The following is a 119,181-nucleotide window of genomic DNA, read 5'->3' on the forward strand; positions in this document are numbered from 1 at the left end:
ATTATGCTGTCTGATGTTTTACCGTTCTCCGATGAATCATTTTGTGGCTCAAACATTTTGATTCGTGGTATAGGAATGCAAGTAGTGTCTGTTCCTTTGCATAGTGTGCATTTGCAGTGTAACCTGGTTTCAGGTGTCGTGCGCGTTGGAGTTCGTAGTTCACTCCCTGTAAAAGGAATTACACTCATCTTAGGAAATGATTTGGCTAGAGGCAAGGTTTTGCCAGCTCCAGAGGTGACTGATGTTCCGCATGTTTGTCCACTTGTTGATGATGTCATTAATTTGCACCCTGAAGTGTTTTCTGCTTGTGCAGTTACTCGCGCTCAGTCAGTTAAAACAGTGGACAAAGTTGATTTGGCTGACTCACTGTTGGGATCTGCATTAGCGGATGACGGACCCTCTGAAACTAAGGTACGTGTGGAAAATGTTTCTAAGCTGAAAAATTCAGAGAATTTGCTAGAAAGTGTTAATTCGTTAGATCTGCAAGTTACTCGTTCTCAGATCGTTATTGCACAAAACGATGATCCCTCTTTGAATAAATGTAAGTCAGCTGTGATTAGCTCCGATGCTGCTAAGAAAAGAAACACCGGATACTTCATAGACCATGGTTTACTTATGCGGAAGTGGTGTTCTAAAGTAGAAGAGGATTTGGATTGGAACGTTGTATATCAAGTCGTAGTTCCAAGCAAATATCGTTTTCATGTATTGTGTTTGGCGCATGAACACTTGCTATCTGGACATTTGGGGGTAACGAAAACTTACCATCGTATTCTTCAGCATTTTTTTTGGCCTGGGTTGAAGCGAGACGTTGCCAAATTTTGTCGTACATGTCATACTTGTCAAATTGCAGGGAAGCCGAACCAAGTTATCTCTCCCGCTCCACTGTCTCCTCTCCCGCTCCACTGTCTCCTATCCCAGTGATAGGAGAGGCGTTTGAAGAAGTACTGGTTGACTGTGTCGGACCATTACCGAAAACGAGAGCAGGTAATCAATATCTATGTACAATAATGTGTAGAGCGACTAGATATCCCGAAGCTGTTCCATTGCGGAAGATAACGGCTCCTGTTATTCTGAAAGCTTTGACTAAGTTCTTTTCTACCTTTGGACTTCCCAAAGTTGTCCAAACAGACCAAGGTACTAATTTTTTGTCGCGAGTTTTTACCCAAACGCTAAAGTCTTTGTCTATTGAACACCGAGTTTCTAGTGCCTATCACCCTGAGAGCCAAGGTGTAATCGAAAGGTTTCATCAGACCTTAAAAACTATGCTTCGAAAATTTTGTATGGACACAAGTAAAGATTGGGATGAAGGAATTCCTTTAGTGTTGTTTGCAGTACGCGAGAGTGTGCAAGAATCGCTCGGTTTTAGTCCGGCCGAGATGGTTTTTGGACATACTCTTCGGGGACCGTTAAAGGTTTTGAAAGATCAGATGACGGAGAGTAAAACAGAGAAGCAAACGAATGTCCTTGATTACGTTAGTAGATTTCGAGAGAAACTGCATAGTGCTTGTGATCTTGCGCGTACCTTCTTGAAAAATGCACAGTCAGAGATGAAGGATCGATTTGACAGACACGCGGTTGCACGGTCTTTTCAGCCTGGTGACAAAGTGGTGGTATTATTACCGATACCAGGGTCTGCATTGTCTGCTAGATTTACTGGTCCGTATAACATAGTTAGAAAACTTAGCGATACGGATTATGTTATATGCACTCCTGAAAGAAGGCGTAAGACACGTGTTTGCCACATTAACATGCTTAAAGCATATCATGATCGTGACGAATGTGGACCTGTTAAACCAGTCACTGACAGTGCAGCTGTGTTGATAACGTCTAAAGTTTCTTCTGTTGTAGAAGGTGACCTGAATGAGGATGAGGATGGACTGGTATTGAGAAATACTCCACAACAATGTAGTAAGCTGGATAATTCTGCTATTCTGTCCAATTTGTCTTCTCATTTATCTTCTCTACCTGATGAGCAAATGAATGATGTGGTAGCTCTCATCACATCATTTCCCGTTCTATTTTCTGATGTCCCGTCCCAGACTGGGGTGTTACAGCACGATATTGACGTTCGAGATGCTAAACCGATAAAACAACACCCTTATCGAGTTAACGAGATTAAGAGATCCGCTATGAAGACAGAAACTGTCTATTTATTGGAGAATGATTTAGCTCGTCATAGTTATAGTCCGTGGAGCTCCCCATGTCTTCTTGTTAAGAAACCTGATGGTTCTGTCCGTTTTTGTACGGATTACCGAAAAGTCAATGCTGTCACCGTGCCTGATTGTTATCCGCTCCCCAGAATGGAGGATTGTGTCGACAGTATCGGTTCGGCTAGATTCGTTAGCAAACTTGACTTGCTTAAAGGCTATTGGCAGGTACCATTAACCCCACGTGCATCCGACATATCTGCATTTGTAACTCCGGATTGCTTTCTACAATATCAGATTATGGCCTTCGGGTTACGAAACGCACCTGCCACGTTCCAGCGATTGATCCAAGTCGTACTCGCTGGGGTACCAAATTGTAAGGCATATTTGGATGACTTGGTGATCTTTTCTAATGACTGGAAAGAGCATTTGTCTTTGTTGCACACTGTGTTTGAACGTTTAGAACATGCGTCTTTAACACTTAACCTCGCTAAGTGCGTGTTCGGTCAAGCCACTGTGACCTATTTAGGAAAGCATGTAGGAAATGGACAAGTAAAGCCGGTAGATGAAAAAGTTGCAGCTATTACTAAGTTTCCTGTACCTGTTACACGGCGAGAGTTAAGACGATTTTTGGGTATGATTGGTTACTACCGAGGTTTTTGTAAGAATTTTGCTACGGTAGTAACCCCTCTTACTAACCTCCTCAGCCCTAAGCAGACTTTTGTATGGACGAAAGAGTGTCAGGTGGCATTTGAGAACGCTAAGGCTTTGTTGTGTTCCAGTCCAGTCCTGGCGGCTCCACAATTTGATTGTGCATTCAAGTTGGAGGTCGACGCAAGCGCAGTAGGTGCTGGAGCAGTCTTGATTCAGGAGGGTAAGGATGGTGTGAACCATCCGGTTTGTTTTTTTTCTCGGAAATTCAATAAACATCAGGCAAACTATTCTACCATCGAAAAGGAAACCCTAGCTTTACTACTAGCTTTACAGTTCTTTGAAGTCTATTTGGGTTCTTCTAGTTTGCCTACAATTGTGTTTACTGATCACCATCCCCTTGTGTTTTTGTCTCGCATGTATAATGCAAACCAACGATTGATGCGTTGGGCTTTGTTTGTGCAGAATTTTCACTTGGAAATTCATCACAAGAAGGGTTTTGAGAACATCCTTGCTGATACTCTTTCTAGAGCTTGAATTTAGGTATGTGGGTACCTTAGTGTTTTGGCTTAGGCCATATGTTTAGTGTTTATTTATTTTTTTGTATCAAACTATGAGTTTGATTTTTAAATGTGGGGGTGTTACGTCCTTAGGGACGTTTATAGTGTTTTTGGTGTGTTTTTGTGTTTCTCCTTTTGGTCTCTTGTCTCTCTCTCCCTTTCACTTTCTTAGGCATCGCTGATTGGCTGTTTTGCCTGTCAGTCATTTGTAATGAGTTGAGTGGGTGTGCCATGTGAGGCGGGATCCTCATCATTCTGATGCTTGACACCTGGAGAAGCCCTACTTAAGGAACATGCTACTGCGAGCGAGGAGAGAGACTTTTTGTTTGGTTTTGTATTATGATGTGTTTATTTTCTGTTTGCTTGATTTAGTTTTGTTAAGTAGCTTATGTATTGTCATGTAGGCCTAACTTGTGCCTTGTTTTTGATTGCCCCAAAAACTTTTTATTTGTGACCTATGAAAGAGTTAAACAGCTTTGCAAAGCTGGGTTAAGCGGAAAGGAGGAGAGGGGATAGGTAAGACCGTCACGTGACATACATTTACACACTTAGCTAAATTTCTGTATAGATACACTAGGTTAGGGATTTGTGCCACCCGCTGTATTTTTGTTATTAGTTAGAGCAGTTTAGTTACGACGTCTCGGACGTCGAAGACTTTTTCTTTGATCTTTCTTTTTTTTCTAGTTTAGGATTAGAGGTAAATGGTTTAGCTAGTTTCTTTTTGATTATATTATTTTTGTTTGTTTGGCACAATCCTGTTTTTCCTTTTTGCTCCTTCCGTTTTTGTTGCTTTTGAATGTAAAATGTTAATTACTTTATCTTTAATTAAATCAATCTTTATTTCATTTTGTGTCTCTCTCGTTCTCATTTCATTTAGTGATCAATGATGATTGGTGTTACTGAATTGGTTTTATGTTCCCCTTCTAACGTACCTAGACGGTAAAGAGCCAGAGAAGGGTCGTAACAGGTGTTCTATGAAATCCTCGTGAAGTTGCAGCGATAGACCTCACCACAGGTCACTGTCAATGTTCAAAACCCCACCGACCATGATATAATGTTAGATGGCAAGACGGTTATCGGTACAGTGCACCCAGTACAGGTATACCTTGCCGCTGTTCTTGTGGCACCCAGATCTAAGCCTGAAAGAATAAGTCAAGTAACAAGTGAAACTACCAAGACTTCTGATTCAACATGGGATTTGCCATTGGACTTAAGCCATCTCAGTGATTCTAGAAAACAAATTGTATGACAGATGTTGAGAGAGGAAGTAGCTTTGTTCTCGAAATGATGGCACTGGCTGCATGGATGGACTGCAGTTGACCATCTCGCTAAAAGTCACTAGCCCCATCACGCGTACCTCGACTCCTGTACAAAGAGATGAAGGATGACCTACACAAACTCATTGCCCAAGGCTGGGTTCAAAAGTTGAACCCAACGCATAATAAACAAACTACAGCTGGTCCAAAACACAGCAGCTCGAGTTCTTACCAGAACCAGGAAGTATGACCATATTAGCCCGGTTCTGTCAACACTGCATTTGCTCCCTATTAAACATCATAAAATTTTTTAAATAATGCTGATTACTTACAAAGCACTACATGGTTTAGCTCCCCAGTACTTGAGCGAGCTCTTAATGCATTATAGTCCTTCACGTCTACTGTAAACTCAAAATTCCGGCCAGTTGATAATACCTAGAATATCAAAAATCGACTGCTGGCGGTAGATCCTTTTCCAATGTTAGTCTTCCTAACATTGTCCGGGAAGCAGACACACTCTGTCAGTTTGAATCTAGACTAAAAACACATCTCTTTGACCTGGCTTACACATAACACATTATCAACTTCTAAAATTTAATGTTAGGCTGCATAGATTAGGTCAGCCGGAACCGGGAACACTTCCCATAAATCCTGATGTACTCATTGCATCATAAGAAGAATGGCATCTACTCTAATATTAGTCTCTCAGTTTATCCCGAGGTTTACCGCAGTCCGCCTAACCCAGGCTGTATCCAGATCTGATGAAGGACCTGAGCCTGGACATGATGACAACGCAGTCCTGAATTGTCAACTAGTCTCTCCCCTGTGAAGGTCTCCTTCCCTTCACCTCTGTAAAGATAAAACGTTGTCAAAATGATTCCAGTTCACATGGATATGTGGAAGCAACAAAAAAAATCTGTATTATGAATTTTTAAGGCCAGACAAGTAATTTGGTGAGGTCAATTTGTAGAGAAAGACTACACACCTGCACACAACGCGCATACCTATAGACTGAACACGTAATATACATGTGCACGCCGTCAGCGTTTTCACAGATTCAAGTTTTTTAAGCTTATGCGGAAATGATAACTTTTTTAAAAAAATGTTACCGCTTGCACCTTGGAACCTGTTTCAAGGTTTGCGTTCTCGAGCCGCCAGGCACTGTTGTTGTGCAAATGAGCAGGCCGGAGCACATTAAGGGTTTTCTGTTAGAACGCTGTCGTGTAAGCGGATCCAAAGTTAATAACTAATGATCTTTGCAATGGAAGTGAATCAATCAAAACTTAACTTTAGCTGGACAATAACTTTATTCTAGAGCTGCTGTAAAGCCAAAACAATCTCAGTTACTTTAAGTTACTATTATCACTTTAAAGCCGCTTTGAAACAATCTATATTGTTAAAAGCGCTATATACAGTCGTGCTCAGAATTAATCATACCCCTGGTAAATATGATCAAAAATGGCTGTAAAAAATAAATCTGCATCGTTATCCTTTTGATCTTTCATTCAAAAATGGGCAAAATCCTAACCTTTCATTTAAGTAAAAGAATTGAAAGTGGGGGGGAAATCACATTATGAAATAAATGTTTTTCTCCAAAACACGTTGGCCACAATTATTGATACCCTTTTATTAAATACCTTTTTGCCTAACCCAATCTCCTGCAATCTTTTGCAATCTCCTTATGCCAAGATAACTGCTCTGAGTCTTCTTCTATAATGCCTGATGAGTTTGAAAACACCTGACAAGAGATCAGAGACCATTCCTCCAAACAGAATCTCTCCAGATCCTTCAGATTCCCAGATCCATGTTGGTGCTTCTTCTCTTCAGTTCACTCCACTCATCAGGTCAGGGACTGGGACGGTCATGGCAGAAGCTTCATTTTGTGCTCCCTAACGCATTTTTGTGTTGTTTTTGATGTTTGTTTTGGATCGTTGTCCTGATGGAAGATCCGGCCACGGCCCATTATAAGATTTCTAGCAGAAGGCGTCAGGTTTTGATTTTTTATCTGTTGATATTTGATAGAATCCACGATGCCATGTATCTGAATAAGAAGTCCAGGACCTCCAGCAGAAAAATAGGCCCACAACATTAAAGATCCAATGGTATATTAAATTGTACACATGGGGTACTTTTTATCTTTGTGTGCACCAAACCCATCTAGCATGTTTGCTGCCAAAAAGCTCTTTTTTTAGTTTCATCTGACCACAGAACCCTGTGCCGTTTGAAGTTCCAGTTGTGTCTGACAAATGAATATGCTGGAGTTTGTTTTTGGATGAGCGAGGAGCATTTTTCTTGAAAACCTCCTAAACAACATGTGTGGATGTGGGGGTTGTTAGATATTTTTTTTTAGGCTTTCTGACCCCAAGACTCAAGTAATCTCTGCAATTCTCCATCTGTGATCCTTGAAGAGTCTTTGGCCACTCAAATTTTCCTCCTCATCGTGCATTAAGACAATATAGACACACATCCTCTTCCTGGCAGATTCGTAACCTCTTTAGTTGATTATAACTTCTTAATTATTGCCCTGATGGTCAAAATGGGGATTTTCAATTCTTTAACTATTTTCTTACAGCCACTTTCTATTTTGTGATGCTCAACAATCTTTTGCTGCACATCAGAACTATATTCTTTGGTTTTACTCATTGTGATGGATGATTAAGGGAATTTGGCCTTTGTGTTTCCTCATATATAAACTCCTGTGAAACAAGAAGTCATAGCTGGACAATTTCATGTTCCTAGTCACCCTGGTGTGCTAAAAAAAGGTAAATATTATGGGAATATACTTCAGAGATATTTTATTCATAAAAAAATTCTAGGGGTATGAATAATTGTGGCCAACGTGTTTTAGAGAAAAACATTTATTTCATAATGTGACCGACCCCCCCCCCCCCCCACACACACACACACACACTTTAAATTCTTTTACTTCAATGATAGGTTCGATTTTTGCCAATTTTTTTTAATGAAAGATCAAAAGGATAAATGATGCAGATTTATTTTTTACAGCCATTTTTTATCATATTTACCAGGGGTATGATTAATTCTGAGCAGTTTGTGTTATGAAGTGACACTGGTGGATTAATGTGACACTTGTGGGGTGACAAATCTAGAATAATGTCAGATATGCAAAAACATTAAAATTTATGCCGGAACTGGGTTAAGCAAATTTAAAAATGTAAAGTATATGTGAACAGCAACAGTGTAGCTGGCCATTCAACATCTATGAATTCAGCATTGGTTTTCAGCCTCCAGGGAGAGCATTAACAATATTTCATACACAAATGTGATGTGCAACACCACAGTACTCAGCAATTTTTATATTTGCTCACCACCTTTAAACTTTTTGAAACCTTAGTGATTCTAATTCTTCTTCTTCTTCTTTATTCTTTATTTCACACGTCATAATTATGACCGCCGCTAGCGTAGCTAGCGAAAGCGGTCATATAGGGATTGTCAAAGGTTTTTTTTTTTTTTTTTTTCCGTCACCTTACTGAATTTTTCGTCAACGATACCAGGGACACCGAAGCACCGGGGAACATGAAATTTGGTGGGCATGTAGCCCCACTAGACTTCTAAGGAAAAATTTCGTTTGGTCCCCGGGGGCCACTCCCCCCCCCGCGCTGGGCCCCCCCAAACCCAAAAAAATGCAGTTTTTCCTAAATAACTACCTGAACCGTGGCACCGAGGATGAAGAAATTTTTATGGTATGTTGGTCTACTAGACTTTTACGGAAAAATTTCGTTTGGTCCCCGGGGGCCACTTCCCCCCCCGCGCTGGGGCCCCCGTAAATTTTTCGTCAACGATACCAGGGACACCGAAGCACCGGGGAACATGAAATTTGGTGGGCATGTAGCCCCACTAGACTTCTACGGAAAAATTTTGTTTGGTCCCCGGGGGCCACTCCCCCCCCCCGTGCTGGGCCCCCCCAAACCCCAAAAAATTCAGTTTTTCCTAAATAACTACCTGAACCGTGGCACCGAGGATGAAGAAATTTTTATGGTATGTTGGTCTACTAGACTTTTACGGAAAAATTTCGTTTGGTCCCCGGGGGCCACTCCCCCCCCGCGCTGGGGCCCCCGTAAATTTTTCGTCAACGATACCAGGGACACCGAAGCACCGGGGAACATGAAATTTGGTGGGCATGTAGCCCCACTACACTTCTACGGAAAAATTTCGTTTGGTCCCCGGGGGCCACTCCCCCCCCGCGCTGGGCCCCCCCAAACCCAAAAAAATTCAGTTTTTCCTAAATAACTACCTGAACCATGGCACCGAGGATGAAGAAATTTTTATGGTATGTTGGTCTACTAGACTTTTACGGAAAAATTTCGTTTGGTCCCCGGGGGCCACTTCCCCCCCCCCGCGCTGGGGCCCCCGTAAATTTTTCGTCAACGATACCAGGGACACCGAAACACCGGGGAACATGAAATTTGGTGGGCATGTAGCCCCACTAGACTTCTACGGAAAAATTTCGTTTGGTCCCCGGGGGCCACTCCCCCCCCCCCCCCCCGCGCTGGGCCCCCCCAAACCCCAAAAAATGCAGTTTTTCCTAAATAACTACCTGAACCGTGGCACCGAGGATGAAGAAATTTTTATGGTATGTTGCTCTTAAGGGCCCACATCAACCTAGCCCATAATCACTCATTTGTGATTTGCGCCCCTCCCATAAAAAATGAAAATGCAATATTATTCTGCTTTAATCGCCCCTATCTTCAGTGGAGATGTTCAGAACTGCACCATATTTCATGTGTATGATTAACTTGACATCCTCTGGGGGTATCCTCTGCTAAGTTTCGTAGAATTTCATCCATGGGGGGGTATAAAATAAATTCATTTATGTGCACATTTAGTGACTGTACACTCATCGGCCTGTAGATGGTGCTGTTGAGCGAAGGGTTGCTGGTTTAGGATGATACTGTCACACACACACATGCAGGAATACAAACAAACGCAAGCATGCACACACACTGACATCCACACGCACAGACACACACCCATACACACACATACAAATCCACATGCACAGACACACACACACAAACACACACGCGCACACATGTACGCACACATACATACACGCACAGACACACACACACACACACACACACACACACAGACACACACATACACAAACACACACACATACACACACACACACACACACACACACACACACACACACAGACAGACATGCACATACTACTACTTTGTTTAGGTATATACATAAACACGCAATACAGCCAAATTACTCCACGTCATTTATTTTTGTGGAAAGCCAGTGCAGGCCTGAGCGGCGGTCATATTTTGTACCGCGATGCGGTACATCTAGTTTTAAAGACAAATACAAAATACAATAATATATTTTGTGTGAAAAAGGGGAAACCCCGAAGAAGCTATTAAAGCTTTTAGGAGGGGGCCCAATAACAACATACAACATAATATACGAACAAAAAACTCAATCCATAGACAAATAAAACAGATATATAAATACAACAAGACACAAACACTACAAACAAACAGACAATCCCAGCACAAGTAAGACACTTACAAAGTGATCAAAAAGTGTATGTTAAAAGCAATTTTCCCTTAAGATTTTTCTTGAAAACGGAGACAGAATGCAACAATTTAAGATTTACCTCAAGCTCATTCCAAATCTGCGGACCTCTACAGACTACACTCAGGCTCGTACATTTCAATCGTCTTAATTTACCAGTAATTAAATGTTTTTCCCTTGTGTGATATATATGCTGGGGTCGACTGATTGGGACAAGTTCACACAATCGGCAATTTAACTTATGAACAACCTGAAATATCATACAGGCATTATGAAAAACATTATATTCGGTAAGTCTTAAAGGTCCCGTAATATGCCCCTTTTCACAAGATGTAAAATAAGTCTCTGATGTCCCCAGAGTGTGTATGTGAAGTTTCAGCTCAAAATACCCAACAGATAATTTTTTACAGCATGTTTAAATTGTCATTTTTTGGGGCTCAGAAAAACGCTCTGTTTTAGTGTGTGCCCTTTAAATGCAAATGAGCTGCTGCTGGACAACACAGGGGGCGGAGCTTCATGAGCTCGCGCTCAGTCTCTCAGGACAATTTCATCTCTCGGAATGATGATAATATCAGAAACTCTCAGTAATGGTGTTCATTTCGAGTCGGACAATAATGCCTACAGAGTCAGAGTGCTGTATGGAGATGAAACAGGTATAGTTTAGTAGTTTAATTACGGTTATTATAACGTATTTGTCATCTGCTTGTATGTATCCATTATTTATTAATGGCCTACAAGTCTGCTGTCTGAATGATGATCAAACATATACTGATGAGTTTAATAAAGTTTATTGTACATCACACAAAAGATGAAGCGTCAGTTTTACTTCAGAAAATCACCGTAAGAGCTGAGTAAACAGTAAGTTATTAGAAGTGCGCAAGTACATAAACGAATTTCGGTAGAGTTGAGGGAGCATTCCTGTGGGCGGAGGTTAGTCAAAAAACGGTTTTAATGACGTCATTAAAGAAGGAAGTAGAGGGATGTAGTCCAAACGGGCCGTTCGATGTAGGCGACTTCTAAAATATCTCGCTTGGCATTGAACTTTGAGCTTTATCATTTTACAGATATTATTATGACCGCCGCTAGCGTAGCTAGCGAAAGCGGTCATATAGGGATTGTCAAAGTTTTTTTTTTTTTTTTTTTTTGTCACCTTACTGAATTTTTCGTAAACGATACCAGGGACACCGAAGCACCGGGGAACATGAAATTTGGTGGGCATGTAGCCCCACTAGACTTCTAAGGAAAAATTTTGTTTGGTCCCCGGGGGCCACTCCCCCCCCGCTCTGGGCCCCCCCAAACCCCAAAAAATGCAGTTTTTCCTAAATAACTACCTGAACCGTGGCACCGAGGATGAAGAAATTTTTATGGTATGTTGGTCTAATAGACTTTTACGGAAAAATTTCGTTTGGTCCCCGGGGGCACTTCCCCCCCCGCGCTGGGGCCCCCGTAAATTTTTCGTCAACAATACCAGGGACACCGAAGCACCGGGGAACATGAAATTTGGTGGGCATGTAGCCCCACTAGACTTCTAAGGAAAAATTTCGTTTGGTCCCCGGGGGCCACTCCCCCCCCGCGCTGGGCCCCCCCAAACCCAAAAAAATGCAGTTTTTCCTAAATAACTACCTGAACCGTGGCACCGAGGATGAAGAAATTTTTATGGTATGTTGGTCTACTAGACTTTTACGGAAAAATTTCGTTTGGTCCCCGGGGGCCACTTCCCCCCCCCGCGCTGGGGCCGCCGTAAATTTTTCGTCAACGATACCAGGGACACCGAAGCACCGGGGAACATGAAATTTGGTGGGCATGTAGCCCCACTAGACTTCTAAGGAAAAATTTCGTTTGGTCCCCGGGGGCCACTCCCCCCCCCGCGCTGGGCCCCCCCAAACCCAAAAAAATGCAGTTTTTCCTAAATAACTACCTGAACCGTGGCACCGAGGATGAAGAAATTATTATGGTATGTTGGTCTACTAGACTTTTACGGAAAAATTTCGTTTGGTCCCCGGGGGCCACTCCCCCCCGCGCGCTGGGGCCCCCGTAAATTTTTCGTCAACGATACCAGGGACACCGAAGCACCGGGGAACATGAAATTTGGTGGGCATGTAGCCCCACTAGACTTCTACGGAAAAATTTCGTTTTGTCCCCGGGGGCCACTCCCCCCCCGCGCTGGGCCCCCCCAAAACCAAAAAAATGCAGTTTTTCCTAAATAACTACCTGAACCGTGGCACCGAAGATGAAGAAATTTTTATGGTATGTTGGTCTACTAGACTTTTACGGAAAAATTTCATTTGGTCCCCGGGGGCCACTCCCCCCCCGCGCTGGGCCCCCCCAAAACCAAAAAAATGCAGTTTTTCCTAAATAACTACCTGAACCGTGGCACCGAAGATGAAGAAATTTTTATGGTATGTTGGTCTACTAGACTTTTACGGAAAAATTTCATTTGGTCCCCGGGGGCCACTTCCCCCCCCCCCCCCCCCGCGCTGGGGCCCCCGTAAATTTTTCGTCAACGATACCAGGGACACCGAAGCACCGGGGAACATGAAATTTGGTGGGCATGTAGCCCCACTACACTTCTACGGAAAAATTTCGTTTGGTCCCCGGGGGCCACTCCCCCCCGCGCTGGGCCCCCCCAAACCCAAAAAAATGCAGTTTTTCCTAAATAACTACCTGAACCGTGGCACCGAGGATGAAGAAATTTTTATGGTATGTTGGTCTACTAGACTTTTACGGAAAAATTTTGTTTGGTCCCCGGGGGCCACTTCCCCCCCTGCGCTGGGGCCCCCGGTAAATTTTTCGTCAACGATACCAGGGACACCGAAACACCGGGGAACATGAAATTTGGTGGGCATGTAGCCCCACTAGACTTCTACGGAAAAATTTCGTTTGGTCCCCGGAGGGCCACTCCCCCCCCCCGCGCTGGGCCCCCCCAAACCCAAAAAAATTCAGTTTTTCCTAAATAACTACCTGAACCGTGGCACCGAGGATGAAGACATTTTTATGGTATGTTGCTCTTAAGGGCCCACATCAACCTAGCCCATAATCACTCATTTGTGATTTGCGCCCCTCCCATAAAAAATTAAAATGCAATATTATTCTGCTTTAATCGCCCCTATCTTCAGTGGAGATGTTCAGAACTGCACCATATTTCATGTGTATGATTAACTTGACATCCTCTGGGGGTATCCTCTGCTAAGTTTCGTAGAATTTCATCCATGGGGGGGGTATAAAATAAATTCATTTATGTGCACATTTAGTGACTGTACACTCATCGGCCTGTAGATGGTGCTGTTGAGCGAAGGGTTGCTGGTTTAGGATGATACTGTCACACACACACATGCAGGAATACAAACAAACGCAAGCATGCACACACACTGACATCCACACGCACAGACACACACCCATACACACACATACAAATCCACATGCACAGACACACACACACAAACACACACGCACACACATGTACGCACACATACATACACGCACAGACACACACACACACACACACACACACACACACACACACACACACACACACACACAGACACACACATACACAAACACACACACATACACACACACACACACACACACACACACACACACACACAGACAGACAGACATGCACATACTACTACTTTTTTTAGGTATATACATAAACACGCAATACAGCCAAATTACTCCACGTCATTTATTTTTGTGGAAAGCCAGTGCAGGCCTGAGCGGCGGTCATATTTTGTACCGCGATGCGGTACATCTAGTTTATACTCTAACAACAACATTACACACTAACTAAAGTTTGAAACATGGGATCACGAAGAACGGGACCTTTAATAAACCAAGACGATGAAACAATGGACGCGAGGGGGTATTTGGCTCAGACCAATTTTTACAGTCTATGGTTAATACCCGTATAATTTTTTTCTGTAAAGACTGTATTTTATTCAGGTAGCTAGTAAAAGTATTACACCATATGACATTACAATAATTTAAATGAGACTCAAACAAGGTTTTATATAAGATGACAAGTGCTGACTGTGGAAGAAAATTTCTTACTTTGAAAAATAATCCAACGTATTTTGATAATTTTTTTATTAACTGATCAATATGATATTTAAATTGTAGACATTCATCAATAAAGACTCCAAGAAATTTAGTGGTGTTTACTCTTTCAATAATTTGTTCATTTATTTTAAGACAGACATGCTTATTTGCCAATTGATTTATTTTGGAATGAAACACAATGTAGTTTGTCTTATTATGTTAAGAGATAATTTATTACACCGAACATTTCTTAGCTCTCTATTTATTGTTTCTTCCATTTCATCTGGATTCTTATGTGACATAAATAAGTTTGTGTCGTCAGCAAATAAAACTTTGTGTAATGCCATTGTGGAATTTTCTAAATCATTTATATCAATTAAAAAAAGCAGAGGGCCCAAAATGGATCCCTGAGGGACTCCACATGTAATGAGTTTACTTATTGAAATTTGTTCGTTAATACTTACATACTGCTGTCTACCAAATAAATAACTTGTGAACCAACTAAGGCCTAATCCTCTAACTCCATAATGGTGTAATTTATTCAATAGGATGTCAAAATCAATAGTATCAAACGCCTTAGATAAATCTAAAAAAATACCAATACCGCTGTCACCTTTATCAATGGCATCATTAATCTTTTCAATCAGATCGAGTACCGCCATGCATATGGTTCTTTCTTTTCTAAAACCATATTGAGAAGAAGCAATAATATTAAATTTTTCAAGGTAGCCATATAGCCTATTGTACACTACTCTCTCTAAAACCTTGGAGATTGTGGGCAAGATTGATATTGGACGATAATTGCACATATCATTTTTATCCCCAGATTTAAACACTGGTATAATTCTGCCAATTTTCGTCCATTTTGGTACAATTCCAGAGAGCAGAGAGAGATTAATACAATAAGTCAATGGCTCCATGATATTAAGTGCTATGGCTTTCAGAATTTTACTACAAATTTCATCCTCACCAGCAGTGTACGAGCTTCGTAAACTTGTAATTATTTTATAGACTTCATCGCAATTAGTTGGTTTCATAAAAAAAGAATTTGCATAAGAGCCCCGCAAGTAATGGTCAAAAGTGATACCCTGAGGTTGAACTATTTTGTTAGAGAGTTTTTCCCCAATAGAGTTAAAGTTATTATTAAAATTATTTGCTAAATCAATGTCATGCATATATTTATTACCCAAGTTTGAGTGTATGCCCACAGCATTTGGAAGCACAGCGTTGTTTTTGCTCTTGTTAAGGTCGGACTTCATTCAGCACTTTCCAAGACCTCTTAGAGTCACCCTGTGATGCTTTTATGAGGTATGTATAGTGGTTACTTTTACTTATCCTTATTATATTAGTAAGTTTATTCCTGTAACTAATATATATATTCTTGTTCAAAGCACTTGGGCATTTTAAGAAACGTTTATAAAGCTTATTTTTATGGGTGTTAGATTTTAAGATACCCTTTGTGAGCCAGGGGTTGAGACCAGTTGCACGATGTCCGGCGTTCTTTTCAGGGATAGTACAACAAATAGAATTTGTAATTTCATTTATCAAGTTATCATAAGCAATATCAGGATCGTTGCAGTCATAGACTGCTTTCCATGTTTTAGCCTGTAAGTTTTCATTCAGTAGTTTCAGAGTTCTCTCATTTAGTACTTTAATTTTTGTTTTTCGCCGTGGTAATTCATTCTTGTTTGCAAAATCTAAAAACAATACAATCGGAAAATGGTCAGTAATGTCAGATAACACAACTCCAGTTTAGTATTTCGAATATTTGTGATGATATTGTCAATAACTGTCCTAGTGGAGGACATTACTCTGGTAAATTGATTTATGGTACAAAAAAAAGATAATGAATGCAAGGTATTAACAAAGTCTCTTTTTACAACGTCATCTTTGGAGACATCAATATTGAAGTCCCCAAGTATGACACAATCTTTGTTTTTCTTGTTTATGGAGAATAAAATGTCCTCCAGCTTACCCTCGAAAGCGTCAAGGTCAGAGTCAGGAGGCCGATAAATCACTCCTACTATAATTTTTTTTGCATTAGTGAGAATTATCTCAACAAAAAGTGAATCAGAATGATTGTCATCTAAGACAATATCATCACAAACATTAATATGATATCTGGAGTGAACATATAAACAAACACCACCACCAGTACGCCCAAGCCTATTTTTAATAATGAGCTTATATCCATCTAGAATATCAGTAAAGGTCCTATCATTAAGCCAGGTTTCACTGCAACCAATAACATCAAAGTTACAGTCAGAGTTAGAAAGTAAAGTAGCTAATTCTTAATGGTGTTTACCCAAGCTTCTAATGTTAAGGTGCAGAAATGAGTAACTGTTTGTATTATTTAAACTTTTTAATTGTTCAGGAGTGTAATATCTGCAATTTAAATTATTATCTATATCAATACAATGTTTTACATCCTCTCCATCATAATTCAATTCATCAAAGGCCATGTGAAAAGATAGTATCGTATTTAAATTGGTTGGCCAAAGATCATATAAAAATAAAAATAAAAATAACATATACACACAAAACCCATACATACATACATACACGTACATGTTTTCACAGATAACGTTGATCTACTGCTATAGTAAACTAAGCTAGCTCCCTATTTAATTAGCTCTCTACCCACAACATTATGTTGAGAGCTTATAAGAAAAATAAATTAGGGCCAACAGTAATGTAATAATCTCAAAAATATAACTTTAAACGCTATACTTCAGAAGAAAACAAAATTGCTCTCCCCTTTTTGAAATGCTTAAATAAAATACCAGAACACATGATAGGGGAAGAGTGATCCAACCATAAATCCCTGCTGAGAGTTTAGAAGGTCACAGTTTGAAAAATATGTCATGAATGTGGTGTAATGCTCTATTTAATAACTGACTGACATATGCTTTGTGAGTTTAGATATGGAAATTTACATTTGTAATCGCTGAATATAGTGGTTTAAGCAAATTGAAATGTGTTTTAAGAAAACTAACTCAAGAATATGAGCCTGATTCTCAAACGACTAGCCACTGCACATCTGCTTCATCCAACAGGCAATTTTAAACAATGTCTCTCAGTAGCATTTACATTTTCCTTGTTGGCTTTACTAATTGTTTCTTTTTCAAAGTTTCTTGCTCAAAACAGTTCAGCTTAGAAGGAGATTACTTATTGGGTGGCCTTTTCACTTTACATGAAATTGACCATGAGACACCCCTGTTCTCCCCAGAGACCACTGAATGTTTCAGGTAAGCAAGGATTTTTTTTATCAGTCAGGTTGTCAATATGCAATATTGTAAATCACAGCAGCATTTGCTCAAAGTCAAATTTATGAAGTGAAAATTCAGTTGCATGCTATTAACTTCCTCACTGATGTTTTCAAGGCACAGTCCCTCAAAATCTGGCTATCAGATGTTGCAAGTTATGAGGTTTGCTGTTGAAGAGATTAATAACTCCACCACTCTTCTGCCCAATGTTTCTTTGGGCTATGCCATTTTTGACCATTGTTCTAATACAAAGAATATCCCTTCAGTTTTAAGTTTTATTTCAAAGAATGGGTCAATAAAACCTAAAGAAAAACTGAACTATCAGCCTAAAGTGATTGCTTTAACAGGGCCATTGGGAAGCACACAAACTATTACTATTGCTCCACTATTCACAATGGACCTTATACCTATGGTAAGTTAAGCTTCTTTTTATACAGTTTATATAGCAAAATACTTACTGCCCTTTGTTCAGGACTACACATTTATTATATTCAGTAAAATGCGAATGAATTGTTTATAATTTTTTTTTTCTTCTGTTTCAAAGGTGAATTATGGAGCTTCTAGCTATGCATTAAGCAACAAACTTAAGTATCCTGCTTTTGTAAGAACAATCCCTAGCAACAAAAACCTGATAGAAATGATTATTCACATCATTCAATGGTTTGGATGGAACTGGGTTGCCTTTCTTGGTAGCCAAGATGATTACAGTTCAGACGGACTAAAGCTGTTTAACACGTATATAAGAAATACTGGCATTTGTTTGGCCTACCAAGAGAGTCTAAGCCTAAATGCAAACTACAGTCTAACAATTCAAAAGATTAATATGCTCAATATCAATGTCATTGTTGTTTTTGCTATGCCACAATATGCAAGCAACATTATCAAAGCAGCCATAGCAAACAACATCCAAGACAAAGTATGGATTGCAAGTCAAGCATGGGCTATGAATCAACAGCTTCCCAGAGAGCCAGGAATTGGGGAAATTGGCACAATCATTGGTATTACAGAGAGATTGTTGACATTGCCTGGATTTAATGAATTTGTCTATAAAGACAAGAGATCAACTGATGTCACCCATAATGAAGAGAGTGACATCCAGAGTAAGAGTAAGACATGTAATCAAGTTTGTGATTACTGCACATTGTGGACCGCAGAGGAGATTATAAATGAAAATCCCACATTCTCTTTTGCCATCTATGCTGCCATATACACCATAGCTCATGCATTACATAAGGTTCTGCAGTGCGACATGAATGGATGCCGCAAAAACACAGTGGTAAAGCCATACATGGTAAGAGAATTCATTTGAATTTATGACAAGTTGATCAATATATTAATTACATTATTGAAGCAACAATGTTTTCATTAAATATTGTTCATATTTTTATGAAATTGCATATTATATTATTTACAATAATTTAATAACTAAATAAAACAATATTTATATTAACTTATTAAAGTTATAGTAATATTATATTTTGTCTTTTTTGTTCAATAATCACCACAACTCACAACAGCTTGTGGGAGAAATTAAGAAGTTGGATTTTCCACTCAATGGTCGTCAGGTGAAATATGATGATAATTATGATCCACCCATCAATTATGCAGTTGTGCTCTGGCACACTGATGTAAATCCTCCACAGTTTGAGATAGTGGGCACATATGATACATATCCAGAACTGACTTTTACAATCAACAACTCTCTCCTGCCCTGGCATAACAACGGTTCTGTAAGTCTTCATTTGATGAGCCTTTATCTAAACATTTAGCTTTATAGATTCCAGTTTTTCCTCAGTCAATTTAGCAAATTTCTCCAAATGAAGGTCAATGCTTTTTCATGTTTGAAATCAAGATCTGAGAAATGTGTGTGTGTTTAAAGGAATTATGTAATTAGTATTTAATTTGTTTATGGAAAAAAACGTAGTGTTCAGATGGTTAAGTTAATTGTTTGTAAAAAAAAATTAATTAAGAAAAACTGTAACTTTACTTACACATTTTCTTATTCTTTAAAGGTTCCTTTCTCAAACTGCTCTGCTGAGTGCAAGGAGGGATTTTCAAGGCAACCTGAAGGTTTTCATAGTTGCTGTTTTACATGTAAAAAATGCCAGCGTAACAGCTATGTGGATCATTCTCGTAAGTACCTTAGGATGTGGTCAATGACACCTTGTCCTTGGTACTTAGTTTCTTCTGTCCATTTTATCACCACAATATACTTTATGGTGCTTTTTTTAAGTGTGATTTGAAGGCAAACTATTTTCCCACATCCATTTAATTTCTAGTTTTGTTATAAAACTAGGTCCTAGAAAATAGCCTAGGTCCTTAATGTAATCTGCTATCACTACATGGCACAAGCTGGTTGCATCTGCAGCCACTGAGCTTGACGCTCAACATTTAAACGGACAGTAGCCTATGGAATTTTTCGCCACTAGGGGTCGCTTACCTCTTTACAATAACAAAGGCGTAGATTGATGAAGCAACATTTGCTAAGAATTATGGATCTTGTCGTCAACGTCAAGCCGACCGATCTAATAATGTTTATGGATGACTGAATACATCGATGCTTTTATCATGACTGTGATATAAAGCAGTTCGGGATTGCTAAGAGTCCGCGGGACTCGCGTCGTGTGTGGAGCTGTATGTCCCGCGGATATAAAAGGAATATGGACATTTCATTCTACCGAACTACACGCAGAATTACTCACAGGCAGAGAAAGTCTAATGAGGGGAGAAGAGCCACTCAATAAACTTCCGGTTGCAGTTCCACTCTTGTTCCATATGAGGGCGCTCACATGACGAGTGCAGAATGAATGGAGGTCTATGGAGCTATACCGCTCAAAATCCACTTTTCTTAGGATATAATTTTTTGTCTAGTAATTTGAATGTTGTTTTCGAAAGGGGATGCAAAGAAATTACACATTGCTTGGTGTTAGATTTTTTTGAGTCACTTATTTGCTTTAAAAAGTCTTTTAAAATGTCAATGACGTCAGAATGCTGACGTCATTAGCAGAATGCTAGCGTGTTATGGGCAACAACAACTCAACCTGTAAGAAATCGAAAAGAAATAAGTACTCGTTCATTCAACTTTCAATCTATAACCCATGTTGAACTTGCAAAACCTACAATCAAATCTGAGATTTCTCAACGGCAATCGGGTGAGGGAGACAAATTTAGCCGTCTAGCTCCATTGACTCCCATTCATTTTGCACTCATGGCGAGCGCCCCCAGTGGAACTCTGATTGGAACTACAATCAATAGGACTTAATAGGGCGTTGGAGTGAACAGGCTTTCCGTAGACGGGCTTTGTCACAGGGCAGTTTATTAGACAAATTAAACTTGTGAGGTAACGCAGCGCTGTTTCACTTGGTCTAACATTACACTAGCACACTAAACTGCATTTGAGTGTGTTGAAATGTATGTGTTAGTTTGTCTGTATGAGACTAGCAGTAAGCTAGATCAACATTAGAATAACATACAGATCATATTCTGACATTTTATCATTGTTGAACTATATAACATTGATTAGTTTTATGTAAATGTGCTCACCTGTTTAATAAAGTACATGTAGGAGCGGTCGAAGTCTTGGACGTGGAGCTCTCGTTTATATACTGTCTATGGTATTTAGATGCTCTTGGCATCTCGAAAACACCGCGCTGATATTGATTCTCGTTTTAGTTCTCCTTTTTTATCCAAAGTCTGCTTGCCATGGTCTATAATGTTTGAACGAAACAACAACAGCGTGCAAATAGACATTGCGAACTACACATTTGTCCACGTCTGTCGCTTTGGTTACTATCAGAGGGCTCTGGTTCATAGCTCTGGTTGCTATGGCAGCACGAGCGGAAACCAGGGACAACGCGGATATGACCCCATTGACTGTGACAAAACGGAAATAAAGAAACGGGACGTGTCTTCGAATTAATTTACAAATTTCTCCTGGTTTGAAAGTTGTTGGAAACAGTCGGGATAATGTAAGTACACAACTAAAAAAAATATATAACATACATATAGTGATTTTTGCTATTTTTAAAGCAAAAAAGTTACATATTGTGCCTTTAAATAGTTTGGCTCTATGTTTGTGAACAAATCTTATTGCAGCAAGCAATCAGAAACCCTCCACATACAGCTCAGCTGATATAATATATATATATATATATATATATATATATATATATATATATATATATATATATAGGCACAGAGCAGAGTATGTCAGTGTAGTGGAGTATTTATTGAAGGTTCAAAAAGAGGAGGGGAAATTGGTGGTACTCCATTCACTTACAGTGTACAGTGAGAACATTCACTATATTGCAACAAACTACATAGCACTAAACCTCATGACCATACCATATCTTATTACAACGCATTCTCATCCTAGGGCGTCATATACTGACGCTTTTGACATTTCGCACAGAGCTTTGTTCGGTTATGGGTAGGTTTAGGTCTGGGGTAAGGTTAGAGTTAGACCGCTAGGAGGCGCCTTCTGGCCCATATCTATCTGCGTCTCATATTGACGCTAAAGGGTGCCATGTGCGTTCGATGTAGACGAAATGTCAAAAGCGTCAGTATATGACGCCTTGGGATGAGAACGGGCTACACACTGGATATATATTACAAACATGATGGATTTTTTTCACAACAACATTTCACTTAAAGGGGGGGTACAATGGTGTTTCATGTATTCAGAGTTGTTTACAGTGTTAAAGAGATGGATTCTCATGCATAACATGGCCAAAGTTTTTAAAAAATATTTTGGACGAATAACAGAGAATTTCTGTGCCGAAAATCTTACTTCCGGGTTGGTACAAGTTTCGGCTGTTTTTTTTTCGACCGTGGATCTAATGACGTAGATCAGAGTGGAATTCCTTATATGAGCATTTCTCCCGGAAAAGCGCGGCCGCGCACACGTCGACCAGAGGAGAGCGAGACCGCGCACATCAACGCGCTTCAACAGGAAATCATCGGCAGCGCTGCATAGTGTCTCCAAAGTGTGTTTTTGGATGTGAGGGAAAGCTTCCCAAAGAACCCAGCGTTAGGAACAGTGGATGCAGATTGTTGTGTAGTTGTGTAGACTGTTTGTTCCCTGCATTTCGACGATGAATGTTTTATAAACAAAGCCCAGATCGACGGATTCTCTCTATGGCTCTGGCTTCGCCCACACGGCCCACCTCCAGACGCTCGGGTTTTTTCGGAAAGACTCGGTACAGCCTATCTTTAAACTAAAGAAACTAATAAAACTAAAGACTTTTTGGAGATATGAAGGATGCAATACTACTCTATAGGTACTCAAGATTAACAGGAGATTGAGTGAAAATGAGCATTTCACCCCCCCTTTAATGTTGTCTTGAAACCGACAACCACTAATACAAAGACAAGATCAGACCAAGACTAACTGAAAGTGAGGACTATACTTAGAGAAACACTAGGGACAAAACAAGATGAATAACTAGACACAGGTGAGACACATGATGGTAAATCAAACACCATGGCAACAGATGTCAGAGACAAAGGAAAGGAAACTGGAACTGGAAACAGTGCAAAACTAACAGGCTAACAACTCAAACAAAACTCAAACCCAGAAACAGACTAACCCTAACACTTGCATAATTTGCTACTGAATAAACTGATTGTTAAAAATACTTTTTTGAAAATTGTGAAACTGTTCTGTTCAAGTGATTATACCAAAATGTTCTCATTACATATTAGCCTACAATGATGTTGTGAAACAAATATTTGGAAAGAAAACATATATCCACCTTATTCTTACGCCCCATGACGCTTTGTTCAAATTATTGGTGTAACTTCCGTTAAGCTGTAAACAATCAGGGAAAAGCTTGGTCTATGAATGTAATAATATGTTTAAAAAGATTGTCACAATGAGATGACATTATTCTACTCACTCTTCAACCATCGAACATTAAAAAGACATTTAAAAGTGTAAAAGCATCAACAAGGTACTTGTCATGGTACAGACCATGACTAACCCCAAAACGTGATTCTTTCCACAGCAATAACGGACAGGTTAAATATCACTGTAGTAATATATTATGTAACATACGTTGCCTTAATCAAAAATTGTATTTACCTGTGAAAACAAACCTGGAAAGTTACGTGGATTTGAAGAGAATTAAATTAAATCAGGAGAACAGACCACAAATGTGCAGTATAGGTTGTCCTTTTTACATACTATTACAGCAGAATTCAAATGGAAAAAATAAAATAATCATGAGGAAAAGAATGCAGCGACTGAAAGACTTGACATAGATGTTCTTGTTATAAAATGTCACAGTAAAATACCAAGTGCTATGTTGACAGCTCATTCAGTCAAACTGACGGATCAGCTTTATTTGTACATTATGATTTGAAATGATTAGTTTCAGTCATTTTGAATGGAAGTTCCCCCAAACCGGAAGTGCCACCCATAATTTAAAACGCATTAAGATCATCAGAAATAAGGCGAATAACTGTTTTGAAAGAATGACTGTGTGAACAGTTTGGATTTTTGTACTTTTTATTTTTTTATTTTTTTCACCTTGTGAAAATAGTACTAAAGCGAATAAAAAACTGTACAAAATATTCTTTTAAAGGATAATTATTCTTTTTAAAAGTATGCTTAAGTATAGGCCCTACTGTATTTCTTTTCACATGCTTATGGGTTTTTGGCAAAATGCTATTTTAAACATTTATATTATTTTACTCTTTTTCAGGAGACCCCTATACCTGTTTTCCATGTGCAGAGAGTGAATGGTCTGATGAAGGCAGCACAACATGTAAGACACGTTCTGTTCTCTATCTTCAGTTCACAGAAATCCCATCAATCGCTGTCATGGTGTTTGCCATATGCATAATTATTTTACTTATTGCCATATTTTGCCTTTTCTCCTACAATTACAACACACCAGTGGTGAGGTCTGCTGGTGGTAGCATGTGTTTCCTGATGTTGACGTCTTTGATTTTGTCTAGCATAAGTGCATTCTTTTTTTTTGGACAACCCACAGTTGTACATTGCCACCTGAGAAATGCCATTTTTGCATTTTTCTTCACTGTCTGTCTTTCATGTTTGACTGTCCGTTCCTTTCAAATTATTTGTGTTTTTAAAATGGCTGCTCAGTTCCCTAGGGTGCACAGCCTTTGGGTAAAGCACAATGGACAGTGGCTCTTCATTGCATTTGCTTCTGCCATTCATTTAATTTCTTGTGTGATATGGATGACTGTCTCTCCTGTCGAACCCATCGCTGACTCATGGACTTATAAGGACCAAATTATGCTCATCTGTGAAAGGGGGAACATGATAACATTAACCATAGTTGTGTTTATAAGTTGGTTTCTTAGTTTCCTGTGTCTCCTGTTTTCTTACATGGGAAGAGATCTGCCGAAAAATTACAATGAGGCCAAATCAATAACCTTCAGTCTCATTTTATACTATCTGACCTGGATTGTTTATTTTACAGCATACCAATCTTTCAAGAGCAAATATATCATCCTTTTGAATGCATTGGCCCAGATATCCAGTATAAATGGAATTCTCTTTAGCTATTTCATACCAAAATCTTACATCATAATATTCCAACCACAAAAGAACACTCCAGCATACTTTCAAACATCTATTCAGAATTACACCCAAACCATTAGTAAGACTTAAACTTAGACTTTAGTCTTTGTGTACCCACTTTATTTTTAACATAAGAGCAGGTGCTGCCATTAATAGCTTTAATGTGCGAGGCATCCGTTCTCATCCGCTTCCAGTTATTTTAGCTGTACACAAGCTTGATATTGCAAACTTTTATTTATTATCATATTATTTGTAGCACAAATAGTTCTAGTTATTTACCTATAGAAGCGGATTAATCGATTATCCTGATTATCCTGCACATCCTGCACATTCACAGAAAATAGCTTACTTTTGAGTTGCAAATAAGGTGGATCGAATGTGAACTCTTAAACTCTGTGTTAGTGGCCTTTACTATTATTTTACCACAATCTTATAGAAACACGTAGGAAATGTATGAGAATGGAGATCTATTTTGAGGTCCAGTCTGAATTAAGATACTATGTTAATTTTGACAATAAAAAGAGTAATTTAAATATTTATAAAACTTAAATGCTTGCATTAACAGTTAAGTGTAATGTAATGTAAACACAAATGCTTGTTTTTAACTTGTAATAAAGAGCACCTTCAAAACTTCCCTAACTTGGTGTCCAGGTAATACATAGATTTGTGAAGTTTGGATGGTTGACATCATACTGACTGGCTGCCTACTCAAACTCACACGTGTAACAGTATGTAATGGTATAATACATTTAAGTATGCAAGTAACAAGACTTTTCATTACAATTTGTTTGATCGATCAGCATGACATTTTTTGAACCTGTGAAAAAAGTACATTTTAGAATGTCCTGGTGTGTATTTGGCATGTCCCAGTTTTGCTTTAATGACAGAAAAATTACATTAAAGCTGGGGTAGGTAAGAATGGTCTAAAAAACTTATTTTTCAAATTTGTTTAAACTTTCTGTATATATCAATACATAATTAAAATGTAAGTATTCTGAAAAAGAAAGTATAAAAATCGAGTGTATGTAGACCTCTAACGACTGTTTTGAAGACAGCTCATTATTTCCATTCAGTCCACCCTCTCCCTTCTGGGGTCCTTTCAAAGCCACGCCCCCAAAACACATGAACGCGCGACTCCGACCGAAGACGCATTATTTACCTGAGACAAGCGGAGAGGAAGGAGCGCAGTGCATGTAGCATCATGTCAGAATCACATGTAATGTAACTTTATAACGTTGCACTCTTTCTATGAGTTATAAATAGCCAGCAAGATAATATAACGGTAACTAACGTTGCAGTAGGCTATGTAAATAATTATTCTAGCAATATGTAATGCTAAATAAGGTTTGCTAGTACATTATTTTAGCAACATGACAAGCCAGTGAATTAGCAGGTTTCAATTGTTGCTTTGCACAGTGCGTGACATTTTATCTGTATGTTATGCGGCTAGAGTTTTAACACTGAGTCAATGGGCTCCGACGGGCTTGTTTATCGTCATCGGTCCCGTTTACCTGTCTTTGTTGTATGAGCAGGTTCCACTCGAGAAATTGGTAGTTTTGGTTGTTTGTCCGCCATTAGCACAGCTGCTCGGCACACCGGCAATCTTGATTTTGAATGACGGTACGCGCTGTGCAAGAGAGGGGCGATCAGCACGTACGCGAAGTTGATTGACACTGCTAAGACACTCCTCCTGGCTCTGAAGGCATCTGATTGGTTCTTTACACTCGGACCGAGTGGCAGTGATTGGTCTGAGTTTTTACTGTCCTGCAGCTGCTACAGAGGTCTGATTGTTTTCATTCCTTTTTCTGAACACATAATGTATTGACTACTCTCAGGATGGAAGGACCATTTCACCCAGTATAAAAAAAAGTGTTTCTGAACAGGATTACCTACCCTAGCTTTAAATTGTAATTTAACTGTAAATTAGTTTTAATTTACTAATTTATTAGTCACTGTCATTATGCCCAAACTCGAGGCAGGATGCCTCCACTGAAAGAGCCTGCAAATCACCAAGCCAGAGCCAGCAGAAGGGCAGTCTTTAGCGAGAGAGGCCAAGGTCGGCCATTAGGAATGGCTCAACTGGAGGGCCTCAGAGTGTCCTTAGGATTGTGGACAGGTCCCAGGATGGAACCGTGCTGGGGCGAGGTGGGTTCAGCCTCCTGGCCTCTCTGAGAAACTTGACCACCAGGTCATTTGTCCCAATCAACTGGCCAGCTATAGGAGCGTGGTATGCTGCAAAAGCTGCCACATATTTGAACGTGGACGGGGTCAGTATTACAGTGATTTTGTAAGATATAGGGTCTACATCCCAGGCTAAACACAAACTGGAAAGAAAATAGGGCATATAGGTGCCTGGTAGAAGGTGCCTTTAACTAGTGTTGAAGTAGCTGCATATGTAACCGGCCCTAGGGGACTACTGAGGTGGCTGCTGCCATGAGGCCCAGTAGCTTTTGAAACATTTTTAGGGGGAGGTTATCTCCGAATCTGAAAGATGCCGCTAGTCTCTGAATTTTCAGAGAGTGCTCCAGCGAAATCCAGGCCCGCATTGGGGCTGGAACGAGATGCGTTGAGTTAGGGACAGTAAGCTCTTGCTTAGATTAATCCTGAACCCCAGACGTTCCAAGTGGCTGAGGAGCAAGGATCTTCGATTGGGCTAAGAGCAGTCAATCGTCTAGGTAATTTAGGATGCGCACTCCCATCTGTCTCAGGTGGAAAAGGGCTGCATCCACACATTTCGTAAAAGTGCACAGAGCTAGGGACAGTCCGAATGGTAGGACTGTAGGTTGGTAAGCCACCCACTCGAACGCGAATCTCAAGAACGGTCTGTAATGAGGGGCTATCTGGATATGAAAGTATGCGTCTTTCTGATCCACTGATAACATTTTTTTAATTCTTAATGGCCATCTTATCAGAGCATAGTTCAGACATCTCAAATCAAGGATGGGCCTGATGCTGCCCTCCTTCTTTGGAACGAGAAAGTAGCGGCTGTAAAAGCCTGACTCACTATGGGCCGTGGAAACTTCCTCCACAGTGTACTTTGTCCGAGACCGACGTGTGAATCACATCACTGAAGCGGGTAAGAGGGGTGGAGGTGGGGGGTTGGGGGTATGTGCGAGCAAACTGAAGTGAGAGGCTTCGTTTGATTATTTCTAAAACCTAATCCGACAAGCCGGGAATGGCTTCCCAAGCCTGGCTCCAGGCACCGAGGGGTGGAAGAACTGACCCGCTTCGGCAGGAAGTAGCGCATCACCTGCAACGACATCTGGGCTGCTGTACAACGCTCAGCCATCCACTGCAGAACCAAATAGGCCTGAGGGAGAGACTGGGGAGTCGAGGAGGGCCGTCTTGTCATCTCCATCAAGGAGATCAACCAAAGGTGCCACTTGAGGACAATCATGGCATGATCGCATGATCGATCGCTTGGGCCATAGACTTAGTGGCATGCAGGGTCGGTTGTGCTGCGCAGCTACCTGAAGGCTGCCGGGTCAGGACCACTCTCATCCATGGCACAGAGAAGCACGGAGATCGTCAAGGTTTGGCCAGTCCTCTGCGTCAGAAGCAGCCAGAGACATACTGTCATCAAAGTCCTCCTCGGAGTCACCAAAAGAAGCCATGCCACTCGTCTTCGCGGGTGAAGAGCACTGGTGATTTGATACGTTGAGAGGAGAGCGAGGCAAGTGGGCGCTGGGCCGACATGAGCTCACAGTCTGTTGCTCTGCACTGCGGCTCCGCTGTTTCTTCCGTCTCGGCTCGAGAGGGGAAGAAAACGGGAGTGTGTCCGAGACGGAATCAGTATCTTTAAAGAAAGCGATCCGCGAGCACTTCAGTGTGAGACTCATACTCTTGCAGTGAGAGCCGCTGGTGCAGCCTTGGCGTGGGTCCATCCCAGAAGCCCTGCATGAGCCACACTCATGACATTTCACAACAAACGTTGCTTGAATTTGCTCTTTTAGATGTAAAAAATTTGCTCTTAAGTATTCCGGATGGCCACAGGGGAGAAGTGCTGAATCAGCTCCAGCTGTCAAGGCGCTGTAAATCCGCTACTTGAGGCTTGTTCTCACTGAGCAGAAGGCTTCTTTCTTCTCTTCAGAGTCAGCGAGATGATCTTCGCACTTGAAGGAGAAAATTCTGATGAAAATGTCTTTCAGCGCGACTTAAATAAGCAGACGTCCCCGTCTGTTTTGGCAGGTGCAGGTGCACAGACATGAACCAATGAGGCTTCAGTATTCTGTGAAAAACTGAGTTTTTCCCATAAGCATTAGAAATTGATGCAATGCGAGTGAGCCGTATCGAAAGGGAACATGTAATCATGTAATTGATTAATTAAGTTAATTAGTAGTAGTCTGTAGTAGTCTGATTACTAGTATTTTAAAATGTAATAATCTAATTACAAGTACTTCATTTTTGGAGTCTTATTACATTAGCCAGATTACATGTAATCAGGTACTACCTAGCACTGGAAATAACAACTGGAACTTGCATTCAGTAGGATCATAGACCTGGAGAGTTCGCACCCCATCGAGCAACAGGGTAATTTGGATGGAGACCCTAGGAAAGTGCACACCCTCTGCAGTATGCAAAGTATCTCTAAACTCTAACTTGTATTACCTTTGGTCTATTTCTCTGGACGTGAGACTGGTACCAGTGAGCACTTAGACATTTCAAATAATACCAAATATGACTGTTAATTCAATTGCCATGACACAGAACATTATATTTTTATATAATCATTCTGAGTGAACGGTGTTTTGGTACACTACACTGATTATTTACGGTACAAATAAACACTCTTTAGGTACAAAGGTGTACCTTTTGAAAGGATGCAGCCCCAGTGACAGCTTTTTTTGAGAGTGTGTTTCTATTGTCCATATCTCAGGAGATCAAAGTATATGATGTTCTTTCAGCCTTACATCAGTAATGTGTCTATTTATCCATCTGTCTGTGAAAGGGATGTTAGGTTTAAGGAGGAAATGTCTGGCTTGATTCCAGCAGGGGTGTCTGTAAGAACAGAGTCCAGTAGTACAATTCCATTTGACCACTTTATTAATCCATTGAAGCAGATAGAACAAAGCAGATGAGCAGGGAGTTCATAATGTGTGGTTTCAAGAAAAGAACAGAAATACAAACAACTGAATCAAGATAAATCTTATTAAAATGACACAATCAAAAGATAAACAATAGAAACCAGGAAAATAAACTTACATTTCTCATGAACAACTTACAACACATCACAAACATCACGCAGCTTCAAAGTCTCTCAGTGAGTCTACTGTGCATCAAATGCAGTCATCTATCGATCTATCTATCTATCTATCTCTTATCCTTTATTATGCAATTATATATTATGATGTCTCTCTGTTACACTCGACAATTTCTGACAGATTTGTCATAACACATTTACTTCAGCTAAATAACCTTTACAAAATCATTGATGCATGCATTGCATACAGCTGTACTTGTGACTTTTTTTTTTTTTTACCCCATGACAAGCTCAAATGTTTTCCTGTATCTTAGCTATCTCTTCATGTCTTTCTTGAATTGTATTTAGCCACAAAAAAACTAGTTCACCCAAAAATTAAAATTCTGTCATAAAAACTATAATTTCATCCATGGAACATAACATATATTTTGAGAAATGTCTCAGTAGGGGGTTTTCCCCCCATACAATGTCACCAAAACATTGGTTATGATTTTTTGAAGATGGTTTTCCACTCAACAAAGCCACTTCCTTTATGCAATCTGCCATGCAATTACTAGACAGATAACGTTTTTAAGCAAAAGAAGAGTTTCTTCTGTGTGAAATCCAGATTCATTTTACACAAGCCTGAATAGGGTTGTGCTGAAGGCAGCTGAGCACACTGAAGACTAACAATCTGTCCTCACATGCTTCTTTGTCTACTAAGCTGAATTCATGCAGCAACACTGATATGAACTGAATAAACAATGCAGAGCTCAATGAGTCATAAAATAATAATTTTAGATTTAAACAGTCTTTGCTATAATGCAGGGTTTTTTAATCCACAGACTCCCAAATATGATCACCTTGTGTCAGGGAACCCTCATCCTAAGATGTGTCAGTTATCTGTCTTTTATAACGCCCAATTGATACATTGAAAAAGTTATATTATAAGTCTAAAATTTGTTTATGTTAAGTTACATTATCATATATTCACTATAGTAGTGTACTGTTAAATGTATTTATTTGTTTATTTTAATCTAATTTTATTTAGATTTATCAATATTAATTAAATTGATGCCATCACTTTTCTACAGAGCTGATTTATAGCTGAATTGCACTCTTTTCATATTGATGATAGACATAGATGACACAAAGTGAGAGATATGGACTCAGGTATGCATAAAATAAAGTTTCAGACATCACTTAAAGTATTTCATCAGGTCATTCAAACAATGATCTGTAACAAAGATCGCTAACTCGAATGAGTTGAATGAAAAAAAAAAACACAGAGTCCAACCAGAAATGAGGATTAACAAGAACATAAGTCTGAGCAAAACTAAAACAGGAAAGTATATCCACAGATGCAGCAGAACAGGTAAGTAAAGTTCTCATAAAAACAAACAATCCAAAACAGGTAAGTCCACATCTAAGTATTTCTGCAGAGGATCGGTCCAGGAATCAAATACGAGGCCAGGCAATGGAGAAATGGTGAGAAAGTCCTGAACTGGGACTGTGAACTGAGCACGAGCGGGTCAGCGGTGAGGGAGGACCCATGAAAGACCTTTACACAGTTATTGAACAGAACTGAATCAACACTGAACTGACCTCAGCTGAACAATGACATTATTGTCTTTTTAGAGCTGCTTTACAGCAATTTCGAACTCTGTTTGCATCATTAAATCATTATTTTCCTGTTTATTCCTGTAAAGCTGCTTTGAGACAATCTGTATTGCTTAAAGCGCTATAGAAATATAGGTGACTTGACTTTCTGATTTATTCACTCTCGTTCCGAACATGACTGACTTTCTTCTGTGAAACACAAAAAAGATTTTGAAGAACATTGGTCACCAAACAGTTTTGGTGACCAATGACTTTCATTATAGACATTTCTCAAAATATCTTCTTTTATGAGATGTTCCATATCTTTTAACTCTTTTAAAGTACAGTATAATGCACGGTAGTCAACATTATGTCACAAGTGCTGAACTAAACTTGTATTGAACCTGGAATATTCCTCTAAATTAGTCAAATTTGAGTTGAAAATACTATTATGTGTGATGTGCATGCTTTAGTCTGCAGCCTGTAGTCATCATACTAGTTCAGTGCATAAAAAACAACACTTATTTGTCAGTCGAGTATAAATGTAGAAATGCAACTGAAAAAAGAGCAGAATAGGGTGGTTGTTTAAATGTAGACAAGGAGAAACTGAAATTGTCGTTGGCAAGCCCTGAAGTAAAGCAACACCACTGGTGTTAAATAATTTAAGCCCAGTTTTGAACGTGAAAATGCGGCGTTGATTCAAATCTCAAAGAAACTCTTTTACACCATCAGCACATGGTTTGTCTAGTCTAGCGTACAGTTTCAGACGGGTTTAGTGCCAGAGGTGCAGTCCTATTGGCAGTAACAATATCCCTATGCAAAAGAATCACATGACACTATGCATAGATCAGGAGGAGGCAGCTAGACATGCATAGATCAGTGAGTAACTGCGTAACGAAATCACTGAGCATGTTTTATGCCAACATTGTCAGCATTTCTGCAGGAGCTGTCACACTTTTATGAGCAATATGCTTATATGGCTAATTCTGTACACCACATTATATAAAATCTTGTGTACAATTTTATTTTTTAGAACATTTCCATAATTATTGCTCAGAAAGATACAGTTGGTTTAACACGATGACCTGAAGCAAGGCATGTTGTCACACTATAAATGGAAAGTTGTGCACTGATGTTTATCGGCACAGGTAATGAGATTTTTATATCTGTCATCAAAGAAAAAGAAGCTTTAAGGTCTTCTTATAAAAGCTCTATAGAGCTTTATGATTTAACACTGAATGCAACATCCATAAATATTAGTATTGTTATACTGTTCTGTAAAATGAAATTATTTTAATAATTAAATACTCATTTTTTATTGTTACTACGTTAATATATATATATATATATATATATATAATCTTTATTTAAACAGGAAAAGTCCCATTGAGACACAGTCTCTTTTACAAGGGAGTCCTGTATAGCACAATTTTCAACCATGAGCTGAAAAACAATACATTACGTAAATTAAAATACGCTTTACTGATTTGTTTAATTTTTATAATTTAACAGATTATTTAAATAATAACAATAAAATAATTATTACTATTTAAATAGTCTTGTATTAAAATATACAATTTTTATTATGATTATCTTTGTCACATTTTTCACTCCTACATTTTTTTATCCCTGCATGGTCACAATATTTTTCCTCCTCATTTTGAACAGTTTATCTATTGTTTTATCATTTGAACCTTTTTTTGTTCTTGTTGTCCCTTGTTTCAAGGTATTTTGTAAAAATCCCTTATTGTGAATTTAACTAAAATTCCACTTGGTTAAATATTTAGTTATATGCACTGACATTAGTAACTTTTTCTTAAAATGTGTGTTATGTCGTTGTGTGTCATAATGGGTAGATAAATAATAAACATGTGTTTTTTTTTTAGTTCACACGTCAGCACGCGAGTGAGTCCCGCGCGCCCCTATTCCATATAAAGCAGTGATGCACAGATGCTCATCACAGCTTCACATTCAAAACGGTCGCAATTATTCTATGCAAAGCAGTTGGAGGTTTGAGAAATGACATCAAATGAAACAAATCTGATGACAATACTTTGGACTAATCGTGTTCTGGACAACCGGACCCAGGTGATACCGCTGAACAGCTCATATTCCCCGCCGGTGGATGATTTGGATGTGAACACGGATATTTATTCCAAAGTGCTCGTGTCGTTGATTTACGCTGTGCTGTTTGCAGTCGGTTTAGTCGGCAACGCCATGACCCTCTACATATCCCTCCAGAGGAGATCCATCAAACATCTCCAAGGGACCGTCCATTATCACCTCGCCAGTCTCGCGGTGTCGGACCTGCTCATTCTGGTGCTGTGTATGCCGGTGGAGCTGTACAACTTCATCTGGGTTCACCATCCGTGGGCTTTCGGTGAGGTGGTCTGCAGGGGCTATTACTTTCTGCGGGACGGCTGCTCGTACGCGACGGCGTTCAACATCGTGAGTCTGAGCGTGGAGCGCTACATGGCGCTCTGCCACCCGTTCAAAGCCAAGAGTCAGATGTCCCGCGGGCGCACAAGGAGACTCATCTGCACGCTCTGGTGCGCGTCGCTCATTCTCGCTTCACCGATGCTTTTGACAATGGGGCAAATTTACGTAGGTGAAGAGAGCATCTGCACCACCGTAGCCTCCAGCAACACCGCCAAAACTGTTCTACAGGTGGGCATGAAGCTATTTCACCCTGAATGGGCCATATTAGTTAATTACATTTGTGTCGGTGCTACTTTAGATTGCACTAACAATACAGTAGATAGATTATTAGCAGTCTGATGTACAATTACGTTCATGGGTGTCTATTTTAAAGGAGCTTAATGTACTGCATTGTAGCTAACATCTTGGTACCTGGAGTGCCATGTAAATGCCATAAAATGAATATGGTCATTCAGTACAATGATAAAATATGGAATTTATTTTTCATTTAAACCTGGAAATAAACAGAACAGTTAACAGTTTTCAGAATGTAAAAATGTTGCAATCTACAACAAAGAATAAATATTTAGGATTTAGCATTATTTGCAATTAAACAAATGTGACACTGATCATGTGAACTCTTTTGTACAGATGGTCAAATGTTCTTGATTCTACTGAAGCACAAGAGGCTCTAGATCTCTCTCAAATCATGCAGGAGATCATGAGGTTTTGTTGAGTTATGTCAGCTTGAGTGCTGCTGTCATAACAAATAATGGTAACATAAATAATAAGAAAGTTTTTTTTTTTATTACAGTTTAGCTTTTTACTTGGAGGCAGATATGTTATTATTTATTTACAGTAAACATAATACATTTCAATTTAGCTCTTTGCCATTTGTCTATATGTCAGGTTTGCTTTAAAATCTGACCAAGTCTACAATGACAGATGATCCAGTAAAGCCCCGAGTATAAAGTAGTTAACATGTCCGAGAGAGTTAGTGATACAAAGAAGGCTGCATGGCAGTATCATGAGGCCTCAAAACTGTCACTTGTGATTTACCTTAAACAGCTTGAATTGAATCTGCTGAGCAAAAAAAAAAAAAAAAAGCAGCTCTATTAAAATGTCTCTTTAGATATAACACACGTATACTGAACATATATATTTTTCACGTTGACAAGCTCATTTCAGAATACTAGCTGGTAAAAATGCTCTGAAGTAAATCACCCTGTATTTGTATAGGGAGGGAGGAAGAATAAGAGGAAACCTTAAATAAACTTAAGAGCAAATCAATCAATCAATCAATCAATCAGAATGACACAGTAAAGAGCAAAGCAGACAAAATAGAGCAAAATGAGACTCTGCACTAATTGACCAAACCATAGAGATATTTTTTTTACTTTGGTTCAGGTGTGTAGAAACTATTAGGGCCAGGGAATGGATTTCGCTCCCTTGGCTCTTGGGAAATAATCATTATGCCTTAACCTTATTGTTTCAGTCCCCACGTTTTGAATAGTTCCTATTTCAGTATAAGTGTTTTTCCTTACAGGTCAATGCCCTTCTCTCTTTTGTTGTGCCAATGCTGGTGATCGCTGTGATGAATGCCCTGATTGGACATAAGCTCCAGAGAATGACCCATCATGACTTACACTGTTCAATGCCTTCAGATGTCACAACAGAGACAAACCGTGAGCGTTCCCTATGCCATAGCGTCAAAGTCCTACGTAAGTAAAAGAAATGCATGATTTTACCAAAATGTTTAGTAGTTATAGGTTTATTTAACTACTCTCCAACTGAAAGTGTCTGATATTTGGTAGTAGCTCAAGGTTTGGTGTCTGGTGGCCCTGGTATCTCCTGCTGCCTGCTCCCCAAGAAGGTGCTTCCTCGAGCCATAACTAATAACATAGTCCAGCGGAGGGAGGGTGGGGGCTCTGGAGGAGGGCACAGAGTCAGAAACAGACAGAAGATGGGAGGAGCTTGCATAGGGGAACAGCATGGTGGAGATGATGGAGGGAGGAGCCAAGGAGGAGATGGAGGGAGGATCCAAATAATGACTCAGAGTACAGCCAAGACAAAGGCCCAAGGTGGAACCGATGAAGGGTGAAGTCAGCGTTCCGACCACCCGTGGTGGAGCCAGGAGATTTGGAGACCCAGGTGGAGCCGAGGAGACACAGAGACCAGGCAACACCGTAGGTCCTGGTGGCCATTCTGGAGCCGCAGTGACAAGTGGCCAAGGTGGAGCCAGGGTGCTGGTGGGCTGAGGCAGAGACGGAGACCGGAAGACCCGAGGTAGATCCAAGTTGCAGGGCGGGGCCAACAGAGGAGTTGCCAAGGGACTGAAGGGAGTCAACGGAGGCAGGGCTGAAGGACTGTCTGGCTTACTGTAGGTAGAGGAGGCAGGAGAGGGAAGCTGGGTGGGACCATCATTGACACAGGAGACTTGGATGTAGCTGACTCTCAGCAGCGGGAGTGTGGGTAGGGCTTCCTTCCATCCCCTCGTACTCCACGAGCACACCCACTGGCACAGATGTTGTTGCCGGTTCACAAACCTAATCAGATTCAGACTCTGAGGTAATGATATGCTTTAGCATCAGCTGGGGCACAGGCATCGTGGCAGGCTCCGGCTCCATGTCTACGATTGTCTCTGGCATAGGCTCCATGAAGGGTGTGGGAGGCGAGTCTGGGTCCGGAGTGGAGCTGGTGATGTCTTCCTCTGCGGAGCTGATGGTGAACGCAGATACACAATGCAACAGCCCCCACTCCACTCTTAAGGCATGCCTTACACCCCTCATTTAAGCTAGTCCAAAAACACACACACACACACACACACACACACACACACACACACGCAGGGAGAGGTCGGAGAAGGTGGTGAGGCACATCAGGTCTGAAAAGTTCTGAAAAGTTACGATGCTTCTGCCCCAAGCAGAGCAGGTGGACAAGTAAGTCCATTTTATGTTTAAAGGGGTCATAGACTGAGAATTCAAATGTACCTTGATCCTTTGACAGTTAAGAGTTTGTTATACTATAAAAATACCCTGTAAGTTTCAAAACTCAAAACTTTCTTGTTATTCCAAAAACTGCTTTTATTGAAACCAAGGCCAGCAAACGACAGGATCTAAAAAGTGGAGACTTGTGACGTCACACTTCAGCTTTGGCCCCGCCCACTGGAGCGTTAGTGAACAGTGACATGAGATAGGATGCTATGGATAGTGGGGTTTTTTTTCCCAACAATGTGAATGTCTCAGCAGTGCATTATTTGTTTGTATTCAGTGTATTTCACTGTGGATTATTTGGTCAATTTCGGCGCAGGCTTTCCAAACAGACTTTTACAATATGGACCTGCCAGCAACGCCACAAACATGTAGTCATGTTAATTCTAATGCCTGATCTGTGATCAGTGATTTCTGATGTAATTATTCAAGTTCAGACAGATTATCTCTCAAAATATCGTTCAATACTGTTTATGCATCAGTAAATCAAGCCAGTGACTAAACAATCAACTTCACATCGTTTCTCTTAGTAGGATGAACTGAATCTTATTTAAATTGTGATTAAATTATATAAAGAAAGCGATCGAAGAACGCTCCCTTTCCAATAACCCAAGCTGTCAATCAAACAGCGCAAGTTTATGTGGACAGTGGACACTTGCCAAAACTCGTTGAAATTAATCATCACAAAATCATGACGCTGTTACAATGTACAGTCCAATGAAGCTTTTACTGTATTTACATCGTGTTTGCATTATTATTTGGTGAAAGCCAAAGGTGTAAAGTCCAGGTTCAGAAAGTAAAAGTAGCTATTGTTCCAATCACCTGGATTTGCTAATTAGCACCGTTTTTCAGCCAGGAGATAGAACTAATTAGTGAAATCAGCTGGCTGAGTTCATGGGTGGAATAAATATATGGCAGGACTTTTACTTTCTGACCCCTGGACTATACACCTCTGGTGAAAGCATTCGTGAGAGTGCCGAAATTGCGTTGCAATGATAAGATCTTTTCATACGCAATGAACAGACTGTCTGTCATCTGCTCCAATGCTCATTACCGCAACCTTTCATGTGATGGGAATAGATAATTATGATCAAAACTTTTCACGATTCCTTAATATCGATAGCTGTAATAGTAAAAACGTAGTAAAAGTTTTAGAGAGAGTTCCACATGTAATACTAGCTATTTCATATGCAAACATGTCAGCCAATCACAGCAGTGGGCGTTTACACTGAAGTCTCACAGCAGACACGCCCCTTAAAACAGAGCGTTCAAATCAGAGGCTAAAATCAGGCTTGGAAAAATGCCTTTTATTTATAAATTATGACAATTTTTTATGTTAAAATCATACTAACATTATAAGGGCACCCCAGGAAACATTATAAAATAATAAAATAATCCAGTCCATGACCCCTTTAAATCCGTTCTGGGTTCTGTCACATTTTTTTGCTGCTGCAATCAGCACACGACAAAGAAGATAATAACACAAAAAGTCTTGAATAAAAATCCAAAATATGGCGGTATGCAGGAGTGCAGCGGCTTCTCAAGCTCCCGTTTGTTTTTTAGATTTTTGTACAGTGAGTGTGACAGCAAGTGTACAGTATGTGCAGTTAAGTTTGTATGTTATATTTGATCTGAACTTGGTGAAATCAATTACAGGCCAGAAGTTATATTACCAGTGAATCTCAAATCGAAACTAGGCAGGATGAGGCTACTGAGGTAAGCTGAATGGTGGAGCAACACACTGAGAGGCAAAAGGAAGCAATGCACATGGAAGCAAAAGAGGGGCAATTGAGCTGGCCTTCTAGCTAAGCTAAAAGCTAACCGCAACAGACCAGCGATTCCATCACTCTTTCTATCCAACGATCATGCACTGGACATTAAAACTGACTTATTGCGGATGCGTATGAGTGTACACCAGAAGATGAGGAACTGCTGTGTACTTTTACTGAATGAAACGTGGCTAAACAGCAACATACCGGACTCAGCCTTTCAGATTAAGGGCATGGTACTTTTCAGAGCCGATCAGAATTATCTATCGGGAAAAAACTCAGGGAGGAGGACTCTGTATTTATCAACAAAGGTTGGTGTATAAATTGATCTATCATTAGCAGCCACTGCTCTGAAGCAGTTGAACATTTATCAAATGCCAACCACACTATTTAACACAGAGGTACACTGCGGTATATATTGTATCTGTCTACATTCCTCTAAACGCTAAAGCTAGAGAGGTGTTCAGCAAGCTACTTGATAACATCTGCTCTCTCTACAAAATAAACACCCTGAGGCATTTTTCGTGATTGTGGGAGACTTTTATAACGTCAATTTGATGGATACCACACCTGGGTTTTACCAGCATGTCACCGTCGTGACCCGAGGAGATAACATACCAGGTGTACACAAACAGATGCGGAGCTATACAGAGCTCAGAGCGGTAAATTGACTGCAGGCATTAAAAAAAGCCAAAGCTGCATTTGCTGTAAAGGTACAGGGTCATTTTTCTACCCCAGAGCATGTGGGTGGGCATCAAGGCCATCACAGATTACAGCAGTCGAGACACTGAATGCCCAATCCATCTCTTCTTGATGCTCTCAATACCTTTTATCCTTGTTTTGAAGTGTGCTTTCGTTCATCTTTGGAACACAAATGAAGATCTTTTTGATGAAATCTGAGAGCTTTTTATCCCATCATAGACCCCTACGCAACTGACACTTTGAGGCTACATAAAGAGATTGTTGAAATAATGTATATGAATTGAGCGGTTTAGTCCAACTTTTCTGAAGAGACTCGATCGCTTTTTATGATGAACAGATTGAATTTAGCCATTTATTAACATTTATTCACATATAAATGATCAGCGAACGTAAAAATAAGCTCAACCGAACCTGCTTGACGCGCAATAACAACTTCTTGCAGAAATCCAAATGTGCTGCGTAACACAAGAATGAACCTCATTGGTTCTTGCAGAAGCTCAAATGTGCTGCGTAACACGAGAATGAACCTCATTGGTTCTTGCAGAAGCTCAAATGTGCTGCGTAACACGAGAATGAACCTCATTGGTTCTTGCTGAAGCTCAAACCTGCGTAACACGAGAATGAACCTCATTGGTTCTTGCAGAAGCTCAAACGTACTGCGTAACACGAGAATGAACCTCATTGGTTCTTGCTGAAGTTCAAACGTGCTGCGTAACACGAGAATGAACCTCATTGGTTCTTGCAGAAGCTCAAATGTGCTGCGTAACACGAGAATGAACCTCATTGGTTCTTGCTGAAGCTCAAACGTGCTGCGTAACACGAGAATGAACCTCATTGGTTCTTGCAGAAGCTCAAACGTGCTGCGTAACACGAGAATGAACCTCATTGGTTCTTGCAGAAGCTCAAACGTGCTGCGTAACACGAGAATGAACCTCATTGGTTCTTGCAGAAACTCAAACGTGCTGCGTAACACGAGAATGAACCTCATTGGTTCTTGCAGAAGCTCAAACATGCTGCGTAACACGAGAATGAACCTCATTGGTTCTTGCAGAAGCTCAAACGTGCTGCGTAACACGAGAATGAACCTCATTGGTTCTTGCAGAAGCTCAAACGTGCTGCGTAACACGAGAATGAACCTCATTGGTTCTTGCAGAAGCTCAAACGTGCTGCGTAACATGAGAATGAACCTCATTGGTTCTTGCAGAAGCTCAAACGTGCTGCGTAACACGAGAATGAACCTCATTGGTTCTTGCAGAAGCTCAAACGTGCTGCGTAACACGAGAATGAACCTCATTGGTTCTTGCTGAAGCTCAAACGTGCTGCGTAACATGAGAATTAACCTCATTGGTTCTTGCAGAAGCTCAAACGTGCTGCGTAACACGAGAATGAACCTCATTGGTTCTTGCAGAAGCTCAAACGTGATGCGTAACACGAGAATGAACCTCATTGGTTCTTGCCATCAAGCGAACATGATTGAGCTCCTGTTTACCACAACTGATGTGTGAGTTGATGAATGTTTAATCACAAGTTCACACTTACATATAATTAAATAGAGTAAATGTTATGCATATTTGGCGTGCTGTCCGAGGGGAGGGCTCCGAGCTTGGAATCTGGCCCGAACCCAGAGTGCTCCCCCCATCCCAGATTGGGATAGGAATAGTTAGAAGTGAGGAGATGGGGTGGAGGAGGAATGCTGGAAAACTGTCTTAGAACAGAGTCTGCTGTATATACTGTATACCTCCTGATGCTAATTGAGTTGATTAACTGAATGAGCTCCTCCCATGTTAATTAGGTTAATTATTTGAACATGCTCCTCTCAAACTTTGTTAATAAAACATCATTATGTGAATAAAAGCCTAAATTAAATCTGTTCATCATTTAAACCAATCAGAGATTTTTTTCTATATACAAAATCATTAAATCAATAATTTTATATAATGATCTGTCCTTTTTAATTTGCAGTGCCTCATGGGATTGTCTTTTACCTTTGTCTTTTTGTCTGATTTTCAAATACTTTTTTCTTCACATCAGAGTTTGTAATGTTGTGATTCTAAAGTCCCAAAGGGAAAAATTTATGGGAAAAATACTTTTGTAACCAAGGCTGCTGAAAAAGTGGGCAGACACTGTTGCACTCTGTCCATTAAGAGCGGCCATTCTCTAGTCATCTACTCCCAGTTATTTTAGCTTTACAAACAGCTTGATATTGCAAACTGGTATTTCTTATATATTTGAATGATAATTGTAAACATATTGGTTTTGTAGCACAAATAGCTTTATCATTTAGTGCACTTTGTTATTCTTCTAGTCACCTATAGCGGCTAATGAATTGGAAATCTCACATAGGCCTATTCACAAAAAAGTAGCTTACCTCCACGTTGGAAAATAAAGTGGATATCAACACTCTTTAGAGCGCCTCTATCTAGATTTCAGGGCCAGAACTGTTGTATAATTCATTATAGTATATGTTTTACTAGTACCCAATTGTCATTTTCATTTCATGTGAGTACACATTTTAATCAGGGGTAAAACCTTTAATTTCTTGGTTTCAATAGTTCATTGCCATATGTTTTTTCTCTGTTATCAGGTGGGGTTGTTTTTGCTTTTGTTTTATGTTGGTTTCCATATCACAGTCGCCGACTGATGTACTGCTATGTAACGGAGTGGACAAAGTGAGTTTTGCATTTGCATGTAACTATATATTTGCAAAAAAATATATTTGCTTTTAAAATAATTTGCAGATTTTGTAACCTTGGTTTTGTTTTCCCCCCACAGTGCACTCTATGATTTCTACCATTACTTTTACATGGTGACAAATGTACTTTTCTATGTGAGTTCTGTGATCAATCCCATCCTTTACAATCTGGTCTCGTCCAAATACCGGCAAATATTTTTTTCCACTGTCACTTACTTTTGCAAGACGTACTCTAAAAGCCAGAGGACTAACAAGAGCAAAAGGAGCTTACAACTATCCCAGCACCTTCGTTCATCTCTGGTCACAACCCGTAACAGCCAACAGACCCTTTATCCCATGGTGGTCATGGAGACTATGTACTGATGTTAATTCTGTCTGGACTTTTAGACTTGTTGACTACAAATGTATGTGTTGCTGTTTTGTTCCATCAGTGTTGAGGGACAATTTTGCATAATTTCAGAACAAAGGGCGTGCAGAATTGTCAAGTTTTTGGCAAACGTTTTGTCTTTCTGAATATGGAACATTATACACTATAATGTCAGTGTGCTCTAAAAGGCGCACAAGTGCTGTTTCAAGTGCATGTGTGCATAGTTTACTGCAGAAATATGTCATGTTTTCATGGCACAAGAGGACAGCACTATTTTGTTATACTGCAGGAGTAAAAAAAAGAATACAAACAATATTCCCTTTTCAATCTTATTTAATAATTTATGTGTGTAAATCGCTAATTTATCATTTAATTGTATTTCAGTTTTTTCTGATGTGCGTGAGTTGATTACTGTTTTCCAATCAAAACCACAGAGCAGTGGTTCTCAACCTTTTGACTCCAAGCCCCCCTATGGCCACAAAGATATTTTCACTCTTCCAGTGAGTGCATTTTTTTTAAACAATTTGTACAAACAACACCACACAATGGATTATCTGCAAAAAGTCTGTAACATGCTCAAAATCCTAAGTTCATCTCTCAAAAGTAAATATTTATGTCAATGACCATATATCAGTGCCATAAGAATCTCGGTCATTGTTCACAAACAGTGTACTCTGTCAGTATTTTTCTGATGTAAACTGTGGCTTTGGTTTTGATGACAATGATTGAAAATGCACAAGGCTACACTTTTCCTGCAGTATATGGCGTATTTCAGTACAAAGTTACACATATTTCTTTATATGGGGTATTGATTGCAAGAGATTGGACTGGATTTTACTGTTGGTCTGTCAACAAATAACAGTGCAATACAAAAAAACAAAACAAAACAAAAACACAAGACTATTTTAAAGTAATTCAAAATGACCATAAAACAACATGCAGCACTGTATGGGGAATTATAATGTGTTATAGCCTACTGTGAAGAAAAATAACATTAAAAAAAATCTTCGTTCATTCTGTGTAACCTGTGAAGTAAATTAAACACCCTATGGGACTAATTATAGAAAAATATATATATTTTACATGTATTTGACTTTGTCCTATCAGGGTAAATTATTTTTGGCAAATCATCTGAAACTTCACACACATTTAAATGCATTTTTACTATCTGAAAAGTAGTGAAAATGGTCTTAAGTTGGCATTGTCCTAAATGACACACTATATGCGCTAATCAACCGTGTACTCTATGAACTTTATAATAAATTCTGCAAATGCCTGAATTCCACAACAATATATGACTTTATATTCTTCATCTCTACCATCACCTTCTCTGCTTCTATCCTCCTTGATCCTCAACTTTAGTTATCCTTTCTTACTATCATCCTTATCACTATCATCAATACTTCCTAGAAGAGGTAAAGCTAATTTTCTCTCTGTCTTCTATAAAACTTAATAACATCAACCTAAAATACAGGAAAAAAGGCTAATATGCCTGTCAGTACTGAACACTGTACCAGCTACACAGAAAATATGAATCGCCCAAATGGACTTTGTCATTTATGCATGACACACATTTTTTTTTTTTTTTTTGGTCTTTAAATTATTATTTTTACAAAATGTGCATTAAAAATGACCAAAAACTTTAGAAAACACATTTGGATGTGCAATGATTGATATATATATATTTAAACTGATTATATATTTTGTAGTCTAAAACAAACTCACTGGAGCCTGTGACCACGTGCTTGGCTGCATCCGAAATAGCACACTTCCCTACTATATAGTACGAGACAAAAGAAGTACATCCGAATTCACAGTACTCATAAAAGTGTAGGCAAAAAGTACCCGGATGACCTACTTCTTCCGGCGAGATTCTGAAGTGTGTATTTGATGGACACTTTACTATCCCATGGGTCCGTGTACCTTCGGATAATTTGTTTTCTCGCTTTTGTTTCCTAAATGGAAAAACGAAGAAACCGTTCATTTATCACATATTCAACCCTTTTCATGAACATAAATAAATGCATGTTTTCTTTTTCTTTCTTTTTTTCATCACACTTTCTTCTAATCCGCCAAATGGAAACACATTAAAACCAAAATGAACTGCTTGAATATTCAATCCCTACATGGGTGGGAATGAAACGCCCCTTTCCGCTGATTGGTCAACCAAAGTTCAACAGAATAATAATAAACAATTTGAATGAATTATTACAGAGTTTATTGCAACTACATTTAATATATTTTGTTTTGAGATTTGTTATTGTGTTTTCTGGTTTGTTTTTCGGAATTGTTGTTGTGTTGTCTAACTTGGTTATTTATTTTTAGTCTTTCCATTGCATTTATAATTTGTTGTTTTGGTTTTGGATTTGTTATTTTGTTTTCGGAATTGTGATTTGTTTTGCACTTCTCGGCAGTGAAGCGACGTAACTGATGCTGGTAGTAGGTCACGTGATAATGACAACATGGCGAATGTAGTACGTCGTCCAGATTACATTCATACTACACACTCGCATACTATGTAGAATTTACTTTTTAGTGGTCATGAAGTAATTATTGATTTTGGATGGAACCATATGATGTCTCCTTTACTTGCCAAAAATGTCAAGCACATGGCAAATAGATTTTTAATTGTATTGGCTGACGGGTATGTCATATGATATTAGTATAATTATTTTTTTTAACATTATTATTGTATTTTAAATGCAATTTTCTTCGCGTCATTTATAAATGACAATGTCCCATACAGGGTTAAATCATTTTCTCAGCAGACTAACATGTCCCTTTGATATAAAACGGACACAATTACTGCCTCAAAATTACACATCTCCTTGCACGATATTAATGTAAAGTGTCTTGCGCTTTAAGAAATAGTGGGGGCATTCTTTAGGAATGTTTTATTCAATACGTTTAATAGGCTATTCAAATCAAATAAATAGGTAAGAGTCGAAACTAAATAAAAAAATCTATAATAGCGTAACTTGACATACACACGTTAAATTAAGGCAAAAATGTTATGGCCAGCATAGCATCGACTGTGTGTAGTGTATGTACAGCACAAGTAACGTAAATAAAGCGCACGTGAAGTGGGCGGGAAAAAATAGATTCAGTGTTGATGAACATTGAGCGGCAAAAGGTAAGCCTACAGTAGAAGATGTCTAAACTTTTACAATTATTTATTTTTAAAAGAATAAACCTAATTTTACGGGATGCTGAGGTGAAACCGCTGCTAAAGACGGCAAAAATTCAGGTTTATTGAATTGGTTAGCCGTACACAAGATGGTGTCTCAAAAACTAGCGAGCTCTCTAACTCTCTAGGTAACGTTAACGTAATATTCTCGGGTGTCATTGGCGCGTTCCGGTTTGGTGCCTATCTAGTCAGCATTTTGGAAGACAATAAAAACATCTGAACGGTGCCTATTAAGGCTGTCTAGGTCGACAGCTTACTGTATGTTTTGAGACAAACTCAGAGCCTAATAAATAAACAAATCTAGCATTAGGCCTTTGTACTTTGAAAACCTGTAACTTACTCAAGTACAACATGTGGAAATTTCTTATGTTACTGTTTGATGAATGACTACATCATGTAACGTTATGCATGGCATAAACGCAAATAAGTTTCAACTCACGGTCTCCCATGACGACGTGTATTTTCTCAGACACAGCACACATCACGATGTTTTATTCCCAACTCTTCGTCTCTAAACGAGGCACACTAGCCAAGATCTGGCTTGCAGCCCACTGGGAGAAGAAAATAACCAAAGCACATGTGTTTGAATGTGACCTGGAGGCTACCATCAAGGAAATCCTATCCCCCCAGGCAAGATTCACCTCATTAATCCACATATTGACACTAAACCAGCTAACTAATAAAGCTAGAATTAAGTGTAAAGCTAAACTAGAAAAAGTAAAATAAGAATTTTGTGTGTGTGATCTAACTCTGTGATTCATTACCAGATTAAAATAGGCCTGCGAACGTCAGGTCACCTTCTTTTAGGAGTCGTCCGGATATACTCGAAGAAGACCAGATACCTTCTCACAGACTGCAGTGATGCGTTGGTCAAAATTAAAGTGGCTTTCCGGCCAGGTAAATGCAGCCTGTTGGATCTGTGAATGAGTAAACACTGCACTGGATGAGCACTGCAACTCTAATGATATTTCTTTTTTGTCCATAGGACAGACAGACCTGCCCAATGATGCGATGGAGGCCACCTTAAAAACTATCACTCTACCGGAAGACTTCACTGACTTTGAAACTCAGCTGCCTGATCTCAAGTATTGTGTTTATCTACAGCACTCGATCACAGCTCTTCAGACACATTTATTCTGATGTACTAGTGTTTTTATGACCTATTTGGCATTCTATGTCTCACCCAGGACCATTGATGTGGTAGACCACTTCTCTTTGAATCAATGCCGCACTGAAGATATTACTCTCAAAGAGAACTTTGGGAACCACTTTCTCAACATTGAGGGAATAGGTATCAACTCTGAATTAAAAATTAAAACAAAGTAGTTTTTACATAGTTTATGCAAAACCATTCATGTCTCTGTATTTATTCAGAAGGGGAGGAAATCCAGTCTTATCAAGGATTGTTTGATCAGAGTTTCAGTGTCCATGGCGACTGCTTTGGTGACGAGGAAATGGCTGTTGACCTCATCGGTGAGTTCATCACACTTAATATTCATGCTTTACATGCTAATGAAATGTCAGCAGAATAAAGAAGTTTTTTTTTTTAAAGGTAACACGAAATCAGAAATTACTCTCTTTTTTTTTTTTGTAATGCAGCATGTTTTTCAAATGAATTTTTTCATACACAATATACTGTATAAGTCCCCGTCCTAAACTGCGTTTTAGTTTAGAAACGGAGAATTAAAACAAATACGATCTCCGTCCACACCAGCGTTTTAGCTGCGTATTAGAATTGATCTCCGTCCACATTAAAACGACTGAAAACGCGGATCACGTGACCATTCACCAACACTGGGCATGCGCGTGCCGGTGTAAACACAACTTCATTGATAAAATTATCCCACCATGCGCTGGTTCTTCCCGGGTTAACCCAAAACTGACGCTCCATGTACGGTCGATACCGCCGCTGCACACGGGAATTGTCACAGATCGCTGGAATAATAGCTTGCCTCCGGCGCATGTAGGCAGTTATAGCATTGTAAAATGCAGAATTTACTTGCACAACAGCTGCTAGCAAAGCTATACGCCATGACTGATGACACCCAATCATAGAGCCGAGCCTCTACTACGTCATCGTTTCTAAAGTCCTCTGTTTTGGGTCTCCGTTTTAGTGTGGACGGGAGGTGCAAACGTAGCAAAAGGTCTCCGTTTTTAAACTAAAACGCAGTAGTGTGGACGGGGCCTAAGACAAGAGTTACCATTAATGTAATAGAGATTACTGCATAGGGTTGCCAACTGTCCCGAATTAGCCGGGACGTCCCGTATTTTGGGTCTAATTTATTTGTCCCGTACGGGACCTCCCTTGTCCCGATTAAATAGACTGCTATACGCTGATCTAACCACTGACTGATACAACAGCAACATGACACTTGAGAATGATCACGACACCGCATCATCCAATCACAACCCACACTCACGCGCATCAGAACATACGAATAACAAATTCTAAATCGAGAATTAATTATTCTTTTGTTGACAAATTATTGTTTGATTTGCGAACCAAATCTTCTGCTATCTGGTCGCTCCCGGTTTGATCCGGAGATTCCGGACTCGCGCTAACGGCAAATCCCTTTCACTGTCCGGCCGGGTTTTGATTTCGGCAAATCAGTTTTGGTGAATTCAAACAACGTGATTATTGTTCATGAGTCCAACATCCAGCCACGCAAGAAAACATGAAATCTTCCTGAGGGAAAGTATGCTATTACTTTCTTTAATTTCTTTAAAATGTAGTGTATAATGTTACAAAAGCTTTCTATTTCAGATAAATGCTATTATTTTGAACTATGGTTTGTGTGTAATGTGACTCTTTTGTGTGACCTTAAAATTCGTTTTAGAATTAAATTGTACATAAATAGGTTAAGCAAAACAAATGTGTTTATATCTGAGAAAATTTTAAACGCATACGAACCTGAAATTGACTGTGTGATACAGTACAAATATTTTGAGTGTCCCTTATTTTCTTGTAAAGAACCATGATTGTCCCGCATTTTTCTTTTCTGAAGTTGGCAACCCTATTACTGCAATGATAGCAAATAATTAAATATTTCAAAAAAATTTGGATATATTGAAATGCCTTTTTGTTTCAAGTATGGTTTAAAGGTGAATTGTATAATGAAGTGACTTTTGAGAAGTGGCTATTTTTATACGATTGACTACTGACTATTTTAATTTTTAAACATGTTTGGGAAACATGGCTATCTCATATTACCCTGGAAATCCAGAGTTCTCGCGAGAGCACAAGTTGAATTTGCTCAGCGAGTTTATTCTGGCGTTGAGTAATTATGCTCATTAAATATGCTCTTGTATCCGAGCTGCACCAATCACATCAGGGTATCTGATATAGGCGGGCCAGAGGCGAGCTAAACAGAAGACGACAGCGCTGTGACGTCGAAGTCATTAGTAAACATTGCAAGATGGCTATGGATGAACACCAGTTGTTTGAAACGGCTTTGGCCGCTACAATGAACGAGTTAGACTTGGCTTTTTATCAAAAAGAGGAACAGAAGACGCCGCTCAAATCGTTCCTTTGCAAGAAGGGCGTTTTTGCTGTTTTGCCGACCGGATACGGCAAGAGTCTAATCTACCAATTAGCTCCGCTGGCAGCTAAGCATATGGGGCTTGTTGTGATTGGTTGTAGTGTTATCCAATTGCGTGCAGTGAGATTTTCAGATTTTCTTGGTGCCGCCCCTCGAGCTGGCCGATTTTCATTAGTTGATGCCAGACCATTAATCTTTCAGATTTAGGTCTGGATTTCCAGGCTAATCTCATATGGCTCAGTTTGGGCATTATGTGTTGAGCATGGATTCGAGTCCCTTGCGTTTTTGTGCATTTGGGTGCATTTGATTTTGTACAAACACATTTGCCTAATTTTTGTCTTTATTAAAAACCTTAATATAACCTCATCACCTTCCCACTTCTCTGAGTTCAATATTTGTTTCCTTCTCTTTGTTTGTGGTCTGTCAAGATTTTATAGCGAGTAATACTGAGGATGCTCTGATGCCGGATTTGTGTGAGGACACTCTTGCATTACCAGCTACACCTCCTCCAACTGCTGTCAGTGCAGGTAATGATGTTACTTTTTGTTTTAAGTATTTGCATTACATTATATGTTACCCTTTGAAAGAGATGAGCCAGCAGCCATGTTGTTGATTTATGGCTTATCTTAATATTTCATTCTCGTTAGCTGTTAGGAATAAGTAAATGTTCTGGCATGGTGTCAGTGGATATATGCAATAAAAAGTCATATTTATTGGCTTGGTAAAAAGTCTTTACATTGCCAAAGTATTAATAAACTTAAAATACAGCAAGCCTTTCTGCAAGCTACTCTGCTCTGATTGGCAGACACCTCAGTCTGTTGTGATTGGTCTACAGCACACAGCGCGCGTGTCGAAAACAAAAATGCCCATTGCCATAAAAACGTCAGCTCTGCTTGTCCTGAGGCTTCCTTCACCGTAAACTAAACATAGTAATGAACAATGACGTCAATTTTACTAGGGCTGTACTGTCCTAGTCGATTAGTCGATTAGTTGGTCGATACGTTCTGGTTCGACCAAAATTCTGATTGGTCGATTTTCTGCCGCGTTTATTTCATCAGTTTTGCCGCGCTGAGGCGCGCTCATTTCATCAGGTGGAAAGCACTAACTGCTAATGGGGGTGTTTTCAGAATACCCTTGTTTCACTGTAACAGTCTGTCTTCAAAACACCCCCCTTGTTTTCACCTTTTTTGGATTAGTCCAACCCAAGAGAGAGCGTCGAGCGTAGAAGGTTTGATGCTGAATATTATTTATTTAATTGTGAGAGCGTTTAATAGTCAGTCCTCTTCTAACATGTCAACAACAAAGAAATCGACAGTGTGGCAGCATTTTGTTAAAATTGATAACAGGAAAAAGGTCGAATGCAAAGTTTGCAAGCAACAGTTTTCCACAGCTTGACGACAAACATGACATATCATCTACTGTAAAAGTGGTAAGCTCACTTGTCTGCGTTAGCTTGCCCTGTCTGTTTTGAGTAAGCTATGAACATATCAAAATTAGCATATTTCAATGTTTTAGTGTGATAACCTAAATTTTTTATTTTTTATTTGGAGCCTAATGCGCAATTGCGCTGTGCTGTTGGTTGTGTTAGTTTTGAGCCTAGGATGCTTTATTTTTCAGTTATGCACTTTATTTCGTTTCTGCTCTTGATCTGGTTTGTTTAATAAATATTCTTTTTTTATTAAAGTGGACGTGCCTTTTGTGTTTATTAAGAGTAAAAGCTTTAAGTTAATAGTCTATTCGTGTCTCAGCTGCGAAGCTAACGTTAAGCTCATCAGCCTCGCTCGGTGCGAGGACATGCACGGTGAAATGATAGTGTCTGACTAATAATAACTTATTATTATAACATATGACAAAAATAATTGTCTAAATTATGTTGCATATTCCTCAACAGTTCTTGTGATGATATCACTAGTTGACAACATAGTACTATTTTCGGGAATCATAAGCTATGATATTGCGCAGGTGCACGTGATGCAGAGCTGACAGACTCAAGTGTCAGACTCATTTAAGTGCAAAATAATTAGGTCAAAAACGATTTAATATACTGCAAATAGCCTACTAGTTGTTTATGTTTATTTATAATTCATTTAGGCGGACAACAAGGCTACCAAGTACTGCCCACAGTGCACATCTAATTAATTTAACGTTTTTTTTTCTAACGTCATTTTTAGTCGATTTTAGTCGATTTTTAGTCGAAAATTTCAGGACTTCAGTCGACCAAGATTTTCTTTGGTTGAGTACAGCCCTAAATTTTACCATATCAATCCGAACGCGAGTCCGATGATGAAACACTGGAAGAACTAGTTATTCAACCCGAACCTCCATCGCAAGGACAACTCGAACAGGACGTTCTCAGTGATACACTACTCAGTTTGAGGTACATTATGAGATGTTGCGACAGTAACTCCTCACCATAAGCATTAACGTGCATATCCATCAACAAACCGATTATTTTACTTGTACTTACCGAGTATTTTTCTAATTTATTGCAGTGAACACGTGGAAACAGTGCAAGCCAAGCTTTAAACGTTGGTAAAACAAATCTTGCTGCATGCTTAATCTTTACTCAAAAGTAGTGAGAACGACAGACGATCTGCATTAATAGACACAGTTTTAGGTAATAGTGGCCCACAACTGATTAGCAGAAGTATTTCAGTAAGACAGTATTTTGAACACCATCTTTCAAGAGCAAGCGGTTTGCGAATCCTGCATTGAACTCCGAGATTTGAGAAGAAGTCATCAGTAAAATAAAGGGAACACAGCAAAAGTTTAGGATTACACTGCTATTGTATCGTGGTAAAGATGAATTTTATCCACTGATTCTTCACATGCTCGTCCTTGGGCAGTGAAAAAACACTGGCTTTACCTTCACATTATAGAGCACAGCGTCTTCTCGACATGATGCTATCCAGTATCCACAGGAATCAGCTGCTGGTTTGTATGGCAAGCCATTTTATCATTTAACAGCTAGACTGGATATGTGTTGCAGATATCTGTAATTCAGTTTTGCCTAGTCAAAAAGAACATTTCAGATATCCGCAACTACATTCTTCCTATCCATAACTGTCATTTCAGATATCCACAAAGACATTCTTCCTAGGACAAATGACGTCACTTTTTCCATTCATTTGTATGGGGTTTCAGCAATTCAGTTGCAGATATCTACTATGTGAATTACGGATATCTGCAATTGAATTGTAGATATCTGTAATTCTAGTTTGAGATATCTTCAATTTGATTCTGACTAGTCATAACTCCAGTTCAAGATATCTTTAATTCACCCCAATTCAAGATATCTACATGTTCCTTTACAGATATCTTAAATTAAGTTTTGACTAGGCGAAATTATGTTGTAGATATCTGTAACTGGAGTTATGACTAGTCAAAATGGCATTGTAGATATCTCAAACTGGAGTTAGGGATAGTCATAATTTAATTGTAGATATCTATTATCAAGTTATAGATATCTTGAAATGAATTTTGATTAGAGATATCTGAAATTTGAGATATCTGTAACTTTCATTCTGCCTAGTCAAAATGTAATTACAGATATCTTGCATTAGAGTTTTGACTAGGCCAAATGACGTTGCAGATATCTGTATGCAAATTAGGCCCGCATCACACTTTAGGCGGGAGCAGAGCGTGTTGTTCAAATCATCAAATCACATAGAACCTGTTAACTGTTAACTTGTAATTAGCACTGATTAGCACCATGTCGGAGCAACCAGAGTTTTTAATCGTCTTTTTAATGCTGTTAGATACTGTTTCAAACTGAAAAAATTAAATAAAAAATAAGAACTAATCTGAACTAAGAACTTTTTTTCTCATCTAAGGAAGTTAATGTTATTGTACTTCCATGGCAAGAATAGCATGCATGCCAGCATCTTTATTAAAGTGAATTAGTGTGAATCTCTTTCACGCATAAATCTTACAGCAACAATAACCTACGTAATTTTAAGCATGATCATAAACATAGCATTGCAACATTTTTTTTTTGTATATAAAAAACATTTTCTGGTGTTTTTTTCGATTACAGTCAACGCCATGACTGCTTCTTTCTTCTTCCTTTCATAGAAATAAGGAAATGAACCCACTTCTTCTTTGATTATGGCGGGGAGGGGAAATGGATATCTAAAATAGAGCAACGTCATGCACAATAATTTGCACTAGTCATAATGACGTTTGAGATATCTTTAACTTTCATTCTGCCTAGTCAAAACTGAATTACAGATATCTGCAATTGTCATTTAAGATGTGTGACGAGTTGAATGTCGTTTTCAATTACTTCATTGCAGATATCTGTAATTCAGTTTTGCCTAGTCAAAACTGAATTACAGATATCTCTATCTGTCGTTTCGACTAGTCAGAATTACGTTACAGATATCTTGAATGACAATTCCACCTATCCAAAATGTAATTACGACTAGTCAGAAAGACATTGTTGATATCTACAATGTTAATTCCGGATAGTCAAAATTAGCTTTTAAATGTTAAAATGGCTTGCCATAGGTTTGAGGTTCAAGTTTTCCCTGGTGTCTGCGTGCGCAATAAGTGTACGGGCGAAATGCTAATGTTCCGTCTTGACGTCACAACGAAACGGCTTATGACTGGTTTGAAAAACGATTCATTTCGTTGACTCAGAGTCGACTCTTACTTTTGAAAGACAATAACTTTACATAAACGATGCACTTTCAGATTTTAAACTTTGCAGGATGTTTTCATTCACTTAGAGCTATGTTATACACTACATGAAAGGTCATTTTCAAAAATCCATAATAGGGGCACTTTCGTACCTGACCTGATTATAATATAATATCTGATTGGTTATTTGGGTGTACAGTAACAATCTTAACATTGATCAATCAAGCAATTTTCCTTCTGTTCCAACATGAACATTTACCACTGTGTCATTCTCTTAAAGAGCCGGAGTCTGTGAAACCAGGACTTTCCTGTTTAAAGGGTAGGAGCAGTCCAGCCTTGACTGAGACCACTTTCTTGGTAAATGCAGAGGAAGGTTTCGCTCTTGCACCTGTTGCTGTCACACGTGAGTGTTAACTTCTCTGGAGAATATTATGATCAGTAGTATTTACCTTTGCTTCAAATTGGTTGACCTTGTTCACTTTTGAACTGTTAAAGCGATAGTTCACCCAAAATTCTGTCATCATTTACTCAACCTCATGTCCTTCCTAAACTATATGACTTGCTTTATTTTGTGGAACATAAAGGAAGAGATTTTGTGTCCATACAATGGAAGTCAATGGTCACCAAAACTGTTTGGTTACCAACATTATTTAGAAATATCTTTTTTGTGTTCTGCAGAAGACTGAAAGTCACACAGGTTTGAAATGGCACAGGAGTGAGTAAATGATTTTCATTTTTGGGTGAAAAATCCCTTTATTGTTGGGGTTTTAACTGGTCTCATGAAGCCACTTGAGGGTGCTGTTGACAACCAAGAATAAAAATATACATCATAAGTTTTGTAGGCCAGATCATGGCAATGAATCAGCTGCTGCAGTGTGTACACAGTGCACAACATGTAGATTTTCTGTGTTCAAGGAATATCATGATGACCTGCTATGTTTGCCAAAAGCTGTAGTATGCAACCAGAGTAATATAAACCACAGTTTTGCATAATATTATAAATTTTTGATGGCAACTAAAAACCACTCACTGCATTAAAGGAGAACTCCGGTCAATTTTAACATTGAGCTCATTTTTTTGTAAATTTGGAGTGCTGTCAATACAGAGAACAACGACAAAAATCGGTGTTGCTTACACCGTGTTATCCTCTTTTTAAAATTTGCACCCTGTTGACTTCAAGGGGGCAAGTTTTAAGCCTTTTAAAACTTTTAGCCTCTTAACATCCTTGATGTGTCATTACAAGTGCACAGGTCATGTGAGTGATTCCTTCAGAGTGAACACAAGTGAATCTGACTGCAGTAGATGTGAAAGATATGAATAAAAATGATGTTTATTCAGCCAGCGCACATACCTGTATTTTCTTCCTGTTTTTGGTTGAAGGCCACAGTAGTCGATTGTCGAGTTCACGCGCGTGATAACCTATGCGCGTGAACTCGACAATCGACTACTGTGGCCCCATTGAAGTCAACAGGGTGCAAATTTTAAAAAGAGGATAACACGGTGTAGGCAACACCGATTTTTGTCGTTGTTCTCTGTACTGACAGCACTCCAAATTTACAAAAAAATGAGCTCAATGTTAAAATTGACCGGAGTTCTCCTTTAACCATGTAACTTAGTGAGTTTTAAATGTTTCCACTGGCTAATTTTAGCATTATATACTACATACTGCTCAATAATGAGTACGCTGATATTCCATTCTGAATCTAGGTCACAAATTTGCTAATAATTGCAATTCACATCAGACTAATGGAAAGTTCAAACATGTGTTCAGCATCTCCAACAAGGAAAAGAATGACGAGGAAGAGGAAGCTGGTCATTGACCGGTCAAAGGAACTAACTGACGATGCCATCAGAGTTCAACTGGCTGACTCCTCTGACCTTTTAACCCCGTTGGAGATAGCCCCGCCCACTCGGCAGCTCATGGAGTGGAGGGCGAATGGAGGGGTGAAGCAGCTCTTCTCGAGTTTTTGCCTTCCAATCTTACACCCTGACTTAAAGCAGGTATTGCACACCCTTTCAGAAATGGCAGCAAAGCTCAGCTGAAGTGCACAGATGTCATTATACTCTCAGTGTAGCATTAAGGCAGTGCATTATAGGAAAGCTTCCTCTCCCTCTATTTCCTCTAGCTGTTCCCTTGTGACACATCACCTAGGAGACAGGGCTTGAAGGGAGGAGCGAGACAGCAGGCTGACCCCGAGGAGATGAGAGAGCAAACTAGAGAGGGTAGGAAATCACATTGCTTCAGACAGAAACAGAGTTGATGAGTTTGACTTAGTTTGCCAATGAATAATAAATAGTTTGCCAATAATTTACTCACCCTCATGTCGTTCCAAAGCATGACTTTCTTTCTTCTGTGAAACATAAAAGAAGATATTTTGAAGAATGTTCACAGTTTGTGACCATCGACTTCCATTGACTAGACAAGAAAAAAAAGTCTTAGAGGTTAGGAATGACATGAAGGTGGGTGAATGATCACAAAATTTTCATTTTTGGGCAAACTATCCCTTAACAGCTAATGCCATTGCTGTATCATGGTAGCAGAAAGTCTCTCAGTGAAATTGACTTGAATATTGAAATTAATTTGATCCCAAGTCTTCAGAAGTCATATGACTGCATCCTAGCACTGCCTTCTCAAAGCCTTTCTTGTGTGTTGCGAACACACAAGGAGAGCAAGATATTCAGGGAATAATGACTTGTATTGTAAGTCTGCACATTGTGCAAAATGTTGTTGTGCTCCATGGAAGAAAGTAAGTTTAGAATGGCATGAAGGTGAAATCTCAGCTAAACTTATTACTGTGTGTATACCTGTAGCGGTCTGGGACAACACTGCTGAGCCGGTGCTGGAAGACTGGAGTTTGCAGCAAGAGTCTGTTGGACAGGATCAAGCAGATAATGCAAACACTACTGTAGAAACTTCTGTCATTCATCCAGAACCCCGTCCTTCCTGGAACACCACCAGTGTAAGAACTACACATGCACTTGATGAGCCTTGACTTAAAGAAGTCAAAATTCAAGAAGTCACAGACCCTGTTTATTTTTTTTATTCAAGTTCTTGGTCTTATTTTGAATGATTCATTGATGCAAGTTCATAATGTTTCATCAGAATAGAGCTCCACCTCTGAAAACAACGTTTGACCATTCTTTCACCCTTTTGGTCACAGGAGGAGAGTAGGTTGGAGGTGTCGTATCCAGAGCCTGTCTCTGAGATCTCCATGTTTGGTCATTCATCTGTAGAGATGAGGGAAACCCCACTGGTGACACGGACACAGGTAGTGCTAAACACTCAACCACACCCAAAACACAATTTGTCTCTTCAACACGACCACATGTACTGATTATTAACTTTTACCCGCCATTGGCGGAATTTTGTGTCATTTATGTCACAACGCTAGACCCCCCCCCAATTTTAGCCATTAATTATAATCATTCAGCATTACAGTATAAATGAAAGCTGTCAATTTTAACATTTATTAGGCTTTAAAAAAATAACATCTTTTAAATTAGGTTAACTTAAAACAATTTTCACATAAACCCATTATAATACATGTCACATATACATGTGCCCTTTAATATATCAGGGCATTTTTTTGTTTTGGCCCAGTCAGACTGGGTCAGTCCCATGGTCATTAGGCAGCGACCCAATTTTCTTTAGAAATTTGACCAAATATATATAATAAATTTGCTTTTAAAAACCAAGTAAATATATTTTTAAAAATGTTTTTCCAATTCTCTAACACAAATGACGCTTCTAACCTCACCATCTTTCTCCTTTCTCTTTCTCCTCACATCAGTATCCATTTTTTATTTATACAGTTTAGTGTTACAGGGACAGAGCACATTAATAAACATTTATGTCAGTGTGCCAGTTTAGCCAACTTGGCTAATTTTCAGCTGTAGTCCCTGGGCAGGTGTAATGTCAGATAAAATACATTAAAACAAATCAACAATACTTATACATACAGCAGGGCCATTCAATTAGCTTAATTCGAGGGCCGGATTATCAAATCGAAAAGTTGAGGTGGGCCGGTGGGTTGGTTTGGGGGTTTAGCTTATTTATTAAAACATAACAGTTTCAATAAATAAGTTAAAGTAACCCTAAACAAGTATGGTATTTACTTGGAAATGTGGTACCCAACAGTATGCAGATATGTAAAACCATAAGAATGATTCATTCACGAATGATTGGTAGGCTATCGCTGGTTCAGTCGACATAAATTCGGGACACATATAATAACTGCTGAAATATTCGCACGTAAAACGTTTCTCAGGTCAATCGGAGCGAGTATCAAACTAAATTAGCGGCATCGCCAGGAAAAGAGGAGGGAGGTTGGTGCCGTCGGGCCGGATGGAGATGATTGGCGGGCCGCATTTGGATAGCCCTGACATACAGTATACCACATTTCATAAGAATACATAAAGTACATTAAAACAAGGACAGCAAAACATAAAACAAGGCAAAGCATGCTTCAGGTGAATTGAAATGGCTACAAAGTATGGGCATCTTCCCTGCTACACACAGCAATCAAAACTGGTCCCGTGCCGTACTTGTTGCGCAGGGTCCTGTGAATGCAGACCTCTACTTACAGCCTTTCCTGTGAAAAATTAACCAATGAGAATCTGAGAGGTGGATCCAATGCTTTCGTTACATCTGAATTTGCTGTATTTGCACTTAATTTCAGATTTATTAGGTTCTTTTAAAACCAAAAAAACTTTTAATAACCTTTAAAACCGATCATAAAAATTACCTGTCAAACGATCTGAGCGATCCTTTATGGCTCTTATTATGTTACTCAGTGCAGCTGAGATGGTTTATTCCAGGACACTATTATATTATAGTCATAAAATGCAAGCATTTCCATTTTTGTATGTCTATCCTCCCGGCGAGCGATTAAAACTTTACTGTGGTTGTTGTTCAAATGTTGTAACTTCACATATTTCATAGAACGTATGTAGGAATGCCAATAAAAAATATATATTTTTAAAGAAAATAATACTTTTATTCAGCAAGGATGCATTAAATCAAACAAGACTTTTATAATGTTACTAAAGATTTCTATTTCAAATACATGCTGTTCTTTTGAACTTTCTACTTATCAAAGAATCCTGAAAAAAAGTGTGGTTTCCACAGAAATATTAAGCATCACAACTGTTTTTAGCACTGATAATAACATTTCAAATGTTTCTTGAGCACTAAATCAGCATATTAGAAGGATTTCTGAAGGATCACATGACACTGAAGACTGGAGTAATGCAATATTTCAAAATATTACAGTTTTTACTGTATTTTTGATTAAAGCAGCCATTAGAGATTTTTTTTTCCCCCATGAAATGATGTATATCTTGAATGTAATATAACAATTTTTATATCATCAGTAATGTTATTGAAAAAAACACATGAAAGGATAACACTTTATCAGTAGAGAGTTTATGTGTTCATAGGTGTGTGTGTGTGTGTGTGTGTGTGTGTGTGTGTGTGTGTGTGTGTGTGTGTGTGTGTGTGTGTGTGTGTGTGTGTGTGTGTGTGTGTGTGTGTGTGTGTGTGTGTGTGTGTGTGTGTGTGTGTGTGTGTGTGTGACTGTAGAACTTTTGACCTCTTACTTTTTGTCTGCAGTCAGCTCTGAACAGCCAGGATGTGGAGGATAAGAGACTGACCAGTCGAGCACATGACCTCCTCCAGGCCCTCAAAGTAAGAAACAATCAAAAGCTGTAGATGAGGATTTTGGAGTGAAGAATTAAGAGAATGAGAAATTGAATGTATGGGTGCTGATGAGAACAGTGGGCTTAAAGGGATAGTTCACTTTGAAATTAAATTTTGGTATGTTTTAGCTTACCTCAAGGGCATCCAAGATGTAGGTGTCTTTTTTTCCGCAGTAGTTTCAATTTTGATATTTTTAGGTCAAACCGTTCTTGTCTGTCAGTCATTTAATGCAGGTCTGTGGTCACTATCTGAAAGAGCATGCACAGAGAAGTCCTAATTAAAGACTGGTGCATAGATATATACACTACATGTCGCTTAAAGACATTCGTTCCAATGAACTGCCGTAGACAAGGCGACATCTAGTGTATATATCTATGCACCAGTCTGTGCACACGTCACACACCAGGATGCGCGCGCGCCCTCAGATCACTTGGACGTGGCTGTGTATAAGAGGTAAAAACTATATAAATACTGTTCGTTTTCTCACACAAACCGCTCGTTTCGTGTCTTAGGCCATCAATGTCTACTTACGATGGGGAATTGTTTAATTTGGACGATGGGGAATTGTTTTAATTTGGACTTGTGCATGCTCTTTGAGACAGTGACCACAGACCTGCATTATATGACTGACAGACAAGAACGGTTTGACCTAAAAATATCAAAATTTAAACTACTGCGGAAAAAAAGACACCTACATCTTGGATGCCCTTGAGGTAAGCTAAAACATACCAAAATTTTATTTCAAAGTGAACTATCCCTTTAAGACACACACTGCCAGTAATATGACACTCTGTTCACAGTAGAAACGCTAGGCCGCATTTAAGCACTTTTGTCATATATGAAATATGTTCTGAATAGGATAATATGAAATATAATCTGTGTAGGACTGTGTAGGCTGTATGACTTAAAGATCTTGTGTGGTCCAAGAGACATGGTGATTAATTTCACAGTATGTAGTCTCAAGATGACACATCCACAGACCGCTGTTCACTGACTGTCGGATGTATGTAACACACAAACATGGCAGGGTTTGTCTGAAAGCACTAGTTCCAGCAACTTGTGGGTGTTGGGGTGAACCAGCCTGCCTATAGACCTTATGTAGCCCCGCCCCTTTTCAGCGCTGCACTCGTTGTCTTTTGACTTCCGGTCTGTATTTTCACAGCGATCTTGTGTATTTATGAATGAATGGCTCGTTTTAAAATCTTCCCGGCCTACTGACATTTGTTAAGACATCTGCTTTAAACATTTCAATCCTCATGATAACTTTCGTTAACTTTACATTAAGTAAATCCACTTCAAAAGCTAATTACTCCTGGACAGAAATGCCATAGAAATATACAGAGCGACCGCAAAAACGGAAGTTCAAAGACAATATTATAAAGATGGCGGCGCCTCGTTTCTCTGGCGCATAAGGTCTATAAAGTTGTTATATCAAGATACTTGGTTGATACAGTGACATCTGTGGTGAAAGAACAACCAATCACTGTATTTGTAGAATTGTATATTATGTTATGTTTTGTTCCCTAAAAACATTTATGTTTTTTTATATTTAAGTAGATGTTTTCTAATGTTTTTTTCTCTCTAAGTGGATGGTGGGAACTATATCAATGGTATGCTGCTTTAGTGCTCTCTTTTAGGATTGTACATTGAACAACATATTATAATAATATTTATTTAATCATAATTTATCATTTTTTGGGACTTGAATATTTCTAGTGTATTGAATACCATTAGGTTTAAATCTCTGTATAAAAAGACGAATTTAATTTTTATTTTTTTTTATTTTTTTACAAATGTGTTTTGTTACAAACACAACTCTGCCTGGCATTTATTTGTGAACCGCTTTCTGTGCATTTGTAAATCGCCTCACGCATCTGTGGCTCTTTAAACACTTCTAGCATCGACATGCAGACAAATCCACAAATAAGTGGACTCCACCCACCGTTTACTCAAGCCAATCAGATAACGGCCACATTGAGCTGACCAATCGTAACACGTTCTCACGACAACCAATCACGGTAGGGCTTTACACATCAGCTCAATGTGGCCGTTAATGCTCATTTTATTTATTTGGGAATTTTATAATTTTTTGTGAAACTCTTTACATTTATTTGTGGATCTTAATCTATTTATTTGGAATAATGCAACAATTCTAACCCCATATTTGATTGCTCTCCAAAACAAAATCTATAAAGATTCCTTTCAAAATGGCTGACCCTTCTGAAAGTCACTATATATAATTTGGATACTTGATAGTGGATATATGCATGTTTTAGGTTTGAACTTGCACTAACTTCTCCTTTCTCTTCAGAGACAAGACTCTTCTCTCAATGCCGTGTACAGTCTTCACGCTTTATGTGAGAGCAGCAGTCGTTCATACGTGGCAGCCATGTTTTTCTGCTTGCTGGTGTTAAAGAAACAACAACTTCTCGACCTGCACCAGAGCGCCCCCTACAGTGACATCATCGCCACACCTGGGCCTCTCTTTCACTCCCCCTAGAACAGATAGCCATGAAGCAATAGAGGGGAAAACATGAGGCTTTGACTCGTTTAAGGGCTTTGTTTTTGTGTCGTTCATGTTCTTGGATGGAAACAAATTTGATGAATTTCTGTTTTTTAAAAAATGTAAACAGTGTTATGAATCCCTGTGCTAAAACAATGAAATGCATCTGCATAGTGTCATACTGTTTGCAATATATAATATATTGTTCTCAGATCTATATGAGCTGGCTAAATCGTAGCGTAAAGCAGCACAGTGAATTGTCTGCATCAAATGATCATTAATTTGATTGTTTCAGTTTAACCAATTTAATGATCTGAGTAAATTGACCAATATTTGTTCATTACTGAAAAGTGAGTTGCAATGGCTTGAAAGTCGAGCATGAATAGTTATTAGTCTTTTCTTCCTACAGTTTAATGTAGTAATAGTTATGTTTTAAAAACAGTTCTGCTCTGTGTTGGTTATTTTCTTTTCACCGAATCCTTATAAACCATTAAATGTATAAATCAAATAAATATTGCAAAACTAAAAGGAAAAACAAAGTCCTTTACGCTTTCTCATGTTGTTACAAACCATGACATGCTTTCACAAACACTAAAGGAGAAGTTTAGCAGATTGCTCTTTTAAAATGGCAGTGAATGGGGACTGATGCTATATTGAGTGCTGAGAAAAATAGCATCATATAAAAGTAGATACGACTCTAATCTTATTATAAGATAAGATAATCTTATCTGTCTCTGCAGCTCCCTTAGCATTACTGGATAGTGGTGTTTACTGCATGTGCACTTAACCCTATAAAGCCTACTGTATCATATTTAATAAATTAATTTAAGGCCTCTAAATTATCAGTATGATCAAAACTTTGCTGAAAATCTGTTGTACACAATCTACTACATGCCTTCAATTAAAAGGCCTTTTACAATTATACTAGCAACGTCCCACTTTAGGTCGTGGTTCATATGTCTTTTTGCTGTGGAATCTTACCGATTTTTATAAAGCAAATGAAGGAATCTCTTTTATATTGTTAGTAATATTCAAAGATGAACATTTACTGGACTGAAGAAACTTTGGTTTACTTGATTATCCATTCGTTATTTTTTTATAGAGAAATTATGATAAAAAATACAATACATTAGTCTTTTGAGGAACGTTTATTTGTTCATCTCTCAATAATCATTCTATCACATTGCATGTTTTGTCCCCTACAATAAAAAACAAACAAATATAATCTTAACACATTTTAATGGAAGATATACTGTAGTGATAACTATTTATATGCACTTATAATAATTTGATATGCATTTATAACTGATTTTTATATAGTACTCTGCAATACTGTTATAAAGATCTCATTGATTTACATTACAAGCTATAAGAATTTCATCTGACTTTTTGGCCTTATAAATATCAGCACCAGTACAATTCTTTTGCTCAGTTTGGGCCTCTGAATATTGTTTCCCCAATTCTATACGAGCCATGAATGCCTGGTGTTTCCATGAGGATCCTCAAAAACACATAGGCATGTGTATCTTCTGTTTTGATGTGTTGGTGTTTTGAACTTTATCCAACAAAATTAGTGGTACAAGCCTTTGCCATAGACTCCCACTGACGAACGGCAATAAGCTACATTTAATCATGAAGAGTTTAATTACATTTTAAGCTACTGTCTTAAAGCAATCGCCACTGGGGTTAACTAATGTTTTAAAGGTTCGAAACGACTAAAGATAGATACGTGCGCATAATAACTGTACAAAAAATCTTGAAGTCCAGATCGGAAGATACCCTGATTCTCTGCGAGCAGATATTTGATCCTTTTTTAACTTTCGTTTCCTGCCCCTTTAAGAAACGCCGTTGCAGCGTCACGCAAATGCGTCGTTTCTGCTTGCGCAGGTCTCGTGCGCGCGCTCTCATCAGCAGCATCCATCAGTCCATCATCAACCGACCCGGGCGAAATGACAGACAACAACATCCATGAACAAACTTCACTGGGAATGGGAGACGGAACAGCAGAGGATGTAAGTCACGTTCAACCCGGTCTTTCTCTTCTGTGTCACTAATTCTCTCGACTTTCATAAACTCGTCTGTAATGTTATGATGGAGGCTTGATGTTCATCATCATAATGATTTGTGTATCATAAGTGCGTTTCTCAGCATAAAACAGTTTAGACTAAGCTTGTTCTCCAGCCTAATATAGTTTTGTGCCCTGCGAAACCAACGACGCACTGTTGCAGCGCCGCGTTTCAGTCTCAGACAGGCGGATAGTATTCTGCTGATATCACATACTGTTACATAAGACCGCTTGTGCCCTTTACTTAGGGACGATTTACCTGCAACATACGGAGGCTGGTGACGTCATCATGCCCCGCCCCCACCGCGGGTCCTGAAACCATGGAAGTTGTGCATCAATGAAAATGTCTATTTTGGTTTTTTTTTTATGTTTAAATCTTGGCTTGTGTTACTGAGTGCAATGCAGGGATATGTCTCAGATATTTAAAATGTGGTAGAAAAAAAATGCCCCTGTAGTGCCTTTTTTGAACTTTTATGTATATTAATATTATTTTTATTGTAGTCCTATCTGGCCATAGGCTTAGAGTCAGACTCTGCAGACACCAGAGTGACCTGTGGCGGTCAGATATTCAGAGGCAAGTGTTGTTGAATGTGTAGTAATGTCAAATGAAAGTTAAATCAGCCCTAAAAACATTGGATGGAGCTCCAAAACTTGACTGACAGCATTAAAATATTACTGTGTGATCAAACAGAAAGACGAGACAGTTGTTTAAGATGTATTTTAGCTGAGCGTTTACTGTGTCATGATCTTGGGCATTATTTACAGGGACTTTTGTATGTAATGTTGATTCGGCAACAGACATAGTTGACATAGCAGACAACATTTATTTCAGTTGATTGATTCAATTGAAGTATATGACATTTCATTTTACATTTATTCATTTAGCAGACACTTTTATCAAAGCGACTTGCAAATTCATCTTAAGGAGGCAGTAACACAAGAAGTGCTAGCAATACAAAGATATTCAGATATTCAGAATCAGAATAGTACAAGCTGGAACATGGAGGGATTGAGAAATAATGAAAGAATAGAAGGTTTTTTTTTATAGAATAGAAGAGTCTTCAGTCATTTTTTAAAATATTTTTAGGGATTGGGCTCTCCAATATAATGGAGATCTTTTAATTTCACATAATATATATATATATATATATATATATAGATATAGATAGATAGATAGATAGATAGATAGATATAGATATAGATATATACAGTGAGGAAAATAAGTATTTGAACACCCCGCTATTTCGCAAGTTCTCCCACTTGGAAATCATGGAGGGGTCTGAAATTGTCATCGTAGGTGCATGTCCACTGTGAGAGACATAATCAAAAAAAAATAAAAATCCAGAAATCACAATGTATGATTTTTTTACTATTTATTTGTATGATACTGCAAATAAGTATTTGAACACCTGAGAAAATCAATGTTAATATTTGGTACAGTAGCCTTTGTTTGCAATTACAGAGGTCAAACGTTTCCTGTAGTTTTTCACCAGGTTTGCACACACTGCAGGAGGGATTTTGGCCCACTCCTCCACACATCTTCTCTAGATCAGTCAGGTTTCTGGGCTGTCGCTGAGAAACACGCAGTTTGAGCTCCCTCCAAAGATTCTCTATTGGGTTTAGGTCTGGAGACTGGCTAGGCCACGCCAGAACCTTGATATGCTTCTTACAGAGCCACTCCTTGGTTATCCTGGCTGTGTGCTTCGGGTCATTGTCATGTTGGAAGACCCAGCCTCGACCCATCTTCAATGCTCTAACTGAGGGAAGGAGGTTGTTCCCCAAAATCTCGCAATACATGGCCCCGGTCATCCTCTCCTTAATACAGTGCAGTCGCCCTGTCCCATGTGCAGAAAAACACCCCCAAAGCATGATGCTACCACCCCCATGCTTCACAGTAGGGATGGTGTTCTTGGGATGGTACTCATCATTCTTCTTCCTCCAAACACGTTTAGTGGAATTATGACCAAAAAGTTCTATTTTGGTCTCATCTGACCACATGACTTCCTCCCATGACTCCTCTGGATCATCCAAATGGTCATTGGCAAACTTAAGACGGGCCTTGACATGTGCTGGTTTAAGCAGGGGAACCTTCTGTGCCATGCATGATTTTAAACCATGACGTCTTAGTGTATTACCAACAGTAACCTTGGAAACGGTGGTCCCAGCTCTTTTCAGGTCATTGACCAGCTCCTCCCGTGTAGTTCTGGGCTGATTTCTCACCTTTATTAGGATCATTGAGACCCCACGAGGTGAGATCTTGCATGGAGCCCCAGTCCGAGGGAGATTGACAGTCATGTTTAGCTTCTTCCATTTTCTAATGATTGCTCCAACAGTGGACCTTTTTTCACCAAGCTGCTTGGCAATTTCCCCGTAGCCCTTTCCAGCCTTGTGGAGGTGTACAATTTTGTCTCTAGTGTCTTTGGACAGCTCTTTGGTCTTGGCCATGTTAGTAGTTGGATTCTTACTGATTGTATGGGGTGGACAGGTGTCTTTATGCAGCTAACGACCTCAAACAGGTGCATCTAATTTAGGATAATAAATGGAGTGGAGGTGGACATTTTAAAGGCAGACTAACAGGTCTTTGAGGGTCAGAATTCTAGCTGATAGACAGGTGTTCAAATACTTATTTGGAGCTGTATCATACAAATAAATAGTTAAACAAGTAATAAAAACTCAGTGAGTGTTTTAGCGCAATTTTCTGACGTCATGGGATCACAACACTAAGAGATAGTAAATCTTTTTATGTTTTTTTTTTTTTTTTTTTTTTTTTTTGTGCGTTCCCGAGATTAGACCTTCCTTAACATAATGCCGAAAACCCGAAGTCTCTAGGTGGTCTGGTTGAGGAGGAGATAGAAGTGCAAGATTGGTGCGCACAGACAGAACAGAAATCATGAGTTAACAATCGCAATTTTGTCCGTAGGAACTTTTTTTTTTAGATTATGTCTCTCACAGTGGACATGCACCTACGATGACAATTTCAGACCCCTCCATGATTTCCAAGTGGGAGAACTTGCAAAATAGCAGGGTGTTCAAATACTTATTTTCCTCACTGTATAAGAGAATTCAAATTTTGCTGTAGAGCAGCTCTACCAAAGACAATAGTGTCATTATTCAGCTCAATTCAGTTCAATGTTGATTCAGTTCAGTTCAATAACAGTGTCAATGCTGGTGGTTTTAGCATCACGTTTTGTGTCTCAAGTGTCACAAATAATGTCTCATTCAATAAACCCGCAGATTTACTTTGTTTAGTCATCTATTAATAGTGCAGAAATATTTTATATTAATAATACATTATATCAGTTCTTGTATTGTTTTCAAAATGTTTATTTCCAGGTTTAAATAAAGAAAGTCCCTGATAGTCAGTATATTTAGATTTAGAATGATGAATGCAACACACACATAGTAACATAAGAAATGCTGCAAACCAAACTAGAGCAGAAATGAAAGTGAGCAACAGGAAGTAGTTTGAGGGGGTTTGTTTAGGATGATAAAGATGGATTTGACGGTTCAGGCTGGTTTTGGAACATATGGATTCATAGTTTCCAGATATTGTGTCTGTGTCATAGTGCAGACCCTTATGTTGCACACTGTCCTGAACTGAACCCTGTTGTCTGACAGATGCTCAGGGGCTAAATATACTGCCATATCATACACATTCTGCTTATTTATTGTGAAGGGTTTTATTTTTAAAAACAGTGTCAGGAAATGTTATCATACAGAATACCCCCCTTCTTTGCTGATGACAGTGCAAACTTCTCAGCGAATCAATTTATTTGTCATTGCACATTGTGGACTGAAAAAAAAAAACATTTTTTCAGAGATGCAGAATCCAAACATCTTGCAAAACTGCTTACAAAGGGTCCACTACTATCATCACATTCATGGATGACTGAGAAGATTCTTGGACAGTTGAGTATTCTGAGAACATTCATCAAATATGCATACAAATAATCTAGAAGCACATGAATCTTATAGTTCACACTAGCTTTTCAATCATGACATCCAGTGTTATGTCCACACCCACACACACACTTGTCACTCATGTCACCATATCATGCCAGATCACCACAATCAACGTTTCTGTCAGTGTGTGAATAGCTCAGTGCAAAGTGTGAAAAAATCTGTCCGCTGTATATATGTGTGAATGCCTTTGTCTAGTTCATTTTGTGTATTGTTCTGAATGTTTGGTTTACATAAGCATTGATTGTCTTGTGAGTCATGTGGCATCCAGAATGAAATGCTCTCTGTTGGATTGTGTTCAGCATCTTGAGAATCTAATATTGTCTGGCATGTGTCTTTGTGGATTTGGTATTGTAGTGCGATGCCAGGTTACAGTCTCCTAATAAACACTTGTGTTTGTGGCTATCAAATGGCCACGGCAACTTATAGTTCAGCCAAAAATGTCAAAATTATGTCATAATTTACTCACCTTTTGTGTTATTCTAAACTCTCATAACTAGCTTTCTACCGTGGAGCACAGAAAGGGTGCGGCTTCAGAATGTCATATGACGTGTTTTTTGGAAAATAACAGCATGAACATTTTGCTTTTGGGTCAATGAAAAATACATAATGTAATTCATACATACAGCGACCTAAATACGGCTTTTCTATGATTTACATATTTTTTTATTAATGATTATGTATCTATTAATTAAAATTAATTATAGTATTGTTATGGGGGAATAAAGTCAAAATAGTCTGGGTGATACAACTGTCCTAATATCATAATGAAGAAAAAAGCCTCATTAAAACAACTCAATTCTTGCTAATACGAAAAATATGAAAACTTAACTCATATAGTTTAGCATAATCTTTAATTGTTTTGAAGACTTTTTGTTCAAAAGTGAATGTAAACACATTTATATTATTACAAAAGAGTTCTATTTATTAAATGCTTTAATAAATGCTGTTCATTGAACTTTCTATTCGTCAAAGATTCCTGAAATAATAATAAGAAATGCATGAGGAGCCCCTCATGTATGTCAAGGTCAGGAACTCTTTTAAAAAGTATAATCTGAACATTTTGTATTCCACTAAAAAGATCCCTGTCCAAGAGACCAATATCCTGTCTCATCTGTTTGGTACTGACTGTATTTCATATTCTGTGGTGTATGTGTGTTTTAGAGAGATCTGTCCTGAAGAATCCTTGTAATTGTGCCGTTACAAGGTGCCAGTCCTTACCCATGTCCGTCCCCGTGAACCGAAGACCATCTGCTGGTTCCCGCAGGTAATGCTATCCGCCTTCTTCATCATGCATATTCAAACATATCGATAGTTTTCTGATTATTATGATGTGATATATTCATTAAGCAAGCACCAGTAGTGTGAATTCCTTCAAAAACACATCCAGTTTCACTGTGACAGCATGTTTGAAATGGACGTCAGAGCTCAGCTGTCACTGTGTGTGTGTGTGTGTGTGTGTGTGTGTGTCTCATAGAAGGCCTGCTGCCCCAAGCAGCACTCGACACTCGCTTGGGGACTCGACTGTCCGCAGCAGTTACTCAGCAGCATCCTGCAAGTGCACAGAGAGCAATACTGTACCACGCTCCAACCCAGCCACACCACGGTGAGCTGCGCACACACTCGAAGGCAGATTAGATTTGTCTTCCACTAGGGTCGTGTTCCAGATTTTGTATGGTGGCAGAAAGTACAGTACAAAAATAGAATTAATGAAACAGACATGACTCTATATCCATTTATAAGTCTGGTTATTTGTGTCTAAATCGGAAATTCAGGTTCTGAAATACAGAAATACTGATGTGATTGTGCATGTTGGAATAGTTCACACAAAAATTGAAATTCTTAATTTACTTTCCCTCATGTCCCTCATGACTTCTACATTTCCTCTGTAGAACACAGAAGGAGATATTTTGTAGAATGTACAAGCTGCTCTTTTCTATGTGAAAGTGAATGGGGACTGGGGCTTTTATGCTACAAAAAAAGGACAAAAAAGCACCATAAAAGTGACATGTATGGTACCCATTTTTGTCCTCTGCATTTAACCCATCCAATTTAGTGCAGTAAGTGCACACATTAGGAGTAGTCAGCAGTGAACACACACACTGCAAACCGTGGACACACACACGAGAGCTGGCAGCAGTGGGCGCCCAGAGAGCGATTGGGGGTTCAGTGACTTTCTCAAGGGCATCTCAGTCATTTCCTGACCGTATTGAGGATCAAACCTGCAACCTTCGGGTTATTAGTCTGACTCTCTAACCATTAGGACACAACTACCCATGAAAGGTAATTCATACTTCTCGCACGCTACACTGCCCGGCCAAAAGAAAAGTTGCTGTTTGTTTGTCAGTTCTTCTAATCCTAATTGATGGAGTGTGTAGCTTTTCAATTCTTAAACAACCATGTGTGAAGAAACATCATGGCCATATTTCAGGATGATAATGTGCAGATTCATCAGGCTCAGATTGTGAAAGAATGGTTGTGAGGATCATGAAGAATCATTTTCACACATGAATCGAGTCCAGATCTTAAACTCATTGAAAGGCTTTGGGATGTGCTGGAGGAGACTTTACAGAGTCTCAGGAGACAATACAAGATCTTGACCATAAATTGATGCGCCTCTTGTTGGAAATAACATCACAACATGTATTTCCATCAAGAAGTGCATCATTGTTTTTGTCAAGCATTAATGATCCAATCATGTTTTATTTTTGCCGGGCAGTGTATATTCCAAGTCTTCTGAAGTCAAGACTGTTATTCTCTGAAAATCTCTTCCTCTGTAGGTCTCATTTGCAATTGACTCGCAATGTAATTTTATCTTTAATTAAATTTCCTTGTGAGTGGGACTGGTTTTGCCGTGCACATTATGTCTTCCCCATTGCCATTACAAATTGCGCGTTGTACAGATGGACTGGCTGCTGGCAATAAAACTGACCACATATTTAGGGTCACTATATTGTCTTCGACAATAAAACTGTAGACCGGACAGCTTCTCAGATGTACAACATGAATGTGGGAGTTGCCAGTCACTCACAGATGTAGAGCTATTTCAGCTCGAGTGAATCCCTGATCAAAGTAAAAAACTATTTGTTCACAGATGATGCTTAAGGATTGCGCCAAGCTTTTGCTGCCCCTAGTGCAATAAAAAACAACATGCTATTATGTTGAGTACATGGTAAAAAGGTGTGATCAAAAGAAAACAACTTTTGTTATGTCGATACTTTGAGAAATAACTATTTTATTCCGAGATCACAAGAAAGAAAAAAGTACAATGCATGACCTCTTAGAGCTTCCTTAATTTTCTCTTCAGTAGAAATATAGAATCTGTTGCTTGTTGGGCAAGTGAGACGGGTAAAAAAAAAAATTGTTGCCTAAATGTACAGTCACACCATTTACAGAGCCTAATAATTACACTTGGACCTGTTATTTAGTTTTATTTGTACCGTTAACATGTTAAATATTTTAAAATTATGAGATTAATCACAATGAAATATTATTTATTCCTTGCTTTCTAAACCAGACGGCAGGCGAAGTATGCGACCTGTAGTGAGAATCACGGGATCCGTCCTCCAGCTCCTGAGCAGTATCTCACCCCACTGCAGCAGAAGGAAGTGTGTATTCGTCACTTACGAGCTCGGCTGAAGGAAAATGTGGAAAGGCTTCAGGACCGGTTAGTAGGGCTTCTATCTGTCAACGTGTCAGTGGAGTTTTACAGCTTCCTGCCATTCTAGCAGTACAAGATCATGTCCTGTTAATAATTCATGTGCACACACACACACACACAAACGTTTTCGCTATCTTTGTGGGGACTCTCCATAGGCATAATGTTTTTTTTATACTTTACAAACCGTATATTCTATCCCCATAAACTAACCCTAAAACTAAACCTACCCATCACAGAAAACATTCTTAATTTTTACATTTTCAAATAACCTTCATTTAGTATGTTTACTAATCCATTTCCTTGGTCCTCACAATGTAGGTTAAACAAGTACACACACACACACACACACACACACACACACACGCTCAAATGAGCGGCCGGATCACATTAAGGATTTTTTGTTAGAACGGTGTCGTGTTAGCAGAGTAAGCGGACCCTAAGTTAATAACTAATGATCTTTGCGACTGAAGTGAATCAACTATAGCTATATATATATATATACTATACAATCTAACTTTAGCTGGACAATAACTTTATTCTAGAGCTGCTGTAAAGCCAAAACAATCTCAGTTACTTTAATTTCCTATTATCACTGTAAAGCTGCTTTGAAACAATGTATATTGTTTAAAAGCGCTATATAAATGAAGGTGACTTGACTTGACACACACACACATGTATATATGTGTATATATATATATATAGTGGGATCTACCCAGTGTCCGAATATGCCTACTTCCCTACTATATGGTATTTAGAAAACAGTTGACGAAAAGTACCTGAATAACCAAATACTTCTGGAGAGATTCTGAAGTTTAAATCTGATGAAGACTTTATTACCCCACAAGGCCACAGGAGAGAAGTTGTGAATGACAGTGAAGCACCGCAACTGACGCCACATGACAGTGGTCACATGACAGCTGTAGTACATCCTGATTGTATTCATACTACCCAAACTCATACTATATAGAACATACTTTTTTAATGGACACGAAGTAAGTTTCAAACCAAATGTAGTACCTACTAAACCACCTGCAATTTCGAATGCAGCATTAGATTTATTACTATGCCCTTGTTCTTTTTGTACCACGGCAGAGACTCTGAGGTCGAGGAGTTGCGGATTCAGCTGACTAGGATGCAGGAGGACTGGATCGAGGAGGAATGTCATCGCGTAGAGGCTCAGCTGGCCCTAAAAAAGGCCCGGAAGGAGATCCGGCAGCTTCAGGAGGCTGTTGACACAGTTAGGTCCAACCTGGGGACAGAGGCAGATCAACAGGACTGCAAGTCTGAAGGTCTAGGTGTCGGTAGGATAAGCCAACGGTTTGGGGCATCAAGGTCTTGTGGCTGCTCTCCGGCCCACACCATGAGTCGCAGCGCCACCTTCACCAGGCTGAGCAGTGATGCGTCACCTGGCGCTACAGACCGCAATGGAAATGTATGTTCTGATCGCTACATTCCCGCCAACAGAGGAGCAATGACGTTACCGAGAGGTGACGGGCGTACTCATCTACTTCTGGAAGCAGCTTTACTGTCTGAACAAGTCCCTCACGCAACACTATGCTCCACTTTGTCGCGATCATCGACCTGCGAGAGATTATGTAGCGGAGAGACGGTGTTGCCTGTTAGCCGGTCCTGTCATGCTGTTAATAACAACTGTAGCTGTGGTCCACATGCCTACCTCCCACACCACCATCTGTTTCTGCACCTCCCACAGGAGGAAGCACCACCTCCTCCTCCTCCAACAGCACCCCCTAGTGCATCCGAAGTGAGTGACAGGCCAGGGTACCGGTCGCAGGCCTGTAGCCCCACCATAACATGGATCTCCGAAGAGGGCAGAGGAGAGGAATTGAGCGTCATCACTTCAGCAACGTGCGCACCAGACGTCACTTTAGCTGAGCCGCTGGTGTTTTCGCCATCCTCGGCCACTACTTCACCTGCTCAGATGTCTTACATCACAGAAACTTTACCGCTAGACAGCACAGTTGAATTTACATCATCAACAGCGACACCAACAGTGCTGACCAAGCCACAGGTTCAGCAACCGTGTCCCAGAGCGTTACCACCTCTCGAGTTGCCGCCACTGGAAACAACGGTAGTAAAAGTCAATGATGAAGATGGAGAGGCGGAGGATGAAGAATCAACCCCCCCTCAGAGGAGCCACTGGAGCCGGTATTTCCTGATCGACCTCTTGGCGGTGGCCGTCCCCGTAGTTCCGACACTGGCGTGGCTTTGCCGTGGGCCACGGAATGAAGGCATGCCGATGTACAACATGAGCTCCCTGTTGCGCGGATGCTGTGCCGTCGCGCTACACTCTCTCAGACGGGTTGGCAGTGGCTGTGGTCGCGGGCCCTCGGGAACAGGAAACGCGACACCTATCTGATAACTTTAACATTACAGTACCATCAAAAACTTTTAACTGGACCTTGTGTGAACTCTTTGTCCTTGACCTCCCAGTTGGTAATATCTTTGAACCAAGGAGGCGTAAATCTGTTCTTGGTTCAAATGCGTTTTTGAGACAAAGATCGAGGGAATGTGGCCCTAATTTGCACGGACACTCAGAAGTTTCAAGGCTCATTTCCACCATTTGTTTTCCTTTTCCTTCTGGTTCTCTTATCTGCTTTATTTCCTCCCTTTCCTGGCTGAAACTCAACAGGCAGTACACAGTCAAAAGTAGCTGCACACAGCAATGACCAGAGTCCAAGATACACAATGTACAGAAGTTTAGGCCTTTTAAGCACAGATTTAAAAATAATAATAATAATTAAATGCCTTAAGAGTTATTTTTATTCTGTTCATCCAATGAAAATTGTACTACTGAAATATTGACCTTGGTCCATCATCACTGTCAGTTTCAGAAAATTTGCAACATCCCCCCTACGGGATTGTAGTGATATGATATTAACTCACTGACATTAGTGTAAATAATTTGACATATTCTTATGTAAACTGAATTCATTCTGCTCATGTTTCATGAATGAGGCCCATTTACAGGAAATCTCTTAACTTTAGGTAGGTCATACAGACATGGGTGCATTCTTCGTGAAGAGAAAATTTCAAGCTTATAGCTCAAACAAATTAGCAGGGCTAGGCTTTCAAATTTGAAACTTTTACATACCTGTTGCTAAGCAACCATTGTGCCAATCCATCTTATTTCATAAAATATGAACACATAAAGCAATATGCATCCAGAAACTGTTTGGATCTCTAAAAAACATGCTTCACTCATTCACATAAAAATGCCTAAACTAATGTGGTGTTTTGTGGATCACTACTCTGATGTCATTCTTGACTATTCTACTCAAGTTATGTTTTATCAGTTTCTTCATATATGAGCAAAAGGAATTTTGAAACTGCTTGTCGGCGCATTTGCATAATATTTATGGAATTATTTGAATTGTATCACAGCTTATTTGCTAAAAATGCCAAATTGTATTGATAAAGCAATGGAAGGTGATGACCTAAGATGACTTTATTAATCTGTTGTTGGGTGGAAGATTTTCAGTTCTTTTAAACTCAGTCTCAGGTGGAACTCAGGTGAATAGTACTAGAGAGGATGCAAAATTAGTCAAAACCCATGCCAAAACATTCATTCATTAGAAACACAAAGGTTTATAAATAACAATAGTTGAGAACATGTACATTTACTGTCATAAAATGTCTTGTTTTTAGATTTTTTTTGATTAACGCATCGCTTCAAAACCAATGAGTCTAACTATTGCATGCATCCAGATTTCAGTAATGCAATTATGTAACTAATTCATGCATTTGTAAAACAAAGTCTTCGGTTGATTTGAAGTAAAACAAAAGAACAAAACAGAGTAATCATGGCATTCCAGTAGATTATTGTAAGGGCTTAGAACGCATGTTAGCACAAGAATTCCTCATAGTTAACTATCAATAAACTTATATTTCAAGTAGACATTTGAATAAACAACTCGTGCTGATTTGAACAGCAACGTTGCAAAGTGTGATTGTGTATTTAGACAGAGCCCATCAACACTCGAGCCTAATTGTAAATTTGGATTGTTTGGTTCAATTGCACCTTGACAATAAAAGTGTTTCATTAAAATGACATGGCTTCTGTTGTGCTAATTCACTTTTTTTTTTTTTTGCAGTGTCCTAGTCTTTCCTCAAACAAAGTAGAATGCTGTGACAAAATAATTAACGTTTATAAGTTATGTGGATTGGGATTTAGACAAATGAGATTTTACTGTGAGTGGGGCTACCCAGCACAAAATACACAATATCAGAGATGGGCACCAAATGACTTACAAAATGTTCTGCCAATTATCGTCATATTTGACATGATTATGATGCACCTGCAAACACACCATTCCAGTTTCCCAATCAACACATCAGAGACCAGCTTAATGTTTTATAAACAATTTATTTTCAAGTAGTTTGTTTTATACTTAACCAGATTTCCCCACCAGAGTACTTATTACCAGCTCAGCCAAAACCCTGTTGCTGTGATCGCGTTTACAACACAGAAATCAAATATAAAAAGAGAGAAGGGGAAAAAAAAAAAAATGAAAAACTTATGTCTTAGTGAACTTCCAATGATTGAGAGTATACCAGTGATTATGTCAAGCAGAAAAAAAGAAATAAAAAGGCAACAAAATATACAAATGCAAAACAGAGCTAAGCTAAGTGGTATCGCTATTAACACTACCCCTTTTGAGGATCACATGCATGGAGCAATGTTCCTTAAAAAGGTTGACCTGGAAAAAAACAAAGAGAGAGGTTTATTAAACAACTGAACCGTGTTCCTCAAAGGCCATAAATACGATTACAAGGGTTTAATCGAAGAGCCTGTTAAATAAACTCTACAGGACAGTTAAGACCAAGACTAGAATAATCTCCTTTAAAGATTATCTGTTAGTTATTAAAGTCATCCATGCCTGATGCAACTGGATGAACTGACTACAAGATGTTTTTCATTTACTATGCATTCATTAAGTGTTTTAAAAACTGAGCAACAATAACAAATTAACTCAAAAGAAAAAAATGTGGAAAACTTTGCACATACCCTGAAAGAATGAATAGGGAATAACCTGAGTCCAATTGTGGGGGCTTTATTCCAAGCCAATCAGCTCCACATCGAATACGAGGGTGGCGTTGGGAGGAATGATGCCCGGGTGCCCCTTGCTCCCATAAGCAAAGTCCGGAGTGCAAGTCAGCTTGGCACGCTGCCCGACACTCATCTGTTACAAGGGGGAAAAGGTCATTTGGCCAAATTAGGTCCAGTACAAAACAATGAATGGGGGTTAAATAAGTGACATGGGTTTACCCTACAAGAGAGCCCTATTTGTCTGATGAAGAAAAAGTGTACTTTATGAACACACTTAATATAGGTCTGGCAGATTTATACAGCAAATCAAATCCATTTTGATTTCAGGAAGAATGAGCATTTACCTGGGCTACTCCCTCATCCCAACCACGGATCACTTCCTGTTTGCCAATTTTGAATTTGAAAGGCTTTCCCCGGTCCCGGGAAGAGTCGAACTTGCGTCCATCTGTCAGGGAGCCTGAGAGAGAAAGAGGGGGAAAAACATGGAATATTTAAAACGTATGAATCATGCAAAGAAAACATACGTTCAACAACCCAAATCATGATTCATTTAGAATGTAAACGTCTAAAATTAAAAGCTGTTATTTATTCGCAACAATTAGCATTCAACAAAACAACCCAATGAGCGCACACAGTTCGTTCGAATCTACATATGACATTTACGGGCGCGTTCGAATCGAATCATTTTGAAAAGCATATCGAACCGATTCGAATTGCAGCATTTTTTTTTAGCAAACAAGAAAATGAAAAACGTTAAAAAAGCTCGAATGTGATGTTCAGACCGAATCTCCTAAAACGGGTTTCTTGACTGGACTGCCCGCTATTTTTAACACAGCCCATCTCATCGTAAATGACGGCAATAAAGTCACCGTATATCCAAAAAAACAGGCCACGGTTTCCAAATCCAGCGCTGTTAAAAAGTCGCATTTAAGAGTTTTCAGTATAAGGAACGATCAAAGACGTGGTAAATATTAGGACCCATAAAAATAGTAAAAATGTAAAGCCTTGAGCGGATCGCGGATGCGAAAGTATCTATTGTCAATGCGGCTAAAAGCTAATGCTGGCTAACACCCTTCAGGGATTCATCAACACGATCACTTGTCAACTTACCCACGTAGTGCACGACACAGGTCTGTCCTTTTTTAGGGAAAGTACTTCCTAAAAATCCAAAACAAGAAGAGAAAACGATTAGATTTGCCCGTCAAATCCTGTGGGAAGAGGTTAGTGGTTAGCTAGCAGGCTAACGCCCGTGATGCCAAAAACAGGCAGAATAAATCGATTTAAATTTTGAATCATTTGATATATTTAAGCATTGTGGTTTTTGAATGGTCGATGTGAACCCATATGTGATGCATTTTACCGTCTCCAGGAGTAATGGTTTCAACCTCGACTCCCATCCTGGCTGCTTGTTTTGACTCCTGAAGCTCTGCACACAAAATGCGCTTCAGTAATTCAGTAATTGTGATTGAGGGCAGAAAACCCCCTGTCTGCGCCACACTCGAGCATTAGCGCCCCCAGCGGCCGGACACCGAACAGCGCTCTACATCTGTACGTCCATCAACCTCACCGCGCTCACCACAGTGTTCCAACCATAATAATACCATTCAAATGAAAATGCTAACTTGGTATTAGCCAACACAAATAAGGTATTTAAAACGTAGTGATTATTTAACAAAAGTAGTAACAAGTAACTGATATAAACATGTAAGGTCATATTTTAAAATCATTACCTGACATCATAAGTATAGGCCTACCCATTTAAGTACCCTATGGCATCATACGAAACCATCCTTGATTTAGTCTACATCAGGAGCACAACAATATTAACAAAGACTATAGAATAACTTAAAAGAGACTTTGATATTAATTTGGTAGTTGTGTGTTCTCCTCAAAATTAATTTGGAAAAGGTAGCAACATTAGCTAAGTGTAATGAAATTCAAATAAATTTACAGCTGTATGTGTATTTTAATTTACACATTTAATTTTTCATTACACAACAGTGTACTCAGTTTGTGTAAATCTACTTATGGTTCAGAGTATTTATTTTTTCCCACATGTCTAGGCTCGATGGTGTTTTAAGCCCCCAATGGCTCCTTAGAGGCAGCTAACCCTACCCTCAACCTTAAACCTATACCCATCCCCTCGCTGCCTGGAAGGCGCTGTTGGGGGCTTAAAACACCAAACACCCATGTCTAGTACAATTATGTGTTTTTGTTTTATTAATACAGTATATACTTTTTTCTTGATATACCCCGAAAGAATGGAAGTGAAATGTGACAACATGCCCCATAGGTGGGGTACATTGTAACATAACATATGACAGCTTAAAATGTTATCTGATCTAATAAAAAAAATATACAAAACAAACTAAAATATTTTCTAAATAAAATACAATTAAAAAACTTTTTCATATAAAATAATGGCAATTTTTAATAATTAAATATAAACTCATTTTTGAGTTTTGACTACGAACACATGAAAACACAGCTATACAACATAGTTCAAAACAAATAAATAATTAGTAATTTCTGAACATTGACTCTCAGTCTTTATTCACCTTTTTCTCACGTTTTCTCAATAAAATTAATAAAAGTATAGAATATAATAGCATATTTCTAATAGGGGCACATTGTAACGCAGTGTTACAACATGCCCCGCCTGCACAACTGGGATTTAAACCCTGCTAGTGTCTTCTGCTAGTTAGTGAAGCATTAAATAACTATCTCAACTGTTAAATAACATCTTGGAGATTAAAATAATATCAGATTTGTCTTATTTTAAATAAACACAAAAAATAGAGATGAAAAATTAACTTAAGAAATTTACTTTTGCTATGGTTTAATAAATGTCTATGGATATCTTCCAAAAAAAAAATCAAAAAAAAAAAATTTGGCGGAATTTTTTTTTCTATATAGTGTTGATATGGCAACTAGTAAATACACAAAGTTTCGTCATCCAAGCATGTGCGGAAGTATTTAAAACAAGCGTGTTACAACTAGCCCCGCGTTAGGTTGTGCCCCGCGCTCCCCTACTTTAGAACTTTAATTTTTTAATAACAAAATTTTAAGACAGAACAAATTCATCAACAAATTCAAAAAAAAGGAGGGAGACAAACAGACATATATGTTTATTTAGGGAGAATCATACAGGCATGTTTGCTTTTAAAGTATATTCATGCATTGCATGCAAACGCTCCAATTTTAAACATATTCACACATGTAAATTTTGACCTATCATTACCTGGAATGTCTTGAAACTTTAGTGCAAGTTTATGTGTGGCTTGAGTTTCACTCAACCTTGATTAATGAGTTTCACACTTTAATTATGTTGTTGTGATGATGTTGGGCAAGCTCTAGATTTATGAAATTGGTTTGTTGACTTGAAACTCGACATCCTGACATATAAATCAGCACTTGTGTTGAAGTGTTGTTGAGGAGATGATTCTGAAGAATTTTTTGCTTGAGAGACAGATTTGTTTGCATAAAGATGTGATGTTATTCTAGGCTTTGATTTGAAGATGAAACTGACTGGACCTATAGATTTGTTGACTTGTGGCACTTTGTGGAAGTGTGGCACTGTTAGACCTAAAAAAGTAAATAAAACGTAAATAAATCTTATCAGATTTACTCCGCTAACAGGAAACGTTCTCAGAACTTTAGCTAACATTCTGGCAAGGTTCACTGAAAGTTATAAACCAACATTCTTCCAGTAACGTAAAGAATGTTTGTTTAAAGTTACCTGGTCTTTAATAATGTTCTTCAAATGTTCCCACAAAAACATTATTTATACGTCGTTCATGGAGCATGTTTTAGCTGGACATTCGTCTGACATTTTTAAAGTGCCCCTATTATGTTTTTTCAAAAAATACTTTTCATGCAGTGTGTTATATAGCTGTTTGTACATGTAAAAGCTCGGCAAAGTTTTAAAAATGAAAGTGTATGGTACGGCGATTAAAGTTATTGTCTCCTAAAAGAAAGAATCGATTCTGAACTGCCGAAACAAGTCGTCAGCAATTCCAGTCTCACTTCCTGTTAACATACCTATGTAACAATGTAACAAATTTGCATAATTCCAATTCCCAGCCTATGGTCTTTCATCGGCTGCCCTCAAACAACGTCTACTTTGACCCGCCCTCAAACACTTTAGTTGCAGCTGAAGCCTGGTAGAGTTTTGTTCGTGTTGTCGACATGTTGAGAAGACACTATTTCCAGCACTGCAAATCCACTCTTCTGCACTTCAAAAGGATGAGGACTCCCGCTGGAATTTATACGGAAAAACCAACGCCATTGTTCCTCTTCGCATCACAGTGCATCAAGTGCTGAGGAAGATTCGGAGCGGAAATTCAGATTCGTAACGCGTTTCGTTTCCGACACGTGGAAGTTTGAAACGTTCAGAGAACATTCATAAATAAGAATAAGAAATAATGTTTTCATAACTTGATGGGAACGTTAGCAAAACGTTCTGGGTACATCTTACCTTGTGTGTCCGAGATCTTGTTGAATCTTCTTCTGATGTGCTTCAGAAAGAAAAACACTAAACCCACCAGCAAAAGGTGATTGGTTTGATTGGTATCCATCCGCATGACTACATGCACCTGCTTTATATCCTGTAAAGCTTCAACAAAACACATTGCTCTGTGTAAACATTTCAATATGAACATTTTGGACTTCCATAAATAGGGCTGAACTACTGCAAACAGAAGCATGATTTTGTTTTGCTCAAACATTCTTGCCTGACAGTATTTAAAAACTTGCAGGACATAGAGCGTGAACAATTGTACTTGAATGTAGACCCAGAGTCCACAATGTTTTTAAAAACTGACAGACTGCCACATTAAATCAGGCTTTACATTAGCTCGGAGAGAGCATGTGCTGACTCACTGCAGTGTCACAGTGGAGATGCCAGCAGACAGACCTCCTCCGAGCTTGATGCAAAACCTCGAGCATGAAACAAACTAGGGCTCCGGGCCCCGGGCCCCTGCAGGAGGGGGTCTGAACAGCAAACTCATCCACTACATCTGGCAGCAATTACCTGACCAAACTAGATGGTGCTTCCCTGTGCAAAACTCACAACCACCAAAAGTGTTTAGGCTATGTGGTTGTAGGGTGTCCTCATTTTTAGTAGTGGTAGTGGTTTTTGGTGTGGTTTCTAGGGTGTTGCTTTTGTTTACTGGCCCAAGTTCAAACTTTCCAGTCTATATAATATTCTGATCTCTACTTGTGTGTAAATATATGAGATTTTGTCATCGATTTTATTACTTGGCAGGCAAGATTATACAGTATGTCTGTTTGCTTATAAAAGTAATAGCACACCTCTCCTCAACAAGATTTGAGTTATAATTTATTTATCCTTAGCGCAAGCAGTGCCAATCTGGACCGATGACAAATGAAAGTGTTCAAGATAAAGAAAAAATCTTAAAAATCTTTAAAAATCTAGTTTAAAATAAGTGTGCCAAGTTCTTAGAAATTTGAATTCATGTTGGTTTTACATGACTGTTGGTTACACCACATTAGTTTGTTTTTTTGCCAGCAATTTTTTTCAAATATTATCAGACAGTGAAACAGTTTTGTTAAAATGTTACAAAATTCTCTAAAATGTCATGTTGTGTAACTGTCAATTAAAAAGGAATAATATATCTTCCTTACATCCCAAATACATGTAAGTGAATTTAAAAAATATATCTATATTTGGTAAAGGTTTTCTTTTGCACAAATGTGACCCTGGACCACAAAACCAGTCTTATGGGTAAATTTTTTGAAATTGAGATTTAGCCGAGATACAATTATTTGAAAATCTGGAATCTGAGGGTGACATTTTGCTGCTTCCACTCACAAAAATTTAATTAAATTTAAGGTAGGAAATTTACAAAATATCTTCATGGATCATGATCTTTACTTAATATCCTAATGATTTTTGGAATCGATAATTTTGACCCATACAATGTTTTGTTGATGTACCCTATACACAAATATACCCTTGAAACTTATGACTGGTTTTGTGGTCCAGGGTCACAAATCATTAATTATTATTTCACAAATATGAAGTTGTTGGTAGGCTGCACTGCATGATATGGTACAACCTGAACTAACCATGCCATTAAAATTGGTTAGACCACATGACTGTTTGTAGACTTTTATTTGATGGAACAAGTTATAATAAAAAAAAAATGATAAGCTGTATTGGTCAGCAGCTGGAGTGCCCTTGAGAGCCACCAGAGAGCACTCCACATCAGAATATTGTCATTCCCTCACAAACTACATTTCCCTTAACTCATTGCCCGGACTCTTCATCTATTATCACGTTCACCTGTATCTCACTATCTTGTTTAGCTCACCCCATACAAGCCTGGTTTTCTCATTCATTATCTGCGAAGTCTTGTTTAGTGTTACACTGCAATTCCGAATATTCTTCCTGGTTTCATGTCTCTTGGTTTTTGGATTTCTTGCCTGTTCTGTGGATTACTCTTTTGTCCGTGTTCCCTGCCTTGTTGTGTTTGCTTGTATGGACTGCCTGCGTTTTACCTTGCCTGTACTTTGGATTACGTCTTTGGATTACCCTGTTCAAAAAAGACTCCATTTGGATCCTCAACCTTCATGTCTCAGAGCAGTTTGTGACATAAGCATTGGAGCAGTTTTGTTATTTTTTAAATAATTATAAGATAGTAAAAATAATAAAATATTTTACTTTTAATTATCTCATTTTAATGAGACTTTTTTTGAGGCTCCATTATGGAGCAACATCGTATCACCTTGACAGTTCAGACTTTCCCCCCAAAAATATTGCATTAAAACATACTCATCATAAAGGTGTATTCAAGAAATTGTTTGTATGAATTGCATTCTAATATTTGTTTTATAAATGTATAGATTCAGGCAAAAATCAGCATAGTTTTATTGACCCTTATCCTTATAGTTACTACTCCTTAACTGTGAGCAATAGTAACATATGCTTGCCTTAGCAAACACCATCAATTATATGACCTCTCCATTGGGTTCAGTGATTGATTGAAAGTCATTTAACTGACATTTGACAAACATATCAAAACAAGTGCACATTTTCCCTTAAAAATATTGATATTAGCAAAAGTGATGGCAATGTCCAGAATAATATTAAAGAGTTAGTTCATCCAAAAAAAATAATTTCTGTCATTAATTACTCACCCTCATGTTGATCCAAACCCGTAGGGACCTTTGTTCATCTTCGACACAAATTAAAATATTTTTGAAAAAATCCGATATCATCACCACTTTCAAGGCCCAGAAAGGTAGTAAAGACATCGTTAAAATAGTCCATGTGTCTACAGTGGTTCAACCTTAAAAAACATAACATGAAGGTTGAACCACTGTAGTCTCATGGACTATTTTAACATTGTCTTTACTACTTTGAAAAGTTGCAATGACGCTGCTGCCTGTGGCTGGTTGATGAAATCCTGGTTCTGATTTCATCAAAAATATTTTAATTTGTGTTCAGAAGATGAACGAAGGTCTTACGGGTTTGGATTGACATGAGGGTGACATTAATTGGTCACCCTCAAGGATTAGTTCACCCATTGACATGAATGGGTGAACTAACCCTTTAAAGTAAGATTTGCTGATAAATCGGCAAGTGCTAAACTCTCCATGGTGGAGGATGCCTGCCTGATTAGCAGAGATGAACAGCATGAAGGTCTTATTGTTACTTGCCATGGTAAGAAAAACTGTGCAGCTAAACTAGCTCCAACCAAAACACACATGACCATATACACCGGAAAGTTCTCTGGCATGACAACTAAGACCACCAGAGCTGGTATGAGGAGCTACGGAGAAACACAGGCAAATATAGATAGATCACTATATGTCACCAGAACATCACCAGAATCATTGTGAATGGTCTCCTCACCATCACTATCAGAGGGAACTTACAGGTAGACCTATAAAAAGGGCAGTTTTCTTGCTCAGCTTCACCAGTGTCTTCGGCCACATTGGCACTGATATGGTTGCGGCCATACATAAGAATCGATTTATACAATACAGAAGGTAGGTTTTTATTATTTACCACATACAATTTCAATCAAATACTCTTGATATGATTGCATGTCAACATGATATTTTTGTTCTAGTTCTGATTTTCCATGTACTTTATAGGTTAATGAGAGATCCAACCTGAAAAGCTGAAGTGGAGCAGAGGAAGCAGAGGACCAGACACTGGTATGACAGATGGCCAGTGAGCTTCTTCAAAGCATTCAGGTGTGTAGTGTGCATGTGAACACTGTGAGGCCCTACAGGAGCCAGAGTGAGATACAACAATACATCGTTACATCAGCAATGAAATTCGACACCGAACTGGTATAGAGTTAAGAGCTAGTTTGGTGGGATTTTATTCGTAAACAATAAATTCCCTACTGTTCAAACACATATTGTTTGGCTCACAAACATGTTTAAAATGTAGTCTCCCATAAAGTTACCATTATTAAATGTTGCTCATCGAACCCTCAAGCTCAAATATATGATCAAGGAATCATGCAAAACATAACAAAACAAAAGCATTAAACAAAACATTCTTTGAAATTAAGGTGTGGTCACACTACACTTTGACTTACATTATGCATACGAATGTGAGAGACAGTGAGGAAACACAAGCTCAAGCTGCTCTTTATACTCTTCACTGCGTTCCAAAGTTCAAGAGTGTTGAATTCTGACCTGCGAATTTGAAAAACAATAGAAGATTGGGTAACACATAATCCAGTTCTCACTATTAACTAGTTGCTTATTAGCATGCATATTACTAAGATATTGGCTGTTTATTAGTACTTCTAAAGCACATATTAATTCCTTAATCTGCTTGACCTTATTCTACATTCCTAATCCTACCCAATACCCAAACTTAACAACTACCTCACAAAATAATGATATGCAGTAATTAGAAGTTTATTGTTAATAGTTAGTTAATAGTGAGGATTGGACCTTGATCTAAAGCAGGGTTCACCAATCTCGGTCCTGGAGGACCGCTGTCCTGCAGAGTTTAGCTCCAACCCAATTAAACACACCTGAACCAGCTAATCAAGGTCTCACTAGGCATACTAGAAACTTTCAAACAGGTGTGTTGGAGCTGGTTGGAGCTAAACTCTGCAGGACAGCGGCCCTCCAGAACCGAGATTGGGGAACCCTGATCTAAAGTGTGACCAAAGATTGATGTGACCTTTTAGCTGAATTAAAGGCACAGTATGTAAGTTTCGCCACTAGAGGTCACTTATTTAAAACAATATCAAAGGCGTAGCTTGATGGTGCCGTGAATGAGCGTGGAATCATGGGAGTTGTCGTCTTCACCTCCACAGCCGATGGAAAGAAATCCAACAGGAATCGTGTTCAAGGATGAGCTAAAGTATTAAAGTTTTATTAACATTACTGTGGGGTGAAGGGTCGAGAGCCTGGAACATTTTACCTTGTGGTTTTTATTATGCTTATACGCCGCATACTTTCGTTTTGTTTATTTTACGATTAAAGTTACGCTTAATGTCCACCTCCTCCTTCCCTGAACTTGAACTTTGTTACAGTTACATTTGATCACTTACATTCACATTATTTTATCTCATTCTAATGAAATAGCCGCAAGTGCTGAATTACTACTCGTACAGGTTACTTTATTTGCCAAATTTAAATTGAGGGGTAATGCAGCGCTGTTTTACTTGGTCAAAACTATCATACTAAAAATATGTTGAAAGTTATGTTTTATACTACGGGGCTGTTGAATGCTTGAATCTGATTGGTTGATAAACGTTCTAAGGTGTGTAATTATTTTCAGGGAAACGTACGGCTAAAGTAGTTCCTGGCAGTTCCATATCGCTGCGCCAAATGATTTCCACTCGCACAGAAAAGTGTTGTCAGCGCTGCTCTGATGATTTTATCAGTAAAATAGTTTAACAACTTAAAAGCTACATGACATTTCTCACTAGCGAGGTAATAACGACGCTGTTCTTGGAGCAGATAAACGTACAGTTTTGCTATTAGTAGAGACACTGCTGCTGAACACTGTTGTGAGATGCACAGACTCAGGTAATTCACACACGCCTGATAACTCTCTCTCTCTCCTCTCTCTCTCTCTCTCTCTCTCTCATAACTGCATTAGTCTGCTATTAGTGGCGCAAGCCTCCATTACTAGCTCTAAAATTCCCTTTTGGAATTAGCAACGCTTGGGATTAGATGCGTATCTCCTCACGAAAATACTCCTACACACAAGAGTGTTACAAAAACCTGAATAATGTCTTGAAATACATCATCTGAACAATGTTTTGAGGTGTCGTAACTGTAGTTTATATACAGAATTATTGAAAATTAATGCACACTCCGCTTTGTGTCGTGGCCGCATTACCTTTCTCATTATATACCGCATTATTTTTCTAATAATTCAACAGCCCATTGTCAATTATTCCTTACATAACACTACTCTTTTAGACTCTTTTTAGGTTAAAATAGCTGATTTCTCTTGGAAACATTTGGGATAATATAAGTACACAAGCCAACAACATATAAAACATTGTTTTAGTGGTTATTGGATATTTTAATTGTACATATTGTGCCCTTTGAAGAACGCAAACGTGAAATCTGCAGCGTTGCAGTAAAATGGAGTGGATTACATATTTTTACATTCTTTAGGCAATATATGGTGAATAATGTATTTAAAGATTTCACTGCAGAATCTGACGTCATTTTGCGACCATTTCAGTGTATGTAGAAGTTTTGCGTGCTCAAAGTCTAGCGTGATCACAGCTTTAAAAAATAAAATAATTTCGACACAAATGTACGGCACACCTTTTTGTTCTTTGACCCCCAGGAACAGCATCATACAACAAACAAAGAAGAGTGCTCTCATGACTAGTGCTGATATCATGAAGGCATTTCTCTGTTGGGAAACACAGATATATATGTAAGTGTACTGTATATGCAAACAGACTCAGGGTGCAAATTACAGGGGCATTAATAAGACCTCCCCAATGAAAGTGTGACACTAAACTGTACTCATATAATGAACTTTTCAACTGTGTTTTCAAACAATGTTTTAGCTAAGATTACAATAGTTGAAAGTTGGATTACATGTTAGTCAGAGTGTGTATTTTCACATGGTCTAATAAACTAACTGTCCCTGAGGCTGCAAACTACCTATAGAAATTCTGTTACAAAGATTGAAAGTAATTGTGTAATTGCACACACTAAACAGACCCAAAAATTACACCCCAAAGTTAAATACTTTATGGCTTTGTTCAAATCCCTTAGTATTACAAGCTAAGCTTTCCTTAGCAAATGCCACTAATTATAAATGGTAAAACACCTGAGTAACGTCTGAACAGTTGCCCTGCACAGTATTTCACAGTGTGGTGTGTAGGTGTTATTGTGGTACTGTTTTGTGCAGCGCTGCGCTGTGCTGTGTGGGAGGTCCGGTTCTTGGTCCTCGTTCAGACAGGCTTCATCTCTGTCTTTGTTAAACACCCACAGCACCTGACCCTGAATCACGGTCGGCATCAGCATAGCTAACGCCTCCACACTCAGCCCTGATGGAGAGACAGAAATAGGGTGACACAGATGTGCACACAACATTACAACAACCGATAATACAAACTATTGCTCTGTGAAACTCTATCGCACAGATCCTGCGATAGGATTAGGTCTGTTTTTTCAGTCTTGGCAGTTTAATAATAGATTATAATGGCCCTGTTCCGAAATTTAGTGAGCTGCCTACTGCCTAAATGGGCAGCTGCCTTATAAGGCAGGGTTCTAGCCAAAATGGAACATTGTAAGTGGCTGATTTGGAATAATCTATGTAGGTCGCAACTCTGTGCCCCAAATTTGGTGCTATTTGTAATTGTAGCATGTACGGCATAAGTTCTCAACAGTGTTAGTTATTGCATTCGAAAGAAGTGTCTTATGCTCAACTAGGTTGCATTGATTTGATTTAAAATACAATAAAAACTGTAATATTGTGAAATATTTGTAGCATTTCAAACAACTGTTTTCTATTTGAATACATATTTAAAAAGTAATTTATTCCTGTGATCAAAGCTAAATTTTCAGCATCATTACTCCAGTCTTCAGTGTCACATGACCCTTCAGAAATCATTCTGATATGATGATCTGCTGCTCAAGAAACATTTCTTATTATTATCAATGCTGAAAACAGTGGCGCTCCTTAATATTTGATCAAAGAATCACATTTATTTGAAATCTTTTGAAACATTGTAAATGTCTCTACTGTCACTTTTGATCAATTTAATGCATCCTTTATACATAAAATAAAAAACGTTGCAGTGTTACTTTCATAGTATTTATATATACAATTATATAGTATTTATTAATATTTTGAATTAGCTTTTATTTTAATATTTTCTATCTATTACTTGTTTTAGTAATTTTGTTGGGCATTTGACAAGTTTTTAGTTTTTAAATATTTCTATTTATCTATATTTTTATTTTAGTTTTAGTAACTTTTTATTACTTCAACTTTATTTTATTTCATTTAGTTGCCAAACATCTAATTTTTATTACATTTTTTAAATCTAATCTAATCTAAAATGTATTTTTTTTTATTTCAGCTTTATTTGAATTAATGAAAAAGATTTTAAATAATTAGTTTCAGTTAACTGCAACAGTTTAACATGAGCATGTTGCTAAGCTAATAGCACAATATTATAAGATGTGTAAAAATGCATAGCACAAACAAACATGTGATAAAATAGAAAAAAAGGAAAGTGCACCCTCATGTTTCAACCCGTTTGAATTTCTTTGATTCTTCCGTGGAACGCAAAATATGAATTTGTGAAGAATGCCCACTTTCCATAATATTTCCTCAGAATTTCTCCTTTTGTGTTCCATGGAAAAAAAAACGTTTGAAACAACATGAGGGTGAGTAAATGATGACACAATTCGATTTTGTAACGCTGACGTTCAGGATGAGTGTTTGAAATGTTCTCTTGTTGATCTCCTCCCAGAAACATGTTGAGGGATGTATGGAACACTGCAGCACTGCAGGAAGCTAACGTTCACTTTGAAGGAGTCAAGAAAGCACACAGCACATGAAAGACATGCGGGGGTAGCTGTGTGATGTAACAGCCATTTGACCTCAATAATGAGCACAAGAGTGGCGCTAATGGAGGTTGGCTAATTTGCCTATTACATAAAAAGCTTTTGCTGAGCCAGTAATCATCACATGGGGAAAGGACAAGGCATATGTTCGAGATTGATAGAATAAGAAAGGAAGTCATACACTCATGAAAGATGATGGGTACAGTAGGTACCAGGGCACTCTGAACGCTGAGCTCACTGCAGTGTGCGGTTACTGGGGTATAAACCACAGGAAGAATGACCAGAGGCAATGACAGCACATCTCTGACACAGGAAGACACAGATGAGTCATATCAAGAAGCCTTATAAACCATTTTTCTCATTTCTTGCATGTGCAGGAAACTTACAACATGTCATGCACTTTACAACCATTCCATTCTCAACACTCTTAATTGTCTATGAGTCTATGAACAACATCTGTACTGTATAATGTTCATTATCATAGACAGTAATTATGACTCATGCTTCAGTGTAAAAACAAACAGGAAATGCGCATACAGTAGTGCACTTACACTGGAAGCTTAGCAGTCAAGCAGGCCAGAGGGTTTAAAAGCATAAATGTCAAGCTATTTTTGCTAATGCATTTACATGAATGATTCAGTAATGTATTTATTGTAAAGTTCTAAAAGGACTTTTTTCACATTTGGAACACAAGTAAACTATAGCAGGGTAAACCTCTATAAGGTGACTAGGTTTGCTTTCACACTAGTACTTTTCGGGTTCGTTTGGATGATGTGAACGCTGTTTTCCGTACTCTGGTGCGAACCGTATACTCGAGTCCGCATAAAAAGGGTGGTCCATACGGTTCATGTGAACTCTGGAACGGGTCGATGCTGAAGTGAACGCTGTTGTACTAAATCGTGCAAGTATTGATGATGAATGATCTGCTGAAACTGTAGTCGCGTCCGAAATCGCGTACTGTCTGAGTAGGTACTATATTTGCATTTACTTTGCGAAAAAAAAAAAATGAATTAAAAGAAAGAAAAATTACTTTAAATTTTTTTTTTTTTACTTCATCGGATTGATACGAAACTTGGTAAAGGTTTTGGCATTTGCTATGTGCTAAAAAAAATTAGGGACATGATTCTAAAAGGTTAAATAGTCCTACTTTACTATTGAAAACTAATGGGAAGCGAATTTCATCAAATGGAAACGTTTGGAATACTCGCCCAAACAAAAATCTTACTGAAAGCTAATTTTTTTGAGATATTAACCTTAAATATGGAACACAACTTGTTTAGATTTATGGCTTTGATTTTCTCACAGTTTTAGATTAAAACATGTTTTAAAAAATAAATTTCATATAAAAAATATTATTTTTATGCATTTTCATAATGATAAACTTAAACTTCTATAACTCTTTTTGTTTGTTTTTTTCACTTCAACAATAATCTGCCTAGTGTCTTCTTTAAAAAGATACCAAACTTAAGTCTTTAGTCTCCAAAGCATTCATGATTTACAACAGTTTAAGTTGGAAATTTCATTTTCAGGTCTCAAGTCAAGTCAAGTCTTCTTCATAGCGCTTTTAACAATGTAGACTGTTTCAAAGCAGCTTTACAGAGATAAGCGTATAATTTAAGGTAACAGAGAATGTTTTGGCTTTATAGCGGTTCTTTAATAAAGTTATTTTCCAGCTAAAGTTAGTTTTGATTGATTCGCTTCCGTCGCAACGATAATTTGTTATTAAATTAGGGGCCGCTAAGACGACACCATTCTCTCTACACAGACTTTAAACGCGAACCTGTGAGAAACGCTGATGGCGTTCACATGCGCATTAAGAATTGGTTCTATAGTTATGTGCGTTTGAATATATGTGCGCAGGTTTGGAATTCCCTATAGACCAAGCCTAAACAAAGTAGTGGTGTTTCCTATGCTCAAAAAGTGTTTAACAGCTAATAAATGCATCATAACTATTACATAAATATAATTTAGTACCGTAAAATCCCCTAAAAATACAAAATATTAAATAAAAAATTATCAAACTAAAATATTTGACATTCATTTAATGGAGAAAAGAAAATCTGTAATTTGTCACCTCCACACGAACAGCACCAGAGGGTTAAATCAACTCTCCTCTGCAAGTACATTATTAAATACTGAATCCACTAAAAATAATATTTCTTAATATAAAACTAGGTAATATTTAATTAAAATATACAGTACCACTCATGTCACAAACTCCGCCTCTTGTCTTAACACCCACCATGGGAGGAGCTTGCCGATTTGGGTCCACCTACTCCTGCTCACTAGATAGTCGACAAGGGGGTCTATGATGAACAGAATCAGATACAGAAAACACCTCCATCTGAACACCACACAAGAGCAAAACAGAGAGAAATGAGGGTAAATATGGGGATGGCATATTTTCCATGGCAGAGATAAGATTGTTGAGATTAAATTCAGAAAACGTAGACATAACTTTAGTTGACAAAGCAGTTAAAGTTAACCGATATGAAAATGGATTTATTTGCATAGAGCTCTTTCCTGGTCTTATTGTGCTGACTGTAGATCAAGACTATAAGGTGCCATACATTCTGGACCCAGAAAGTGTTTTTCCCCATTGTTGGCATTCAAAAGTAGCAATAGTTGTCTGACTATTTGTTTTTTGTTTTTTGAAAGCAACAAATTCATTATTTTATAACAGATATTATATTCTTTTTTGGAGGTTCATAGAAGTGTGAAATGGACCTATTTTTCCATTTTCTTATAAATTGCTTTATGTATAATAAACCTCCTTGATTATTCCAAAGAAAAAAAAGGTTGTTTTTGTAATCTTTCATCAAAATGTACTGACTCTGAAAGGATCTCTCTGTTCGGCTGATGTCGCTTTGGCTGCACTGGCTTTTTTGAATAATTGGAATGAATAACAAAGTAGCTTTTTAGGTACTGTTTTAGCCATTCTGGTATTGGCCACTTACACGATCCAATCAATTACAGATTAATAAAATCAAGTAATGCCCTACACTTTTTTTTTCATTGAATATCCTTTTTCAAATAGAAATTAAATTAAATTGGTTGTGAATGCTGTTTCATGTTGACTTTACAGTCGGCATGAAACGGAAGTTCCGATAGTCTTTTCTTTCCTATTGTGTAGTAAATCCAACTGACACTTCTCGAACAGGAAAAAAATGTAGGACGAGACTGGATTTTTCCAATAGGAAATTGATTGGATGGTTGTGTTTTGCTATTGGTGGATCTCATGTGAGTGACAGCTTGTCCCGCCCTGGCGCCACTAAACGCATCATCACAGAAAAGATGTCGCTGCAAAAGGGTGGGGAAGTTATTTTGGATAAAGATTAAAAGGGCAAATTAATAAAAAAATCAATTAAAAAAAGCATGTAAACAGATAAATCATTTATAATAAATACGGCAATATTCCATAAAAACAAGGACTGTAAATTTTGGTTTCATGGTGACTTTAAACTGAAATCAATGGGAGGGCTTTAACAGAAGGATTTAGTGTTATTAAGTAAATGAAAACGAAAATGAAGGGGATAGTGCAATAAAGATTAATTTGACAATATAAATCATTAACCTTTGGACTATAATTTAGCCAAAGGTGAGAAAATGCAGATGTCATTCTTACCTGCACTACATCCAACAGAAAGATAAGTAAAGAAAGACCCATCGCAATGTTGGTCATCTGATATGGGACACCACCTACTGCATAACTGCTTTCTGGAGAGGGGACGCCTCACCTTATTGTGAAGACACACGAAGAGCAACGAAGAGAGAGACAATGGCCTCTTAAAAATGCATACAAATGCTTAGAGGTATTCTCTGTATCCACAACATATGAATGTGTTACAAAATACCTTGTTAAAAAGAACTTGCAGGGGTCTCTTGACTCTCTTATCTTTTTCGATTACCATGTTCAACAGTGATACAGGTAAAAACACTCTGTTCTTTATCCGGCCGTGTTGTAAAAGTCGGCACACTGCGGTCAGCGCTATGTTGATTGTGCCCTCTTTCGGCCCGAGGTGGACAGTAACAAATTACATTTACTTGAGTACTGTACTTACTTAAGTATATTTTTTGAGTATCTGTACTTTACTTGAGTATTATTTTTTCTGGAAACTTTTTACTTTAACTTTACTACATTTGAAAGACAAATATCATACTTTTTATTCCACTACATTTCTGTCAAGGTCCTTGAGTATAAAGTAGTAATATCAGTCAGGGGATGATTTTTTTTCATCTCAAAAACATGATTGGTGACAGACACAGGCTATTAGTAATCACTCTTGTAGGGTCACGTGTCGTGATGTTCGTCGATTTTCCATCACTTTCTTTGAACACTAATCAACTGCTGGCAAAATAGATGAAGACAGATCGCAGTGTGCGCATCCATGGCAAATATGTATTTCTGTTTTGCTGTTATCTGACCGTTATCAGTTTGTAGTAGTAAATGAAGAGATGTCTTGTCGATCACAAGTTCAGTATGGAGTACCACAAGGCTCAGTACTAGGACCATTGCTATTCACTCTGTACATGCTACCCATGGGAGATATCATTAGGAAGCATGGGATTAGTTTTCACTGTTATGCCGATGATACTCAGCTCTATATTTCTTCACAACCTAACGAAAACTACCAATTCACAAAAAATAACGGAATGCATAGCTGATATAAAAAATTGGATGACTCGTAATTTCCTATTACTTAATTCTGAAAAAACAGAATTTCTAATGATTGGACCAAAAACCTCTGCACATACTAATCTAGAATACTGTCTAACAATTGATGGCTGCTCTATCAAGTCTTCGTCGTCGGTTAGGAAACTGGGTGTGCTCTTTGATACCAATCTTTCATTTGAAGGCCACGTTTCATCTGTAAAACCGCATTCTTCCATCTTAAAATTATTTCTAAATTACAGCATATGCTTTCAATAAAAAATGCGGAACAATTAGTTCATGCGTTCATGACATCAAGACTAGATTATTGTAATGCTCTACTGGGTGGTCGCCCTGCACGCTTAATAAACAAACTACAGCTGGTCCAAAACGCAGCAGCTCGAGTTCTTACCAGAACCAGGAAGTATGACCATATTAGCCCAGTTCTGTCAACACTGCACTTGCTCCCTATTAAACATTGCATCAATTTTAAAATATGGCTGATTACTTACAAAGCACTAAATGGTTTAGCTCCGCAGTACTTGAGCGAGAAGTACATCATAAGAAGAATGGCATCTACGCTAATGTTAGTCTTTCTGCTTATTCCGAGGTTTACAGTAATCAGCTGGATCCAGGCCGTATCCAGACCAGATGGAGGACCATCGCCTAGACACGACAACGCATGATGTAATCAGCCGGATCCGGGTCGTATCCGGGCCGTATCCAGACCAGATGGAGGACCATCGCCTAGACACAACAACGCATGATGTAATCAGCCGGATCCGGGCCGTATCCAGACCAGATGGAGGACCATCGCCTAGACACGACAACGCATGATGTAATCAGCCGGATCCGGGCCGTATCCAGACCAGATGGAGGACCATCGCCTAGACACGACCACAACAACGCATGATGTAATCAGCCGGATCCGGGCCGTATCCAGACCAGATGGAGGACCATCGCCTAGACACAACAACGCATGATGTAATCAGCCGGATCCGGGCCGTATCCAGACCAGATGGAGGACCATCGCCTAGACACAACAACGCATGATGTAATCAGCCGGATCCGGGCCGTATCCAGACCAGATGGAGGACCATCGCCTAGACACAACAACACATGATGTAATCAGCCGGATCCGGGCCGTATCCAGATCAGATTGAGGACCTGCGCCTAGACACGACCACAACGTATCCCTGAAATGTCAGCTGTCAGCCGGCGTGACTCCGATCTTCAACCAGATGGAACCGGATAATATTCTGATTGTTCCAAACCAATCTGACTTCTGACCTATAATGCTGCATGAATCATAATCATACACTGTTCGTTCATTGGCCAGAGGAGAACTGAACCCCCCCGACTGAGCCTGGGTTCTCACAAGGTTTTTTTTCTCCATTGTGTCACTGATGGAGTTTTGGTTCCTTGCCACTGTCGCCTTTTTCCACCTTTGTTGCCATTGGCTTTTGGCTTGCTTAGTTGGGGACATTAAATTTAACATTTTATTTAATATTCAACAATAATATTGATCTGCCTGCATTGACACTATTATACAAGAACTGAACTGAGCTGGAAGATGACATCACAGTTTTCTCCAGAGCGGCTATATATATATTAACTAAATTAAAAACTTTTTTACAACAAAAATGAAACATCACTGAACTTACTTAAGCTGGACTGTGATGCTATTTTCTTCTGGAAACAAACTTTGTTGCATTATTTTCCTGTTATCACTGTAAAGCTGCTTTGAAACAATCTGTATTGTAAAAAGCACTTTATAAATAAATGTGACTTGACTTAAAGTAGTATTGCTGTAGGGCAGTTATACAGATGGGGTTGTGTAGCTGGGGTTTAAAACAGGTTGGATTTTTACAGACCACTTGATTCAAATGTGCATGAAGGGATGCACATAGATGTGTAGCCTACTTCTTTTGTTGGGGTGGTAGGAGTGTTAAATAAATAAAAAATCTTTTTTTGTCAGTTCTGTTTAATTTGTACAGGTTTTATAACATTCTAAAAGCTCTTAATTCCACAGATACTACTAACTGGTAGATGTATTCTCTAGGTTACTTCAGAGGCATAAGGTACTGTAAGTATTACAACGGAACAATAACAAAACAGTTAATTGACATTTACTTTTTACTTTTGATATTTAAGTACTTTTAAAAACAAGTACTTCTTTACTTAAGTAAAAATTAGTCTTTACAACTTTTATTTGTAACGGTGTAATATTTGACCAGTAGTATCTGTACTTTCACTCAAGTAAGGAAGTTGTGTACTTTGTCTACCTCTGCTTTCGGCCTGATTTTTTGTGGTGTGTTGTTTTTAAGTCTTAAATCATAACTGATTTTATACTCACTCAGCTAGTTTCACTAGTGCCTATTCCTAAGAAGAGTGAAACAAGTGAAACTAGTCCATCTGAATCCTGAAGTGGAAGGTCTTCACCGATCCTCCCACAGGAACAGCACACTGTAATAAGAGACGCTGTCAGGCACAAGGACTACTTTTACAAAGTTGTTGAACATCGAAGTGTGTGAAAAAGATATTTTCAGTCCAATTTTAATGATCAACTTTCATTTCTTAGGTACGTTATCTGTGGAGAGTAAAAAAAAAAAAAGGTTAGTGTTAGATATTATTGGTAAATTTTATTAAATGAAATCATAAATTGTTTCAGTCTGAGACAAAAAAGCAAGAACTTTTAAGTATATAAAAATGGATCTCATCCCATTTATTAAATCTTATATTAATAATAAATTTGTTTTTATCATTTTAAATATATTTAATATGTCTATATAGTTAATTTTTATTTAAACTAAACGTAGTACATAAAGTAATTTTTTACGTTATTTCAGTAAAGTTAATTTTATTTCAAGTAACACATTTTTTTATGGTTTTATTTTCCATTAACTATAATAACCCTGCAAACAAATTCAAATGATGATGTAAATAGGAGAAACCGAACAGAAACAACTCAAATTTCTTTGTCAAATAATAAAGTTTGAAAATATGTTGTAACTACATACTGTCAGTTTAATAGTTTGTAATGTTTAATCATAAAAACCGGCGATAAAAATGAACAATTATGATTACAACCAAATATAATTTAACTAAATTATAATTTCATGTCAGTTGTACACCATTTATTACGGGTATAAAAGAGTGCACTATACAGAGAATGAAATTGTTTAGAATTTGAACAACACTGCAAAATGGCTGGCAAACATTATTATATGCATCACATGGAAAGATTTAGGTTGGACCAACTACTGTGAATAAATTTTATTCAATGTTGGAGAAGTTAATTTGACACTGTAGTTTGTCAAGCTATAAAGTAATTCAGCTACAGTCAGGTCCACAGGTTGTGAATCTGGCCTTGCAAACCAAAGCTTCCCAGTTTCATTCGTAAGAAAGAGTGACCCATGACCTGGAGAGTTACAGAGATCCGTTTTCATCACCTTGTCGTTCCAGGCGGACTGTCCTCAACGATGCTTTTGCCATCCACAAACTATTAAGAGTTACACAGGTTGGGCACAAGAAAGGGTTAATGTTTTTCTAGAACTTTGATGGAAATATAGTAAAGTCAAAACTATGGTCTAAAAAAGTAACTACACCCCACCCCTAGTTTTCCTGGCTATAATAACAGGAAATTATGATCAAGTGAAAATATAATAGAAAAATGTTGTGACCTTCAAATACTTTTAAATGCTATTTTTATACCAGAGGAAACACCAGTTTTGACACCACCCAAGTTTAAACATCTGCATTTGTTTTTTTACAGCCCAAACTGTTACATAAGATACAATGACAATACAGAACTGCTCAGGGTGAATTCATTTTTATTCTTTTTAGTCATACAGATCTGAATCTTTAAGATAAGTTTGCTAAAACAGTCTATTTGATACAATACGACACTGGTTTTTAGACTGCCATTTGATGACAAACCCCTTAACAGATCAAATCTGCTCACTTGTGCAGGATTCCATATTTGGAATATGTTGTGTACCATTGCATTTAGGGCCAGATTTACTAAACAGGGAAAATTAGCATGAGAGCAATTTGCAATTAAAGAACACAGACTCAGCCGGATCATTACCATAACGACCAATGCAATCTAATAAGGGTATGTTTACATGACAGCCATATGCTTAAACATTTTTTTTTTCAGATGACACCTTTGTAAAAATCTGGATCTGTAAAAAACGACTAAAAACGCTGTATTTTGCTGCCAGCCATTAGATGGCGATGAAACAGATTAATACGTGGGCATGATGTCATAGTTTTCAGAGATTCGTGTTTTTGTTGTTTACACAGACCGTTTTCAAGAACTCGCTGGCACCCAAACTGTCGTGGTCTGTTGTCGTGTAAATGAACGGCCAAAACGCATAAAAAGTTTTACGTTTTTAGTTAAAAACGGCGTCGTGTAAACAGCCCCTAAGAGTAACGCAAATTAGGGTTGCAAACTAGCAGAGCCGCTGATAATGGTGATCTACTGACAACAAAATGAGTAATACATTTTGCGTCTGAAAGGGAAACTCACACAAATGCATATGCAATAAGGTCATCTGCAAAAATAACCCTGTCCATGCCATTTTTCACTGTGTGTCTTTAGTAAATCCTGACAGTAGTTTTTTATGCCAAAAGAGAGTTTGCGCTGGTGCAAGCTGTAGTAAATCTGGCCCTTAGTGTACAAAATGTTGTGTACCAAAGCAAAGTTTTCCTCCTGTCTTATAATAAAGTTCTGAGGTGACGGAGTAAACCAATGAGTTTTAACACAGCGACAAACAATACAAAAAATGCACATATTTTATATCATCAAATGACACACAATACAAGTTATTAAAATATAAAAAAAAATAATTGGTCCACTTTGAAAATATTTTTGGATGACACAAATACATTTTGCATGCATCAATTTTGGATATCTCTGCCAAAACTCCTACCATCATTTGATTCAGCCTGTCAAGTACAGTCTACCATTGTTGAAATAGACAACAACGCAAAAAACCCACATTGTGCTTAAAGGTTAATTGGTGTTTACCCTATGAAAGCATGGTCAGTGTTTGAGAACGCAGGTGGCTACAGTCATGCTAATGACCACCAAGCTTAATTGAATGTAAATGACACACAAACACAGTAGATTCAGATAAACAACTCAAAAGTATATTGATAACAGACAAAATACTGAATGGGAAAAGCACAGTAAGCACTTTGTACATCATGTTTGATTTCAGTCTTAATTGTGGTTGTTAGTCCCTTGTTGTCTGTTACATATTGGCCACTTTAGGACTCTCTTTGGCCTGGCGCATTCCATAAAGCCACTTGATCACTCGCGCATTTCTCTCAATGACGGAAACGCCATAAACAGGGCGTTCATCTTTTGCTGCTTCTTCTTCCTCTTCTTCTTCACCCTCAGCTGTACGCTCGGATGCTGGGGCACTGGCGCTACGAAGACGTGAAACGGACACAATGTCAGAACCTGGTGTTCCCAGCTCCTCTAAATCCGATGGGTCAAGGCCACAGTAATTAAAGAAGCGCTCGAGCTCTACCCCGGCTCGTGAAAAGCAGTCGCTGACATCAGATTTTGAGCGCGTCAGTGAAGGACGCTTCCTGGAGCTTGTTGAGGAGTGCCGAGTGATGGCTGGAGATGGTGGGGACTGGATGTCATTTTTGGCTAGGAACAAAGCAACGGAGGTTGGAGTATTTTGGGTTGGAGTATTTTGGGTTGGAGTATTTTGGGTCGGAGTATTTTGGGTTGGAGAGGTACACGATAATGGTTCTGTGTTTGGCTTTATGGGGAGAGGGCTAGATGGGGATTTAGAAGAAGGTGAGGTTTGTGCAGCACCGTTTGGTGGTTTAATAGGTCCTCGGGTGACGTTTGTGACATTGTAGAGCCTTTTGAAATCAATTGGTTGCTGATTTGTCTGTGTGTATGGTCTAAGCAAGCGCAGAAGTTTTAATGGGATCTGCGACGTGGACAGTTGGACCTGTGAGCGGTTCTGTAGCTGTGGTCTACCGGCCATCCTCATTTGAGGTAACTGCGGTCTGACATCGACTCTCCGCACCGTCATGGTAGGACAACCGTTAACCCCTGAGGCTTCTACTGCAGCTTTTCCTTGACTTGAAGTTGACCCGACAGAAGGTTCTTCCAACGGACTTTTTGTTGAAGAGATGGCCTTGCATGGGTCTGTAGCATCTTGATCTTTCCCAGTGCTGTTGGTTTGTGTAGAAATGACTGGAACGGGGGTATCGCCGACTCCATCGATCAGTTTGCAAAGATGTTCCAGGTTAAGGGGTGGCGTTTCAGACTTGAAGGGTTTTACAGGGATCTTCCTCGATGGCTGTTGAGCAGCTTGTCCACTCTGGCTGTTGTTGGAGGAACAAGTGACTGGCTGCTGCTTTTTTAAAGCCACCTGTTGAGTCTTGACGTACTTTGCCTTGTCTGCTTCCAAACGTTCCACCGCACTTGGTTTGCGTATCCCTGGAGATGATTTGACTGGACAACTGAGCTCTGGGTTGCGACTTGGTGTGCCAGAAGTTACAGCCAGCTTTATTATTCTCCGTGGAGAGGGCTGTATGGCGTCAGTTGACATCCTTTGAAATGAAAAACTTCAGCTGTTTTATATGGTTTCTTTTTTTCTGCACTGGTTTGCTTTGAAGTAGATGAATGGACTTATTGCCAGTATACTTCCACATTAACACTTTGGATAACCTGGGGGAACAGAAATGATTATGACAAACAGACAACTGCAAAGTCTGGCTAGACATCATACTAGACAGCTTACAGTTCTATGCACACACACTTTTAACAACATTGCAATGGTTTCATAAAGTAGAAGTACATTTGCCGAGGATAATGGGAGTGGTGCCTGACTGCATAAGTCAACAACCACAATTCTAGGGCATTGTGGGCTGGTTACCAGGGCATTGCTATGCAGTTGCTAAAGAGTGGCAAGATTGTTGCTAAGCGTTTTGGGTGGTTTCTTACGGGCCCAAACCCACCCCAAAGTCTCTATTCAGTTGTTAAGTCTGACATCATACAACACTGTTTCCTCAGAGCCCAATAGCAAACAATTAACACTGCTAATATACACACACAGTAATATACACTCTAAAAACTGCTGGGTTAAAAAATAACCCAACCTTAACCACACGGCTGGGTCACTATTGGACAGAACACGCGCTGGGTTGGTTTGACCCAAGTGCTGGGTTTTTACCATTTAACCCATATTTCTGGGTCATTAATTTGACCCAACCAGTGGGTGGAATTAACCCTCTTGCTGGGTTAAGTCCTACTTATATGCTGGGTTATTTCATGTCTCATTGCCTTAATAAAATTAGTAACAAATATTTGTTATATTACGAATGTAAAATAATTATTGTCTCTGTAATACAATAAACCAGAGAGGCCACTGTAAATTTGATTTAAATCTCGTTTAATTGTTTTTATACAATTATTACAATTATACTATACTTCTAAGGTAATAAAAACATAACGTTCATTAAGTAAGGTCTTTATACACCACTGAAAACATAGTTATGTATATATTGCATTTCTGTCAACAGATCCTCGTAAATATTACACAATGCACCTTTAAAAGTCATTAAGCAACTCATTTGAACTTATACGATTACGATTTCATTAATTAAGGTGTGTTGATTTATTAAGAACAGCAACAAACATTTAAAATGCGACTAAATATCACGTGGGCCTGAAACAACTGTTGTCCTCAAATTTTACAGAGGAGGACTCTTTTCCATTAATTTGATACAAGGTATGCTGGAGAAACTCCCAGGCAGGGAAACACTGCTTTGTGTATTTAAAGGTAGGGTAGGTAGGAATTGTTTAAAAAAACTTATTTTCCAAATTTGTTTAAACTTTATTTATATATCAATACATAATTAAAATGTAAGTACTCTGAAAAAGAAAGTATAAAAATCGAGTGTCTGTAGACCTCTCACGACTGTTTTAAAGACAGCTCATTATTTCCATTCACTCCACCCCCTCCCTTCTGGGCTCCTTCCAAAGCCACGCCCCCAAAACACATGAACGCGCGACTCCGACCGCTGAGCTGGAAGACGCATTATTTACCTGAGACGAGTGGAGAGGAAGGAGCACAGTGCATGTAGTGACATCATGTCAGAATCACATGTAATAAAAAAATCTAACTTTATCATTATGAATATAAACAAATAAGATGTATTTTAGTACTCACTATCAAGCTAGCATATTGATATTGGTAAAGTTTAAAATATATTTTTTTTTATTCGCTAACGAGCTAGTTATATCTATAAGGCAAGGCTAAAAACAGGTTGTATTGATACACGTTTTTCCATTACCATCAGTTACACTGTGATGAAAATGAATTTCGTGTAAGATTCATAACATATATGGTGTTGTTGACTCTGATGAGGACTACACTCCAGAGACAAGTACCGCATCGTCAGCTCGAGGACAGGTCCGGGGTCGAGGGCGAAGCAGAGGAGGTCGTGCAAGAGGCCGTGCAACTAGGGTCCGAGGATATTGACACGCGTTGTATTTCTTTGTTTATCCAAAGACTTTTTTTTCATTACCTTTTCTAGTACTGTCTTCCTTTTTTTGCCTTGTTTGCCTTCGCTAACTGCATATGCCGGTAATGTGAATTTTGATTTCTCTTTCTCTGCCATTGTTTTGCTATTCCTAGGTTCCGTGCCTCTTGAATTCCTCAAATCAAACGGGTTCGCGCAAGTGGGCAGATCTATGGGCAAAAGGGTGGTTGCCATGGTTGCGAGAGAGTGACAGTCGCCTAAGCCAATCCTTTGTTTCGTCCCGAATGGAAATAATGAGCTGTGTTTAATGCAGATTAAACGGTCTAGAGTCACTCGAATTGTATACTCTTTTTTTCAGAGTACTTACATTTTAATTATGTATTGCTATATATAGAAAGTTTAAACAAATTTGGAAAAAAAGTTTTTTATAAAATTCCTACCTACCCTACCTTTAACATAAAAAAATAAAATAAAAAAAAAGCTTTGAAACAAAGATGAACAGCCTCCAGCAAAGACTCTGTGTCGATGGCGTGGCCTGGAACAATGGCAATTAAAGGTCTGACATGTCCCCCTCATCTCATCCTTGAGGCACAGAATGCAGCAATGCTCCCGTCATCTCATTTTGTGAATATTCCACCATGTTGGTCCCCACCTGTTGATTACACACAATCACTTAGAGTGTTGCAATATAACATGCAAGTTAAGCTTTTTTTGTGGAAGTATCAAAAAAAAAAAAAAATTGCAAACATTACCAAATATGAATAAATGTGGAAAACAAAATGTCTATTTATATTCAGTATTTGAAAACTGAATTATAGTAATAAAAGAGTACTTTGGACTAATATTGTCAACATTTAGGATATACAAGTCAAAATTTTACTGTAATGTTGATAGTGTCTTTAACATTAAAACTCACAAACCAACAAAGCTGCTCGTATAATCTCCTGACTGGCAGCGCTGATGATCGCCACTCTTAGATAATGTTACACAATAAAATGAAAGATGACATGCATGGTAGGGTATCATGTAAGTCTACATTTTTAAAGTTTTAAATATTGACGATCATTCTTAATAATATTCTTCTCAAAACTGGCACCTGTCCATTGACAATAATCCAGGCGGAAATTCCTTTACACTACTATACCAGATCACAATGTGACGGCGCGTATCGTGATGTTATTCCTCAGTTACATTTTTTCTGAACGATCCTGGTTCCGACAGACATTACAGAAGACACACGCAGGAGGAGACTATGCTGGAACTTACCCCAGTCGCTTCTTCTGACGAGTATTTCTACAATATGCCAGCAGACTTTCCACACACAACTCACTAGCTACATTAGCCTCGAGACTAATTTGCCGCAGATTTTACGTGCGAGCCCTGTGAGGGACTAAAAAACTACTGCGCTTGTATGGATTTCATTCAAAACGCTTTCCTCACTTTTAAATACACAACGTCCACAATGCATACGATAATTACGTTATGAATTTACAATTTAAACTGCATATTTCAAAAAGGCTGCTGATATAGGTCTATAGCTGGTTTACAATTAAGGATTTAACGATCGATGCACATTTTGTCAAAAATCTAACCGGCTAGCTGTGGCTATTTAAGGTTCACAGAATAAATACGTTACCCCTCACACTTCCATATCAAAGACTGTATGTTGAACAGTGAAATTAGCTTGCTGTATTACCACAACTTTTTAAAAAATATAGGTAAACATTAACTTACCATAAAACACTGCCTGCTCCAGTGTGGCGTGCTCCTCGAGTCTGAAGTGAAGATCCAGAAAGTTCGCAAAGGATAAACCAGTAGCTGGGTCAAAATAACCCAACCAAACTGTTTATTTGTGAATAACCCCCTTACAACTCATTTGACCCAGCATGAGCAACCCAATAATGTGTTTACAGTACCCCAAACAACCCAACATTTTGACCCAGCACAATCAACCCAACAATTTGTTTACAGAAACAACCCAGCATTTTTTTGAGTGTACACTCACTTGCTGTAAGCCCAGAGAAGGTAGTGTATACAGTATCATAAATCATATACAGTATCATATACAGATTATAAAATTTTGGCCAAATTGTGCAGCCCCTACAAACAAAGCACAGCGAACATTTTCTATAAACAAAATAAAAATTATATATTTTCTCCGAAGCACGCAGCCCTAATTCGATACCTCACAATACGCAAGTGCTTTTCCACCATCAGGCCGAACGGTTCTGATGAGTAACGATACCAGTAGCATTTCCATTAGAACATGATTCAGTATGGTATGATATTATATTATAAACTCTCCCACAGATTTCTAAGCATGGATTGCTAACCTTAGGATAAGAGAACAAGTTGAACCGTTTTATACCTGCTATACAGACTGTGCGATTTCGGCAGTCCTATAAGATCATTACAAATCACACTGTACAACATGTATGTAGACTGTTCGATGATGACACTTATTGAATTGTAGGCTACGACACAAATTAGTATAGAAGAATAAAACGTCATCGGCATGCGCTCGTGGTAAACAAATAGAGCAAGATGAATCGTACTTTGGCAATTGTGGTTTTTATGTGTGCTGAAAAAAAAAGAGGATGAAGCGAAAGAAGAATATGGACGCGGTCATGGCTAGGGAAAAGAGGCCAACTTGGCATGTCAATTTTGTAAATGGAGCTTGAGGTATGAAGTTTTAGCGCCATGTCGCGTTGATCAATACGCCATTTCATGTTGCATTTTTATCGGCTAGTCAGTAGCAGCAAACACACTGAGATGATCATGCTGAATTTCTGACACTGTCAGAAAATTATCACAGGCTAACTTTGGCAAGACCGTGACAATGGCCGTCTTTAAACCTCTCTCAATGTACGACGTAGGACCGTTTAGGAGCCGTGACCACTGAAATCGCCACGATTGGTCATCTTTCGTCTGGGACAGCCCAAAATCATACAATGTGTACCAGGCATTAGTAACTTGTGATCAAATACTGATTTTGCAGCACAACAATCGAAAAAACCTAACAGTGTCCACAAGCCCAGATCAGAATAGACGCCATGACTTAGTAACCGTTTGCCCAATGTGTTGAAAAGTGATATATGAAATTCTGGTCTCTACATATGGCTCCAGTCCTTCCTTAAACAAGTCTATGGGATTTTTCCCCCACCAGTTTTATCACATGCAAAATGAGTTTAATTGCTTAGTAAAATACCTAGCACTATTACAGTTGTCATTCATGGTCGAAGAACAAACAGTGCAGGGTGAGTTATGCTTCTAAATTAAATACTTGGGGTTTGATCAAATCCCTAACCCAAAGTACATGAAGCAATAGTAATGGTGATACTAGCTTTAGCAAACAAAACTAATGAGCTCTTTAGGTTGCTGATGTATATTCCAGTATGAGTTGAAACCATTATGAAGCCATTCTCAGACTCCATTACCAGTGGCTAAAAGGCTTCCACTGTCTTCTAGAATATTGATGAAACTAACATTCACTTAATTGATTTTTTAATTGAATACTTCCTTAAATAATCACGCTAAAGACCTATTTCAGTGTGACTCCATTTAGCAAACCATCATGACTGATATGAAAACATTCATCCAAGATTGTGATACCTACATAAGGAATGTGACCTCAGGGAGAAATGTGACACCGAAGTCACTGGTTAACTCAAGGGACTTTTTGTTTTGTTTTTCCCCTCAATTATGTTAATAAATGACAGCAGATTTTATCAATGAGCTGAAGATACTTTCGCTAGCTCATTGACTAAACGTTTATCATTCCTTCAACATAACAGCCAGTGCTGCACCTAAGGTTAAAGTGCACTGCATTGCTCTATCCTTTCCCGTCTTTTACAATATTATTCCCATCCTCTCTGCTCTCCCACAGTCTCCATCAATCAGTCAATCTCTCTGACCCCACTCTCCCTGTATTTCTACCAGTTTTACACACAACAACTGGTTATAATTCAAGATAAAGTAAATATGAAAACAATCCCTTAAGGCAAGAAAAAACAAGGTCAACAAGAATAAATGGAGCAAGATTTCACTTACGGATTCCAGGGACAGGATACGGCATGTCTCTACATGATCCAGGATAATGTCTAAACAAGTCAAAACAACAGTTACAGGAAATTAGAAAGACACAAGTAGATAACAGAGTGAGGCGGTAAAGTGTATGTTAGCCTCATTGTTTAAAGGTATAGATAGCATTGACGCATTCATAGACAATACACACGCACACAACCAAACACATACCTGTGGTTGCCTCACTAAACTCGACAGCAAAGGATTCCTCTTTAATTGTAAAGTTTGAGTCAGGACAGTGAGAATGCAGTCAGCAATGTCTTCAGTGTGTGTCAGAGAGCAGAAAGCAAACAGGGCAGATAGTGCACGCATGTGTTTGAGTTAAGGAGAAAGTAAAACTTGCCACACCGGTTTGATTCTCTCCCCAAACGTTCCTCCTGCCCTTTTTCTTGTCCTATCCAATCAGAAACTCATTCCCACACCAGGAAGTATGTGCCGTATACCCTTAGGGTCACCTGATCACTAAAGGAAGGACCAACCTTTTCCTTGGAAAAAAATCTCATGCCACCTTTTGTCTGTGATCTCCAAGCGTTGTTCTATTAATAGAGAAGAGAAAGTTCGAAGCTGTGTGACAGCAAATGACCTGCTAGTCAATCCTCTTTGATATACAACATTATTTTTTTTTGTCTATTTAGGAATTCCTATTTAAAACAAACAGTTTATTTTCCTATTTATTTATTATAAAAAGCAGAACTATGAGAAAAGCAATGCTGGTACTATATTTCTGAGTGCTATTTATGTACATTGTAGCAAAATTTACATGATAAAAAAATAGGATTTGAAGGTAATAGTCATTTTTGCTTAACAGTAGCCCTAAAAACATACTTTAAAAAAGAACATATTGTTCAGGTTCAAGTGTTTTATTTTTTTCTCATTCAAAAACATAACTTTTGAAAAGCTTCAAAAACTTATTCAGCCAGAAAGCATCTTGAAAAGAATATAAAACCATCACCATGTTGTTTATAAAAATAAAATGTTAGCATACAATCCTTTGATCTCTATTTCGCAGTACACAAAGTGAAAGTCATGTGTCTTTATTTAAACTCTCATTTACACACGGAGAGGTTTGAAATGTCAATATTTACATATAATACAGTTGATGAAGAGACAAATATGGTATTTACCCACATTCTGTTTGACTTCTCTTTGTTATACAGTATATGCTCAAATACAATAACTCGACAACTTTGTGTTTGCATTTCAATAAGTTTCACTTGGTTAAACCTTAAGCAAGTGCAAACTACACAGCCCTTTCAAAACCTGTCAAACAAGCAACAACCATTGACCTGTTCAAGCAGTTTGTTTTAGATTTAGCACTTCAGATGTTAACTTGTACTTTGGCTTTAGCAGATGTGGGGCTTTAAGGACTAAAACATCATTTATTTCTGTGATTTTAGAATGTTTTTGCTGAACGACTTAAAAAAGATATTTCACCCACACACAGGCAGTGTTTGGAATAGCGCACTACCACTGTATACTGTGCATAGAAATTCATATTTTCCAAATGCATGGCATACCTGAATGATGTACTACAAATGACCTCACATGTTCAGTGTGAGAAATGAACTAAGTCACATCTGCTGTGATTGTTTCTTCATTATTTTGATCGGCAAATGATATTTGACCACAAAATTGGATTTAAAAATGTAAGATAACTTTTTATGAGGTAATGTGAGGCATATTACTGTTGCAAATGTTTATTGTAACATAAATACTGTTTTGCATACTATTATTTAAATATAGTAGGCAGGACACGCAGTACGCTCAGTTACTTTGGCTCTGATTCAATGTGTGAAAATTTGGTGCAATTAACAATTTCATTTTAAATGGATGGGTCTGTTCGGCCGGACACAAACGTTCCGTCAGTTCAATGGAATTGTTTTACAAAGAGATATTTAATATCTGCGAATTAAGCTGGCCAACCAATACAATTCACACTTTTGCACTTTTAGTCAAATGCCCAGAGCCGCTGCCGTTACGTAAAACTGTGACTTGGTGGGATATATTCCACCAGCCAGTGGCCTAAATGATCATTTTTAGATAATATGTAATATAATCTTGTTAAAATGGATTTAATAAAATTGTTTGCGAAAAAGTTTGGGTTTAGGAACCGTTATCGAAGTCAAGGTATCGGTATTGCTATCGATATCGAATATTTTTGAACGATACCCAGCCCTAATCTTAAACCGCATGCCAAAATCAGACCCAATTTACATGCCGAAAAATCGTGTTGGTGTGAACAGACATTTAGCTGAAAAGAAATGTAAAATTTCTAGATAAATCTATTTCTTTTGCATACATTTATAAACTGTAGCCCTACCTTACCTACAATGAACAAAATGTAGATTTCGAAATACTGGTACACAGATGCACAGACTGTAAGATATATTCTATTTTTATCACACATCATACAAAATGTGACTCATAAACTTTGTTCTTGACTGAGCAGCTTGTTGGTTGAGAGAGTTGTAACGTGATATGATTTTTAATGGCTGTCTCAGGACAGTATGCAGTTCTTGTCCTTGTCTTTTCTACTGAGACTCTGTGTCCTTCTCCTGAAACTTCCTCTCCGGCTCTTGTCCTCGTCCTCTTTCTGTCCTTCCGCTCTCGCTCCACCCGTCAGCTGTGGCGGCAGAGGAATGCGCTGGCCCAGAAAGAAGCCTTCCTCCTCTGAGTCTGAGGAAGAGGAGCAGGTGGAGCAGGAGTCTTCGTGTCTGGAGCGAGTGGAGTGCAGGGTCAGGCTGCCGTTTCGACTTCGCCTGCGGTCCCCTTCCCGCCATTCCAGGGTTTCCAGGCGAGGTCTGTCGCTTCGTGAACCTCGGGATCGTCTGAGGTGCTTCTCCGTGGGAGGCTGGCCACCGCTTCCCCGACGGAAACTGTGGTGGTACGACCCATCTGAAGGGAAGATGCTTGAGTGAGATCGTACAGCCGTAACAACACTTCACTGTAACTTAATGTGAACAGTTCACCCAAAAATGAACGTTTGTCATCATTCCACACATTTTTCTTTCATGAGAGAGGTTCGATTCATGAACAAATCATTCATTTGAGTCAAATCGTTTTAGCGATTATGCTAATCCAGTTCAGAAAAACCAGTAGGAGTGATCATGAAACAGGCTGATCCAGTTCTCTAGTTTGCTGGTTCATCAGATTGTCAGTGAATGACGACTTAAAAGAAATTGGATGAAACAACAGGAAACACTCAAAATGACTTACATTAACATTTAATCTTTTAGCAGATGCTTTTATCCAAAGCGACTTGAGGAGAACAATAGAAGCAAATCAAACCAACAATAGGGCAACAATATGCAAGTGCTGTGACCAGTCCCAGTTAGTCCAGCATAGTACATGTAGCAAGGTTTTATTGATTTATTTTAGATTATAGAATTAATTGGTCAAGTGATGATGATGAAAAAGTTGTGTTTTCAGCAGTTTCTTGAAAATAGCTAAAGACTTGAAATGCCAACAGTTTCTTTGTAATAATATTTGACAAAAGTGTCTTTACTGAATCACTACTTACTGACAATGTTTCACTCTGAAACAACACGCAGCGCAACTGACTATACTTATTAAATTAACTGACTAAATGTGTTAAATTGCATTCTTTGATTTGATAATCACAGTTTGATAAGATACAGTGTTTTGCGAAAGTATTGGTACCCCTTCATTTTTTTTCACATTTTGCTGTGTTGTAGTCTTATGCTAAACTTTAATAAAAATTCACATCAATCTTCACTCCATACACCATAATTACAAAGCAAAAACAGATTTGTGATAACTTTATTTTATAAAAAATTAAAAACTGGAATAATAACTATGGATAAGTATTTGTACCCTTTTCTGGGACACTTGAAATGTAGCTCAGGAGCTTTCCACTTGTGCTTGTAGATGTTACTACACCTCGAGTGGTGTTAACCTGTGCAAATTCCATTGAATGGGTATGATTTGGGAAGGCACACACCTCTCAATAAAAGGTCTAACAGCTGAAAATGCATATCAGAGCAAAAACCAAGCATGCGGTCAAAAGAACTGCAGGTAAAGCTCAGAAATGGGATTGAGTCGAGACAGATCTGGGGAAGATTACAACAAAAATTCTGCTGTACTGAAGGTTCACAGAAGCATAGCCTCCATAATCCTTAATGGAAGAAGATTGGAACAACCAGGACTTTTCCTAGATCCAAACTGAGCAATCGATGGAGAAGAGTCTTGGTTAGAGAAGAGTGGTGATCAAGAGGCTGATGGTCACTCTGGTTGAGCTCCATGTTCATATATGGAGATGGGAGAAACTTACAGAAGGACAAACATCACTGCAACACTCCACCGTTCTGGGCTTTATGGCAGATTGGCCAGACTCAAGCCTCTCCTCAGAGAAGACACATGAAAACTAGGGCTGGGTATTGACACAAATTTCACAATTCGATTCGATTTCGATTCACAAGCTTGCAATTAGATTCGATTTGATTCAATATTGATTATTTTGGATATCAGGTACAATACATGGCACATTTTCTCAAGGAAAACAAATCTCTTAACTAATGCTGTATACTATGGGAGTCAGTTGTAGCCTATAGGCTTCATTAGCCTACTATAATAATGAAGGTAAAAATGAACTGATTTGTATACAAACACTCTTACACTTTTATTTATTTTTATAATAATAAAGCATTAAATATTGAAGAACATTAAAAATTATAATGAATATGTAATATGGTGCATATACTTAGCAAAATGCTCCTCTCAAGAGATATTTTTTCTAGCAGACTAACGAGTTTATGGTCACTGGATATGGTTTTTCTGAGGTAAATGTGACGTTACATGACATTGTTTACGAGCTGTTTTACTGACGTCTTTCCACTAAGCGATTACATGTCACATGATACGGATTTCGATAAGTTGTACTTATCTTTTAACACACTTTCAGATGCTCATCATGTTTATTTCGCGCTGTAACTGGTATTAAGGCAGAAGAGAAGATCATGTGCTTCTCTTGAGCTGAGTGATCTCACGCCACAGCGCCAAAACGGTATTTATGTTTTTGAATTTTGTACGAAAATGGACGTAATTTGAAATCTGAGACTTTGTTTCATATCAATAGTAACAAAGCACAAAGATTATTGCGATTTATTGGATGGGATGCGCGCTACAATGTGCCATTCATTCATCAGCTGAAAACAGGATGACTAATCGATTCTTGGGATTTAAGAATCGATATCGGTTCGTAAAAATGAGAATCGATTAAAATCGATAAATCAATATTGTTTACCCAGCCCTAATGAAAACCCACTTGGTATTTGCAAAAAAGCACCTAACGGACTCTCAGACTTTGCGAAACAATATACTCTGGTCTCATGAACCTCAGATCCAAGCATCATGTCTGGAGGAAACCAGGCACTGCTCATTACCAGCACAATGCCATCCCAACAGGAAAGTGTGGTGGAGCAGCATCATGATGGGGGTGTTATTCAGCGGCAGGGACTGGGGGACTCGTCAGGGTAGAAGGAAAGCTCAACGCAGCAAAATATAGAGTTAGCCTTAATGAAAACCTAGTCCAGAGCATTCAGAACCTCGGACTGGGCAGAAGGTTCACCTTCCAACAGGAAAATGACCCTAAACACACAGCTAAGACGATGCAAGAGTGGCTTATGGACAACTCTGTGAATGTCCTTGAGTGGCCCAGCCAGAGCCTGTGCTTGAACCCAATCAAACATGTCTGGAGAAACCTGAAAATGTCAGTCCACCGACAGGCCCCATCCAACCAGGCAGAGCTCATACCCAAAACAACTTGAGGCTCTAAAGGTGCTTTAACTAAGTACTGCGTTAAGGGTATGAATACTTATGCAATGTAATCATTTCAATTTTTCCTTTTTAATCAATTTGTAAAGTTGTCACAAATCTGTTTTTTGCTTTGCTATTATGGGATGTGGAGTGTAGATTGATGGGGAAAAAAAGCACTTAAAAGTAAAAGTGAAAGCCGCTTAGCATCAGGCAGCAACAAAACAAAATGAAGGGGTGTGAATACTTTCGCAAGGCACTGTATATCGCTACTTCAGTTTTATTTTGATTACCAGTGCATCCTCATAGGTTTATTTTAATATTACATTGGATTTAATGAATTATTAGCTTTATATATGCCTTGCAGTTCCCCCATGAACCTCTGGTCTGGGAAACCCTGTTTTTAAGCATTTCCCACATAACCTTTAAAAATTCTTGTTATTTTCTAACAAATTAGTAAAGATGCTTAAACTTGAGAAACGTCAGACTGGGACAAAATGTCAGTTTGTAGTTAGTGATTCCTTTGAATTTCCCATAAATCCTTAATTTGTCACTCGGGCTAGTTTGGAACCAAATGTTGGTTTGAGGTTACCAGCATTTCTATATTTTCTCTATTTCTTAGATATTTTTTTCTTACAATAACTTGAGTAACTTTGTTGAATGATTAAGCTAAATACAAATATACATTTTGGTTTTGTTTCAAAAGTCCAATTAAACAAATGATTGTTTTCTCTAGCAGTGGTTTTGCATGTAGCTTTACAACAAATGTTCTTTTGTGTAGCATCTAACGTGCATAAGACTGTATTTTGTTTTACTGCTATTAGGATCTTAGGACAAAAGCTGAAAGCATTATGATCTCACCCAGCAGGTCCATTTGAGATGGTTCTTCAGTGCAAAAGCGCAACCTGTGTCCCAAACTTCCCTCAGCTTCTTCTCCATCTTCCTCCTGCTCCTCATCCTCTCCCTCTCTTCTCTCCATCTCCACCCCTTCCTCTTCCTCCCACTCTTCCTCTTCCACTGAATAACTGCAGCTGATTGGCTCTCTGAAGCTGACCCTGGCGGTGCTGCTGCGGACAGGTGTTGTGGGGAGGTCTTCATCTTCAGTGACGACGGGAAGGGAATGCGAAGGCGTCTGCGAATCAGACGGATCGAAGAAAACAGGGGGCGGAGGCGGCGGAAAGGAGTCGGAGTCGTTTAGATCATCAAACGCATCTGAAGTCTCAAGAGAGGAAATTCCTATGAGGAAGGAAATACAGCTTCAGACATGATAAATGATTTATTGCTTTAATTAATTTGACTCTGTGACATCAAGCAAACCTGTACGACCGCTCTCGGCGATGTTCCCACAATCCTTTGCAGTGGAAGTCCCCCTAGATGTGCAGTTTGGAGGGAAAGGACCAAATTCTGCATATCCGTTCAGCTCCACTGTAAACTCCAGAGCGCTGTAAGGACTGTCTGACCGGCGATTCATTTGGTGTGTGCTGATGCTCAATTGGTCCTTGCAATGTAATGCTGCCCTGTCATTGGCTACCAGACAGAGCTGAGAGGAAACATGTGATTGTTTTGTGTGAGTTTGTCCATACGGTGGAGGTTCACCATTCGGTATAGGAGGGAATGATGTGTGAACACCTGCAAAATGACCAACGGCATAATTAGAGATGCTTCTGACTACAAACACTGTCAATAATATGTTCTGAGGGCGCTTTTCCAATTGACAAGTTATAGTTCACCACAAAACCGAAAGACAAAATTTAATCGGCAATCTGCAGAAAACTCTGAATCAACATGCACCAATGCTACAATCATTTGTTAGCAAGTATTCATTACTTCAATGAGCTCATTGTTTCTGCCTTAAATTATTACATTGTTTAAGAGTAAATTTTTAGCTAACTGTGATTTGTATATGTACATTTCTGAAATACATTACTAAGATAGTTACCTCTGATAACAGATCACTCTAAATTGTAATGTGGACTCTGCATTTTCTGTAAAGCTGCTTTGAAACAATGTGTATTGGGAAAAGTGCTATGCAAATAAATGTGAACTGAATTGAATTGAAACTACTTTTTGGTTGGTAAATTACTAAAGTCTCTTATGCTCACCAAGGCTGAATTTATTTGATCAAAAATACAGTAAAAACTTATGAAATATGATTACAATTTGAAATAACTGTTGTATATTTTAAAATGAAATTTACACCTGATTTTTCAGCAGCTGTTACTCCAGTCTTCAAGTGTCGCATATTGAAGTCAACATGCAGATGTCATTTTTTGTTGTTGTACCTAAACACTAATCATCTTCTTGTATGGAAACTTTTTTAAATTAGCATATATTAAAGATAATAAATAACGTATGTTTACAAATGTACTTTACAATTTAGAAAATTAGTTTAAAAATGGATTATAATAATACGAATGTGCTTAATTGTGTTTAAATCACCATTGAGATGAAAGAGAATTACTAAAATAGTTTTTTTTAAATTAAAGTATGAGAATTCAGGGAGAAAAAGTCTCAATCACCACTGAGAATAAATAAAAATTAAAAAATAATAAAATGTGCTTTTTTCTCAAACAGCCACAATGCAAAAAATTTTTTTTTTACTAAAAATAGCCTCCATTCTCATAAAATATTATTTATTTATTTTTCTATTGATTTTGTAGTAAAATATGACTTTTTTTTACAACATTTAGCTACATTTTGTATTTCTATGTTGTGCTAAAATGAAAAAGTAATGTATATGTGTGAAACATCATAAAAAAGCAGAGTAAAAAAAAAAAAAAATGTAAAAACATTTTTTTAACAATAACATCTGTACCTTTGCTCTCCAGTGGGAATTGACCCCCATTATCTGTAGTTGCTTTGACTGCATTCTTCTTTGTGCTAACTTTAGAGGTGGCGGCAGGGACACTGGTTCCCCCCTGTGGCCGTGGTGTGGAACTATGCTGCGGATTATGAATTAGTTTATGCGACACTGATTTGCTCTGTAGGGCAGAATCGCAGGAGTCGGAGTTGTCTGGGTCTTCCCCCAGCGAGCAGGAGCGCGAGCAGAAGATGAGTCCTCCGCGGGGCAGGAAGGGTCTGCCCAGCAGGGGGAGCCGACAGCAGGCACAGCTGAAACACGCTTCAGAGGCGTGCCAGTGCTGGCCCTCGTACGTCATCTGGCCCTGATCTATACCTGCAGACAGAGAGAGAGAGAGAGAGGAAAGTCCTTCAATCATGAAATGTCTCAATCAGGAACCACGGCATTTTTCTGTAATTGCTCAGCTTTTTACTGCCATAATTAAAAAGGAATGTACTGTATCTCTAGCAATTAAATCAAATGACTTCAGAAATGTGTTCATGTTAACACACCTACAAGCAAGTAAGTGAATAAATAGTTTTATAAATGCAACTAGGTCATTCTTTTGTCAAGTCAAGTCACATTTATTTATATAGCGCTTTTTATAATACGGATTGCTTCAAAGCAGCTTTACAGAGATAACAGGAAAATAATGCAACAAAGTTTGTTTCTAGAAGAAAATAGCATCACAGTCCAGCTTAAGTAAGTTCAGTGATGGTTCAATTTTGTTGTAGAAAAGTTATTCATTTAGTTCATTTATACATATAGCCGTAATAACAGTTCTCCTGTTATATACTTTTGAAAGTATGTAACACTTAAGGCATAAACTAGCTTTGTTTTGTCAAAGACTTTTTAAATGTTTTTGAAGAAAGGCTGCATTTATTTGATCCAAAATACAGTAAAAGCAGTAATTATGGGAAATATTATTAGAATTTAAAATGAATTATTTATATTTTAAAATGTAATTTATTCCTATGTGATCAAAGCTGAATTTTCAGCATCATTGCTCCAGTCTTGAGTGTCACATGATCCTTCAGAAATCATTCTGATATGATGATCTGCTGCTCAAGAAACATTTCTCATTTACACTGTTTTAGAGGGACGACTCAGCACTCGTTAAGACTTGATCAAAATGGTTAGATGCATTAAAAAGCTTGGCGGTACACTTCGGGTTTAAGGGGTTAACAACCATGGAGACTAATTAAACACAGGCAAACGGGCACAGGCGCAACCAAATGTACATGTGTGGACATTGCATTTTATTAGGAAACCTTTGTACATTGCAACATTCCACATGGTTAAACACCTAATACATATTGAATTTGATCAAACAATCTTTAAAGCTATGGCCTGCTGCTTTAAACAGTATGTCACAAAAACAACAGTTTTTTTAATTTTACAGAGACAAGTTTTTGAAGGCAGAACCGCAGCTATTGGGTCTAAATGACACAACATTACACAATTTTATAAGGTTGCCCCACGCGGGGCTCAAACCCAAAATCTGTGGATCAGTGGCCTGTCGCTCCTCTCGTTGCGCCGCTGGGAAGACGTGTTTTCACACAGATGCCGAAGTCCCATAGTTCAACTGAGAATCAACTCAAAATGAAGATTTCGTATATAAACGGACCGCATGGTATATTGAATAATTTCAGAAAAACACAATGTCTGGAGCAGAAGCAACTTTTGCATCACTATTGGCCACAGTACCTCTTGTGGTCTGGGTAATGTGCCTAACAGGATTCGAACCCACGAAACCCAGTTTGGCCGAGATACAGCATCTGAACCAATTTCGGGTCGACCTCGTTAAGTTCGCGAAACATCATAACTTTTGAACAAAGATGAATAAAAAAAGAAATCTGTTCAGTCATTTCTGTGCAGCTGTCCAAGAGCCTATTTTCGTAAGATTTAGACAAAATTTGTCTCTGATGCTATTCCTGGTTCTACGTCAGAACACCGGCTCCTGCATCAGCATCACACACGCGTCGTGTTGCTCACGTAACCAGCGTCAGAGAATGACACGGAAGAGAACAAATTATTGAATTAAGTCGTAATTTTTGTGTTTTGTTTTTTTTGCACAGAAAAAGTATTCTTGTCATTTCATAACACTAAGGTTGAACCACTATAGTCACATGGACTATTTTAACAATGTCTTTACTACCTTTCTGGGCCTTGAAAGTGGTGATTACGTCGCTGCCTATGTGGGGTCAGAAAGCTCTCGGATTTCATTCAAAATATCTTCATTTGTTGTTCACGTGTTCCAAAGATGAACGAAGGTCTTACGGGTTTTGAACGGGTTATGAACGGGTTTTTGAAGGGCGAGTAATTAATGACAGAATGTTTATTTTTGGGTGAACTAACCCTTCAACGAGCAGGTGTACAGGTGTACCTATTAAAGTGGGCAGTGTGTGTGTGTGTGTATAATATATATATATATATATATATATATATTAGGGCTGTCAAACGATTAATCGCGATTAATCGCATCCAAAATAAAAGTTTGTGTTTACATAATATATGTGTGTGTGTATGGAGTATAATTATTTTCTATATATAAATACACACACATGCATACATATTTAAGAAAAATGTGTTATTTATATATAAAATATTTATATATAATATAAATTATATATAATATAAATATATATACACAGTATATACATGCAAATATTTCTTAAATATATACATGCATGTGTGTGTATTTATATATAGAAAATAATTATACACCGTACACACACACATATATTATGTAAAAACAAACTCGTTTGTCAGTCCTAATTAGGGTTGGGTACCGAAACCCGGTTCCAATAGGGAACCGGTTCCGACGTAAACGGTAGTAACCAGACCGAATAAGAACGAAACTTTAGGTGCCTGATTTCGGTGCCTGACGTTTTTTTCCGCCCCCTATAAAACATCTCGCGGCACGAATGATCCAATAATAAAACATCTCCAGTTAACCAGCAAAGCATTCATTTAGTTCGTTTGTTAAATAAGAGACGATCTAGCGCTGAAATGTGTTTTTTTAAATCAAGTGATCAAAGTGCTCGTTGCCGCTGCGATCAGTGGCTCGGTGTTTTCTCGTGGCTCGCGCACACCGCACTTCACTCGGACGCGCGCTTCAATACGTTGCGGAGATCGATCTATTTATGAGGCGCCGTCTATATGATTATGTGCGCGGAGAGTTTGTGTGTGTGTGCTCGC

The 119,181-nt window shown here is 38.5% G+C and overlaps 8 protein-coding genes across 17 annotated transcripts in view; 4 read left to right on the forward strand and 4 right to left on the reverse strand.

Annotated features, from left to right (window-relative positions):
• Positions 1 to 17,275: 17,275 nt before the first annotated feature.
• Positions 17,276 to 25,111, forward strand: LOC307173767 (taste receptor type 1 member 1-like; the record flags this gene model as incomplete). Its single annotated transcript, XM_079897145.1, has 6 exons — positions 17,276 to 17,454; positions 17,590 to 17,884; positions 18,017 to 18,763; positions 18,990 to 19,202; positions 19,485 to 19,605; positions 24,177 to 25,111. 6 exons carry the CDS (start codon positions 17,276 to 17,278, stop codon positions 25,109 to 25,111), a joined length of 2,490 nt encoding a protein of 829 aa, XP_079753271.1.
• An 8,625-nt stretch (positions 25,112 to 33,736) lies between these two features.
• LOC307173380 (neurotensin receptor type 1-like) lies at positions 33,737 to 44,017 on the forward strand. The gene is made up of 4 exons (XM_079896458.1): positions 33,737 to 34,466; positions 35,764 to 35,938; positions 42,263 to 42,347; positions 42,451 to 44,017. The coding sequence occupies exons 1-4, from the start codon at positions 33,819 to 33,821 to the stop codon at positions 42,731 to 42,733; spliced, it is 1,191 nt and encodes a 396-aa protein (XP_079752584.1). The 5' UTR covers positions 33,737 to 33,818; the 3' UTR covers positions 42,734 to 44,017.
• Positions 44,018 to 45,770: 1,753 nt separating this feature from the next.
• rad21l1 (RAD21 cohesin complex component like 1) lies at positions 45,771 to 62,820 on the forward strand. Its single transcript, XM_079897808.1, has 14 exons — positions 45,771 to 45,870; positions 46,394 to 46,554; positions 46,692 to 46,821; positions 46,910 to 47,009; positions 47,112 to 47,215; positions 47,302 to 47,397; positions 49,892 to 49,990; positions 54,385 to 54,507; positions 55,876 to 56,105; positions 56,231 to 56,327; positions 56,916 to 57,064; positions 57,266 to 57,373; positions 59,716 to 59,790; positions 62,114 to 62,820. Exons 2-14 carry the CDS (start codon positions 46,411 to 46,413, stop codon positions 62,300 to 62,302), a joined length of 1,644 nt encoding a protein of 547 aa, XP_079753934.1. The 5' UTR covers positions 45,771 to 45,870; positions 46,394 to 46,410; the 3' UTR covers positions 62,303 to 62,820.
• Positions 62,821 to 64,176: 1,356 nt separating this feature from the next.
• snpha (syntaphilin a) lies at positions 64,177 to 76,502 on the forward strand. Of its 9 annotated transcripts, none has more exons than XM_079897428.1 (6): positions 64,183 to 64,317; positions 68,189 to 68,278; positions 69,538 to 69,597; positions 69,811 to 69,936; positions 71,848 to 71,997; positions 73,084 to 76,502. In XM_079897428.1, exons 1-6 carry the CDS (start codon positions 64,274 to 64,276, stop codon positions 74,366 to 74,368), a joined length of 1,755 nt encoding a protein of 584 aa, XP_079753554.1. In that variant the 5' UTR covers positions 64,183 to 64,273; the 3' UTR covers positions 74,369 to 76,502. The 9 variants fall into 9 exon arrangements, with proteins under 9 accessions (XP_079753560.1, XP_079753554.1, XP_079753553.1 ...); XM_079897427.1 differs by having other exon boundaries at positions 64,184 to 64,317; positions 69,808 to 69,936; XM_079897432.1 differs by having other exon boundaries at positions 64,185 to 64,317; positions 69,495 to 69,597; positions 69,808 to 69,936.
• Positions 76,356 to 78,570, reverse strand: fkbp1aa (FKBP prolyl isomerase 1Aa). 2 transcript variants are annotated; one of them, XM_079897442.1, is made up of 5 exons: positions 78,420 to 78,570; positions 78,170 to 78,217; positions 77,404 to 77,516; positions 77,018 to 77,192; positions 76,356 to 76,709 (listed from the first exon to the last, which is right to left on the reverse strand). In XM_079897442.1, the coding sequence occupies exons 1-4, from the start codon at positions 78,454 to 78,456 to the stop codon at positions 77,064 to 77,066; spliced, it is 327 nt and encodes a 108-aa protein (XP_079753568.1). In that variant the 5' UTR covers positions 78,457 to 78,570; the 3' UTR covers positions 76,356 to 76,709; positions 77,018 to 77,063. The 2 variants fall into 2 exon arrangements, with proteins under 2 accessions (XP_079753568.1, XP_079753569.1); XM_079897443.1 differs by having other exon boundaries at positions 77,043 to 77,192; positions 78,420 to 78,569.
• Positions 78,571 to 80,378: 1,808 nt separating this feature from the next.
• Positions 80,379 to 94,023, reverse strand: mfsd2al2 (major facilitator superfamily domain containing 2a-like 2; the record flags this gene model as incomplete). Its single annotated transcript, XM_079898101.1, is given in 16 exon segments — positions 80,379 to 80,454; positions 81,537 to 81,674; positions 81,941 to 82,014; positions 82,016 to 82,087; positions 84,739 to 84,855; positions 84,962 to 85,009; positions 85,202 to 85,317; positions 87,848 to 87,938; positions 88,434 to 88,448; positions 88,451 to 88,584; positions 90,294 to 90,415; positions 92,331 to 92,438; positions 92,440 to 92,456; positions 93,738 to 93,825; positions 93,827 to 93,849; positions 93,967 to 94,023. Coding segments are annotated over 16 exon segments (1,296 nt in total).
• A 4,557-nt stretch (positions 94,024 to 98,580) lies between these two features.
• fam110a (family with sequence similarity 110 member A) lies at positions 98,581 to 107,738 on the reverse strand. The gene is made up of 3 exons (XM_079896021.1): positions 107,541 to 107,738; positions 107,337 to 107,386; positions 98,581 to 101,469 (listed from the first exon to the last, which is right to left on the reverse strand). Exon 3 carries the CDS (start codon positions 101,348 to 101,350, stop codon positions 100,025 to 100,027), a length of 1,326 nt encoding a protein of 441 aa, XP_079752147.1. The 5' UTR covers positions 101,351 to 101,469; positions 107,337 to 107,386; positions 107,541 to 107,738; the 3' UTR covers positions 98,581 to 100,024.
• A 1,008-nt stretch (positions 107,739 to 108,746) lies between these two features.
• The window catches only part of prickle3 (prickle homolog 3), a 41,107-nt gene continuing 30,672 nt past the window's right edge, over positions 108,747 to 119,181 (reverse strand). The window contains exons 7-10 of the mRNA XM_079898102.1: positions 115,957 to 116,316; positions 114,459 to 114,770; positions 114,003 to 114,377; positions 108,747 to 110,264 (exon numbers count right to left, since the gene is read on the reverse strand). Coding sequence (XP_079754228.1) covers positions 109,867 to 110,264; positions 114,003 to 114,377; positions 114,459 to 114,770; positions 115,957 to 116,316 — 1,445 coding nt within the window. The 3' untranslated portion in view covers positions 108,747 to 109,866. The remainder of the gene's footprint in view (positions 110,265 to 114,002; positions 114,378 to 114,458; positions 114,771 to 115,956; positions 116,317 to 119,181) is intronic.

Source organism: Squalius cephalus (genome assembly GCF_949319135.1).
Source record: "Squalius cephalus genome assembly, chromosome: 16".
NCBI lineage: Eukaryota > Metazoa > Chordata > Actinopteri > Cypriniformes > Leuciscidae > Squalius > Squalius cephalus.

Excerpts from the sequence above, each read along its gene's own strand:
- LOC307173380 (XM_079896458.1), top strand. The coding sequence starts at position 33,819 with ATGACATCAAATGAAACAAATCTGATGACAATACTTTGGACTAATCGT. Across the intron at positions 34,467-35,763 it reads CCGCCAAAACTGTTCTACAG|GTCAATGCCCTTCTCTCTTT; the intron begins GTGGGCATGAAG and ends TTTTCCTTACAG. Across the intron at positions 42,348-42,450 it reads TATGTAACGGAGTGGACAAA|TGCACTCTATGATTTCTACC; the intron begins GTGAGTTTTGCA and ends TTCCCCCCACAG.
- rad21l1 (XM_079897808.1), top strand. The coding sequence starts at position 46,411 with ATGTTTTATTCCCAACTCTTCGTCTCTAAACGAGGCACACTAGCCAAG. Across the intron at positions 57,065-57,265 it reads CTTCCTGGAACACCACCAGT|GAGGAGAGTAGGTTGGAGGT; the intron begins GTAAGAACTACA and ends TTTTGGTCACAG. Across the intron at positions 57,374-59,715 it reads CACTGGTGACACGGACACAG|TCAGCTCTGAACAGCCAGGA; the intron begins GTAGTGCTAAAC and ends TTTTGTCTGCAG.
- snpha (XM_079897427.1), top strand. The coding sequence starts at position 64,274 with ATGAACAAACTTCACTGGGAATGGGAGACGGAACAGCAGAGGAT. Across the intron at positions 64,318-68,188 it reads GAGACGGAACAGCAGAGGAT|AGATGCAGAATCCAAACATC; the intron begins GTAAGTCACGTT and ends ACATTTTTTCAG. Across the intron at positions 71,998-73,083 it reads GTGGAAAGGCTTCAGGACCG|AGACTCTGAGGTCGAGGAGT; the intron begins GTTAGTAGGGCT and ends GTACCACGGCAG.
- fkbp1aa (XM_079897442.1), bottom strand. The coding sequence starts at position 78,456 with ATGGGAGTCGAGGTTGAAACCATTACTCCTGGAGACG. Across the intron at positions 78,218-78,419 it reads AACCATTACTCCTGGAGACG|GAAGTACTTTCCCTAAAAAA; the intron begins GTAAAATGCATC and ends TTGGATTTTTAG. Across the intron at positions 77,193-77,403 it reads GGGATGAGGGAGTAGCCCAG|ATGAGTGTCGGGCAGCGTGC; the intron begins GTAAATGCTCAT and ends CCCTTGTAACAG.
- fam110a (XM_079896021.1), bottom strand. The coding sequence starts at position 101,350 with ATGTCAACTGACGCCATACAGCCCTCTCCACGGAGAATAATAAAGCTG.